We start from the raw sequence: 107,233 nt of genomic DNA on the forward strand, positions 1-107,233 counted from the left end.
GAGGCTTGTTAAAAGCAGGAAAAATTCTGATTAGCCTTGATCACATGACAGAATAAAATGTTCAGAAACTCTTGCTCAAATAAAATTATAAACACTCTGAAGGGGTTTACAGCCCTATTCATTAATTTTCTGAAGACAGTTGCACTTGGGAATTATTGCTTGTGACAAACATCACAGAAAGTGCAGGTCTTATTAATACTGTAGCAAATAATGATCCACAGGAATGATTGTCTCAAAAGTATGTGGAACCAGCTTGTATCTTGTGTCATACAAGTCCATTCCATTTGTACCATACCAATTTGACGGGCTAAAACCAGTTCAGACCAAAGTGCCCAACATTAAAAAGTGCTGCTAATCAGGTGGCATAAATGATGCCCTTTGCTAAAGGGAACACAAACAGAAGCCAAGCACTACAATATTTAGCTGAAGAGAAAAGTGTGTGAAGAATCCAAAGACTGAATGAAAACAAAATTTTAAGATCCTCAACAGGCCTGTTCAAGATGATGTCCTTTAACTGTCCATTGGTGCTAATAAAGGTGCACAAACGCTGGAAAACCTTTTGTAACAAATCAAGTTTTGTAATATATCCATTCAGCAGGGGATCAACATAGTAGTTTCACACACTAGATACAGTACTGAGTATGATGGAATGACTCTCTTAATGAAGCTTGACTGTGAAACACGTTCCCCATGAGAAATATTTGATGCAGAAATAAGTTGCCACATTTATTTTCTGCTTAGCTGCTAACATGAAAACAGCTTACTTAACAAGATAATCTTTTAACCTGTTCCCCAAGGTTCATCAGATTCTTCTTAACACCCTGTCCTGCCTTAAGTGGCTCCTTTGGAAAATGATACGGTCACACAAGGCAACATAGGAGAAGCATCAAAGGTCTCTATAATTTTGTTTTAATGCAAGTGAGCCCTGTACACTAGAAGGTACAAATCCTGAAATAATATTTGCCAGATGGATTTAGTTACAGAATTTTTCTTAAAGGTCATTTCATGAGTTACATTTTAGTGAGTTACATTTTGAAATCTGTATCCTTGAAACAAGAAAACTATATGGCGATAGCAGTGTGGCGCATGAAGTAGCAATATAAAAGCAGGGAGGAACAGAATGTGACCCCTTGCAAACAGAAAGAAGGAAGGGCTCTTGCAGAGGGGGTGCAAAGCAGTAAGTTTTTGCAGGGACTCTCACCGCAGAGTGCAAGTGACCCTTCCCTCCCCCTTTAAGTGCCATTCCAGGCGGAAAGGGGAGGGGCTGTTTGCGCGCTGTGGTGAAACTCCCTGCAAAAACTTAGTGCTTTGCACCCCCTCTAGCAACTCCACTGCCTGCATGATTAACCATATTTCGTCACTGGGTCTGCAGTATTGTAATGGATATATAAGAGAAGCTAGAGAACACAATTTTTATACAGAGGTTTGCGACTGACTTTCTACATAGGCTTTGGCTGGCATGTTATGTCAGGTTCATAGCTGAAATCCTATGCACATTTCCCTGAGAAGAGGTCCCGTTGAACTTAATGTGTCTGAGGAGACATGCATAGGATTGTACTGTTAGTAGGCTGATGAACCTCTATGTGTGGTTGAGGAGGAGCTGCACAGTGACAGGACCATTGCATACTGGACAACTATGTCCTGGTCAGATGCATCCTGGTATTGGACATTTGCGTTCAGTTTTTGTTTTTGTTTTTTGGCATCCCAGACATTTGTGTCCCAATATATGTATATTTATATAAGATGTACTTTTTATTTTTAAAACAGAGAGGTAGGGTTAGGGCTGGGATAAGAGGCTTAGGATATATGACAGTGGGTTGTTGCCCAGCTATAGTTTGTTTTCCAGTTACAGTGGGGTACAAATGACAAGGACACACCAAAAAAAACCCACAAAAAAACCCCAGACATGAATGTTCAGGAATTCCAATGACTAGGATGCATTTGACCAGGACACAGCTCCCTAATATTGGAGCTGCACACCTCCTCTACCAGAACCACAACTTATAAAGTGTGTGCCCCATATGGAGGCTCCTAGTGACATAAACCTGACTTGTGCTTATAAAATAAAAGAATGGAACTGTAAAAGAATTGCAAAGATTGGTCCTTGTATGGATCAAGCTGGGACATGGTGCATGGTGGAAGGAAGGGGCTTCCACCATGTGAAGAGGATAACTAGAACTGTATGCAACTGTGGCTAAACCAGGCCTTTGAATTCTGACCATGTCATGAGCAAGGTTGTCCCACCCTGACTTGGAGAGGGTGCCTTTCCCTTTACAAATGGCTGCTGCTGTGCATTATATTTGGCACCTCCCCGCCCATGGTGAGCAATTAAGGGAGGAAAAGAGGTCAACTAAGGAAACTATAGCACTTGTTTCATGCCATGTAAACATTGCAGCTTACAGGAAAGCATTGCAGCATTACAGGTGGAAAGTGTTTGATGTGTGCACTGGGCACTTCTATATCTGGAAGAATATTGTATTTGATTGAAGTGACAATTGTATAGAATTCACCCTGGGGCACTTCTGCTGTTTTTGGGAGATGATTCATCAGCCTGCATTCATGGAAGTCTTGGAGCCACTTTTTCATTTTGATGGCTGAGGTCCCGAAATGTAACCAGAAACTGGTTTCTCAATCTCCGTCTCTTAAACAGCCTACTTCTGAGCCTTCTAAACCACTCCAAGGATCATTTTCACTGTTTGTTCACTTCTTTTGCTTAGAACCGAGAACCAGTACTCTTGATATTCTTTTCTACCTCAGCAATTATATTTGTTTACAAAAATTAAATATAATGTCTCATAAGAATTTAGGGACCCATGTTCCAAAATGCTCAAGGCTTCCAGTCCTTTAATTACAATGACCACCACTGTATATGAGGACTGAAATATGTACAGTACTCACATATCAAATTGGGTTGACAGTAGTCATAATTTGTCATGCACAGTGCATATGAGTGTGTACTTTGTGTAGAATAAAGTAACATGCGAATCAAGTCAGACAGCGTGTGACACCAGCGTAAATACACCAGTGTTGGGATTATATGTAGTGTCCGATAGTGTCCTGTAGTTTTTAATCTAAGCCCCATGTAATAGATTTTCTAGACCCCACTCTGATCAAATCCTGATGTTAACCTAAATAACAATCCTTTTACTTACCATTTACAGTACACTACACTATAGTGTAATGTCTTTTTACTGAACATATAGTGTAGTGAGTGTACATTCTGAGCATGTTCTAATTTGAAAACAATTGATCATTTTTTAGAGCACTCATGGGTGTCTTTCAAAGTTCTCCGAAAATGGATGTCTTCACAGTGCCTTCCTAGATGTTTTCATTATGGATACAATGTAAAAAAATTCAGGGGCACTTACATTCACGACACCACAGTAATGCTAACAAGTTATATTTAAATATTTGCAAAAGTGTAACTGTGTCTTCCTTGAAGCCACTGACTTCACGGGCAAGAGAGTTAGCTGTCCAAATGTGGGCAGAACTGAATGTAAGAAGCACCTTGCTGGATCAGATTAAGGATCTATCTAATCCAGCTTCCTGTATCTCATTGAGGTTCACCAGATGCATTGGGAGCACACAAGACAACACAATAGCTGTATCCTGTTGCCCTCCCTTGCATCTGGCATTCAGAGATAGGTTACTTCTAAAATCTGGAGGTTGCATATAGTCATCATGGCTTGTAACCTGTGATGGACTTTTCCTCCATAAATCTGTCCATTTCCCCTTTAAAGGCATCTAGGCCAGATGTCATCTCAGCATATTACAGCAAGGAGTTTCTTAGAGAAAAGATACACACAGCACTGTGTGTAGTGTGTAGTTTGTCTCCTAAAAATCTATTTAGGATTTGGACACATAGATAAGGCTTATCTTCATAGAGACCCTGAACATTTCTGTGGAAATTGTTTCAAATGTAATAAAACTGAAAAGAAAAACAGAGGTACCTTTCAGTGAGCCCAAATGATTAGACTCCATCTATGTCAATCACTTTGTATTGTATTAGTCAATATGCAGTCCTACCATCTGATGTACACACATCTTTACATACACATCTTTCTGATGTACACACATTCATATACTTTATAGTGTATGTATGTTTCATCACAGCAGCAGTGGCCATCCTTTATGAATACAAATACTAAAAGATGCCCTGTGACTATAAATAAGCAAAAGATTCTAAGCCCAGGCCTGTAAATCCTTTAACATTCATGGGTCATAAACAACTGCAGAAAGCTGATGGTGAAAGGAGGGCATGGAAAGAATTTGGATGCTCCATTTATTTATTGAATCCCTTCTTATTGGACACCTTTTCAGTGATAGTTTGCTGGTGTTTTGCTTGGGTCTTCTTTTTTTTAAGATTGTGACATCAAAGAAGCATCTTTTCAGTTCTTTTGCTATGTAAATTGCTTCGAGAAATTTTTGTAGAAAAGAAATATATAAATATTCTAAATAACTATAATTTATTCTGATAATTTATATTATCCCTTATCTTTCTTAAAAACAAAATCAAAGTGATTAACAAATACAAATCCACTGAAAACAATCCTAGGAAACACATTTAAACAACAAGTCTCAGTGAAAAATGGATTTATGTTCAGCCTGCCTATGTAAACCACCTTGAGCCTATTGAAAAAGGTGGCATATGTACTGTAATTAAATAAATACTGTACAGGAGGTGCAAGTAATGATTCAGGGGGAGTGTGATTCGATTGACAGGTTGTTGCAATAAAAACCTTGTATCACATGCAAATACAGTGATTGACCCGTACAGTGCTCCCCCTGTTTAGTTTATGTGCTACAGCCAGGTGTGCCTGTTTGTGGTGCTGTAGGATGTGAAATGCCCTATGGGTGCTCTTTGCATGTCTCCTGCTGTGACTGAATAGTGAGAGAGGTTTTGTGGACTGGCCAGTATGGGTGCCAACCCTACCGCCGCCTTTTCTTTTGTCCCTGCTACAGGATTTTCTGGCCAGTCACGCAAAAGGTGAGTGTGAGGTTGGTTATTGCAAGTCCCTTGGCTGGGCTCAAATGTGCCTGGCTCCCAGCCAAGTTGTCTACGTCATGGGATATCAGCACCCTGGCTTGCCTGTTGGGTCTCCCCCTGTGGCTTGTCCTAGTCTGCCTCCTGACAAAATAACTTTATGCCGCTGATATACACGCTGATAACACTTCCCCATTGCAATTCCTGGTTTCTCCTTGCTTTTGTCCTATTGTTGCCTGTGCCACAGTAGCTCCTACAATAGTAGGCACTGTAGCATTGTGTGTGCGGTGTGCTACTGTCATTGGGGTGGCTCCCCATAGTTGGTGGCTGCTGTATTATTCTTTTTCAGAGGCCACTGGAGATGGTGTTGGCCCAGCAATAGCTCCTCACTGGTGTTGGCCACTACTGGCTCTTCACATGCAGGAGTCACTGGGGTGGGGGGGCACTGGCCTGGTGACCACTCATTGATTCTTTGTCTCCCACTGTCCCCTGCTTGGTTCACCCTGGCAGTAGTTGGTTCACCCTGGCAGTAGTTCTCTGGATGCTGGGTTGGTGCTGGATGAGTGACCAGCTCCTTGCACGTCTGAGTGATGTGGGACCATTTCTGACCCACTGCCCCATGACTAGTCAGTTGTGTCAGTGTTTCTATGGATGCTGACATTGTTACTTGGAGGGCTGCATACCTGTAGAATGCAGGGCGCTTGATTCCCCCTCCCCGTTTATGCTGAAAGGTTATGATGAACATTGCTCAGATGTGTCCCTCATGTACCAAGGATGTCAGCACCATATAAGCATAGGATTGCACTGTAAAATGAGCAAAATCAAGTAGCAGTGACAAAAAAACCCCCAATAAAATTAACAAAGCAGCAACTAAATACACTTTTTATTTGCTGACACTATATATCTTTTAAATTTATATATTACATAATATATATTTTAAAATAAATTTTTAAAAAATGGCTTCAGATCATTCCAAACATCTTTCAAAACAGCAGGTTTGGTTTGGTGCCAACAAGGTGTGTAATGTAGGGGCCCCAACGGACCTCTCTGGAGAAGGTTTTCAACAAAACTGGCATCAGTGCTGGAAAAGTCCTAGTGGTCTTCCACAAAATCTTGTCCAATGGTGCCAGCTAGAACAGGTCTTCTGTTCAAAAGGCAGTCTTTCTTTTTTCCTGGTTCAAGACCTTGGGCAAGAGCTACTTATCTATGAAAAGAAATCTTCCCAACTATATACATGTAAGGACCTTGGATTCAATACACAGAGATCATTGAACTGGGGATGTTACCAAGGGCAAAACCACACCTTATGTTAAAAAATAACTTGTCCCATTGGGGTTTTTATTTATTTATAAAACATGCAATGGGAGGCCGTGAAATGTGGAGAAACTGCAGTGGACATATGGGGGCTTTAGTACTTTGCCCTGCCACAGTCTAGATCCTGTTTGTGCCTCCCACACATGCATTAAAAAGCTCCCATTGGTTTTCAGCTGAAATTTTTTCTCCATGGCAGGGGCAAAGCAAAGTAAAAAAAAGTCCCTCCTACCCTCTGCCATAGTTTCAACACACACACACACACACACACACACACACACACACACACACACACACACACACACACACACACACACACACACACACAATTTATAAATAAAACTAAAACCCCATTAGGATGCATTATGCATTTGGCTTAACATATAGTTTTTTCCTTAAATAAAACTAAAACCCCATCAGGATGCATTATGCATTTGGTTTAACATGTAGTTTTTTCCTTAGCCTTCATGTAGCTCATTTTTTGTGCCATATGGCTACGTACACTCAAATGGAACCAAAATGCCCTACTTATGTTTTAGTATCCTCTAGACAGTCATTGAAGTGGAAGAAATGATGACCATTTCCAAAAAGGTTAATACAGCTTCTGCAATAAACAGTAATGGAGCCCAGTTCTCCTGCCTCCCCACCAGTTACAGGGAATTGGAAAGTGACAACCCCATCACCCTCCAAAGTGTGCGGCAGTGTTGTTTAATCAGCAATTTAATGGCTAAGCAAATAATTAATCTCCTGACCCAATGGTTTAGGATTTGCCTCTGACAGCTGTAATATAGCCAGCACTTAGCACATGATTTAGCCTTTAGTGACAGGCTAAACTGTCACTATCTGTTAGGGAGGGGCCTTTCTCCTGTGATGGATGGCTTCATCAGTGGCTCTGGAACTAAATTCCAGAAGAAGCAGGCCAAAAAGATAGAGCTTTTGGGGTTCCAGGCATCTTTGTAGTCAAACATCCTCCACCAATAGGTTGAGGTAGGTAAAAATGGTTTTATTTTTTTCACAGATTTTGGTGTTTTGGTGTTCACTTTAAAAATGTACTAGGTATCGGTGGTGAAGTGTCAGCAAATGCAGCCACACGGATACAGAGGTGTTAGAGAATATGTAGAATATTAGAGAACAGTTTTATTTTTTCACAGATTTTGCAGATTTCAGGTTTTTTTTGTTTTTTTACAAAAGTGAGAAGCACAGAAAGCGGTTTTATGTATCTTTATTTCACTATCACTGAAAAAACCCACCTCTACCAACAGATTACATGGAAAACAGGTCATTCCATGCATGCTTACACAACATCCCCAACCCTAAGGCAGGGGTGTCAAACTCATTTCACACAGAGGGCCAAACAGCATTCATCATGCCTGCTGAGGGCCGGAGGTGATGTCATTAGGCAGGAAGTGATGTCATTAAACAGGTCATAACCAAAAATAAGCACTTTTTCCTCACTTAAGAACTCATTAGCTGCAAAAGACAGAAAATACATAAATCCTGATCATATTTCAAAATATGGGAGAGCCCAATTTTCATGTGGGCTGTCCTTTCAGCAGTAGCACCTCATAAGAACCTCAGCAGTGCTCAGCAGCTGAGAGCCTGAGGGCCGGATAAAAAGCTTCCATGGGCCGCATCGGCCCCCAGGCCTTATGTTTGACAGCCCTGTTCTAAGGCATGGTTCCCAAACATTTTAGCACAGGGACCCACCTAAAAAATGTTTCATTATACCAGCTGCTAAAGCATCTGTGGCTATAATGGCAATTGGTCCGCAGTACTCCCCCCAAGTAGAAGTTTGTTTAATGTTGCCTTATCTGCTTTGTCAGTTGCATGACCCACCAAAAATTGGCTGGTCACCCACTGGTGGACCACATACCAACAGTTTGGGAACTGCTGTTCTAAGCACTAATGCTTCATAGGAAGAAGATTTTAATAGTGCTGGAGTTTAATAACCAAGCAATGTCAGGCCCAGAGAAGAAAATAGGAATTCTTGATAGGAAAAAACAAAGTGGCACAATTATTTTGAGGGGACAAAATGAAAATGGACATTTTCAGTTGGCAGGGGTTATACTTCCAAATAAGCTGGATATTTTACCCCCAACTAATATTTTTCTTCATCATTTATTAGCATTTTAAGTATACTTAATAATAGAGACAGGTCGGTATCACTAAGGTGCAATGAAAGCTTTTTTTTCCTGCACAGACTTGCTTCAGACTTACCATTTCTATTTAAATGTCATTTTGATTATTTGAACAAAATATATTCCTTAATTTGAAAAACCTTTAGTACGAACAATACAGTGAGTCTCAAAAATAGATTTTTCTCCATTAAGGTGTTTCTGGTTTCCTTATGACCCCTCACAGCTGCATTTAATATTACACTGACAGTTGCTGCATCTCTGTTAATATTATTACTATTATGTATAAAGTGCTTTTCAACAAAAACAATTCTCAGAGTGGTTGTATCACCTGCATCACAACATAAGAGTATCTGAGAGTAGGATGGGAGATGAAGACAGAGCTTCGAAGGGGGGGCAGAGGCAAGGAGGACTGAGGAGGGGACAAGAAAGGAGAGCTGTGAAAACATCAAAGACGGGGTGACTGGCGGGATGGCCTTTCTGCTGGGGTCTGAAAATAGAGGTGAGGAACAGAAAGACGTAAAACTGGATCTTGAGCATCATAATGGGATGGGAAACGGCATGGTAGAATCCTGAGGTGCCAGAAGGGATTAGTTCACTTCAGACAGCAGGTGCAGGAGCTCACTTTTTAATACTCTCTCCTATGTAAAGAAGAAGAAAAAATCTCTCTAACAGAAAAGATAGTGGCCTGGTTAGAACCTTTCTTGTAGCTACTTTTTTTGGGGGGGGGGGGAGGCAAGGAGAATTTTACATGGCAGAGCATTCAAAACTAGACCTGTACCTCTAAGGTCAGCCCATTCATGAGGCCAACTGAAGCAGCAGTCCCAGGAAGCAGACTGGTTGGGGTGCCCATCTCTGCCCACCTACTTGCCTCCACTGCTCCTTGTTCTCCTTCCACCCCCTAGATTGGAAAGGGAGAAGGAAACAGAAAGGAAGAGGAAATGTGGAAGGGATTAAGAGATGCTAGCATTGGAGAGTGGCAGCCCAATCCAACCCCCCACCCTTCGGTTCAGGTGCACCCTAGAGCAGCGTTTCACATTTGTCCCCTGCTGTACCACTTCACATGGGCCCATGGTTTGCCATTATCCCCCTTCCCAGGCCTGATCTGCCAGCACAGTTCAACACAGACTTGCACCAGCTATATAGCTGGCACAGGTCGGAGTTGACTTCTTGCGCCTATTGGGGCTTACCCAGGGCAAGAGGACAAATGTCCCTTAGCCTGAGGAGTTCGCCAGCACACAAAACCCACCCACCCTGGCAGGATGCAGTGGAAACTGCATCAGTACCACTGCATCAGTGTGGGGATGTGTAGCAGGATTGGGTTGTTAATCAGCCAGAGCCAAAAGCAGCAGCTGTCTAGTAATATACTTTTATAATTTATCCCTAATAATATTGAAAGACTTTTATATTATTGAAAGGAGATTTTGAGCTAGACCAAACCATGTTCAGCATTCAGTAAAATGTACTGAACATGTTCAGTACATGTTCAGTAAAAAAATGGCTTGTCTTGCACCCTGCTTTCTCCCCACAGCTTCTTCCAGCAGCTGTAGATAAAATATTTTGTTCCAAAGGGACAGGAAGCCAATACCTGCATTGGAGAAGGGATTTACCAGGACTACAATGACTCCTGGTCCCTCTCTTTCCTTTAGCGCTCTGATTTGCTCTTCCTTGGGGTCCCACAGTGCCTTTGGAGAGCAGCTGGCCTGAGCTGCTTTCATATATTCTGGCAGGATAATAAGTGTGAACATATGGCCCTACATACTTTCCCCCTGCGGCCAGACCCTCAGCATCATCACTTAGCATGTTCTGTATAATTTATGTCTTTTGCTGTCCCTCTGTAAGTGCTAAGATTTCCCCTTCTTGCAATAAAGTACTGTATAGCTGTATCTGAACCATGTTTTCTCAGGAGTAAGGGCCTATTCAGATGTGCCTTTAATTGCACAGCTAGGTTGGAGTGGTCAGGGGATGTTTTATGGTAAATCGCAATTGTATATAAAGTGGGGCACAATTGTGGAGTGCAGGAAGGGGGATTTTGTTTCCCCTTGCCATAGTTTTGAACCCAATGCATCTTCTGCTGCCATTTTTAACTGGGGGGGGGGGGGAAGGTTCTATTGATTTTCAATGGAAGTCTTTTTTATTTAAGTGCACAGGGAAAACTTCAGTCAGGCTCAAAATCTTTGCAGGGGCAGGCTATTAAAACCCTCTGCCCTGCCCTATTTTGCAAACACTTCACTGGCTGTCTACCCCTAACCACCCCTCCAGTCTGACCCAGTAGCACAATTCAGCACACATCTGATAAGGCCCTAAATCTCATTGATTTCAGCGAGTTTTACATCCAAGTAAATCAGCTTGAGATTGGGGCCTTTGTAAGATAAGGTAGACAAAAGCCCGAACGAGATCACCCTTCATACTCAGCTCTTCTAAAGCCTGATGCCTTTATCTTAAGGCCTAACTGTCCTCGTTGGTACTGTTGCTATGGTAACCCAACAGTTATCCCTCCTTTCCAAATATATTCTCACACAATTCTTGTTATAAACCCTCCCCACTCCTTAGTGCTCTCATAGAGCCCGATTGGCTTGCATTTGTTCTAAATTGAAATCAGAGAGGCACATAGGTGTAAAGATTTCTATTTTTATCATGCTTAGTGCCACACTTTCTTTTACGCTTTTGCGGACACAAGAAAGAGGCAGTGTGTGAGGGAACCTGAAACCATCTGTTTTTGACTTAGCAGTGTAAATGCAACAATGCCAAAATCCGACACTGTCTTGAATACTGAAAAGTCTTTTTGAATCCATAAAACTGAGATCACAGTGACAGGCCCCCCCTGTACAACTTTGCCACTAAACATGGAAGGCTCATTCCCTTCACTGGGGAGGTCAGTCTCTGCAAAATATTATCTAGTGTTCCCATCTGATTGATAGATTTACAGTACAATCCTGAGATGGAATTAGGGATGTTTGCGCTTCCTTGTGAGACTCTGGGATGGGTGGGGAGGAGTTGGGGAGGAGGAAGGAGGGCAGCGTTCTGGGGCAGGGGAGGGCAGGCGGTGGGTGGCCCCGGGGGTGGGTGGGTGGGGAGTGGGAGGTGGTGTGAGATCCGGCAGTTACGCCATATCCCAACCCCTGTTCCCAGACAGCTTGGAGTGACTTCAAGCTGCTCTGCTCTCCTCAGACTTATGCCACATCAGAAGTGGCTTTTCTGGCACAAAGTCATATTGACTTTTCTGGCACAAAGCTGCCCAAGTACCCTGAGGGCCTTTTCCAAGTTCTTTTGCCACCAGAAGATGGAAAGTTGGTGACCCAGGCTGGGGCCTTCTCAGTTGTGGTACCCATCTTTGGAACGCTCTTTCCTGAAAGACTTGCCTGGCACCTATGCTGTTGTCTTTCTTGTGCCTGACTGTGGCTTATGTTCTTTTACTTACCCAGGACTTTAAGATGCATTAGTTTTTAAGTAAATATTAATGCTGGAATTTTTCTGCCCTGCTGTTTTGTTCTGTCTCTTATTTAATCCAATGCAAGCCACTCGCAGAACCGCAATGCCTAAAGAAGAGAGGTAATAAGTGATTCAAATAAAATAAAATAAAAGGCTATAGCAAATGAGGCCTAAAACAAATCCACACAATTTTAGTCTGACCACCCAGACAAGCAGCACTCTGCATTTCCAACTGGTCTGTCCAGAACAACCAAGTGCCACGTGCTTTGGGCCTGTGAAGAAGCCCTTTTACACTGCTGGATTGAATTCACATGTAGCCCAAAGATACAATATCCTTTTGACCTTTTGATTTGATTTCTCCAGCTGGGATTTGCTGGTGGAAATAGAGAATGAGAATGGTGACAGAGGAGACTCTGTGCAGAGATCAATACTCAGTCCTAGATAACATAAAGAGATTAGCAGGGAGCTAAACTGCAGACCACAGATGAGTCCCATTAAGCATGGCTTATAGCATGGATCACTCATCAAATGACAGCTTTTTTAAAAAAACAGAAAGGGCTCCCCCCAGAGATCCTATGTACCCTTGTGGACTGAAAGCCTTCTGGTAATTCATCAACCTTAGCCAAGGAAGAAAACAGATGTGTTAAAGCAATTTTAGGAATCTGTGACTGGGCAACAAAAACAGTCAGTAATGACAGAGTGCTAACTAATCTCATATTCTAGTGCAAGTTAATTCGTCTGTTTCAAGTAATTAATTTCCAGATATGAAATGCATTCAAAAGTAAAGCAATAAACTGTTGTCTAGTAATCACAAACTCTTGCAAAAGTTTTTACAGAAGCCAATATCAAAAGATAACTTTACCAGTGGCAACACACATGGAGGGCTCATCTGATGAGAATATAGCTTTGTCGTTTGATAGTGCATGAGTTGTGCTAATAAAGTTGTAATGAGCAGAAAAAGATGAGCTGTTACTCTCAAGTTCCTTGCAGAACATGGAAATGGCAAGTATAGGAACATGATTAGGAAAATGATTAGGACATACAAAGTGAACTTACTGCTTCAGAATGTAGGCATTCTCTGCACTGCATCTATTTCTCAAACTGTGGGTCAGGACCCACTAGGTGGGTCGAAAGCCAATTTCACGTGGGTCCCCATTCATTTCAATATTTTATTTTTAATATATTAGTTTTGATGCGATACCATAGTCTTTCGAGACTGAAGGTTGCCAACAACAGTCTTGATGCTACCATGGTATGTGACTGCATTTGGTAAAATGTTCTACATCAGTACTTTTAATAGGCTACTATCTATATCAGTGTTTCTCAAACTGTGGGTCGAACCCACTAGGTGGGTTGCAAGCCAATTTCAGGTGAGTCCCCATTCATTTCAATGTTTTATTTTTAATATATTAGACTTGATGCTACCCTGGTATGTGACTGCATTTGGGGAAATGTTACAGATCTGTACTTTAAACAAACTTCTATGTATAATCTTTTAACAATTATAGTAAATGGGACCTACTCCTCAGTATGTATGGGTAGGGTTGCAGCCTAGGATTGTAAAAAATGTTCCAGCTTGATGATGTCACTTCTGGTCATGACATCACTTCTGGTGGATCCTGACAGATTCTCATTCTAAAAAGTGGGTCCCAGTGCTAAATGTGTGAGAACCACTGATCTATATGCTTTTAACAATGATAGTTAATGGGACTTACTCCTGGATAAGTGTGGGTAGGAATGCAGACTAGGATTGTTGAAAATTTTCCTGCTTGATGATGCCACTTCTGGTCATGACATCACTTCTGGTGGGTCCTGACAGATCTCATTCTAAACAGTGGGTCCGGGTCCTAAAAATTTGAGAACCACTGGTTTACAGGATCCAATCACCAATCAAGATTGAATAACAGACCCAAGTTCTAATGAATATTATACATTTCCCCCCTCCATGAAACATAGTTCCTTAGGCGATATTAGCGGTTCCTTTATTATCCACTCACATCTTGGGCAATAAATAAAAGCTTCCTCTTCCCTCTCATTAAAATGAATACATGCCTGGATGAGTAACAGAATAATCTCAGGCTTTCATGGTGCTGTTTCAGGGGAGGAAAAAAACATTACTGGCTGCACTATTCAGAAGAAAAAGAATCTATATTCTGCAGCTGCTATTCCTCTTTTGTGTGCAGTCAGTTCATCCATACTGTGTAACACTCTGGTTAACGTAGATTAAGTGTACATCAGGAACGTAGCTAATAGGCAGGAACTGAGGCTGCCAACTGATCAGAAGAGAACCATACTAGCTCCTGTGCTTTTAATACTACAACAACATTGCTATTTATTACATTTACAGTTCATTCCACTTTAGGCACAGTTCCCAAAGTGGCCCCCAACAATATACAATACAATAAAAGGATAAAAACAAGAATTTCTATTTTGCTAATGAAAATCAGTAAGTAGTAGATAACCACAGAGAATAGGAAGCAGGATTTAACTGAAAGGATGCAATGCCTCAAAAGGCTCTTTGAAAGCATTTTCAAGGCTCTGTTAAAGGGATCAGTCAGACTGACTAGTCTGGTAGGATTTATCCAGCAAGGATTTCACTTGCAGGCAGAAACAGAGAATAAGAAAAGAAAAAGCCAATATAGTATTTATTTGTGTAGTTGAACAATAGATGTCTCTGAACCTGAAATGTCTTGGTTTGGGGGCCACTTGCCATCCTTCCCTAATGAGGGAAAATTTAGTTATTTCTCCTTTACGCCACTCACTCTGTAAATAATACCATCTGCTTCTAAAGTTTCCACTCCTGTGCTGATAGTATTGCAGCCAAAACAGGACCACCCACAAAATTACCGAGCTCCAGGGGCTTGTAGAAGGGGGGGGGGGGGAAACCCTAAACAATTTTGCTTTTGGAAAGTAAAAGGACAACAATTTTGCAGAGTAAAAGGAGAGACTCAAGATTCCTAGACAGATGTGATTGTTGTTCTTCTGGGGGAGTGAAAGAACTTTTAGTTTCTGTTTGGGCAGCATTTTAAGAAAAAAATGTTAAAATGGGGAATGGGACAGAATGGGAGGGGAGAGAAAGAAGAATCACAGAGCTCTAAAGATTTGAAACAGAAAAAAAGAAAGGATGATTGAGAGAAAGGTAAGGTTGCCTGTTCAACACTGAAGACTCCAACCTAGCCCAGGCAACCTAATGCTGTGATCCGGGATATGCTTACTCGATAGTAAGCCTCAATAGGATTTGCGGAATTTACCGAAAAATGTGGACCCTGCATTTTGTTGCAGGACCCTTCTTATATACAATCAATGTCACTAAAGCACATTAAAAGAGGCCCATTGCCAAACATCAGACAGCTCTGCAAATATAATTGAGCCAGGAGACAAATTAAGAAGTTTAGCATCACAATCCTATGCATGACTACTCAGAAGTTCTCTTCAGTTTTGTGGTATTTATTCCCTAGTAGTTAGCAACCTTCAGTCTCGAGAGACTATGGTATTGCGCTCTGAATGGTGGTTCTGGAACAGCGTCTAGTGTGGCTGAAAAGGCCGATTCGGGAGTGACAATCCCTTCCACACTGGGAGCAAGTGCAGTCTGTCCCTGGTCTGTCTCCCTGGCTATGGGCCTTCCTTCTTCGCCTCTTTGCCTCAGTCTGTTGGCCAAGTGTCTCTTCCCAAGAGACACTTATTTATTCCCAGGTAAGTGCATATAGGATTGCAGCCTTAACACACTTACCTGGGAGTAAGCCCCATTGAACACAAGGGGATTTAGTTCTGAGTAGACATGCTTAGGAATGTGCTGTAAATAATTCATTCTAAATAACATGCTTTACATGCTCTCTATCTCTACTAAACTAGGAAGTACTTTTTCTTTAGACAAAGATGCCAAGAATGGAGAAATATTTTGCAACATAGCTAGCACTGTTCTGAAAATGGCCAGATCCCTTTCAAAAGGCCACATCAGTCTGACCTTACATGAAAGGATACAGCACATGCCTTGTTGGCAAGGCTGCATAAGCTCTGGAAAGTTAGATAGGACTGAACCCTGAATATCTGAAAGAAATGTACATTTTTGCATACAGTTTTAAACTTCGCTACCCTGCCTAGAAATGTTTCACGTAACAGTTTCATATCCTCTCTTCCTGGTTTTGTCCATGAATGCTGAAAGCTCATAGGGAGTACACAAAACATGGAACAACAGAAATCAGGTTCTTACAGTGCAAGCCTATACATCCTAACTCAGAAGTATGTCCCATTATGTGCAATGGGGCTTAGTCCCAGGTAAGTGTGTTTAGGATTGCAGCCTTAGAGCCTAATCCTACGCATGTTAGATTCCCAGGAATGTGTGGTTAGGATTGAGGTTTCAGTCTGCTGCCACTGGCTATAATAGTTCTTTTGAAGTCCCCTACATCCAAGTTCAAAGTATGTTTGGAAACTCAAGGGAAAAGCTTAAAGACGCTTTGAAAAAACTGGACTGTTCCAGTTTGCTGGTGGTTCAGTTTTAGTTTAGAGATGCCTTTGAAATGGTTCTGTCTCATGTTCATGAATACTAAATGTGGTTGCTTTTAATTACTGCAGTTTGATTTAAAGTTTGAATCAGGCTGTTTCACAATATCACACTTTCCATGGGGCAGGATACACACTATTTATACTGTACATATCAGTAATATGGGAAAATTATTCTTATATTAACTGATGATTGTAATCCAAGTCAGCAAATGAACTTGGAAGAAGTTTCTCACTGAAATCAAGGTGACTTGCTGCAGTAAAATGCATCAAGGTAAAACCTGATCCCTATTTGTTTTTGACGACAAGCATGAAGAGTAGATTCAGTTGTAGAGCTGCTAACTCTGACTAAAGCTATTTCTGGAGATTGTTTTCTAATCCATAATATTAAGCCAAGGGGCAGTGGCGCGCCTAGCTTGACACCAAAGGTGGACTTGACCTCTGCATCGATTCCCCCCTCCCCGGAGGCCAGGGTTGCTGGCTACTCTAGGCGAAAGGTAGACTTGGGCTCCAGCAAAAGAGAAGCCCCCAGCCATTCAAAGTAAAGGGGAGACCTGCCCTCTGCCTTGAGTTCTGCAGGGAAACCAAAGTCTATCAGCCACACAGCAACATATAAGACACCCTGGCCATATTTAACACCCAGAGCAGACTGTTGCCCCCCCACCACACTTGGTACACCACTGTCAAGGAGGCCTGTTAACATCTCCAGAATTGCTTTTAGTAGTCATCTGGAGTTTGATGCTGATTCCCGGGGGGGGGGGGGGGGGGGCTTGGCCATTCCTGGGGAGGTGGCAGCCCTAACATCTAATTGGCAGCCTGGAATGGAGTGATCATCAAATGTATGTCTGACCATTGTAGTACAGAACCAGGAGCAGGATTTGACTGCTTCGCTTATTCATTCAGTTTTTATCTTGCTGCCTAAGCATTTGTGCCTGAGGCAGTAGAAGTTGCTCCTGTCTGAAACCACTCAAAATGTTCTTCCCTTTCAAAGCAGTAACTTAAATTATTTGTTACATAAAATGAATTAAGTCATCACTGACTAGTGATGGATCTCAATCTACAGGACTTCAAAAGGAAGAAGAGGGGCCATTTAAGGCTTGCACAGACTGTGCAGATAGCCAGGATGGTTGAGATGCTTTCAGCGATACCAATTTAGCATTAAAATGCTGAATCAAACATTTGTAAATTCCTGTGCAGATGCATCTCGCATTATCTTTGCAGCCTGATCCTATGCCTGTTTGTTTACTCAGATACAGGACTGGTATCAGCGTGTGACACCCTTGCAGGTCCCCAGCATCCCATGAAGACCAACTTGCTGCTGATGCCTGTTATATAGCATCAAAAAATACTTTGCCAAACAGGTAATGGACTCTGCAGAAACCTATGTGAAGTGACAATTTCATAATCAGGATCTTAGATTCCTGTTGAATCCTGCTAACAGGGATGTACACATTCCCTTCTGTATGCACCCACCAGATAATTTGTGGCCCAGGACATTTTGGTTCCTGACACCCCCATGGATAGTAAAAACATAAGAATAATCTAACAGCTCATGCCTACTCAGAAGTAAGCCCTACTGAATGCAGTGGGACTTACTCCCATGTAAGTATGTGTAGGAGTGCAACCTATGTAATTGCTAATATGTTGCCTTTCAATTGACTTCCTAATCTGCTGCTGAGGAAAAACCAGACTTGGAGCACAGAACACAACCAGCTTTTGCAGTTATGAACAGATGAGGGCAGGTCCATAGTGCATCCTATTGTGGAGTATTGTGTCAAGTTCTGTGCTGATTACTGGGCTGGGGCACATTGCTTATGAGGAAAGGCTACGGCATTTGGGCCTATTCAGCCTAGAAAAGAGACGCCTGAGGGGGGACATGATTGAGACATACAAAATTATGCAGGGGATTGACAGAGTGGATAGGGAGATGCTCTTTACACTCTCACATTTCACCAGAACCAGGGACATCCACTAAAATTGAGTGTTGGGAGGGCTAGGACAGACAAAAGAAAATATTTCTTTACTCAGCGTGTGGTTGGTCTGTGGAACTCTTTGCTGCAGGATGTGGTGGTGGCATCTGGCCTGGATACCTTTAAAAGGGATTGGACAAGTTTCTGGAGGAAAAATCCATTATAGGGTACAAGCCATGATGTGTATGTGCAACCTCCTGATTTTAGAAATGGGCTATGTCAGATGCAAGGGAGGGCACCAGGATGCAGGTCTCTTGTTATCTGGTGTGCTCCCTGGGGCATTTGGTGGGCCACTGTGAGATACAGGAAGCTGCCTGATGCAGTGGGGCTGTTCTTATGCTCTTATTTGGTGCAAAAATGAATCCAGGCAGAAGGGAAAATAGCTTCAGTGGCATAGCTAGAGGGGGCGCAAAGCACTAAGTTTTGCAAGGAGCCTCACCGTGCGGTGCAAGCAACTCCTCCCCCTCCCCTTCACAGCCATTCCAGGCAGTTGTTCCCACTGCCTAGAATGGCTGTGAAGGGGAGGTGACCCTGACACTGTGGTGAGGCTCCCTGCAAAACTTAGTGCTTTGCACCCCCTCTAGCTATGCCACTGAAAAGCCTCACGAAAAGGTTGTGTGAATTGGCTCTGAGGAGTTGCAGGTTGAAATAACAATCAACACACTGCTTTATTTCCCTTTTGTGACACCGTTTATCTTTTAATAGTGAGTGTGGCAGGAAAACTCTTGGTTGAGAGTTCTAGGAATGTGAGTGTGCCATGAATGACAGACCAGAGTCTTTAACTTGAACTATTCTTGCTTCTGCAGAGCCACAAACATCTCAAACATTTTTCTCTGAAGGGACTTTGGCAAAACCCTCCTCAAATGACCCAGTTTGCTCCCAACAGAGATCTCTCTATGTGATGTGCTTCAAAGTCATTTTGACTTGCCTCATCAACTCCCAATTTTCTCAGGCACTCAGTACCTCTCTCCACTCCCGTTTGCAGACACATACAATTCCTGCGGCAATGCACAGCCATGACTCTTGAAGCAAGGGGACAAGCAGGAAAGTGCTTCATTACTGCTAATTGTTCCAGTATTGACTGTTGGTCTTAAGGCAGCTTCGGTTTCTTCTCCACTGGTTCTTTTGTAGCAGTGACTAACAGCAGTGGCAGCCAAGATGGCTTTGCTTCTATAAACATGCTTGCGTTGGATTTTCAGTGCATCAAAGAGACAGTAGTTGTGGGAGCACTTCAGAACCAGCAGTAGCTACATATTGTCCACAGAGCTGCAGCGCAAGACTCTGGTACCATGACCACAATCAAATGGAAGTGATGTAAGTCAAGCTGGGGCACCTAGAGGCCCATAGATCAGTCATTCCCAAATTGTGACCTGCAGCTCCCTGGGGAGCTGTAGAATTCTCGTGAAAAACCTGCAATGGCTGTATAGCAGCAATTTTCAACCACTGTGCCATGGCACGTTGGTGTGCCATGGGAGTTTGGGGAAGGTCATTTATTAGGAGGGCCTTTGGGGAATATGAGCACCCCTGCCAGCAGCATGGTGTGCCTTGTCAATCGTCAAAAAAACCCTGATGGTATGCTTTGACAATTTTAGCACCTTGTCAGTGTACTGTGAAATGAAAAAATTGAAAATTGCTAATGTATAGGATTATAGCCCTAATTGGGAGCTGCATCCAATGGCCCAGTAGGTCAATGGAACCACCAGTCAAAAAAGTTTGGGAACCACTGGGCTAGATGTAGGCCCCCAAACCTTTTGATCTTGCCCACATATGGAAGAGATAAAAATATAAAAAATATTCTGTTCTTTTTTCTCACACTTTCTGCCATCTTAAAATCTGGAACTGGCATCTCCTTTTAGGACATAAATATTTCATGACCATAGGCATGTTCTTGTTCTGCAGATATGTGAGACAGCAGTCCAAGAAAAACAAGTGCAAGCCCCTTACTTACACCCAACCATCAGCAGCTAAAGGGATGTCAGGTATTCCTTGTGTTCAAGGTCAGATAAAATTTTGCTGAATCATGTTAAGAAGGCTATAAGGAAGGATGTACAGACCAGGAGGCTCCCTTAGCCTGTCTTTGGTTAGTTACTCCAACAATTGATTGATCTAACCAGATACAGGTAATGTCTCATTATCCTTTCCAGAACCCCCAGTGGATTAAAAAATCAGTAGATATAAAATCAGTGGGAAAATAGTTTTAAAGACCATTTCCAAATTTTTTACTCCTCCATTGTCTATACTATGTCTGTACTGATGCATTCTAGGGTGACAAAGTAGGTGCATGAAATGTGGGTCTTTAAAGCTATCTTTAACCCCAAGAAGCTTGGAACCCGTTTGGATTAACAGCACAAAAGTAGGAAATTGGATTTTGGTGCTTCCCCCCCCCCCTTGTTAGAAAGCATTTGAGGGTGAACCTCTGTATCAGTGGTGAGTCAAATCAGTGGATACAGAGGTCCCACCTGTATTATCTACTCTGAGCGGTAAGCAATTGTTCTTCAATCTCAGTTTGGCTGTACAATATTTACATATGAAAATATCATTGGGAAAACAAATCTGTGAGACACTGCATTAAAAACATTGCATAAGAAATACTTGTGGCAAAATTTTCCAAGGGCTAATGGAAAATTCCCTATAATAGTTTAATTGAGCAATATAAATGGGTTATTTCATTCATTGAAAAAGAATGATGAGTGGTGCATACAACATTGTATATCACTTATTAACAATAAGTTACTTTATTTGTCATAGAATGAATGCTGCATAGTAAATACCTATAATAGCAATGTCCTGAGTACATCTCTGTTGAACTGATAATACCATATTTATTTTCTCTTGGATGTTGCAGTAGACTTATTCAGATTTCCCCATTCAAAACGTTACAATTGCAAATGCCACAAGTCTTGTTCCAACTCTTAGGCTGCATGAGAGTAAACCCCATTGAACACTGTGAGACTTGCTACTGAGTAAACTGCTGTTTATTTCCTGTACCATCAGAAATCAGGCAGATAGCAACTGGAATCAAAACAGCTGCAGAACAAAAGAACCCTAATATAGGGGTCTATGTGTCTGTACATGCCAACTGAGTAATCTGAAAACCAAACCAGGCTAGCAGTCAAGAAATGTCTCCAATATAATCACCCAGTTCATATGTCTTGGCCAAACCATGGTTTAACTAGTGGGAGAATGTACCATGAACTTATGTGCTTCCCCTTCCTTTTCCCCTTACATGTACCAGCTCTGTCCTCCACTTCCTGGTTTGCACTAATCAGTTTGTCACAACACCAAAATTAGGCAAACTATGGAGATTGCTAACCTTAGTTTGCCTAGTGTAGACTATAGGAAACCCAGTTCAGACCATAATTTCCTTATCTGATTTGGACGCAAACTATGGTTAGCATTAACCACAGACTGTCCAGTGCAGATTTTGCAGCACACGATGGCTTGCCATAAACCAGGAAGACAGAATTTGTGTGTCAGCACATTCCCTGATTTGGCCACCATATCTGAACAACTTTTCAGTAGAAATATTTGACTATGTGAACTTAAGCTAGAAAGACAGGCCAAGCTTCAGCTACATTATGTAATGGTGTGTGTTTGTCTCACTGTTGTTGCATGTTTCATGAAGTAATACATTTTTTGTTTTATGTTCTCTGTGTATTCTTATAAATAAATGTGCAAAACAAAACAGGTGAGGCCGAGGAACTCCCACAACCATGGCTGTGCTCTTTGTAGTGGTCAATAATTTCCAGCCGTACCCCTATATTCCCAACATCGAACTTCCAACTTCCATCGAAAACCAACCTCCAAGATAAGCAATTCCCTAAGAGTCCACTTTTCCCCTGAGCTCTAATTCATGTTCTGCTGCTAACTTTGGAACTGCAGGATTTGATGTACCTCAGTATCCCTGCCATTACAACAGAAACTACAGTATAAATGGGGTGATCGATTAAAGTGGCCTGTTAAGGTACATATTGATCATGATTAGAGGAGGGCCATGAGGCTACATCCAGTTTGCCAAGCATGCATACACCACTCTTTCTTGGTCTCACACAACCCCCACATACTCCTCCTATCTTGTGACTGATCATCAGGCCCTGTCTCAGAAGAAGTGAAAGGAGGAAAAAGTCTTACTGAGCTACAAGCAGACCCACCTGCCTTGCTTGCCTGTCCTGATCAAGATCAACAACAGCATCATCTAGCTATTTAAACAAGGTGCTGGATTTGCCTACATTGCACACATTATAGCATTATTCTCTTATGTACACTGTATCGTGTCTTATTGGACATAAGCTCTGTTTGAATCCAGGATGAGGTTTGGGTTCAACATGAAACTGGCATCTTTAGATAGAGCCAAGATGGGAATGAAAGGAAAGGGAATCTTTCTTGTGTCCATTTGGATGAAGGCATTGCTTGTTTCTCATGGCCCATTTATTATTAAACAGCTACACACTTGCAGCTGAGAGTCTTTGAGCACAATCCTATGCATGTCTACTCAGAAGTAAGTCCTACTGTGCTCACTGGGACTAACTACCAGGAAAGTGTGTATAGGATTGCAGCCTAAGACATTTGGATGTAGTTGTACATTGGGGGTTTGTTTGTTTTAATAGCCTGTAAAGCTGCTCAATTCCACCAACTGCACTGATACTGAGTGCCAGTAGAGGGGGCCAATGCTCCTCAGATCCAATGATAGAATAACTATTCCCATACAGTAGTTCTCCACCGGCCACATTTTTTTCTTTTGTTAGATGGTACAAAGAGGGAAACTGTTCATGTAAGTTCCTACAGTTAGCAGTCATACTAGTCAAGGGTTCTGGAAAAGGCTTGTTCCTGTGACCGACTCAGGGGCAGCAGCCCGCAGCCCTCAGAAGGATCCAAGGCTGATCCCTGGGACTGCCTCTGTGCCCATAGCCTTTGTGATGGTGGAGGACTTTTCTTGGGCAGTGGCATAGCTAAGGCGCTGCAGGGGGTGGCAGTCACACCGGGCAACAAGCTTTAGGGGAGCAACAAGCTGAGCTTGACACTAGTGGCTAAAATTGTGAAAATCTTGGTATGTATGAATACCATCATGTTATATATCATTGGAAAGATCATTTAATGCAGAATGCAATGAAACAACCACATTAGAATATCTGTATTCTATCAAAAGTTATGGCCAATTAACCAGAAAATGAAAACACAATTGCCTTAAGGAACAAAAAGTGGATTTCTTTAACTCAAAACTGACCTTTGAGACTGATTGTTCTGAGAGCCAATGAGATGTTATTATGATACAGCACAGAACCAATAAGGTGTTAATATGAGTCAGCTCTCATTTCCAGCTACTCCTGCTAACTGGTAAAGAGGCACTTTTTCAAGTTGTGCTGCTCTTACATTTAGCAGGGAGAGAATAACAGTCCCCCTCACCCCAGTACAGTGTCTCTAATCAATAAGGGGCACACTTTTTATTTATTTACTTAATTAAATTTGATTTTGTCATGCAAGGGCTACAAAATCTTCTTTGATCCCAGGTAGCAGATAGACGCCTTAACTATGTCACTGGCTTGGGGGAGGTGGCAGATCAAGTGGGTAGTGAACTGCTAGGGGGAAGAGGCAGGTTTCCCATCAGTTTGCACTTTTTTAAAAGCCCGGGTGTGATGTCACTTCCGGTTGTGACATCACTTCCAGGGCATCATTTTGAGCTCCACACTGGGCTACACGTTCATTAGCTACACCACTGCTGTTCGGCCAACCAAGACCACAGTGGCCTATTAAGGTAATTTGCAGAGGGTTCTCTGAATCCTGAAGCCAGACTTGCTCTGGCCAACTAGCAGGACACTTTCACTATTTTTCTCTGCTCTTGTTTCCAATTCTTGACATTAATAGCATCAGTGCAAGCTAAGGGTCCAATCCTATCCAACTTTCCAGCACTGGTGCAGCTGCATTGCAACCCCGAGGTAAAGGAACAAATGTTCCCATACCTTGAGGAGGCCTCTGTGACTGCCTCCCCACTCACTGCAGGATGTGGACTAACAAGGATGAAGGATGTGATGACATGTGATGAAGCAAATTGTAACCATGCACTCAGGGTCAGAAATCCAAGGAAGCAGCGCAGGAGCAGCTTGGATTGGATTGGATGCTACTTACCAGGGTAAATTACTAGGGGCCCAATCCTATCCAACTTTCCAGTGCTGATGCACCTGCACTGCAGCCCTTAAAAAAATGTTCCCTTACCTTGTAGAGGGCTCCATGACTGCCCCCACCACCACAGTATGCAATGCACGCCCCTTAGGCACAGCTACATCAGTGTTGGAAAGTTGGATAGGATTGGGTCCTTTGTCATTAAAAAAAAAAAAAGAAATCTTCTTGATTGGTTCTGACTTTTAACCAGCTGATTAATTTATTACATTTGGACAAATTTGCATATGAGTAAAATACTTCTGAAAAACATCAATCTTTTCTCTTTTTTAGATAATATGCAAGAGAAAAATGCAAATATCTCTTAAGATGGTCTTTGCCAAATTCAGTTTTTGTAAGTGCTTATATTAAAAATAATAACTTTTAAAAACTTATTTCTCCATTAACTAGGGATGCCTTTCGTTTATCAAGTGGGTTATATATATATATTTTTTTTTAATCATTGATGTTGCAATCCTGTGTACACTTATCTGGGAATAAGCGCCACTGAATATTTCCTAGTAGACATGCATAGGATTGCATTGGCAATCTGATCAATTGATTAAATATTGCAACCCTTAACTGATTAAATGTTCATTACTCCCTGGTGAGTGGTGATCTGTATTTGCTCCTGGTCTGAAAAGTTTGGCTGGACATTATTTAAGGTAGTGATTTTCAACCGGTGTGCTGCGGCACATTCCTTTGCTGCAGAGATTGTGTGCTGCAAAAGGTCCACAGGTGTGCAACAGGACTTTGGAGCATAGCAGCTGAAAATCGTTGGCGAAAAACCCCTGTGTTTCTAGGCCAACTGTTGTAACAAATTGTCTATCCCTCTTCCTCTGCCGGCAGAACCCGGAAGAGTGTCCTGGAAGTGACATCACAAGAGAAAAAGACCTTAGAGGTCAGTGTGCCATGAGAAGAAAAATACTGAAAAAGCTAATGCAAGAATGACATCAGGGGTTGGCCTGATAGGGCAGGGGTGAGGGCCCACACTTAAAGGGCCCACCTAGGCAGGCCAACCCCTGGAATATCAGTACCAATGGCAGTGGCAGTACCCAATGCAGCATCAGGGAATGGGCAGGGCTTTGCCCCAGCAGCCTGGAATTGGCAATGAGCTAATGGCCTGCGGCTCACTTTCACATTGACTGCAGAATTGTGACAAAAAGCATATTATAATGGAAGTAGGGTCAACCACTGGGATCCAGAGTGGGTGGCAGAACAGCCATGGCATGCTGGGTGAAACACACCAGCAACAGCAGTTTGGCCACAACACTCCACAGTGAAGAGCGTTCTGTTTGCCACCCATCATTCCCTGGGGAAGACTGCTGGCACCCCACTTCCGCCCCTAAAATTTGGCCTTTTGTGGAGCAGAATGATGACAAACTGTGTTTGGAAACAGCCTCCTGGGAGGAGGCAAGAGTTCACTTTTTGGTGCCTGAAGATGAATCTTTCTGTGACATCATGATTTGATAGATGGTCTCCCGGAAGTACTGGTCCTGGGTCAGCCTCTTGGCCGCTTGCTTCAGCTCTTCTATGCTTTCAGCCTCCGCATACATGAATGAGTGTGACTGCCGCACTGAAACAAGAACAGCAGACAGGACTGACTGGCCCGCACTAGACACAAGGTCCACCCAGGGCAGTGATGGTGTTGAATATGGAAGCTATTAGGCTAAGGGCTCCACTCAGTGAGAAAAACTGTTTCACATAGGTGACACTCAGCAAAAGCTCATGGAGCCTCACAGGGTAAATGCAGTTCAGTGCCAGAAAGTCAAACTAAAGACCCAACCATTTGGTCAGGCAGGCCCAGAATCTGAACATTTCCTGGGTATCTATGCCAAAGTGTCAGGCAGCCCAACACACTGCAACAACTTGTGTGGCGATGCAGTGGCACCAACTTGACATCCTCTATATCCCACAGAGAAGGTTTGGTATGGTGAGGCCTCATTGGGAACATTGGTTCCCTTGCCCCAGGGAAGGCCTATGCTGGCTCAAGGACTCCTCCCAGACGTGCACCAGCAAATATCACTGGCGCAAATCCACACTGACCCATGAAGATGGATCAGGCCCGAGAAGGGGGTCAAAATTGGGTGGGCGCTGCTCTTCCTGGGCCCAATTCGCCTTGCTCACCACCCCAGTCACCCCAGTGAATTCCCAGTCACCACCCCATTCCGTCCAGAACTGTCCATTCTGTCCATACACCAGCTGTCCAGAGTTTCAGATAAATGTCTTTTCTCAGACCTACCCACAGACAGCAAGAGATTAACCAGGAACCTTCCACATGCAAAGCACTGGCTCTTCCACTGAGCTACAGCCCCTCCTCAACCTCTGGTCATTCCACATCATCACATAACCTACAATCATTCCACGAGTTGCTGGATCTTCTGCGGTGAAATCGGCAGCTTTTTATCCTACGAGTGGCAGCCTTGTGGAGGTACACAGAGTTCTTCATGATCACTGGCATTTTGGCCTCTAATTCGGCAGTCCGGATGCATTCCTCAAAGAATTCTACAGGCAGGTGACATCCAAGGGAGACATAGTTAATGTTGTCCTTAGGTATGTTACGACTCAATTCAAGGCAAAATAAAATTTTGCAGAAAATTGGCAATGTTTTAGAATTTGAATGTTGAGCATTTTCAAATGTTTTTGAAATTTGACTTTAAAGAAGGCTTTTATGAAACTAAAAATCAATCCACCGGATGCAGAATTTATTCAAGGCAATAAATGATAAGCATTAACCTGCTAATTTCAATACACCTTGTTTATTCTTTTGAAATCCCTAAACCATGGTCACAATATCCATAGCTGGCAATGTTAAAAACTGAATTGGGAAACTACAAATTTTAAGGTAGGAGAAGTTGCCTGAGAATTCTTTTTCAGTCCAGTCCAAATCTGTAAAATACACCACCAAAGGAAATAGAACAGTCAGTGCTGTTTTGTAAAACTTTAGAGTTGCAAGCGACATTTCCAGCATTTGCAAAGTTGTAATTCTATCATCAGAATAAATTATATCAATTAGGCAAATGTTTTATTTGCCTAATTTTATGATTTATGCAGTTTTCCTCATTTATTACAGCTGAAACATCTGAGATTTGAGTTCCAGGCCCAAGCCCCACAATGGGACTACTCAGGTCTGTGCTGGCTATTTTGCCAAAACAGAGGCCCCGTGTCCGGCCCCATGGCCTGATGCAGGGTTCTGGATCTGGCAGGACAGAGCTCTGCTGGTCCCATCTCCCCTGCCCCGGAACGCCTTCCCCCCACCCCGACTAACCTCACCGCCTGGAGCACGTCCCTTGCTCTGAGTGGCATGAGGTGGGTCTTCGGCTGGGGCTGGCTCAGGGTGGACTGGTGCTGAGACAGCACCAGCACTGACACAGTGCTGAGTGTCATGGGCATGTCTTATGCCATGTTTGCTGCACTCAGTGCTGGCAGACAGCTGACGCACGAGTTCAGGATTGGGCTCTCAAGAAGGATTCTAGAAAAACCTTCTGGTTTCTGAACAAGACTCCATCATTCAGCTCAGCAAAATTGGTAGGCAAGACCCAGATGTTTGTGAACTTTTCCCAAGAGAACTAGGCACTTGGTCCTTGTAAAGAACAAAGGTTCTCAAACAATATCATCACAAAATATACTGCATTGGAAAACCAAATACGATGAGAACACAAAATTCCTAGATTCCCTCCTGGCTTTAGGGCATTTCAATTGGTTATCCCCGATCAATGCTACCACTGTTGCACCAAATAGTGCAACTAACAGAGTTTGTACCCTGGGAAGACCCAGCCATTGTGAATGTGTGATTGTCATTTGGAAGGAAGCTGACACAGAAAGTCAGACCACTGGGCCACCTAACTCAGAATTGTCTACACTGGTTGGTAGTGACTCTCCATGTTTTCAGATGGGGCCTATCTCAGCTCTACTTAGGAATGCTCTACTTAGGAAAGAAACACACTTTCTTCCCAGATGAGCCTCTTAATCAAGCCTGTTTTTATTACACATCCAGCAAAATCTAAATTGCGCACCAGGGAAATTCTGCCGTTAGCATGAATTATGCAAAGCAAAACACATGCCAGTGCATTTTGCATTAATGCTCAATCTGTATAACTCAAGGGGTAGCTGAACAGAAATCACTGCCTGCTGCTGCTCCATCCTTTCTGAGATAGGGGGCAAAAGGGCTACTTACCCATTGCTCCTTCTATGCAATCCTCTTGACAAAACAGGAAGTGCAGATGATGCTGGGAACACCCATCATGTCCCGCACTTCCTGTTTCATTTGAAGGGATGACAAGAAAGGAACCAGATCAGTGGCTGCTTCCTCATCCCCTCACACTGCCAGACAAACAATGGCAAACCACTTCAAAAAAGCCATAGAAGCAGTGACAGGCCACTTCAGACACTAAGCTCCTTCCTTGCATAATCCCTTTAAACTTGTCTGCATGAGGAATGAGAGGTGTGAGAGTGTTGGGAAGTAGGTTTTCTTCAGCAGCAATCAGCTTCCCTACTCTCACTTTGCTCCTTCCTTGCACAGCCCCTTTAAACTTCAAGATGGGAAGGTGATTCACATGGGGTGGGGGGGATCTGTGCTTTTATGTATCTTTGCTTCAGATGATTCCCATCTGTGAGACAAGGAAGCAGTACTACTAGGGCATCTCCAGGAAGCACTGAATTTCTTTTGAAAATATAATTCAAACAGTTGTTGCCTATAAAGTGCCACACTAGTGATCAGCACTCTTGAGGGTTTTGAGATCTTGAGACTCTTACTACTACCTGTTGTACAATGTCTACTCTGCTTGGTTAGGCCTACATGATGAGTTTCTGCTTTCAAATTCTTTCAGGTGATGAGATGCACCCATTACGGAGCCCACTCACCACAGTGCTAGGAGGTGTGATGTGAATCTGCAGTGCTCACTTACTTTTAAGATTGCTGACATCAGCTTTCATTTTTTCCTCCTTCTCTTTGTTACGATGCAGGCAATTCAGACCTTGCTCAAGGCTCTGCAGGGCCTCCTCTGCCTCCTGCAGGCGCTTCTCCAGATCCATGCGCACCTTCACCTCTGCCTGAGCAGGAAGGACATAATAATAATAACTAACCGCCTTTCTGGTCATCGGATTACTCCTCTGACTTATTCAAGGTGGTTTACATAGGCAGTCATTTCTAAATCCCTCAAGGGGATTTTTACAATCCTAGAGGTTCTCTCTTTCAAGAACCAACAACATTTCAGAATGGATCTCCCTAGTTTGGCCTCACTTCTGGCCTCCAGTTCTCCCACACAGGCTGACAAGCAGCTCCATCTCTCACATGGAGGGCAGCCAAGACACTTCTTGCTCACACCAAGAGAAGGTGGAATCACTCAGCTGGGCTTGTCAGCTGCTTCAAGGTCTCGCCATTCTCAGCCGTTCAGGGAGCTGCCGGTGTCCTCGAACTGGCAACCTTCTGATGTTATCTTTGGGCTAACGGGAGGCTCTACCCTCTAGACCAGACCTCCTGCCCTGATGTAGACCTCAGACAGCCTACATCAGGCCTCCTGATGTAGACATCAGACAGTCTACAATCAACCAACCAAAAGCCAACCAGGAGACCAAACATACACTAGACACACACACACTGTACAAGACGACAGTGCTCAGACGTCCAAAATTGGAATCTTTCTTTGTAGCCTGCCTCTACTAAGGGAAACAGTAAACAAGACTGAGAAACAATAGGATACCATTATAAAGAGGCAGACAATTTTGGAATGGTTTCAGGCCTAAGCCACTGCACAGAATAAGGGGATTGTGGTACCTCCACTGGGCAGCGCTACACTGTCACTCTCCCCAGAGCACTACCACGGTAGAATCCTTTCATGCTACAATGCCAATTAAGATCCCCTTTTCTTAGCATGTAAGGCAGGTGTAAGGACGTTTGTGCCCTGCTTACGAGAAGATGAGCAGCTTCAGAGCCATGTGCAAATAAACACAAGGCAGAGACAGGAACAGGTTTCCAAAAAACAAAAACAAAACCTGAGGTCTTGCACCTTGAAAGAAAGTGATATTAAGCCATTTCTGCCCAATGTTGCATATACGCAACAAAGTGTACACCTGTGGGCTGGGCAGAAATGGGTTAACGAACCAAAGTGTCTCCCTCTACAGGCTGCCTCATTCCACTTCATGGACAGGCTGGGCCCAGTCTCCAGAAAACACCAGCACAAGGCTGTGAGCCGCATCTCAGAGGAGTTGGTGGCCAAAGGTTGTGCTGAGCTCAAGGCAAGAGCCAAGGCCACGCGTACCTGCATGCCGTCAGTACCTTGAGGTCTCGCTCAGTCTGCTGCTTCTCTGCAGTGAGCTCAGACAGCGAGTTCTGCAAGGCCTGGGACTGGGAGGAATAGAACTCCCGCTCCTCTTCCAGTGCCCGGGAGCGCGCCTCATTTTCCTTCATTCTGCAAAGAAGCACAAGGAAAGCACAATCCCATTTCTCTGGTACGGTAAAGTTTTTGCTCATCCCTTTGTTCGAAGGGCTGTGAGGTAACAATCGGCACCTTTACAAGCCCAGGTGCTCCTTCTGCCTGGTTCCACCCCTCACACCACCCCGCTGCCTCTGATCTCCTGCCCTCCTCTCCCACCCTAGCTGTGCTTTCCAGCATCTAGGGAGCTGGTGAAAATCAGGACTGGGAGAAGAGACCTTGAGGTGCAATGCAGCAACCACACCTATCTGAACCACACCTTTAACCTTCACTTCGCATCCCACCTTTTTTCAGCCAGGAGTTTCTCTTCTAGCAGCTGGTGCATCTTCGCCTCAATCTGGTGCAGGCTGCTCTGCAGACCTGGTTGTTTACTAGGGTTAGCTTGGGGTTCCAGCCGATTCTTACTCTCTTCCAGCATTTCCAGAGTTCGTTGCTTTTCCAGGGAGAGTTCCTTGATGGGGGGGGGGGGTCACACAAATAATTGTAAGCAATGATAAAGCTTGTTCCCTTCCCATGTTCCATCTCTAGGGACACACCAAACAATTTTTTTGTTCACACAATTGTAATTTCCAAGTATGGTTGCCATATTTTTCTTTGCAGGGCTCCTGTGTCCTTAGCAATGTTTCTCAAGCAGAAACCCAGAAGGTTCATCTTTCACCATCACTCAATATCCATACTAGAAAAGGCTGTACCTGATTGATTTGTACCTGTTGGCCTATAGTAAGAGTACAGGTGCCGAAAAATCTTTGGAAACCCTTGCAATGATGTCGTGCAAGTAAACTTAACAAGAACAAAAACAATCATTTTAAGAAGGATCATTTTAAGAATTTAGACAAGTGGAAGTCTTACCTTAATAGTAATGGGCTTGTGCAGGATCAAGGATGCTAAACCCTTCCCCACCTGTTTCTCCTCTCAGCCTTTTGCTCCAGTTACTTTTCCCCATTCTCAACTCACTTCCCATACCGGAACAGGGACAAAAGTAGCTGGAACAACTAACTGCAGGGGAATAAGGTTCAATCCTGCTGCCTCGCACATGCTTCTTTTACTATCAAGGCTAGGGTTACCAAAGTGGGACAGAGTGCCTATACATTTAACTATGGCACAGGAATTTTGGCAGGTGCAGCTCAACGTGGAAGGGTGTAAAAAGCTGCACCTTCCAAAATTCTGTCTTCTATACAATGGTTAAGGACATAGACACTCTGTCCCATTTTGTATCTGGTAACCCTAAGCAAGGCTCCTCTCCCATCCTTGCTTTGATTGTGACAGACACTTGAGTATGTCCCCATAACATCTGGCTTAGCCCTAAGGATAGTGAAAATGCTGAAGGTTGCTAATTTCATTTCTGGCAGGGCTCCTGAACCTTAAAAAAGTTGCACATCAGGAAGAAATTACAAGCACAGACCTTTCCACAACACAGAGGGACAACAGCTAGCAACCTTCACCCTTCCACCTTGATTAAAAAAACATGATTGGTCAGTGAGGGATTGTGAAAAATAATCCCACATGTCAATATAGTGAATAGTCCTTAAACCACTGCCACAAAACTCCTCCCATAAGCAACGGAATTGTGGTATGGAGGAAAAACCTTCCTTATATCCTTAAGAGTTCTACATATTGTTTCTCATTCAGTAGGTGGGAGCCTTTTAACTCATTTCCCAGGCAGGCAAATGACTGGGTCTGAAAGACTGTCAGCCGTAAAAGAAGAATCAGGCACCTACTTCCAGTGTTGTCTGCAGTGTGTCTGTCAAACTCCGAAGTCCTTTCTTCTCCTCCTCCACTCCTTTAAGGGACCGGGCTGTCATTTCCAGCTCTCTGTGAGACAACCATGGAAATGCAGTTGGTGGAAGAACAGAGATTCAAATCCTTAAGTTCACAACAGTCTTATCAAAAGGTGCTACCTTTTTATGGTAGGACAGCTGCGCCTGTAACACCTACAACAGAAGAAGAGCCCTGCCGGATCAAACCAAATGATCCATCTAGTCCAGCTCCCAAATGCCCTACAGGGGCCAACTAGATGCCTCTGGGTAGCCCAGGAGTGGGGCATGTAGGCAAAGAGCCCCCTCCCACTGTGGCTTCCCAGCAACTATTCTTCAGCTGAACACTGCCTCGAAACCTGAAGATAGCATATTGCCATCAAGACTATAAATGTGTCTAATCCCTTTTGGAAGCCATCTAAGTTCACGCCTTTCACCGCATCTTGTGTCGGCAAGTTCCACAGGCGAACCACGTGCAATGTGAAGAAGTTCTTCCATTTGTCTGTCTGGAATTTCCTGCAAATCGGTTTCTTAGATGAATCTGGATTCCAGGGTTATGGGGGAACGAGAAAATTTCTCTCTATTCACTTGCTCCATATCATGCATCACTATAAGCCCTATCGCCTGTTCTAGGCTTCCAATGGAAAGACCCACTTTTCCCCTTGGCCCCCTCCATGTCTGGGGCATTGTACCGCTTAATCTGCTCTTGCTCCACTCGCAGGTCTTGCACAACCTCCTCAAACTGCTGCTTCTCTGCTTCCAACACCTGGTTCAGGCGCTCTAGTGCCTAGAAGAGAATAATCGGATCTGTTCAGTTTCCAAAGGGCTGAAGAGTTTATCTGACAGTGTGGGTCAGTCACACACTTTTGTTCAACTAGTGTGCTTCATCTTTGTACAAGAAACTGTTCAAGGGGGCTCACAGTAATAACATAAACTACAACACCTTCTAGTTCGTCCATGGAAAGCACTGAGTGGGCCCAGCAAGCTAGGATAACATCTGGATCTTCAGCACCAGTAGCAGAAGTAGCACCCAATGTGCCATCCAGGAGGGGGGCACCATGGGGGCCCAGCACAAGGCTTTGCCCTGAGCTTCCACAGCAACCTGGCACAGACACCGGTTGGAAGCCTGACCAACAAGGGGGATACACTGCAACACTAAGGTGGAAGACAGATGTAATATAAAGAGAGAGCACACATCCCTTAGCCAGTAGACCCCGGTTCAGGCGTTATACCATGGGGGCTTGTGTCAGAGCAAAAGTGTACCGACAAGCTGCACTCTCAGTGGAGAATGTTGTCTGCAGTGACAGACGTTCCACAGGGAGAGTTCCTCCTTGTGATTACAAACACTGGAACCCCTGTATTCTTAATCACAGGGAGGATCTCTCCCTATGGAGAGCTTTTGTCACTGTAGACCCATATTCTACATGGAGGGAGTGGGGGTGGGGCTTCAGGAGCACATCAGCACAGGGTTAAGGTTTGCTGGTGCTTCTCCCCCCCCCCATATTACATAGGTACTGCTGCCCACTTGATACAATACCTAAACAGGGTGTATGTTACCCCAGCTGCCTTCCACGGCTTTGAAGCTGAAATGGCAGATGTTCTACCAGCAAATTTCTGCTGAAAACAGGCATGACCATTTTTCCTCCCCGAGCTCATCCTGAAGAGGAAAGGTGTGTTTGGATTGAATGTGGTGAGCATGCTTCTCCAATAGCCCCACTTGTCTGAAATACCTTCATCCTAAGAAGAGCTGATGAAATCCTGACCAGACCTAAGCAACATCTCCCACAAGTGGGCAGTGGGTTCAAAACACTGCACAGCTCCGTGAAGCTGCCCTGTGATTAATCCCTGTGGTATCAACACCCAGAAGTCTCTTCAAATCCCACAGAACCCTTCATTTTGAACTTCTAGAGGGAGTAAGAAAGGGTACAATCCTATTGCAAGCAATTGAGCGTCTTGCCATTATAAATGTGTTCAATAAATATATTCAATAGTTTGCATGAGAAGGACAAACCTCTGTCTGCTCCCTCTGCAGACACAGCTCCTCTGTCTCCTCCATCAGTTTATCTGCAAATACACCGGAAAAATGAAAGTGGTCTTCATGAAAGGCACCATTTCAGAACAAGGGATACCAACTTGTACTATTGGCTTTGAGCTTGCACTGTGTTGATCTGAGAACTGTGGTGTTGTCTTTTCACTATGTCCCACCCCATTAATGATACTGAAAACCATGATTCTTGTTCTGCTTCCAGGACCTTCCTTCCAAAAGTTTCAGTGTGCCAACTCCCAGCAATTCTAGATGGCAAATGACCCTGCCCTTCAGTTTTAACTATTTGTGACTCAACCAGGCTCCCTGATACCAGGTTCCCAGGGGAAAGATACTGAGGGGGAGATTTACTGAGTATGGCAAGGGTTAAGCAGCCAGGATCCAGCTTCTCCTACAAATACTGCCTTCCATGCTGCATTCTTAACCCGGGCAGTTACAAGCAATTACCTTGGCAGTTACCAATGTTCCTGCAATACTCATTAACTCAGTACTATTTTTGTCTGCCCTAATAACTTGGTAGAAACACCTGCTTAAATTGAGGTCGTTGATTAGAAAAAAAAAATGTTCTGAAGCTACACAGAATCAGTCTCCTCAACCAGAGTTTTACAAAGGAGGCTGCTTAGGAAGATGTCCTGATGTCACAAAGCCTCCTGTGATTTTGTTTATTCAAGTACTGTATAGAGCAGAGCAAAGGGGCCAGATGTGCAGTGATTATGTTATCATATCATCACTGAATTTCTAGGTTACTGAGCTCCTGGAAGTGGCTGTGGAACTTGGCTTGGGAGGCAAAGAGACTCCCAACCAATTTGCCACATGCTGGACAGGTGCACAGCAAATTGGGAGGGAGGCTTTGCTTCCCAAGCCAAGCTCCACATGGGCTGGATAACTTTGGGTGGCAGACCAGATCCAGCCCATGGGCTGTAGGTTGCCAGCCTCTGGTATAGAGTAATGATGGTTCTATATGGTGATGATAAGCATGTTAGTGCTCCTGAAATTTAATTCAGATAACACAGGCCTACAAAACTGAGGGTCAGAAGAGAAGAGCTTCTGAGGAAGCTGCTTGAACCATTCACTAATGAGGCTATACTATATCTCCAAACTAGATGTGATAGGGCAAAACGGATGCCATTTTTGGAATCAGCACCCCAAATAAACCCAGGAATTGGTGTAACATTTGAGGAAGCAAAATGTGTGTTGGCCTGTGTAATTAGCAGCTGCTCAGTCCAACCTAAATACTCCTGTTTTTCTTTGGCAAGCTGAAGTCCCTGTGCCTCAAGGGTCTCAATCATGGCTTCTCCCAGCTGAGCATTTCTCCAGGTCCTTAAAAAAAAGAACAAAAACAATAATGGAACAAACATTTATTATTTTTTTACTCATACTGTAACACATTTGTAGCTGACCTTTCCCCTTTGTTTCAAGGTAGCTAACAACAATCATTTAAAACCATAAAGCAGAGTGAAACCTAAAAAAAAATTAAACATAATCAAAAGACAAAAACCACAATAAAACAAGCAGGAAAAACAACATAATCATCAATGCAGGAGAACCAAAAAGACAAAAAAACACTAAAGCAGGGGTGCTCACACTTTTTTGGCTCGAGAGCTACTTTGAAACCCAGCAAGGCCCGGAGATCTACCAGAGTTTTTTTTTACAATGTTCGCGCCATCATAACATATAACATTTATGTGTGCAAAGTATGTTGGTGTACCTTGAGCCCCACTGAGTATAACAGGACTTACTCCTGAGTAGACATGCCTAGGATTAGGCTATGAGGCTGCAATCCTAGCCACACTTACCTGGGAGTAAGCCCCATTGAGTACAATGGGCCTTACTCCTGGCGTTTCCTCCCAGAGGCACCTGAAGGGGGGCGTTGGCACTCCGTGATCTACTCCTTGCCACAGGATGTGGTGCTGGCGTCTAGCCTAGACGCCTTTAAAAGGGGATTGGACAAGTTTCTGGAGGAAAAATCCATTACGGGTTACAAGCCATGATGTGTATGTGCAACCTCCTGATTTTAGAAATGGGCTATGTATCAGAATGCCAGATGCAAGGGAGGGCACCAGGATGAGGTCTCTTGTTATCTGGTATGCTCCCTGGGGCATTTGGTGGGCCGCTGTGAGATACAGGAAGCTGGACTAGATGGGCCTATGGCCTGATCCAGTGGGGCTGTTCTTATGTTCTTATGTACTCATTTTGCCTCGTGATCTACTGGTAGATCGCAATCCACCTATTGAGCACCCCTGCACTAAAGTGAGAAACTGAAATGGAAAGGTCTTAAGCCTCTGTCAAAAGGCTGACAGGGAAAGGGAAGCTCTTAATCCCAAAGGGAGTTCCATAACGGTGATGCAACCACATAGAAGGCATTGCCTTAACGAATGGTGAAAACATAGGCAAGCCCCCCTGATGACCTTTGGGGGTGTGGTGTCTCATATGAGAGAAGCTATCCCTCAGATTTACATCACATCCTTTTTCCAAGGGGCTCATCACGTTCTTCCTCCAAAGTAAAACGTGTGCCTCTATTATCCTTACAACAACCTTGTGAGGTAGGTTAGACTGAGAGACAGTGATTGACCAGGGCCAACTAGTGAATTTCATGGTTGAGTGGAGATTTGAACCCAATTCTCTCCATTCCTAATCTGACATTCTACCCATGCCCCTTAAAGGACACCAGGTGAAAATAGAAAATCTCCTTTTTAAAAAGGGCAGAAAAATAAGTTGTTCTGTGAAAGCATATTAAGCAATGACAGCAGGCATCCCATATATTAACCTGAAGAGGGAGGGTAGGATATAATGGAAATATATTGCCGGCACTGCAGTGGAACATGGAACTCATTTCTCCCCAAAGAACAAAAAGGCCATTAAAATGTTGCACATAAGTAATTCATTCTTTGTGTTCTATTCATGGTCTCTTTCAATGTACAAAGGGCCTTTTGACTCTTGCAGCTCCAGACCTGGCCTTGCTGATGAAAAATTTTGATCTCCTCCTGTCTTCTTCACAAGCATCCTCCAATCTGTTGAACATCACAACCAAATTCCTTTGCTGCTTGCAAGGCTACAGACTGGACTTGTGAACCTAAATCTGGTGGATGTGGGCCAGGACTTTACCTGTGCATTGCCATTGCTGCCCCAACTCTGACTGGAGGAGCTGCTTACACAGGGAGTTAGGGCACTTGCTGTACTTACTGTACTGTCTACCCCCCCCCCCCCGGCTACACAACAGGCACTACGTGCGACACTGCGAAGGAGAGACCATTCCCAATCTCTGCTTGCTGCTGAGTCCTGCTACATAAGACTATTTGGCTAGATTCAGTTCTGCTTAAATTAAGTCACATTTTTCAAAATGTTCTCGACCTTCACAGCACTACCCTCTCTGCTTCTCTCCAAAGCAGGCAACTAACTGCATGATCACTGAAGCAATTCTTCAGAGCTATTTTAAACCTCACTGGGCAGTGAAGGTGTTCTTTAGTCATTTGCTGTGCAGCAAATGGTGTGGGCGGTTGGCATCAAAGAAGGCTGGAAGACTTTGCGCTGCAAACTGAGCCAGGCCGTAGGCATAGAAGTTGCTGGAAGGTGGGCCAGCATTCAGAAATCCACTTGAGAGTAGTCAAAAGGGTAAAAGCCAAGTTGGTTTGATGGTACCCTTGATATTTAACGTATTTTAAGGATGAGGCAAGCTCCATAAAGATGATTGAAATGGAAAATAGAGAGTGGTATCTGAGATTGTTTGGTAACGGTGTAAGACCAGACAGTGGAGAACATGGGCTAAGGACTGGGGCAGACTATTCAAATAGACTGATTTAAGGTGGCTCTGGCTTGACAGCCAAAGGTCTTGACAGAGTGAGCAGGACTGATGCTGGCATGCCATACAAAAGTTTATATAGGTCTTTCAGCCACTCCAGAGGCCAAGCTGGGAGCCAATCAGGAGATGGGAGCTCCTGGCATAGGTTACAAACCATGATGGGTATGTACAGACTGAGATTAGCTGGTTGTTCATCCTGAGGACCAGGTAGGAACTTTTTTCTATCATCCGAATTGGCCATGGATGGCAGGGAGGGAAGGTGGGTTCAGTAGTTCATGCATTTAAAAATTGCTCACTTGTGTTTAATAAAGTGGCCCAAGTTAAATTCAAGTGCAATCTGGTGTCTTTGCTGGGGGTGCGAGGTAGACACAATGCCAGATACAAGGGAGTGGCAGCGAGATGCAAGTATCTTGTCTGCTCCTAAGGCATCTGGTGGGCCTCGGTGAGATTCAGGAAGCTGGACTAGACAGGCCTTTGGCCTGATCCAGCAGGGTTCTTACTATGTTCCTGCCATGCTAGAGGGAGTTAGCAAAGTCCCGTTTCATAAACCTTCCATGAACCAGGAATTCAAGCACTATGTTTCAGCAACACCCATTAGTTGACAATGATTTCTAGAGAACCATAAAAACTAATACCAGAAATGACAATCCCTGAACTGGTTACATGATTAGTTATCTGCAGATTGTAGAGAGGCCAGTCAGTAGCACTTGATCTAACCATGCAAGGTCTTAAGATAAATTGGTGGCTGAAAAGCAGCAAGTTTGTTTTAACCAGGAAGACTGGCCATGACAACCTGGAGCAGCTGAAACATATACAGCTGGGAGCTCTGGTATGTAACATTGGGCTATACCTCTAGTGCATGGTTGCCTTTATAATACAAACTTCATCCCAGTATTTCATTTGAGGCTGAGATTGTTTCCCCCGAGCACAAGTGCATAACCTCAATTAAACCCCTCTGAAGGAGAACAGTTTCTAATTGTTCCCTGTCAGCCCCAATGGAATAAAAGCTTTATAGCTGGGTAAAAACTGCTAGTATGAAGCAAGCAGCAGAACTTAAGCAGCTTAGCTGATCATTGCAGGGCTCTGAAAGTTCCCCATCTGTTTTGGGAGAGCTCGTTTGCACAGATTCCTCTCTAGCCTTTGCCTTTCCTAAATCTCAGAGCTGGATGGAAAGAGCTTGCCAGCGCTTTGCAAGAGGCTGGAGCTGCTCCTTTTGTGAGCAGAGACATTTCAAGGCACCACTGACAACAACCTGATCCTGTACTTGAGCCATGCATGCCAAAGTCCACTGAAATCAATGGGCTTCAGCAGGCTTAACTCTTGCAGCTGTGCAGCCTGATCTTTTGCATGGCTACTCAGGAGATAGTCCTATTGAACTGAGTGGGACTTACATCTAAGTAAGGTAACCTCCATATGAATTGATTGTCCGGAATTGCCTGCTTTTGCTTGCTCACTTCCTACAGAGCATCCAAATGTTAAATTGTTGCATTCCAATGTTATTTTGAGCCCTATTTGTGTTTTCATTTTTAATAGCTTTTTTTTTTTTACACAATACTCAACTGTAGTGCAAGCCTTTTGAGGGTGAACAGACAAAGCACTATTCTCACCCACCCACCCAGATGTTAGAGCTTTGGAGGAGGGAAGAGGAGTAGGAGACTATGGAAAGAGCTGAAGGAAGGAATCCACTTTCATGGGCAGAAGTCTCTACATGAACAAAGTCAGTGGCGTCACTAGGGTTTGCGTCATCCAGTGCGGGATGCCAGTGCATCACCCCCCATGCAGTGGGCAGGGCAACACCTCAGGTGGTGGACGTGGTGATGTACCATCACTCCACGCCCCACTGGTTGTTTGGCTATACCTTTTGACAGAACAAGGATAGAACACATTCTGCATGAAATTACACATTGATTGATATATAACATGATGGTATTATTCTTCCGAACTGTGATTTTAGTGATTTTGGTCACTAGTGATGTCACCCCCCCCCCAGTTGTCAACTTACTAACACCTTATTGCAGCAGTTCTCAGACTTTTAGCACTGGGACCCACCTTTTAGAATGACAATCTGTCCAAGACCCGCCAGAAGTGATATCATGATGACATCATCAGGCAAAATAAAATAAATAAGTATAAATAATTAAAGTTAAACAAATGATTAAATAAGCAGAAGCCAGCCCTGGTCCACCAAGTGAATTTCTTCTGTAGCCTGCCTGCAATAACACCCCCCCCCAAAAAAAAAAAAAAAAAACCAGTAAGGTTTTCAGCCCTACCCAGTGCCCAGTTCAATTTAAGAACTTCTGTTTAAACCAGATGACTGTCAGGAACCACCTGGCTTTGCAAGTCTCAAAAAGATTCACCTTATCAGCTGAAGCCTCTGCTTTGACCTTTTTTAGTGGGGGTGGGGGAGCTGCCTTCTGGAGCACTTGTTTAGCTCCAGGTGCCTAGGATCAGGACCATTCTGATACCCTTGCACTCTCCTTCACCTGATCTTCCACACCAGCCAAGGCGCATTTGCTTACTTGTGAGTAAATGCAACTGTGAGGCTCACTTTCACTTTCCATAGGGGTCCATGTATTTTTTGTTCTCCAGTTTTTTGGCCATATCTTTTGATAGAAATAAGATATTTCACTCTGGTTTTGTGCATTGCATGCTGCTTGAAATTCCACATCTAACAGTATATACCATGATGGGGTTACTCCTAACCACCACGATTTTAGTGCGTCACCCCCAGTGCGTGTCACCCCCTTGTGCACGTCACCCAGTGCAGCCCGCACCCCCCGCACCTCCCTAGTGACATCACTGACAAAGTGGGAACCATCACATTCCATTCTCAACTTCTGCTTCCCAGGCAGAGGTCAAGGGTACAGAGTCCATCCCCAGTCCCTTTCCACACATTCAGTCTACACATGGAGGAAGGTGAGAGCAAACAGCTAGAATGCTACCTCCTTAATGGAGACAGTGGCAATGCCAGTATACCCCAAAGAAGAGCAAGTCAGGCTTCCTGGAGGGACTACCTGTGTACTCACACTTTTCCAGACTCCTGTAGCATCTCCAACCACTGGGCCTGTTCATACTCTGATTCTGCTGCTAGGACAATATTACCCTTAAAAAATAATAATCAAAGGAGTTATGAAAATAAGCTCTCTTTTGAACCACTGCAAACTGGGCAAGTTTAACCCATTTCTGCCCAGCCCACAAGTGTACACATTTTATATCTGTTGCATATATGCAACATTGGGCAGAAATGGCTTAAGTCTGTTCTATAGAAAAGGAGTGGCCTATGAGTCTCAGGAACTTTCAGCGCAATCCTAATACTGGCCTGAGCTGATGCAGTTGTCCCTGTGCTGGCTCAGTGTCACAAATGTGCCAGAAAGCATGTTTGCAACTACTTGTGAGGCAGCAGTGTTGGCTCAAAGGCATGCACTGTCTTGCCAGCACTATATCCAGGAGCAGCACCGGCTGGAGGAGTTAAGCACATAGGAACATAGGGAGGGTGGCGGGGAAGGGGCATTTCTGGGCAGGGGAAGGCATAAAGGGGGGCAGATCAGGCCCAGGAGGGGGGCCTTCTCCACTGTATCCTAACCCCCTTCCCAGCCCTCTCAGCATTACACCGTGCTTCTTGGATTTGCAACTGGGGGGCCAGTGACTCAAAAAAAGAGTCTGGACTCAAAATGACTCAAGTCCCTATCTCTTTAGCGTATGTGTGTTCTTGCTTACTTACATGCCCCTCCACCACCTTCCTTTTTACTGTGCATTTTTGCTCAAGGACTTGCAACTTGTGACTTGAAATGACTCAGACTTGTGACTCAAAGGATTTGAATTGTTTTAAGTTAAGTCGCAACTGATGCACCCTATGACTCATGAGTTGAGTTGAGTCGCAGGGTCAGTGACTCACGACTTGAGCTTAGTGACTTGGGCACATCCCTGGTCAGCTAAACAAAAATGTTCACTTACATGGAAGTCCTCGTGGGAGATTTTCATTGCATAAGGCATGTTGGGCTCTTCTTTGGCTTCTACAATGCAGCCACCAAGAGGTATGACACCCTGAGGATGCAATAAGGATTAAGTTTGTTGGGAAGGATCACAGTCTTGACAGGCATCAAAAACTTCTGGTCTATTGTAGTTCTGATGTGTTATAGAGGATAAAAGTATGTGTGTATTGTTATGAAATTAGGTAATGGTTTGTGACTAAAAAATATTAGCCAATTTCTTAGATGCAGAGTGAACGTGGATCAACTGCCCTTACATGCTGAAATGTTGGGTAGACTGGATTAAAAATCTGGTTGCAAAATATTTCTGAGATAATGCATGTGAAATGCATGGAACCCTTCAAGTGCTAAGTCTGATCATGATAGTTAGGGAATTGGTCTTCAAAAAGTCATGACAACCCCCTTCCATTGTAAGAGTGTATCCCGGAAAGCACTGAAATACGCAATGGCACGTGCTCCCTGAAAACTAATTTCTGCCCAGCCCATACGTGTACACATTTGGTCTCTGTTGCGTATATGCAACGTTGGGCAGAAATGGCCTAAGAAAATCTCTTTTTCTGGGATACATCAGTGCTCTCAGCGACTGGGATAGGATTGGGGCCTCAATTTGTGTCTTTCAAAGGAACCAGCAATATGTACCCAAATGTATAAAGCTCTTTGTATGGCATAGTTTGTATGTGTAAATAATCCAAGTACTACACAGAAGTTTTTATGTACTTTATGCATCTTTTTAGATTGTGAGCCCTTTTGGGACAGGGAGCCATTAGTTGTTTGATTTTTTTCTGTAAACCTCTTTGTGAACTTTAAGTTGAAATGCGGTATATAAATACTGTTAATAATAATAATAATAATAATAATAATAATAATAATAGGATAACAATGTAAATTCCCAAACCAGACCAGTCCAAGGCCTACTATTATCTGCAGTGATGCACCATATGCCACCCCCCCACCACGCAGTGATGTGACAGCAGCCATTTCTCTTCCTCCTGCTCCCTGGAGTCCAGAAGGCAGATGGGATTAGAACAGTGTGGAGGAGAGGAAAGTGGTGAGCTAGAGTGTCTTGAATGGTCTACTTCATAAGTTCCCACACTTTCTAGTGCTGCAACCATCTCATCCTCTGTGGTGGGTTGCAAACTGATGCTCCTTACCACACCTCAAAGCCTGAATGAGAGCCTCTGGCAGCTTCTTCCAGTTTGTGCTGAGTCAGTGGCCCACTCCATTGGCCTCCGCAAGCCCTGGAATGCCTGCAAAAGCAACTCAAAAGTAAACTGACAATTGTGGGCACAAAACGGAGGTTGCTTCTGGTCACTTCCTTAACGCATTCTAAAGCCCATGAAGGCCAATGGAGTGGGTCACGGGCCTGGCTTGACTCAGAAGCAGCCTCCAGAGGCTTTCAGTAAGGCTCTGCAGTGCAGCAGAAAGCATCGTGTCACAACCCACCATGCATCTGGTCATGACCCACAGTTTGGGAAATACTGCTTTAGTTTACAACTCTTCTCCCTCTTCTACTCCATTCCTCTCTTGTTTTTCAAACTGAGGGAGCAGAAGAAGCCTAGATAGAGGTGGGGGGGGCAGATGGGGGCAGGTTCCCCCCACTGCCAGTCTGCTGCCTGAGGTGACTTCTTCAATCAGTCTCACGGAGGGGCTGCCCTGGTGTGGCAAGTTCTACTACGAAGCCGCCCTTAGAGAAAATTGATTCGAGCTCCAGTCTTCTATGAAAGACCGCACGACCCAAGTATGTTTGTAGATACTACTTACCTTGGGGTGTATATTAAAGTACCGATTGTTTTCAAAGTTCTTCTTTTCATTCTCAGCATAGTAAAGCAGAAAACTCTCCTTGATTATAAAGAACCTGGACAAAAAGAAGGATATTACTCAGTCTTTAGATAGCAGTGAAAACCCTTACCTTACCAGCCAGATAATTTCACATTATGGGTAACCAGCTTAACATATTGATACAGTCACTCCTTGTCTTAGGTGCAGTTGACTTGTGCAAATTTGACTATACAGGTGGAGCCTTTTTATGCACGTGAGTTCCGTTCCCTGACCCGCTGCGATTAAGAAAAAATGTGTTTTGTTAAATCAGACCTGGAAATGATGTGTTTTACACAAATTGCATAGAGTTATGCAAATACGCTACAGCCTGACACTTGGGGATGGAAGGAAACTAAGACAGCGGTTCTCAATCACCTTCCCCTCCACTCCTTTGCCTCCCCCTCCTCCGCTCCATACTCAGCCCTCCCCCTTGCCAGCTATCCCGCTTCTTTCACAGGTGGGATGCTGAGCTTTTAAGAGTTCAGGCCTATTCATCTCTACTCAGAAATAAGCCCCATTGTAGTCAATGGGGCTTACGCCCAGGAAAGTGTGGAGAGGATTGTAGCCTGAGAGCCCAGTCCTATGCCTGCCTACTCAGAAGTAAGTCCCATTCTAGTCAATGGGGCTTACTCCCAGGAAAGTGTGAATCAAATTGTAGCCTAAATCTCATGCTTTGGCTTGCTGGGAAGACTTGCTTGCTGGGCTGTTTTGTTTGTGTAGGCTGGAGCATGGAGTTCCTGCAGCATCTCAGTCCTTGGTTAGCTGCTTCTCTCCTTTCCCTATGACTCAGCCCAGAAGTGCCTCTGTCAACAGTGGCTGCCTGGCTGAGTGCTGATGGCTGCTTCTCTGTCTCACAGTCAAAGCGCAGGTTTGAGAACTCTATAGTAGCCCTAGGTCTGTTGATACCCACTTCCTTCTGTGTTGCTTGGCTCTTTCTTTTTCTGCTTATGATTGCAAATACCTGAACTCACCCCTGGGGGGTGGGGAAAAACGAAGGACTTTTCTTCCAGTGGGTAATGTAGGCAGAGTGAGTTCAATTGTCACTGCCCTGGGGACCAAACTACATGTTACATTAAATGTGAAGTTTGGCCTGTATGTGGTTGTGTGTGTGTGTGTGTGTGTGTGTGTGTGTGTGTTGGGGGGTTACTTAAACAACAGCAATGGAAGAGGTACACTATATATACCATATAGTGCTTGTCCCTTTAAAACACACATTGGTCCCCACCTTGCTATTGGCACCCATGGCCACAGGTGTACCTGGAGGGAGGTCAAGGGGGGCAAATGCCCTGAGGTATCATGCCTGCAGGGGCAGCACCCTCCTTCCTTGCCCTCCCGCCATCTTCCTCAGCCACTGTACAGTGGCCTTTGGAGAGCTTAAAACATCACTTCCGGTTTTCATCTGAAAAATGGAAGTAGAGTTTTAAGCCTGCTCCCCCCTGGAGCCCTTAGAAGGACTTCAGAGGGCTAGGGAGGCCTCCTCATGCCCTCTGAAAACCTTCTAAAGCCTCTGGAAGGCCTTTAAACCCCGCTTCTGGTTTTTGTCCAAAAATTGGAAGTGAGGTTTTTGGCCTTGCAGAAGCCTAAGAAGGCCTGTGGGTTGGGGGTGGGGGTGCAACATTCTGCAGTCCTGTTGTGGGTGTTGCAGGGGCCAGGATCACCAGTACCAATGACAGTCATAGGAGGGAATCCAGACTAGGACCACTGGAATATCACAAGGTTCTGTCCTACCAGCAAAGATATCAGGCATAACTTGGTGCAATTAAACATTATGGAAACCTGTCTGTAGTATGTCATGCTGCTAAATTCTCTGTGAACATATCTAAATAGAGCTGTGGTTCCTTACCATGTTACATGTTGCCACTGGGGGCTTAATTAACCTTGTCTCCTGAGAAATGGCCCATACATGCTACATTGATCCCCTGCCCAGAGGAACTTCACCAAGCTTAGTGTCAATGAGACAAGGCCAGCATAATTAATTTTAAGCAGAACCACTTCAAACTTCTCTTTCTCTTGCAAAGAAGCAAGGTGGGATATGAATGTAGTTTGTTTGTCCTAGAATCAAGTCATCTTCTCCTCCTTCCTCTTTGTCCTCCTGTCTTCTGCAAATGGAGGCCTATCATGCAAGTGCTTCACAAGCCCCTCTGAACCAGTGATTCCTCACATGAGAAGTGACTGCCTGACTGGAGCCTCTGTGCATGACCAAGGTGATGTGGCAGCTGGTAGGAGGAGAGCATTCCTTTTCCAGCATCTATCATAAGAACATCCCTTACAATATTTATTTTATTTAAAAGATTTCTATACTGCTTTTCTAATGTTCAAAGATACGAATTGTAACAGCACAGTCTTAAGCGTGACTAGTCAGAAGCCCCAATAAGTTGCATAAGACTTAGTGCAATCCTATCCCCCACCTGAGCTGGTGCAGCTGTTCCTGCTTTAACTCAGAGTGTTGCAAACATGCAGTAAAGCATGTTTGTGACTACTTGTGAGCCAGCAGCACTGGCCCAACAGTTTGTGCCAGCCGGCTGATGTTGCATCCAGGAGTAGTGCCAGCCAGCATAAGTAAGGTTGCCCTGGGTGGCTCAGGGGCAGGTGGTGGGGAAGAGATGTTTATTGTCCTGAGGAAGGCAGAATAAGGGTTGGATCAGATACCTCCTCTGCCATATCCTAACGCCCTGTCCGGGCCAGGCAGCCCTACACGGGGCTTCCTGGCTTTGTGTAAGCTAAATTGCTGGCACTACACTGAGAAGCCTCATAGGTGTGGCTGGGGTGATCCTCTGTGTAAGGGGAGGAGACCTCCAGCCATCTCCTCACCTGTGCTGGATACAGTACAGGCCATGCTGACTGTGCTGGCACAGGTTAGGATTAGGCTGTTACTCCCCAATAAGTATGAACAGGATTGCAGTTTAAGAATCTCTTCTGGAGTTCGTTTTCTTTCCTCCACTGATTTTCTGAGGAAGTGGCTTGGCAGGAAAACAGGGCTGGGGACCAGTGTGGAGGGCTGAGGGATCAGAGGGCTGAGGGCTTGGAGTGCTCTTTCCCCTGCGGAGGCCCCTCCACAGATTTTTCTGCAGTGCCTTGTCTAAAGAAGGATATCAGAATGTTTATTTGATGCACATGAAAGAGGCTGTCTGTTAGAAGTTCTCTTACTAAATCTGATAATGTTTTTTAAATCTATGAGCTGCCTCTGCTGTCATTATTATTAATATTATTCATTAGTAAGCATGGTAATCCCCATCAAGGTTTCCCCCCTAAAACTAAAGCCAGATTTGACCCTGAGCAGTAATGTCAATGGTACTCAGGGCTTAATGAAGTTTTAAAGTCCTACCCTCAAGAAGCTAGATTGTGCCTTTATCAGCAACATCTAACAAAAATGCTGGATTTTAGTGTCATCTTTTTTAATCCACCCCAACTACATGGAACTACATAGGTCAGAAAGAGTCCATATTTGCCTGGAATGTTTGAAAAGCTTTATCGTATATATAGTATTTTAATGTACTATGCATTTAATTTTGCCGCTATCCATAACACACTTGCCCGTAGAATTTCATACTGCAACTATAAAAGATGCAAGAATGCTTTTAGGGTCTGTGTAGTGGGAATAATTTTTGTATGGCTAGAAGAAACACTCACCCTTAACATTGTTACATCCCTTATGCCTCCCTTTCTGAGCAGGGGGAAGTTCCAGGGGCATGATGTTTCCTTAGAGGAAAAAGCACTGGAGGCTTACAACATTGCTTTCTTTACAAATGTACAGCTTTGAGCATTGGATGGATTTAGTTAGCACATCCTCCTATAAGCAACATCATCTACACATGTTTTCTAAGCACGCCTGCAATTGCTCTTCCACTGCAGTCTCAGCTCAAACCTCATCTCATTCTCTGTAGCTGCTATCCTACACACACTTTCCTGGGAGTAAGCCCTGTTGAACACACTGAGACTTACTTTTGAGCAGACAACCATAGGTTTATGGTGTAAACCTGCCAGAATCTACAGCCCATGTTGGTTTTGCCTCTCTCTCTGACCACACAAAGGCAGCAATGCATTACATCTCAGCCCCACTTCTCAGGTAGATGTGTAGGGACCTGAGAGTCTTCTCAGAAACTCCTATTCAGGGCCCTTACCTTAGTTGAATATATAACTCCCAAACAGCATTTTAATAACATTTCCAGTAACAGTGTTAATTTAACAATGCTAAAATTGTTATAAACATGTAGTGATGATGGGAAGCCTCTTTTTGTTATTTATAATTGCAGGTGCTTCTTGGAAAAGTGAAATTGACTAGACCAGGTTGGGGCAGCTTCTGGCCCAGTCAGTTTCACTGCAGGGCATTGCTGAAGAGTAGTAGCCTTGCACAGTTTTCCATCTGCTCCATTTTTAAAGGATGAAGTAATATGGGTAAAAGCTCAACCTTGTTTAAAACAACAGCCTTGTTTTACAATGGTTACAAAACTGCTCAAGAAGTGACATGAGGTAGGGTCTTCCTCAACTTCAGTAATCTCAAACTGGTATACACATGACAATCACACACACACTCGTTGTAGTGATAGCGCTAGCTGGAAATCATAATGTCCAGGAGAGTTTACTAGGGGATTGTCATCATATTAAGATGTCTTCTGCTGTTAGATGTTGGTTCATCTAGATCAGTGGTTCTCACACATTAGCACCAGGACCCACTTTTTAGAATGAGAATCTGTCAGGACCCACCGGAAGTGATGTCACAACCGGAAGTGACATCATCAAGCAGGAGCATTTTTAACAATCCTAGGCTGCAATCCTACCCACACTTACCCAGGAGTAAGTCCCATTGTCTGTCATTGTTTAAAGAATATACATGTTGGCATCCTTCAGTCTCGGAAGACTATGGTATCGCGCTCTGAATGGTGGTTCTGGAACAGAGTGTCCTCTCCAGTGCGCGAAGCCTGGGTAAAGTAGGTATGGAGGATAGGCTGTTACCCATGCAGCAAATCCCCCCTCTCCACGTCGCTGAAATGGTCTAATGGAAAGGCAGAAGCCAATACAGTTGGTTCCAGCGGCGTCGCAGGAGTTGCCAGAACATGACTGTGTTCAGCCATGAACTGCCTCAGGGACTCTGGCTCCGGATTTTGCCTCGAGGTTGACTCCTGAAGCCTTTTCCATAACTGGATGTAGCCACAAGGCAGTGGAGGTTTGGGATCCGAGTTTTCCTTCTCTCAGATGAGCTGCCTTCCCAGGCTGACGAGTCCCATCTACCCGGTGGCTGTTTAGTCGCCTCTTACTACAAGTACAGCCAAACTGAGGGCCTATTCTTATCCCCAGGCCCCAGGGGAAGAATATACATAGCAGCTTCTTAAAAGTACAGGTCTGTAACATTTCCCCAAATGCAGTCACATACCAGTCACCAGTCACATACCAGTCACATGGTAGCATCAAGTCTAATATACTAAAAATAAAATATTGAAATGAATGGGGACCCACCTGAAATTGGCTTGTGACCTACCAAGTGAGTCCTGACCCACAGTTTGAGAAACATTGATCTAGATCAGGCATTTTCAACCATTGTGCTGTGGCACACTGGTGTGCCACAAATGGTCTACGGGTGTGCCGCAGAAGTTTGGGGGACGATCATTTATTAGTAGATCAATGGGGGATGTGAGCCCCCCCACCAACAACATGGTGTGCCTTGTTGATTGTCAAAACACTGATGGTGCGCCTTGACAATTTTAGTACCTTGTCAGTGTGCTGTGAGATAAAAAAGGTTGAAAATCACTGATCTAGAGAAATATTATCTACACTGACTGGCAGGGGCTTTCCAGGGTTTCTGGCAGGGGTGTTTTCCTAGCCCTAGTTCAAGGTGGATTGACCCTGGGTCTTTCAGCATGCAATATGTTTGCTATGGCCCTCACCGCACTGAGGGTCATAGTCCAAAGACTCCATTGGTTGAGATGTGGAAATGTGATATTGACTAGCCCAGTGTTAAGCAGTTCTAAACACTCAGCTTGATCAGAGATCATTTATCATTGGGAATTTTTGGCATTCCCATAGTGACGATACATAGTCTGGTCCACAGAGAAGGATGTCAACAGCATATTGATAAACATTACACCAAATGTCAACACAATCTAATTATCTTGAATAAGAGGGGGAGAGCTGCCATGGGATCTTGTCTAGGTCAAACAGCAATGGAATCCAGAGAATTTGGTAACTTTTTTCCCCTTCCCTATGCCACTCAAAGAATATACATTGCAGTCACAATTTGTATCTGAGGCTGCAATCCTATCCACACTTTCCTGAGTGTAAGTCTCATTGAATACAATAGGGCTTACTTCTGAGTAGACATGCATAGGATTGTGCCCTAAGTCAGTGTTACATTTGCAGATAAAATTACATGGGCACGAAGGGTAATAGAGAAGTCTTTAAGTTGCAGAATTATAAAGTTTATTTACCTTGAACCAGAATATTATGTGTTATTATTAAGAATACCTATATAACCACTTTTCAACCAAAAGTAGTTCCCAAAGCAGTTTACATAAAGAAAATAAATGGTTCTGCGCTTTGAATGTTTAAGAAATGAAAGTCCAGCTGAAACCATACATTTTTCTTCATACAGTCAAGTCCTGACCTTTCCCGAGAATTGCCCCATCATTACAAGAATGGATGCCAGTTGCACCTGTGGTCCACTGAATCCTCATTATGTTTCATTGTGCACACACCTGGGTAGTTGGAACTGCTTATGTTGGGAGGGGGTGCAGAGAGAATCTAGATTGTGTGATCAGTCCACAGGCAGTCTGTTTTCCCACTCGATAGTGTTTTTGTGCCTCATAAGGACAGTCAATGACATTCGTTAGGTAATGTTTATAACATGTTTTGAAAACATAAAAGGGCCATGTTAAGTATTCCCAATAGATTATAACATCATTGCTAGGCCTTGGCACGAACAAAGGCTTTTTGGAATAAGTCCAAGAACTAAGTATAGCAAGTAATTGATGGAGAATGGAGTGATTTTCATCCTCTGGGATATTCAGTCAAAGTGGAACAAGTCAGCCTCTTAGGTTGTTAAAATATGAAGCCCTGCTCAACCTGTGGTGTGTGGAGGTTAAGATGTTAAGACCTGTCTCCCACTCTGCAGATAGGAGTACAAGGCAAAAGAATCGAAGGAACCATGTATACACATCAGCTGGAAGAGAGAGACCATTCATTATGAAGATATGTTTTGCCGGTATGACAGATTCTGAAAATCTTTATAAAACTGAAAGGCCAAGCTCCCAATGGGAGTTGAAGAAATGGACCATGTTTACAGTACCCTGTCTTGTTTTGCCAAACACTGTTCAAGAACAGGGCAGAATCCAGATAATGAGCAAAATCACCAGGAAATTTATCTCATATTAACAGATTAAGTCAGGATCAAAACTCTAGTCTTAAGCAACTCCCTTTCATTCTAGCAGTAGCAAAGCTAGAGGGGGTGCAAAGCATTAAGTTTTGCAGGGTGCTTTCACCACACCATGCAAGCAGTCCCTCCCCCTCCCCTTTGGAGCCATTCCCAGTTGCTAGAGCAAAATGGAGGCATATGCTCTAACTCCCAAGCAATGCCCGCGGGGGAGGGGGGGAATAAACATGCTCTTTGTTCTCTCTACTTTCTAGAGATTGATAGTGCTGTTTATGTGATCAATAAAAGGCTGTCCCAGTACCTACTGGAGTGTTGATTACTTCCAAATTCAGAAAGAACGCTTTGCCTTCTTGGTAAAACAACATTGTACAATTTAAAATTGAGCTTGATGACATTTGTATTTTATTGGTACAGTATGGCCTTATACTAAATCTCTTTTCTTGCCTACTAAAAGATCCTGTCTGTCTCTAAAATAATTTCAAAATGTTGGGCTGGGTACCAGATAGTGAAGATGGGAGTGGAGAAATGACATCAATTTCGTGCCTGGATTTCTTGCATTTTTAATTATCAGGTGCTCAGACATTTCCCCTAATTAATATCAACTTTGTACTAACTTTGGACAACCTGTGATCAACAGTCTGGCGTAAAGGTGGTAGAAGCATAAGATGGCAGCAGGAAGGAAGGATGCAGTTCAATTTTTTGGGAATCACAACACTATGCAAATGTTTGGCAAGGGCTTCTTCAAACTTCCAGGCGAAGGGGAACATTATTTTCTGTCCTTATACGGCAATAAAGAGATTGTGCAAGAAATTCACAGTGTTGCATGAACTGCCAGGCTAACGGCAGGCCTCTCAGAAGCAAAAGCACACATTGGTCTTGGAGGGCACACACAATCAGGGCCCTTTTTAACCTTCATTAATCATAGAAGTCAATTTTCCACCTTGATCAAAGACAAGCGCATGTAGAATGCAAAAGCTTTGCCACGAAAGCCAGACCATTAAGCCAACATAGCAACCTCCAATGGTAGGTAATAGCTTTCAGTTATTCTAAGGAGGGTGAAAAATCTCTGTGCCAGCCTGTTTGATGTACTTTGTGCAGTGCATGAAAATGGTTCATGCCCCTACCTCAGATCAACTTACAGCAGAAAGTGAAAACTTAAACTTGTTCTGAAGGAGCAGAGTTTCTCAGGACCACTGGCTAACATTCCAAAAGTTCTTCTTTCAAGCCCTTTCCTATAAATCCTGGCCAACCACAAGTGATTAGTAATTCAGCACATAGAATGGAAGGTATTTTAAGCAAAAACAGCAAGGATAGTGAGGAAGGGAAGCCACAAAAACCACCTTAAAGGCTGTAGGTTTTCATAGATCCATCACATACAACCAGGCTTTCTGAAACCTCCTGTAGCCTGTACATCCCCCATACCATCTGGAAGTCTCAACATACAATCATTCCTTCCATTTCTTAGACATGGACACAATTGGCTACATGGCAAAATCACCCCAAGTTGCTGTTATTTGGGAAAATGACTCTTGGTCATGCATTCCCAATACATACCAGGAGCTCACTGCATCTTAGATTTCTTTTTTTAATGTAGGTTGAACAGACAAGCTGTTCGAAGATTTCATGCTCCCGCAAGCCTAAACAATGGAAAGTTGAAGACAGCTTTTACAGGGTTCATGTCCTTTGCAGAAGAGAGCGCTGTAGGCTTATGGGGCCTAAATTTACAAATGTGTAAACTGAGTACATATAAATGAGCACAGATGCAAGTCATTCTAGTCCCTCTCCAGGCAACCTCAGCACCCTGGATCTTAAATAGCCCTTCTTCCTAACTCCTTGGCAACTGCCCATTTCTGAGCAGGGGAAATTGGTTTCTTGCCTATCCTGGGACCAGAGTGAGACTCACTCTCCAAATTCTTGGAAGAACCAACTGCCCGTTATCATCTGCAAATGGACAAGCATGCTACATCTAGGCCAGGGGTGCCCAAACCCCAGCCCGGGGGCCACTTGCAGCCCTTGGGGGCTCCCAATCAGGCCCTTGGGGAACCCCCAGTCTCCAATGAGCCTCTGGCCCTCTGGAGACTTGCTGGAGCCCATGCTGGCTCAACGCAACTGCTCTCAGCATAAGGATGACTGTTTGACCTCTCACTAGAGCTGTGCGAGGGCTCCCTCCACTACTTGCTGTTTCACATCTGTGTTGCACCAGTGGCAGTGAAGGAAAGGCTGGCCTCGCTTTGTGCAAGGCCTTTTATAGGCCTTGAGCTACTGCAAGACCTTCATTAATTCATATAAGTTCCATCTCTTAAAAATTCATTCATGTAAATTTATTCAAATTTTAAATGTAAATTAAATTTTTTCCCTGGCCCCCAACACAATGTCAGAGAGATGATGTGGCCCTCCTGCCAAAACGTTTGGACACCCCTGATCTAGGCGGTGGCCATTTTTAATATCTCATAACAAAATAGCATGGCTCACATGTGTGCATTCCCCATAACCAACTACCAGTGATGTAGACTGCGAGTTCTGTGACTCGCTCCCAAGTTAGATTTAAGCCCTGACAAAGGCTCTGACTCTACTTAGAAGCAAGAGGCAGTGACTCACAACTCGACTCATCATTTTCATTTTTGAAATCATTTTGCTATCTGAGTTATGTGTTTGAATTTTTGCTTACTTTTTTCAGTAGCACTGTGTGACCTCCTGTGCAGCCAAAGGCAAGCATGATCACCTGGGCATGGCAGGCACTTCTTGCTTTGCCTAGGTGAGTATGCTGCCTCCAAGGCTGCCTGCGGTACTTTGATCCCCACAATCAGCTGGGGCGGGAGCTGGCACCTGGAAGTGCCTGCCATCAGGGGGACATTTACGACCCCTCACACACCCCATTACCACCTCCCTTTTTTCTTTAAATTTGGTTCAGAGACTTGGACTAGAGATTCAACCTGAGAATTTGAACAAGGACTTGAGATTGGACTTGAGACTTCGGGTTAGGGACTTGAATACATCACTGCCAACTACAGTAGGAATCTCACTTGAAAAGGACATTTGTCGATTTCTCCGAGTCACAAATCCATCAAGCTCCTGTCTTGCCTTGGGCAACAGTCACACTCTTCCTTTGCTTCCAGTGACACCTCACCCTTCTGCCCTCTACTCACACTGTTCTTGCTACTAAACTGTGAACATTCCCTTTTGGACATGGTTGCAGCATCTCCAGCTGTGAGCATCATCAGTTCTCTCTTTCTGCCTAGATGCAAATCTCTGAGTAATACTATCCGCTTAAAGTGGTGACTCCCGGCAATAAAACAGCATTAAATTAATAATGAACTTCAGACACTGGACTTGCACATAAGCAATTTGGTTCAGGCAACCAGGAGCATTTGAAGGAACTTTCAGTTGGTCGGGGGGGGGGGAATCTTGGCCCTTCAGCCTTTTTTCTCACAGGGAAAAAACTCCAGTCTTTGGCTATTTTCTCAAACTCAGTGACTTTGGATTTTTAAATGCAATTTGCTTATAAACTTGAAAGCACCATGGCTGTGGTATTTTCTCATCTCAAATCAGCCAAAGTTTATGCTGTGCAGAGCGAAACTGATGGAACACAATGTATGATGACTAAGGTCCAAAACACTAAATTCCCAGGCAGCCTCAACCAACTCTACACAATGGTCCTTAGGTGCATCATTCTGCCACTCTTAGTGGCACGTACAGCCCCATTCCTATGCCTGTCTACTCATCACTAAGCTTCATTCAAGGCAATGGGATTTACTCTCAGGTAAAATGTGATAGGATTGCTGTGTTAAAGTAGGGCTATGGTCTCCCATGAGAATCCCACCATCCCAGTGGGCTGATCCATTCCCTGAAAAGTTAGCCCCACTCAGTTCCTCCAAGGACCCTCAGGACTGCAACCTTCAGTCAGTCATCCCTCAGTTTGCTGTGATTTAGAGCAACTGCTTCAGAAGTTGCTTTTTGGTGGACAGAATTCTTGCACCTCATTTCTCCGGGCTTCAGAATACAATCCTCAGGTTGCTGTGAGCTCACAGGGGACACTGGGAAGGGAGTGGAGGAAGAAAGGTAGGCTAAGGGGTACTGGGATCTTATCCCACCATCACCCCCAGCTCTGACGTCTTTAGCCAATGGGCATTTCCCAAAGCTCAGGCTTCTACTGCCCCTCCCCCTGCCTTATCATTTGCTACACTCCAGTCTGCTGAGTGAGAAAGGGGGAGGCACTAGTCCTTGCTACCCTTCCAGAAAAGCACTCTTTACTGTGCAGGGACAAGTTCATACTTTGGCTGGAGCTAGCAGCCAAGGAATGCAATGGGGCCTGGCTCTGGAATTGCCCCCACTAGCCAGTCATGTCCTGTTCCCTTCCAGCAAATTCACCCTCCTTGCAGTTAGCCCAATGCAAGTGGCTCATGTATTTCTTCTATTCCTAATAGGTACAGTTATGCTGATGAGACTTCTCTTCGGGAGGGGTCCAGGATATTTTGGCTCCTGAGCTCCAGAGCTCCACCTGCGTCCTTCTATCTCTCAAACCCCTCCCCCTTTTCCTGGGGGTGTGGTCAATGTTCTATGCCCACCCAAGCCACAGTCACTTCTTTCTTGACAAATTTCCACAGCAGACAGAGGGAGCATTAGAGAGGACAGTGCTGGGTTGGAGGATCTCCAGCAGCTACATGCCAGCTACAGGGACCCCAGCAGCTACACGCCAGTGAGGGCACTGAGCAGATGAGGGTATTAGGGGTGCCAGCACTCCCATCCCAATAACCTAGCAGCAGAGACTGCCACCTCCATTTATTGAGGCTGGCTCCGAGTCTCCAAATCACCACCAGTAGCCTACTAGGGCTACTATACTACAATGTCTCAGGGAACAAAAGAGCACTAAGAAGTTGCAGGGCACCTTCAGGTGTCAAGGGAGAAAAAGTATCTCCAAGAAAATGGGAATGACAAAACCAAGGGGCTGGAGTTACCACTACTGTTCTAGAGCAGGGGTGTTCAAAGTTTTTGGCAGGAGGGCCACATCTCTCTGACACTGTGTCGGGGGCCGGGGGAAAAAAGAATTAATTTACATTTAAAACTTGAATAAATTTACATAAGTTTACATAAATGAATATATTAAAGATGAATGAATGAAGGTCTTGAAATAGCTCAAGACCTATAAAAGGCCTTGCACAAAGCAAGGCTGGCCTTTCCTTTGCTGCCGCTACTGCATCACAGACGTGAAACGGCAAGCAGTGGAGGAAGCCCTCATCCCACAGCTCACACGAGAGGTCAAACAGTCACCCTCAGGCTGAGAGCAGTTGCACTGGGCCAGCGCGGGCTCCAACAAATCTCCAGAGGGCCAGAGGCTCATTGGTGACTGGGGGCTCCCTGAGGGCCGCGTTGAGAGACCTCAAGGGCCACAAGTAGCTCCAGGGCCAGGGTTTGGGCACCCCTGTTCCAGTGTGATGTTTGGACCAGGAGGGGCACTAATGGGGAAAATCATAGCTGGGATTGTAATTTACATCCAAAAAAAGTTGTAGACAGGTGGGTTAAACCCCCTCGCCCAGGCTAATGATAGTCATTGGAGATGTGATCAAGAGCCGACTTCCTTCATGTGTGGTGGAGGTGCCCCACCATTCAAATATCTAAAGGAAGATTCATTATGCAAGTCATCAAATATCTAATCCCTCTGGATCCAGTATTGATGCCATTGGGAGGGGCAAAGTCAAAGCATATGAATTACTGTATAAAGAACTTGCTAACAAGGCCAAAATGTTGATTGCCAGAAAAAGGCACAAACGTTTAAAAAGCAGCTTGTGAAAGTTTAGAAATTTGCTGAAATGTTGAAATTGAGTACATCCATTTCCATCTCTATTTCAATCCCTTAGTTTGTACATGACTTTAACACATTTTCTCAGTCACAAGTGCCATGACGTTTGCTGCTGGCAACTCTGCCCCCTTGGCAACCAAACAGGGTCTTGAGCTCCCCTAATGATGCCACTAGTCCTGTTTTACTGTCTCTGATGCCTTGAATATGTCCACAGAATAATACTGGGGTACTACCTTGAAATCCCTGCAGAAAACCCACCTTTTCTGTAAAGTTTTACATACATTCAAAATGTATTTTAATTCATTTTCAAAGAGGATATTTTAGCATTATCTTCTTAGCCTTCAAGTGGAGATTGGATATACTATAGATTTAAAAGATATAAGCCACTACTGTCAGGATGACTAAAGAAAACATTGGGTTGCATTCAAGGAATGTGAATCTTGACTGAGAGCCCTTGAAATCAATGAGTTGTTAAGTATGGCTAGCTTAAGTGCTGTTAATTTCAGTGGTGCTCTCTCTCCCTGGATACAACTCAGACATTTTTGGTCTGGTTAGGAAATGCTACTGGGAATTAAGTAAACCTTGCATGAATTCACACAAATGGTTTGCAATGTGCTTTTGATCAATTACTCCTGATTATGAATGTGGTTCTTTAAAACTCAAAAATCAGAGGCATTCAATAGTAGGCTGTGACAACACTATCTCACAGCAGTGATACAAACACTCTGGTCTATTCCAGACCATTGTTGGGGTGTGTGTGTCCATCCCAGATGTCATTCCTTGGTACCACATTTTTTCAACATTGAGATGGCCTTGCCAATGCAATTGTGGTAGTACTGAAAGTGCATGGAAGAATGTGTTTGTACATATCATAGATCATCCCTATTGGACAGTGCCTGTGACATCTCTCACTGCAAGCAATACTCCTTCTCCCCACCATACTCACATCATTTTATGCCTTTAGACCATGCACTCTGTGAATCCAAAAAGAGAATTTCAAGAGATGCAATTTTTACCATCATGCATCAGTCTGCAGAAGGTGAGAAAGCAACCACTTCAGTCTTGGCACAACTTCTACTCAACTCTGTTGGTTCCCAGAAAGGAGCAGATGAACTCCCTGGTCAACTCAATAACACACACCATTAAAAATATATGACATCAGAGCTCAATGAAAAGTGCTGTCTGAACTTCCAAAGGCCCCTAACACTGGCCTGGTTCCAGCTAGGACTTCCAAAAAGCATACAGGATAAGCAAAGATATCCCAGCTTTAGTGGTCTCCAAATCGGAGGCTGTATTGAGTTACTCAGGCTAACCAGAGAGACAGGCTGCAGACGTATCTGCCTTTGATTCCCCCACTCTGACAGATTCCACAAAGTGGCAGCTGAATTTTACCCCAACGTACACTGGGTGTTTCCTTGCCTGAACATCCTTCCTGAGCTCCCTCCTGGCTTGAATCTGGCTGAGAAGACATGCACTGTTCCCCTGCCTACCTTGAGACATCCCCAGACACTCTCCCAGCTTTTCTGGTTTCTCCCCTTTCAGCACAAACTCTGCCATTTCTTTCTGCTTTTGGCAGAAGCTTGTTCCTTGTGACTGCAGTGTTCTGCAGCTCGGTACCGCAGCTTACCTCCTGGACCACTTGGCAGAGGGTCTCCCAAATGGCCTCTTCCAGAGCACTCCATACAGCTGCACTTTGGTACTGATATCCAGAGCATCAGAGTCGGCTTGTTCCATGGACGGAGACGGAGAGACAGAGTTGGATTTGGAAGTGAACATTGTCAAGAGAGATGGCTGGTTGGTCTAGTTCTCTGCCTCTGCTCTGCAGCTCAGGGAATCCGATTAAATGCAATGAACCAGAAGGATGCAGCCGCTCTGCGTGTGTGCGAGCAAGAGAGGCAGACTGAGGCTATGCTCTGAATCAATAACTGACCTGCTCAGTCAATACTTGCCTCCCTATTGCAGCGATGATGAGAGCGTCCTCATTCTGTATCACTTCCTGAATAGCCCCATCCTGAAGAAGAAAGTCTCTTTCTGAACGAGCATTCCAATCACTTAGTGACAGCTCCCCACAGCATATTTTTTTCAATGTACAGCATGAGTGGAATGGGGCAGGGGAGAGATGCACACTCAACCAACAAGCATGCTACATTTGTAACATGTGCCACTTTTGCCAAAGTGGCTCAGGGAGGGAGGGAGAATGGTTATAGCGCATTAATTCCAATTGGCTTTTCCTGCCAAAATGGAAACCTTTGAATCAGGTTCAAATAGCCACTGTGACATGGAATATGGAGTCTGGCTCTGCCCAAGTCTTCACACAGGGAAGCACCACAGACATGGAAAAGGCACACACTCCAACCATTCTGCATTTGAAGTGAATGCAGCCACTTCATTGTGTGCCCACCATAACTTCACTCCTGCTAAGCCAACTCCCCCCCCTCCAAAAAAACAACAACAAAGAGCACCATCAGGATCTGGAAGAAGAGCTACTGCAACTAAACAGCTTCTAGTGCTCCCCCCCCCCCCCAATGAAATTCACAGGCTGGGTCTGTAAGGCAGTTTTTCACATGAGCTACTGAGGATGGTTCAGCCATGAGGACCTAAAAGCAGAAAAGGAGTGGGAGGGGGAGGAGTGCCCTGGATTGCTAATATTCTTCTGCCCTGTCAAGTCTTCCATTCCTGGCTGCTTCCTTAAATATCCAGGAAGACGAGCAGGAGTTAGCAGCAATGGTGTGGTGCAAACCCAGTTATAGAAAAAAGGGGGTCATTGCTGGAGAATGCACATGAGAATAGGTTATTTCCCCCCCCCCCCACTGCTGAGTTTTGGGGGGATTAATGTACATCTCAGCTGGGCCTACTTAGGTACTGGCGATACTTGCCCAGAACTTAGAAAAAGAGTACTGTGAACAATTCATAGGAGTGAATAGGAGGGAAGGAAAGAGCAATGCTGCTTTGGAAAACAGAGAAGGTTATTCAACAAAGGGTCATAAAAGAAAAACCCTCCGGTCATGGGATTTCTGGGTGCTTTCTTTGGTTTGTAACTGGAAGGCCTGACTCATGCCTTCCAGGCACCGCTGCCCAATATGCTGTTACCGTCACTAAAAATATGACTTCTCCTCATCTACAAATGAGGGTAAAAAATGCATGGCTAGATGCACAAAGCGAGATGACCACAGTATGGCCCAACCAGTGATATTTGTGGCCCATTTATAATGTAGCATGATTTTCTATAATTAACATGAGAGAGAGAGAGAGAGAGAGAACAAAGGAACATAAATTGTGGCAAAAGAAATGTAAGAAGGTGATAGGGGAGGCCAAGCGAGACTATGAGGAACGCATGGCCAGCAACATTAAGGGGAATAATAAAAGCTTCTTCAAATATGTTAGAAGCAGGAAACCCGCCAGAGAAGCGGTTGGCCCTCTGGATGGTGAGGGAGGGAAAGGGGAGATAAAAGGAGACTTAGAGATGGCAGAGAAATTAAATGAGTTCTTTGCATCTGTCTTCACGGCAGAAGACCTTGGGCAGATACCGCTGCCCGAACGGCCCCTCCTAACCGAGGAGTTAAGTCAGATAGAGGTTAAAAGAGAAGATGTTTCAGACCTCATTGATAAATTAAAGATCAATAAGTCACCGGGCCCTGATGGCATCCACCCAAGGGTTATTAAGGAATTGAAGAATGAAGTTGCAGATCTCTTGACTAAGGTATGCAACTTGTCCCTCAAAACGGCCACGGTGCCAGAAGATTGGAGGATAGCAAATGTCACGCCTATTTTTGAAAAGGGAAAGAGGGGGGACCCGGGAAACTATAGGCCGGTCAGCCTAACATCCATACCGGGTAAGATGGTGGAATGCCTCATCAAAGATAGGATCTCAAAACACATAGATGAACAGGCCTTGCTGAGGGAGAGTCAGCATGGCTTCTGTAAGGGTAAGTCTTGCCTCACAAACCTTATAGAATTCTTTGAAAAGGTCAACAGGCATGTGGATGCGGGAGAACCCGTGGACATTATATATCTGGACTTTCAGAAGGCGTTTGACACTGTCCCTCACCAAAGGCTACTGAAAAAACTCCACAGTCAGGGAATTAGAGGACAGGTCCTCTCATGGATTGAGAACTGGTTGGAGGCCAGGAAGCAGAGAGTGGGTGTCAATGGGCAATTTTCACAATGGAGAGAGGTGAAAAGCGGTGTGCCCCAAGGATCTGTCCTGGGACCGGTGCTTTTCAACCTCTTCATAAATGACCTGGAGACAGGGTTGAGCAGTGAAGTGGCTAAGTTTGCAGACGACACCAAACTTTTCCGAGTGGTAAAGACCAGAAGTGATTGTGAGGAGCTCCAGAAGGATCTGTCCAGACTGGCAGAATGGGCAGCAAAATGGCAGATGCGCTTCAATGTCAGTAAGTGTAAAGTCATGCACATTGGGGCAAAAAATCAAAACTTCACATATAGGCTAATGGGTTCTGAGCTGTCTGTGACAGATCAGGAGAGAGATCTTGGGGTGGTGGTGGACAGGTCGATGAAAGTGTCGACCCAATGTGCGGTGGCAGTGAAGAAGGCCAATTCTATGCTTGGGATCATTAGGAAGGGTATTGAGAACAAAACGGCTAATATTATAATGCCGTTGTACAAATCGATGGTAAGGCCACACCTGGAGTATTGTGTCCAGTTCTGGTCGCCGCATCTCAAAAAAGACATAGTGGAAATGGAAAAGGTGCAAAAGAGAGCGACTAAGATGATTACGGGGCTGGGGCACCTTTCTTATGAGGAAAGGCTACGGCGTTTGGGCCTCTTCAGCCTAGAAAAGAGACGCTTGAGGGGGGACATGATTGAGACATACAAAATTATGCAGGGGATGGACAGAGTGGATAGGGAGATGCTCTTTACACTCTCACATAATACCAGAACCAGGGGACATCCACTAAAATTGAGTGTTGGGCGGGTTAGGACAGACAAAAGAAAATATTTCTTTACTCAGCGCGTGGTCGGTCTGTGGAACTCCTTGCCACAGGATGTGGTGCTGGCGTCTAGCCTAGACGCCTTTAAAAGGGGATTGGACAAGTTTCTGGAGGAAAAATCCATTACGGGTTACAAGCCATGATGTGTATGTGCAACCTCCTGATTTTAGAAATGGGCTATGTATCAGAATGCCAGATGCAAGGGAGGGCACCAGGATGAGGTCTCTTGTTATCTGGTGTGCTCCCTGGGGCATTTGGTGGGCCGCTGTGAGATACAGGAAGCTGGACTAGATGGGCCTATGGCCTGATCCAGTGGGGCTGTTCTTATGTTATGTTCTTAAACACATGCACAAGGTTTTCAGACCCTGCATAACAGAGACAGCGCTCCTTCCATATGCTCTATTCTGAGCTGGCTCCAGGTTTCAGGTGATCTTCAGTTCTCATGCCACCCCTGAGTGGTCCCCAAGTTACTCCACTACCCCACAAAGACTATGGGCACACAGAGATCAGCAGCTGCGCAACACTGTGACCTTGACACTGGTCCCATTACAATTTCCAGTGTTTAATTGTAATGGTCCCATTACAGTGTTTCCAGTGATAAGAGGCTATCATTAAGTAGCCTCTTAATGATATGGTCAATGATGTATACCACAATGACATATGTAGTGGTTTTTCATCCTTCCTCACCCACCCAGTGATAAAGCATCCATTCAAAATCCAAACATGTTTTAGATTTAAGGCCTACCTGGTTGTGCTGCCTGTGAGGCTGTTGGTTAAACAGAGCAAGTGTAGGAAAGTTGGCATAAATTTGATGCAATTTTATTGGTGAACATGGCATCTCTTTCAGGCTATACAGGCTATACAGAGAGCTTCCTTCCTCCAGTTCTCTTAGATGATTCTGAATTAAGGGTGCTTCACCCTAGTAAAGGTAAAAGTTCCCCCTGGTGTTAAGCCTAGTCGTGTCTGACTGTAGGGGTGATGCTCATCTCTGTTTCTAAGCTGAAGAGCCGGCGTTTGTCCATAGACAGTTTCTGTGGTCATGTGACTGGCATGACTAGACGCCTAAGTGCATGGAATGCCATTAGCCTCCCACAGAGCTAGTCCTTACTTATCTACTCGCATTTTTACATGCTTTTGAACTGCTTGGCTGGAAGGAGCTGGGACAAGCAATGGGTGCTCACCCCGTCGTGTGGATTCAAACTGCCAATCTGGCAGTCAACAGGCTTGTTGGCTCAGCGGTTTAACCTGCCGCACCACCGCATCCCCTACACAAGAGCAAAAGCAGTATTTCCAAGGGTAAATATGGATGCTTCACCCTACACGCGCAAAAGCTGAATTTCCAAGGGTAAATATGGGGGTTGCCTGCATTGCATGCTAAGTGGTAGAACCTCCATATACAGACCTGCATAGAGGCCACTAAAGAGAGGGACAATGGCTTGCGGACCAACCCCTAGCCAATAATTTTCTATGTAGGTGAAGCATGATATATAGGTACAGTTTGGAGCCCTCGAATGCACACAACTTTGCTTATGTCCTGCAAGACACAACAAATCTTCTACATTCAGCACTAAGAGCTATGCGGCTATAAAGAACAGAGCAGCTGATGTCTTGCCACTGCAGCAGAACAAACTCCAGTCAGACATAGCCCCAGCTTTAACCTATGCTCTACTATATGTCCTCATTTACAAAGCAGCAAGTAGGCCAGAAAATGTTATGCTGCCATGTCTGCTCAGAGTACTCCATCTTGTGGCTACAGAGTTAACTGCAGGCAAAAGGCCCCAAGAAAGAGTTCTGCAACCAGATCAAGTCAGTTCTTCACAGCAACAAGATTAAAATGCAAAACAAGTTAATTTTTTTTTTACAATTAAAGTTACAAAGGACTTGGTCAAGTGCCATTCTCTGACAAAAGTTGGTTTTGACTTACAACAGGACAACCAAATACTGCCAGTTCACCTAATTCATAGAACCCAAGTTGATGGCCCACCAAGATTGTTCTTTCCTATTTTGGTTTCAAGGGCTGTGCTACAAAAGTATGAACAAAGCTTAAATGGCTTATTGCAAGATCGCTCTCAAACAGCCTAAACCAGCCACATCTCATTTGAGAACACTGGAAGTCCACTTTGTCCCTCTCTAGTTACCAAGACTATAGAGGAGACTGCAAACAAAAAAACGAGCAGTCTTCATTTAAAACAGAGACCAGACTCAAGAGCCTGAACTACCTAGAGACCTTAGAACATTTATTCAGGGTCATAGACTGATGTTTACAGAATACATATGATCTTGCAAATTCCAACATATACTTTAATAAAGGAAATGGATTATTCTGGGGTTTTTTAAAAGCCATTTCTGCCCATTGTTGCATATATGCAACAGGGATTGCCTGAATGCTGGACTGGAGAGGCAAGGGGGGAGGAAGCAAAGAAAAAAGGAAAGAGTCCCCTCCCTGCTTTCTCCAGTGGGGGAGAGCAGCAGGGCTGATCCCAACTCTGTCCTGCTAGGTGGAGAGGCTGAGGCCAGACTGAGGAAGTCCAGGCAGCTCTCCCCCTCAGGAAGTTCGAACTCTCGCCTGCCAATCCTGAGAGGGAGGAGCTACCCATTTGGAGGACTAAGACGGACATGGAGATCCCACTGGAGAATGGATTATTCTGGGGTTATTTAAAAGCCATTTCTGCCCAATTCATTTATTTATACAGGTATTTATACACAACCTCTCAGACTGCACTTGCTCCCGGTGTGGAAGGGATTGTCACTCCCGAATCAGCCTTTTCAGCCACACTAGACGCTGTTCCAGAACCACCATTCAGTGCGCTATACCATAGTCTTTCGAGACTGAAGGTTGCCAACATGCATCTCTTTGGTTGTCAGATTTCTTCTCAGACTTTAATCCAAGGCGGTTTACATAGGCAGGCTGTTCTAACCCCCCCCCCCCCGTAGGTATTTTTTACAATTGAATAGTTCTAGTCTTTCATAGGACTCCTTGTTCCAGCTGGATTCCTTCCCGGTCTGGCCTCTCTCTGACTCTTCGCCTCCCACGCTGCATCTATGCAACATCTCCCAATGTTGCATCTATGCAACAGAGACCAAATGTGTACACCTGTGGGCTGGGAAAAATTGGTTGTTTTTTTAAACAAAACCCCAAAAGCTGACATTCAGGATAAATTCTGCACATATTCTAAGTAGTTGCAGAGAACAGCCAACCTAGTCCATACCAAGAGATTCAGCTCTTCCCCCAGTCCTGGACAGTGGAGGGGACAAGTAGTATGCATGCCTGCAGTAGACCTATTTCAGTTGTTCATGCAACTGAACAAGTGAGACAGTTAAAATAAGTACTATAAACACACCTCCAACTGCAAGCAGCCTTTCCTCCTTTCTGCTGCTGTCTAGGTCTGCAGCCTATGCTTGTAAAGTAAATTGAATTATTCTGGATGGCATTTTAAGCTGTCATATGTAAATACAAGAGTAACTTCTCCATTCCTTTGCTGGCAATGATTTGTAAAATGTCCTATTACTCACACAGCTTTTTTTCTTTTCACAAAATACACTAAAAGTACACTTACTTTGATATAACACAGTAGGATAAATTAAAATTGAACTATAAGTGTCAGATAAAGGACCCATTTATCACAGTAATATGACTTAATCTTTTTTTCTCTCCAGTCCCAGAAGTTGATTCCATCAAATCGAATTATAACTTCAGCAAATCCCTAGCACTTTTAAGTCAGCCAGGCTGCACAGAAATACAATACAAATAGCGTGATGCAACTTAAAACCGTCAAAAGTGCCAATTTATGATGCAGCAACAAATTAATGGCATCTAAGCCCATTTTGCCAAGAGTACCAAATTCAGTTATTTGTTCATTGTATTTTAAAATACTGCATACCCTAACTAAAGTGCTTCCTAACTAGATTCTAATAAATAGGGTGATTCTTTCTCCCCTCTACCCATAGTTCTTGTTGTACCAACACAATAATTCAGAGCCAACAGTAAACACTAGAGTAGATGAAGGCTGCTGAGCAAATTAAACCACAGGTTATGTTCTCCAGACTTTAAGCATCTCCTACCATTACAAAGCATAAAGGATTTGGAACAATACTGTGGGAAATTCCACTCTCCTAGCTCATTTTCTGGCAATATAGACTGCACAGCTGTTCTTTCAGGTAGCCTGGAGCACTCACAATTGCAGGCTGGTTTTTATAACCGTAGTTGATATACAACTCTAATGTACAGCTGATCCATTGACTTCCCGGAGAGCAAAAATGTACCTTGATTCTTCACTGAGTCTGCCCACAGCTCTCGGCACACCTTCAGAACATCTTTGGTAGTGCTCTTTCATGAAGTCATACGTTGCTGCTCTAGTTCCACTGCACATAGGTTACTTCAAGCACATAGCTACTCAGTGGTGACCTTTAATTCCTAGACAGATCCCCAAAACCTAACCACTTTCCCCAAGTTGTAGAATGCACTTATATCCTATGCACACCCATACCAATGCTTTAAACATACAATACATTCATTCCCACCCACCCACCCCCACCCTCATTGACTAGCTTTATGTGTGCAAACTTTTTTTTAAGGGAGAATTTTATATTGGTAATAGAGTCAAAAACTTCTAGGATGTCACAACTTTGGAAGCCAGAGAGTGTAGAATATATCAATACACTGTGCTGTTCACAAGACAATCCACACACTAAATGTCTTCAACAAAGCCATTCACAAGAAATGAAGCCAACTCCTTCCAGCACTGCAGCTAATAAAAATTTTAATATAATAAAAACAACATTTTTTAAACTGTTCACAATTAAAGTGAAAAAAATTAAAAATAAGGCAGCCATCCATGGAATGATTTCATGTGTACAAATGATTTTGAGGAGACATTAAAATTACACTTTTAGTACACAGAGTCAGGTATACAACTGTGAGCAGGGAACATTGTGCTCACAGAGTCAGAGATGCTCAGAAACATCACTGAAGCACAGAAAAACCAAATCTTCTTTTGAAATGAATATTCTGCTTCTGAATGTTGCTGGAAGGCCTCTCCTCAAGTCTCCTGTGGTTCATCAACAAAAGAACACAAAACAGCAGCACAATACACAAGTTCAAGTTTTCCCAATCAAATATAGCCGGCTTTGAAGGAAGCAAGCCTGCTGTTACCAAAAGTATCTGAAAGGCAGGTTATGAAGCCCTCTCTAAAAAAATTGAGTAGCCTCCTGCTGCTTCAAATTTTCACTTTTAGGAATTCCAGGAAGGGTCTTCTGTGTTTGCTTGGAGAGACTATGTTCCCTTGAAATGTTTGAGATACTCCCTTTATTTCATGAACCATGGTATTAGCATAGTCAAATCAAATATCTGAACAAAAATGTTGCACACAGATGACAAGTCTGTGGATTTCCACTCTGACTATTCACCGTTGATCTGAAACAAGTCACAAATACACCTCAACTCAGCAGTCCGTGGTTCCTAAAAGTCTATTGCTGGAGCCCCTTTGCAGCTGACAAATAAGAATTGTGGAGAGTTGAACAGGACAAAAAGAAATCCTGAACTCAAAAGATGATTATTTGGGCATGGTAAATTTACTTCTACTTAAAATGGATCTTAAAGTTAGGACTCATGGATACAAGAGATGTGGGACTCGGCTGGAGCACATCCTTAATAAGTTCAAAATTCCCTTCTTATAGCGAGCAACTTCTGCGACAATAGCTATCAGTTCAGCACAGATGAAGCACCTAGGCACCCTGGTTACTATAAAGCAGCACATCAAAACCGTGGTGCTGGAGGGAGTTATTTAACATTACTTCATTAATACACATACATTGCAATAACTGAACGAACTCCATTTTGCCTGAACACATTTAGCAAAGGTGCAGTGTCATGAGCCTTTGCTATACTGCTCCTGGGTTTTGCTGTTCTCATGCATAATGTGTGATGCATCCGGCATATTCTGATTCTAGACAATGTTCCCAAATGATTGATAACATTACATCACAAGCAAGGATAGAAGTCCAATACAGGCTTTCTGCTGGTGGCACTGGGCCCAGGCTCAGTGAGCAAGAAAGCTAGAATTGGCAGGGATTGTTTTCATCAATATGAAATGATCCAGCACAGGTAGCCTCTGACTGAGTTCTATCAAACACAAACAGCTGCTAAAAGCAGCTCTGCCTACCAGTAGGATTACCAAGACATGCTATTTCAAATATTAAATGGGGGGGGGGATGTGATTGAGTGTGGTTTAATCTCAATTCCTATACCATTTCTGTATCTATGAATTTTCAGGTCAAAGTTGTTGCTTACCCCAAAGTTCCCATTTCCCTATCTGCCAACTCAGTCTTGCCAGATTCAACCACGAGTGCAGGCCAAACTTGGCCTTTAATAATGTTAAAGTCCAGGTTATGTTCAGAGTCATCAACTATGTATGTAAAATGTGCACACAGGCCACCTCGGTTCACATAATAGATACTACAGCTATGTTTCCTCTGTGCTAAGTTTCAGGAGAAAGTATTTCTATTTTGTAACACAGAAAAGTAAAAGTCAACTTGATCCATAAGAATGCATTTTATATTTTCAAAGAAGGTTCCTATTTAGAAAACTGTAAAGCAGGCCCACACAATGCATCAAGCCCACCAGAATCTGCCAATCTCTGTTTTCGTAGATCCAGACAGGCAATTAAAGCAGGAGGTTTAACTAAACTTTTGGTGGGAATACTTCACACCTGGTAGGACTGCTGAGCATTAGTTTTACATTTGCTTTATAATGCAAATTTTCAGGAAAGCCTTTGGGGGCACTAATTATTCTATGCCAATTTTCAATTTAAGTTCCTAATATTAAAAAATTCCTCCACCACCCAACAAGATCCCCAGTAAAGTTCTGATCTTGTCTGTTGCTGCACTAATACCAAATCAACCAGAACGAATCAAACAATTAAAAATGTAGCCCTCATTAAGAACTGTACCATTAGACTCCACCATGCAGATATACAGGTGTGAAAAATGCATGGAAGACAATCTGAGTCATGCTTGCTACTGGACTGTAAATAGATGGGAAGGAGGAAAATTATTCTGTCACACTGAAACAACCAGTGTAAGAGAAACCAGATATTCCACACTTTTATCTTGTTTGCGAACAAGGCAAATGTGGCTGTTAACTGCGAAATGTTTGGTAATGGAACGAAGACTAAAATGAATGCAAAAATTGTGCACTGAGAACCTATCCGTGTCTTTGTTCCAGGTTTCTGCCCTCACTCACAATTTCCTTCATGAAATGAAGCCAAAAGGTGCTGAAGGTACCAAAAGGAAGCATCTCTTAGACAGAAAGGCATCAGTGACTGCCACTGCACTCCAGAACTTGCATTTCCACTCAACACTGATTGAAAGATTCCAAAGAGAAAAAGGACCAAATTAAACAAGTTCCCCAGAATTCAGAATGCTTCCTGCTTATGACAAGATTAAGTATTAGGTCACTGCGCTTTAGCAGAGGTAGATGCTTTGGGCATCTGGAACTCTTGCTGACCAGCAATCAACGGTATTCTGTTTTTCATCCTGTAAATAAATTGGTGTAGTGTCCCATTTAATAAGCACCCACTTCTCAGTGCTTAGAACCATCTAGTCCCCAGCCCAACATGGCTCCCTTACCGGCACAGCTGATGCGCTTCCAAGCAATGCAAGAATCCTAGCCAATAGCTTAATTGGGACAAAACTTGCCTAAGGCTTTATCACACAAATATTTCTTCACAGCTTTCGTCTTTTGCAATGACACTGTTCAAAACCTACTTCAGATGCATCCTCCAAACAACATTTGTGCCATTATTGTAATGTAAGATCTTGAGATGGTGAAAAGCAGTCCCGCATCTAGAAGGCAGCGTCCAATGTCAAGAGGTCAGCTAGGAATGCTGACATATAGAATACTTTGGTGATTATGAAATCATACTGAGCCAAACAGTTCTTCCCAAATCTGCCATAAAATCCAAGTTCAAACTTCCCTGAGAATAGGACAGGAAGTCATAATTAACAGCAGAACAAGGGAAGTTATGCAGAATTCATATCTGGTTGTCAAAAGTCCTGACTGCTACACTAAAAGCTTTCCCAGAATTCCTTCTTTTGCTTCTCATCATGCTTCTCTCTGACTCCTTGAATAGATAGGATGGTTCACAGGTAGAGAGAAAATGATAAGAGCAGGTGACATAACCAGGCTGTTGCTCACACCAGATTGAGAAGCAGAAGACGGCTGGATTTCAGACCCTTAATGCTGGTGTCCAATGGACAAAATCAGAGGAATCAAGCAACCCAGGACTAATGCTGCTACTTCCAGGCGACCGAGTCCTTTTCCTCCTGCAGAATCAGGTTTGTGGCTATGTCCCATTCCACCCACTTCAGGGAGGACATGAACTGTAGCAACATACAGAAAAGTTCCGGCAGAAAAAAGCATGGCAACTCCAGTGGCATTGACTTCCGAAAGCGCCTGTTTACTGCTCTGTAAAACAAGGAGGGAAAGGAGACAAAATTAAGGACTGATGCCTCATTAATAATACTTCTACTACTTATTCTGCTAAAAACACAAAGCCAGAGCTAGAAAGCATTAATGCCTATTCTGAAAAGACTTCCGTCACTCAAAAGCAAGTGATCTTAATAAAATTAACTTCCCTCAAAGCTCTTCCAACAATTAACCTTTGGTATATTTCCCAGTGCAAACACAGACTGCCTACAGATGGCTCATAAGAACAGCCCCACTGGATCAGGCCATAGGCCCATCTAGTCCAGCTTCCTGTATCTCACAGTGGCCCACCAAATGCCCCAGGGAGCACACCAGACAACAAGAGACCTCATCCTGGTGGCCTCCCTTGCATTGGCGTTCTGACACAGCCCATTTCTAAAATCAGGAGGTTGCACATACACATCATGGCTTGTAAGCCATAATGGATTTTTCCTCCAAAAACTTGTCCAATTTCCTTTTAAAGGCATCCAGGCCAGATGCCGTCACCACATCCTGTGGCAAGGAGTTCCACAAACTGACCACACACTGAGAAAAGAAATATTTTCTTTTGTCTGTCCTAACCCTCCCAACACTCAATTTAAGTGGATGCCCCCTGGTTCTGGTGTTATGTGAGAGTGTAAAGAGCATCTCTCTATCCACTTTATCCTTCCCATGCATAATTTTGTATGTCTCAATCATGTCCTCCCTCAGGCATCTCTTTTCTAGGCTGAAGAGGCCCAAATGCCATAGCCTTTCCACATAAGGAAATTGCCCCAGCCCAGTAATCATCTTAGTCGCTCTCTTTTGCACCTTTTCCATTTCCACTATGTCCTTTTTGAGATGTGGCGACCAGAACTGGACGCAATACTCCAGGTGTGGCCTTACCATCGATTTGTACAACGGCATTATAATATTAGCCATTTTGTTCTCAATACCTTTTCTAATGATCCCAAGCATAGAATTGGTCTTCTTCACTGCTGCCGCACATTGGGTCGACACTTTCATCAACCTGTCCACCACCCCAAGATATCTCTCCTGATCTGTCACAGACAGTTCAGTACCCATCAGCCTATATGTGAAGTTTTGATTTTTTTTGCCCCAATGTGCCTGATTTTACACTTACTGTGGAAAAAGCTAAGTAATTTGTTTCCATTCAACCAAGGCAGAAAGGGCACATGATTTAGCAGAAACCACAGTCTACAGAAGAGTCATTCTTCTAGTCACAGCACAATTGTTGGGCAATTTAATATCATTCCACTCAAGAAGGCACAGCAGTATTTGCTTAGCTATAACTCATGTCCTTTACATGCTTATTACTGTATCTGCAAAACTGGCAGGTCAAGATAAACATGTGCATAAAGCACTTCTGAAATATTCTATTGAACCCCCACTTCACTCCCAGCTCTTGATCACTCTAAGATGGTAATCGGCGTTTTCTCTAAGCCGAGCACCTCTCTGCTGCGCTCCACACATCCAGAGCTTGGTAAGCCAGAAGCTGGGTGATGATGTCATCACCGAACATCCAGTGGCAATGTCACAACAAGTAGTGCAGCTGCCAGAGGGGCCAGTGCAACAGCACAGACCCCTTACAGGGAAAGTTGCAGATAATAAGATTTACCTTGCTAAGCCCCAAGTAAGTCACCATTGACATTACAGGTGCTGCTAGTGCAAAAACCAGCAAGTGCTTCCTGATTCGATTCCTTTCAAGGCCAGCATGCATAAGAAAAGAGACAAGGCCAAAGGCAGCTGGTGCCTACAAGAGAAAAAAAGATCTTGGTAATTTACTATTATGTACAAATACAAAATAGGCTGCATTAATTACTACTACTGCTCATGTGAAAAGTACATGCAGCTAACACCAATACACAATGCTCTATACAGAAAGACTACGAACTGCATCCTATCTGGGTTTCTCCTCATGTTATGTTCCTTCTACTCATGAGACACTTCAGCATTTCCTTTTTACAACTTACAGATTCAACTACTATGGCTGGTATGGGCATTTCAAAGCCAAAGGATTTGAATGATCATGACAAAGCCACAGCAACATAGCCAGGGATGTCTAGACCCACTCTAGATCCCACCTGAAACAATTTTATTAACTGCTCAAAGATAACCATCAAAATGCAGTCCCACAAGCTTCTGCAGTAGTAATTTTTCTCCTTTCCCTAATATTTTATTTTTACATTAACTACCCATTAGCCATCTGCAGTGAGAAATCAAGATTTATGTACAAGTGAGTATCCACGTTTTTGAATTTAAAAAGCCAGTTCGAGAAGATATTTGATTCAGATGTTAGTGGTAATAAGACTGGGAACCGAGTAATTTTAATCAGTCCAAATTCTCTGAAATTTCACCCCCCCCCAGCAATTTGGGGGGGGGGGTATTATGCACAAAGGGACAATTTATGTATGATTTGACTAGCAACCAGAAATCAAAATCAACTACATTTAACAGCTGTCTGTAGAGATTATAACCAAGTTGGAGGTGGGGGGGGGGGATGAGAAATAAGACAGAGGATGTGATAAAAGATAGAAGTACTTGAAGGGAAGAGATAGAATTGCCAATTTTAATACTGATGTATTCCAACATCGCACAGGGCATACCTTCCAATTTACAGGTGAGAGCTATAGAAATCTGTCAAGAATCTGTGATATGCATCATACATAATCACTTGTATATATTAACTGCATGATGGGAAAAGCTCTCTTGGATACATACATGCAAGAGAAATACACACATTAAAAATAAAAATTTGGCTAGCACAACATTGTTGCAATGGCATACTTTGGGATACAAAGTCTTGCCCTAAACAGAAACGCTGTGAGAAACACACATACTGTTTTTTGAAAAAAGCTCTTGAATCATGATTGGTGCCACCACTGAAAAGATCTGCCTACTAATTCAAATCAATGACTCCCAATAGTGAATGCCATCCAAGTGCACTATAAGAGACTTCATACTCAAGACTTACCTTATGCAGCATAATTGCAACAAACACTATTAGCTGGACACTCGTCTGAGATGTGGAAGCAGCTGCACCCAAGGCAACACCATCAGCTTAATAAGAGGAAAAACAAACAAAAGTGAATCCATCAGTGGATCAAAGGATTACTGGGACCAACTTACACAAGAAAACAAAGTCTATCATGCAGTATTGGCCCATGACATCTTGCTGCCCAAAGCACTAAAACCAAAATTCACCTCCCCTCCTTATCAAAATAACACCCCCAGTGTCTTCTCTCTTCCAAATCTTTCCCCCTTCCTATTAGAAAGGGAAGGAGGAAAAGCAGCATGGTTCCCTTTTGCTTTCCTTCCTCTGCAGGTCATATGAGTGCGCTGCATCCACAAACCAGCCTACAATTGGCTGCTTGAAGTGGCCTACTTCATATAAATTATTGCATTCACCACACTTGCCTAAATTTGCTTCCCCTTCCTAGATGACAGAGAAACAAAAGATCAGTTTGATAGCAGATCCATAATAGTTTCAACTAAATTCACAAACACAGGCAGCTTTCCTATTCAGGCCTGCCCACAAGGACTTGAGTTTTCTAAAGCATACCAGAAACATTCCTAGTTTTTCTTAAACTGCCTGCAGGTTAGAGTCAGAGGAATGTTGTATTTTATTTCGGAACTACTGTCACAATAAAAGCATCCTTTGCCTTTTTTTGTCACAATAAGAGTGCCCTTAAAAGATGTAAGGGGAAGAGGAGAGGACGAGAGTTCCGAGGGCTTGCTGCGGACCCACCACTTATTAACCATCATGCTAGTTAAAATAGTGATTGCTAAAAAGACTCCCATTGATGCCGCATACCTTCCAGTCCACAGAGCTGATCTAGCAGCTGTCCTCCAGCCAATTTCCTGCATGCAGCCTGAGCTACACACAATTCATTACACAGACATTCCTAAGAATTTTTGCGAGTCTTCTTTCCCTTCACTCCCATCCAGTACAAAAAAAGCTTTCAGTAAGTTCGGAGAGAGGTATAATGAGCATGCTACAGAAGACTTCCTCAACCAACAATGCTTGCTACTGATGTCATATAATCCTAAGCAAACCAAGTCTAATTATTACACAGGCAATCTGACAACATCCAAAGGCTTTTGGCCTTAGCAAAAAAAAGCACAAACACAATAACGCACCTGCAGCATGGACAACTAGCCCCAGTGTAGTAGTAATTTTGGAATTGCCTGCCCTTGCTGCTTCTGGGTCTGAAATAATTAAGACATCACAACCAAATAAGATATAAGCAAATATGTAGAGAATCCTAAAAGAGAAATATTGCAGAAGTTAAGGCACAACTTTTCAGTTAAAACCAAACAGTACAGCTTAGCAGGTAAATCTGCATTTCAGACTAATTCTTGGAATTTGGGGTTGTGGATGTAAAATATTCCTCCAGCAAATTCCTCAAGGGACCCTATAACATAATTTTCCTGTCGCCCCTCCCTATTTATAACATGTTGAATTTCACCTAATACCAATAGCTGTATTTTCACTAAGCTCAAATTGAACTAGATTTTCCTTACAGCCCAATCCTATACATCAGTGGTTCCCAAACTTGCTTGGGCTGTGATGTCCCTGGAACCAGGAACTTGAATAACGGTGTAACAAAATATGTGATGCAGTGACAGCATTGCCATTCACATGTTCAAAAGCCTAGCACAAGACTCCAAAGCATGGTAAGAGGGTCAGAAGGGCTTTTTGCAACGCAGTTTTGGCGTGAGTAAAGTTGTAGAGTATACCAGAGAATCTATTTTATTTCCGACCCTCTGCTTTCATCACCTTGCCCTGCAAGCCCCGACACCCACTATTGTTCATGCAGACCATACAACTCACCATAGATACTCGAGCATAAGTCAACTGCACAGATAAGTTGAGAGGAGGTTTTGAGCAAAAAAAATAAATCATGTACTTTTCTATGACCCTCAGATAAGACTGGGAAATGTGGGTATCTGACTATAAGTTTGTAGGATCTTATCCAAGACCAGAAAAATAACCTACCAGAATTGTTAAGAACTGTACAGTCTCTAATTTATTTAAAATATAGTAAAACATCATGAGATACATTTTTATTAATTAACTTATTAAATTCTGGGTAAACACTATTAGAGTAAGTGCACTGTACACAATATACCAGTAAAACCATTAATCAAATCCTTCTTTAATGTGCCCGGTGTGTTACGCCAGAGGTTCCACATACAACATAACACATAACTGGGAGCATGCAATTCAGTTCACAGTGGAGACACAAGCAATAAGGAATGACCATGAGCAAGTGCAGCTACAAATAGTTGCAAACCAATATACTCAGAAGTAGACCCATTGCTTTCCATGGGCGTTATTCTTAACACTGAATTGTAGCCTGGGACCGAAAGCCTTGAGCTCTGTCTTACTTTTTCTCAGGATAATAAAGGTTAACTCTGTCTGCAACTTGCCTGAAGGGGTCGCCATGGAGATTAATAGCCCTCCCATTATCTCTGCATTGTCCTCTGGCTTCTCCTTGTCTGAATAGCCTTGACCCCTGAGTGACCTCACAGATAAGGTGTGATGATCTAAGCTCGATTTATTGGCAGAAATTTCTCACTTTATAGGCAAGAATCTACAGTATATGAAAATGTTTTGTCAGCAGGAGAGCTGTATTTATTATGCAATACACAGTATCCTGTTGACAAAACATTTTCCTTATAGCATAGTGTTCAACAACTGCTCACTTACTTCAACCATGAACCCCATAATTGTATTCATCTATCTGAATATTTCAAGACATACTTGTCATTCATTGCAGTTGCCTATCAAGAAAACTCGACTTACCGTCTGCAGTGTGTACGTGAGAGCTGCCAATCTGATCTACCAGAAGCATGAAGACAAAGCCAAGGACAAGGGAGACTCCAATGTATGCATGTAATCTTGAATGGTCATGGTTGTGGTCATGGTCATATACGACTGGAACATCTGCAGCTTTCTCAGATTCAACTGCTTTTTGAGTCTCGCTGACTGGGTGGTGTTTTGCTAAAAAAAGAAGCAAGGTAACTTTGAATTAAAAGCACAGAAGCCTCAACCATTACACTCTCACTATATTTTTACTGCTAACATCATTAGACAATTTGCAGCCTTCCAAAGCATTTTTGTATTTTATGACACGGCCAATCAACACTAAATGCTAACATTTATCTTCAGCTAATTTAGACAAAGATGTGAAATAGCCTCTTTTCCTGGGTTACAGTCAAAAATGCCTTGCAAAAGGACAGATTGCCCCAATTTTTGACCATTCCCTTTTTCACTGCAGGCCTTGTGCTACATGCTGCACTATTCCAGAGGATTCCTCCAAACTTCTCAGAAGCTTCACAGAGGGAGGAAAAGGCAGAAAACCCTCACTGCATGAGTAGAACTCTACACGTGCTTCTCTAGATCCAGTCCATTTTTAGGAGAACGATGCCAAATTGCTCTTGTAAGCTCTTGAAATAACTGCAGCTTAAAAGTAATGAAAACTAGAATACAAACAATGTATTTTCATACTTCAGCATTTGCATGCTTTCATATTTTTAAAGACAATTTTACATTTAAAATAAAGTTCTAATCGGCTATTATAAGAACTCAAACCTCATTTCTAACAGATGGTGGTCATGACCTTTAAACTCAAATATTTGAGTGAAAATTAAAAAAACTAAAAAGCCTATGGGTGGAAAGAGAAAGTATGCGCACACACAGAGTGGCAATCCAGAATTTCTAGGCACCAGGAACAAACACCTGTGGGTAAATCAATTATATGTCTCCAATGGCCTTGAGGGCCATTGCAGAACCTTGAGGAGACTACAGAACCCCCTCCACCATCTTTTCCCCCTACAGGAAGACTGACTGATCCCGGTAACAGCCATTGTAGATCAGCTGTGGATACCTCCCTATTGGCCAGCCATAGTAGAAGCTGTACTAAGGCAACCCCGTTCGTGACCCCAAATCGGGATGATGCAACACTCTGGGCAATCACGTCTGCCTGGAAATCTGTGTGCAATGCCCACTGGGACATTGTATCATAGATGTGACTGGCCAGAGCGTAGCATTGTTCCAATCTGGGGACATGAAATCCCACGGTATGCCAGAATGGTAATCGCCAGCTACTCCAGGGAAGGCATTCCCGGAGTGCACTGGTCTCCATTCTGGAGATCACTGTACTAAGGCATGGGTATCCACTTTTTTATTTTAGATGCTCATACCTGGAGTGCCCCAACAATGAGGATTAAAAACATGCTTTTTAAAGAGCTGAAAGCTTTCTCCAGGTATCACATTCCACATCAGATTTTGTGCTGGTATTACAGTCAAAGTTATTCGTTAAATAATATATTCAACTAAACTAAACATATAATTGGAGAAAGAGAAATTAGAGTTCCTTTCTACAGGTCAAAATTAAAGCTTCAGTAAAACATTTTGAAAAAAATTAATACAAGTGCTGTTTTTCATGAAGGACTGAGCAAACCAAGGTATAAATGGATATGCACCAAAACATGCAAAAAGCAGCAATTTCAGCATCCTTCCCTTTCCACTATCATCACTGTACCACTGTAATATCAGTGAGTGGATGAACAACAAAGCAGGTAGGGCTCATTTGCAGGGCAGTTGTATTGGTTGGTTAGCCAACTACTGGAATCTGCAATATTCAACTGTAATATTTTTCTCTTATCAAAAGATGGCATTCACCTGTCATGCATGGCTAGCTAGTCAGTACCAACATAGCTCTTGGTTAACTGTGAAGATTTTAACCACTTACATTAAACACAAAAAATATGAAGTCTAAAATAATACCCTAAAACAGGTCAGTGCTTATTAGTCCTGAAAGGATCTAAACAGTGGTCTAAATGCTGTACACTCACGAGTACAAAGATATCAAGCATTCATTATCTTTACACTTCTATCAGCATCTAATTCATATAGCAACATATCAAAAACAAAATGTAAGAGCCCAATCATAAGGGCCTGAGCGCTGGCAGAAGGAGTGCACTGCTGGTGCTGGGTGAAGAGGTGCCAGTTGGTGCTGGGCCTCAGCGCTGGGAGGACACCTATGGTGAGTCACTGGGGATAAGCAGCACTGATGCGTGGCACTGCAGCTTTTTCAGGCAGGGGGAGGCATTCCAGGGTGGAGGGTGGGGAGGGCAGAACAGGGGAAGGACTGGTTGGGAGTGGTGTGGAAGTGGCTGCAAAGCCCGACACAGGGCTTCTCAAGTCTGCGCTGGTAAAATAAGTGATGCAAACTTGAGTAGCCCCATTGCAGGGCCTGGGGCTTTCCTCGGTGGAAGGGGACAATGCTTTTTTTTCTATTTGCTTCAACCTTAAAAGACTGTGGAAGAATTAACAGAGGAAATCAAAAATACATTATTTAGATGCAGTGTAACCAGTCTCTGCATTTACTCTTTTCTGGCATTTTGTTTACATTTAGGACCCAATCTCAGACCTGCTAAAGATCTTTTTAGTCAAAATATGTCCTGAAGGTTACAGGAAGCCAAATTCTGAAAAAAAACTGTGCTTTCAGGAATCTTTGCCTCCCACCCCCTACCAAGCTGAACTGCCTCATTTGGCAAGTGAGAAAAAATTCAGTAATTCTTCTAAGCCCTCTGCACTTGTCAGAGGACTTGAGAGGTAGAGTTCTCTCACATGTAATTACCTGTAATTTAGATTAAAGAAGAAATAAACAGCAGGGGAGTCTACTACTGTTTTTTTTTACTTCTTCAGACAGCAATGCAAAGAAATTATGTTACAGGCTACTAAGAGCCCTTGTCAGAGGTGCTTGACAGTAGCAAGTGGAATTGTCAACATTTCAGTATAACCCTAAGGCAGGGCTTTTCAGACTAGGGTGTCCTGACACCCCAGCCTGTGGGCCCTGGCCTCTTCTCTTTAAGGGGCAGGGGCAGAAAGGAAGTAGGGGCACAATCCCCAGGACTGCGGTGCTCAGGGGGCTACAGGGGCGTGGGTGCACTTACCCGAGCCTCCTGCAGCCTCCCAGGGGTGCGGGGAGCCCTCCACGACCTTCTGCAGGGCTCCCTGCTGCTTCAGAAGTGAAAGTGGAACGATCACACTCCACTTCTGCAAAACCGGAAATGGAGCGCGATCGCTCCACTTTCATTTTTGAAGCTGCAGAGAGCCCTGCAGAAAGTTGCGCAGGGCTCCCCACACCCCCAGGAGGCTGCAGGAGGCTCGGGTAAGTGGACCCAAGCCCCTGCAGCCCCCTGAGCGGTACAATCCTGTGGACCACGCCACTGCCTTCCCCCGCCCCTGCTGCCTCCCCCTCCTGCCCCTGCGAGAACTTAAAGCGGCTTTCAAACTCCCGGAGAGTTTGAAAACCGCTGCCCTAAGGGCTACAAACCTGCTTAAAAGAAATAAAGAGAAAGTCAAGTTTCACACATTGCTGAGTTGTGTCTAATTTGCTGAGTTGTGTCTGAGTTGTGTCTAATGATTGTGTCTAATGATTGTGTCTAATGACACAATCAGAGAATGTGACCTGCAAAAGTTCACTTCATAGAATTCCATCAATGTCCACAACAAATGTAATTGTCACAATGTTAAATTTGTGGACAAGGATAAAAAAGCAGCTTAGAGTAACATAGGGGGGTTGAGTCAGTGTGCTGGTGTAGTGGTAAATGCATCAGACTTAAGCTAGGAAATACAAGGTCACACCATCACTCAGCTACAAAGCTTAATGAGTACTTTGGGTTAGTCACCATCTCTCAGTCCAGTATAGCTCAAAGTACAATAATGCTGTTTTCTTACCCTCCAATATATCTTCATAAAGTGCATGCACGCCTTCAGGCACAATGACGGCCAAAGCTGTTCCACAAAGGAGCCCAGCACCAAGTACCGTGACCAGTTTTAACCTTTCCTGCAAATAAATTGAATAATTAATATTTCATAGGAATCAAAAATCTGTCCCTATAACAAATTTGAGGATAGATATCTGCTTGGATCAAAAGATACCTTGCTCAAGGGGAAAGTTCTGCTTATCCAAGGCTAAGTTTCCCAATTCATCTTACCTGCTCCACTCCCTTGCACCACAGGTCATGCTGTTTGGGAGGATATTTTTCATTTATAATTTAGCATTGGGTCTGAATTAAGCCCCAAAGTTAAAAAGTGGCTTTTCTATGTATAAAAAATTACAGGGAAAAATATCTGAGGATAAGCATTATAAGTGACACAACAATACATGTGTTTGTAGTATTTTGAACCCAGGGACTAACATGAATTCACAGATGCTAGAGGCAGGAGACAACAATATATAAAATCCTTGAGGCTGATCCTGTACTCCTATTTTATGCCTCTGGCTACTTGAGTTCCATAATATGTTCAATTCTCAAAAACAGGAATGTCTATGACAGCAGGCACTCATCTATAAGTCAATCCCACAGATAAGTCGAGGGCAGGCTTTGAGCCAAAAAATCATGGAATTTTCTATGACCCTCAGTTAAGACGGGGTTAAACTCAGGGGGTATCTGACTATAGCTTTGTCTGATTTTACCCGAGGCCAGATCCTGAAAAATAACCCACCACTAATTGTTACCTAAGAACTGTAGTTTCTAATTTATTAAAAACATAGTAAAAGATCATAAGATTTTTATTCTTTTAAAAAATTCTGGTCTTCACCACTTTTTTGTAAACACTATCAGAGTAAGTGCACGGTAAACAACATACCAGTAAAACAGTGGTTCCCAACCTGGTATTCATGTACTCCCAGGGACACTCAACAGGACCTTTAGGGGTACTTGAAAAAGAATGGAATAATGGCAGAAAGAGGCATGCTCCAGAATGCCTTGCAAGGCAGGAATGCGAAAGCTCCACCAATAGCTAGTTTTTGGTCATCAATTCATCTATGAACCAGTGATTGAAAACTAGCACAGTAAAAAAGCTGAAACATAATATGGAAAGTGATCAATCACCCAGAATTTCTCAGCACACTTCTGGTGCAAAACAGTGCAAAGGCAGAGTCTTCTGTTCTTCAAACAGATAAAAAGAGAAAACAGTGTGATAAATACATGAAGTCTGGGCTTTCATAGAGAGGAGATGAGTACTTGTATTATTTATTACAAACATTTTGCTAATATGAAGGGTACAATTTATGGAAATGGGCTGCCAAGGGATATGCAAGTGAAAAAGGTTGGAAACCACTGCAGGAGAACCATGAATCAAATCCACCTTTAAGGTGACTGGTGTGTTAAGCCAGAAGCTCTACATACAACATACAACCCATAACACATAACTGAGAGTGTGCAATTCAATTCACAGCAGAGAGATGCAGCTGCATATATTTGCAACCCTTTTTACTCAGAGGAAGACCCACTGCTTTCCATGGGTGTTATTCTTAAGTAATGGTGCAATGAATTGCCTGGGACTTTATTTCTATTAGGGGAGGAGGATCCCATCCTAGTGTTGAAAAAAACAGACCTGCTTTGCAACCATTTGCAAAGCAGAACCAGGCTGCAGCAGAAGGAAGGAGAATAAAAGGTTAACTTTGGCTGGAATTTCCCAGTGAAGTTGCTGTAGAAACCAACTGCCTCTAATGAGCATTGCCTGCCTGCTGCTTGAGAAAGAAACTAAACTTTTCAGAGTTGAAAGGCTCTGCCCTCTGATTGACCTGGAGATAAGGTGAAGTGATAATTGGAGCTTGATTACTTGGTAAAAATTTTAGGTACTATAGGTAAGGTATTATAGGCAAGGTGATTATAGGTACTATAATTCTCTAAACAGCATTAATATTTATTTAAATTTCACAAAGCATTATTTAGCCCAGAAAATATCAGTTTTTGCTAATAGAATGATCTGTACATGTTTACATAGAAGAAGGATTTACTTTGTTCAGCAAGAGCCTTCATGTGAGTGATCTTACTTTGTTTCTTTCTATGTGTACAATGTAAAACAGAAAACCGTGTCCTGCCTCTAACCAGACAGAATTCTACAATGTCTGTGGGCTGTGCAAAGTTTTTGTATTATACCCTAGGGCAGGGGTGCCCAAAGTTTTTAGCAGGAGGGCCACATCATCTCTCTGACACTGTGTCGGGGGCCAGGGAAAAAAAGAATTAATTTACATTTAAAATATGAATAAACTTACATAAGTTTACATAAATGAATATATTAAAGATGAACTTATATGAATCAGTGAAGTTCTTCCAGTAGCTCAAGGCCTATTCATGAATAAACCAAGGTTGGCCTTTCCTTTGCTGCCACTACTGCATCACAGACGTGAAACAGCAAGCAGTGAAGGAAGCCCTCATCCCACAGCTCACAGGAGAGGTCAAACAGTCGCCCTCATGCTGAGAGCAACTGCATCGGGCCAGTGTGGGCTCCAACAAATTTCTGGAGGGCCAGAGGCTCATAGGAGACTGGGGGCTCTCTGAGGGCCACATTGGGAGTCCCCGAGGGCCACAAGTGGCCCCAGGGCCGGGGTTTGGGCACCCCTGCCCTAGGGAATAAGAAGACTATTTAGTACAAACTAATATGTTGTAATCATTATTGCAAACAGTTAGCATGCATGCTTGTTCAGAAACTTCCAAATGAGAAAACTGTTAAATCAACAAGTCAGTCCTTTTTATTGATAAATTAAATTGCCTTAAATCCACTCTGACGTTTCCTCAGTTACCAAAAAACCTCTTTCTTATTAAACACATGAATGTATTACTTTGTGGGGGTGGAGTACACTCCCCCCCCTTAACTACAAAATAGAGCTGAACATTCAAGCAGGACAAGACAATAGTGTTTTGTTATATTTCATAATCTCTGCAGAAGCTCCTTTTTAAAAAAAATAACTTTTTCCCCTGCATATTTTGAAAAACAAAAGATTGGTCAAATTTATTTCCACTAATTAAACAGATCATTGAACTAGATAGAACAAGCCAGTCTATTAACAAGCTATATAAGGTGATAGGAGGAATCAAAAGTTGGTAAAACTGTGGGCTGGCAAGGTATTTGTATTAGAATGAAAAGCTGGCATATTTGATAAAAATAACTAAAAGACTGTCTACTCCAAAAATTTACTCTAATCAGCATTATTTCCAAATTATTCACATTTTAGCATTTTACATTAGCATGACCATTTTTGCCAACAAGACTTTAGCTTAGAGAGTCCTACAGCAACACTGACATTTCCAAGTAACGCACAATATTTATTCCGATATATATCACATATACTTCCGTTAAGTATGCTGCCATCTGTACATATCACAGTTGTAGAACTATTTTAAAAGTGTATCAGTGTTTACTGTTACATGTTGGATTTCAACTACATAAAACTGCCTCAAATACGAGAAGCTACTCATTTTACTTTGTGTTTAGAGTCTTTAACACAACACCGGAACATTTTTCTCCCAAGGCTTGCAACATTTTCAAAAAATGTTGTCAGTGCCAACACCAAGTTGCTGGGGACCTTGAGACAAAACCTGGCACTGGATCCCCCCCCCCCACAGGGTCAGAGAGGCCAAGTGGGCCTTCAGGCAATCCCTGACCTGACCAGCCTTGGACACCAACCATGAATAGTGTACTCAATGAATATTTATCTCCCCCTCCCCATTATAAAAAATATAGCAAGTTAAATAAGGAGAATTACAAATAGTCTCTTTCCAAAATTTGCTAGACAAAAGGTATGGAATAAATTATCTATGTCCAAATTTCATTCATCAGCAATGTTGGGCAATCTGATGATAGGTATCCGAAGCTGGATGTTTGCCATATAAAGAAACTTAATTCTCAATACTATGGACAAATGAAAACATTTCTGTGTGCCTCATTTGAACAGGTACTCAGTAGTTTAACATATACTGAACTACATAACCATGCAATGCTATACAAGTTTACTCCCAGGTAACAGTGTACAGGACTGCAGCTGTGCACCTATGAAGCTACCTTCTGCCATCAGACCATTGATCCATCTAGTTCAGAACTGCCTATCTACACTACACTAACAAAGTCTCAGATGGGGCTTTTTGCAGCTGTATCTAGAGATGCCAAAGACTGAATCCAGACATAAAGCAACAGGTGCTCTGCCACTTCACTGTGGTCCATATGGTAACATTTAACACCACAAAAGTAACCTAGAATTGGCGATTACACATCTAACACAAGCAATTTTCAGGTGTTCTGCCACTTCACTGTGGGCCATATGGTAACATTTAACACCACAAAAGTAACCTAGAATTGGCGATTACACAACTATCTAACACAACGGATTTTCAACTGGTGTGCCATGGAATTTGGGGGAGGGTAATTTATTAGTAGGGCCACTGGGGATGAGAGTCCCCACCAGCAGCATGGTATGCCTTATTAATTGTAAAAAAAACTGATGGTGCACCCTGAAAATTTTAGCACCTTCGAAGAGTGCCCTGAGATGAAAAAGGTTGAAAATCACTAACACAACTGAGGCAGGGGGAGGGGGGAGAGCTCACAGTATAGTGACATTAACAGTCAGTCACCAAACGTGCAAGTTCAAATAACTTTCTGCAACTTCTTTCTTGGTGGGTTGCTGTACTGAACTGGGATAGTGAGGTATGAATTCAGATGAGCAGACTTCCTTTTTCCAGGACATGTTCTTTCTTAGCCTCATGTCCTATAAAAACTTATACGTCGCCCTTTTCTCTGTGATTGGGCCCCTGCAGGCAGCACATAACCTTCTTGTAATTAATAAATTATGTGATATGGTTTTAAACTTAATAAGCAATATAGTGTTTAAACTAACTACATGAAATCAACATACAGGTGTTTTTAGCTTTTATTTTGTCAAGTCCTACATTTTTCTTGGATGTTATAAAAACATAAGAATCAGCCTGTTGGATGAGGCCAAAGGCCCATCTAGTCCTAATTTCACTGGCTCACCAGTTACTTTAGGGAGCACATAAGAGACCTGCATCCTGGTGCCCTCCCTTGCACCTGGCATTCCGAGGTAGCATTTCTAAAAACCATGAGGTTGCACATACCCATCATGGTTTAACATAAACATAAGAACGTAAGAAGTGCCCCACTGGATTAGGCAAAAGGGGTGCATCTAGTTTAGCTTCCTGCATCTCACAGTGGCCCACCAGATGCTTCAGAGAGCACACAAGACAAAAAGAGTCCTACATCCTGGTGCCCTCCCTTGCAACTGGCATGTCATAAGAACTTAAGAGCCCTGCTGGATCAGGCCAAAGGCCCACCTGGTCTGGCTTCCTGTATCTCACTGTGGCCCACCAGACGCCCCACAGAGCACACAAGGCCACAAGAGACCTGCATCCTGTGCCCTCCCCTGCACCTGCCATTCTGAGGCAGTCCAGGTGGTTGCACAGACCCATCACAGCTTGTAACCCATGACATGGGACTTTCCCTCCAGAATCCTGTCCAACCCCCTGCTGAAGGCACCCAGGCCAGGCGACATCCCACATCCTGCAGCAAGGAGTTCCACAGACTAATGACATGTGGGTTTTGCCTGTCCCGACACCAGCGTTAGCTGGTCCTCGTCCTGTGTGAGAGAGACACGCTTTAAAAGCCCCTTTTGCAGGCACCGCAACTGCATCCTGTTGCAGGGAGTTCCACTGCCCAACCGTATGCTGGGTAAATAACATTTTCTGACCCTCCTGACCCTGCAAGGGGCAGTACGCCCCAGTCCACTTGACCCCCCGCCGCCCGTCCCAGCGCGTCCCTGTGGAGCTGGAGAGCCGCAGGTCTTCCTCACCTCGGAGAAGTTGACGGCCAGGGGGATGATGCCGGCCACGTAGCAGCCCACCAGCATGGCCAGGGACAGCAGACCGATGGACAGGAAGTCGTCCATGGCTGGGGGCAGCGGGGCGCCTCGGCTCAGGCGGGGCTTCCCGTCCTCCCCCCACAGCCACTCGCTGTCAGGGGCCGCCCCGCCGCCTGGGACCGGCCGCAGCAGCCCTGGGCGCCCCCACCTGCGCTGACGCCGCGGCCAGGCAGACCCCTCAAGGCGCGGGGCGCGAAGGGGCGTCGCTTCGTCTCCCCTCAGGCGGCGGCTCCTCGCGGGCAGGCCCGGTAGGGAGGGCCCTCGGCGGCTACAGCGGGCTCTGAGGGGGGGGAGGAGCCGCCTGCCAGCCCAGCCCAGCTCGGCCGCGAAGGCCAAGTGGCAGCTCCTCACTCGCTTCCGCCTGCACCCGTCCACATCCGGGAGACTCGGCGGTGCCGGGCCAATCGGGAGGTTCTGTGGCTCTTTCCCGCCCGATTTCAACATGGCGGACAGGGGGCGGCGCGCGACGGCCATGTTAGCGACGGGAGGCTCGGCGCCTCCGTTTCCCTGACGGCCCGCACCCAAGATGGCCGTCGCGGCGTCGCGGTCGTCGCGATCTCGCGGGATTTGCTTCTTCTCGGTAGTCTCGCGAGATGAGCGTCGGCGCCGCTCTGCGTTCCAGTGAGGCGCTCTATGGTGGAGAGGCGAAGGAGGTGGCCCGCCGGCTGGCGGCGTTTCCGGTCGCCGCGGTGCACTGTGGGCCGAGAGTCGTTGGAGTTTGTGCTTCGCGCCCCGGACTGAGGACAACGAGGGCCATGGTGAGGCCGCCGTCTGGGGGGCCGGGCGAGTGCGAGGGCGGCAGGGCTCGGCGGGGAGAACGGGGCGCGCTCAGCCTGTCCCTGGGCCTGAGCGAGCCACGCCGGGCGGGAGGGTCGGTGCCTCGTGTGGAAACCCCCCGCTCCGAAGGAGCCTATAAGCCCCCCTCCCCCACCGACAGAGCTCCTTCCCCACTTCTCTTCCCCACCGATGAAGCCCCTCTCCCCATTTCCCTTCCCCACCCTCAAACCCCTCTCTATGCCCCTCCCCCACCAACAAAGCCCCTCCTCTCTCCCTTCTCCCACAAAATGCCCCGCCCCACAAAGGTCCACCCCACTCCCGGATCCCTGCTGACAAAGCTCCTCCCCCACCGACAAAGCCCCTCCCCAGTCCACTCCCCCACCAACTAAGCCCCTCCCCAGTCTTCTCACCACTGAGAAAGCCCCCCCATGGACAAAGCTCCCCCTTTCCCACTGAAAACCCCCCCTACCAACAAAGACGCTCCCCATTCCCTTCCCTAGACAGAGCCCCTCCCCATTCCCCTCACCCACCACCAGGTGCTCAAAGAGCAGACTGGACTTATCCCCAGGGAGGCTGAGGGGTGCTCTTTTCCCGAAACCAGGGTTGTGTGTCCCTTTCACATAGCACCACATCCACTCAAATTGAGTGTTGAGAGAGTTAGGACAGACAAAAGAGAATGTTTCTTTACCCAGCATGCCATTTGCCTGTGGAACTCCTTGCCACAGGACATGATGGTGGCACCTGAGGGCATAGATGCTTTTAAAAAGAAATCCACTAAAATCGAGTGCTGGGAGATTTGGACAGGCAAAAGAAAATGTTTCTTTACCCATTGTGTCACTAGTCAGTGGAACTCCTTGCCACAGGATGTGGTGATGGCACCTGGCCTACATACCTTGGGATGGAGAGAGCAGTGGTGTAGGTAATGATCTTGTAGCCTGGTGCCAAGCTCAAAATGTTGCCATCACGCCTGTGACATTACACCTGGGCTTTTTAAAAAGTGAAAATTGGGAGGAATTCACCTCCTCCCCCCAGCAGCTCAACACCCACTTGCTCTGCTGCCTCCCCCCAGTCAGTGGCATTGCTAAGGCATCTATCTGCTACCTGGGGTCAAAGAAAATTTTGTAGCTCCTCCTCCACAAGTAAATTAAATTTAATTAAGTAAATAAGAAGTTATTGGTTCCATGCTGTATCATAATAACATCTCATTGGCACTCAGAACAATTAGCTTCATAGGTCAGTTTTGAGTTAAGAAAATTCACTTTTTGTTCCATAAAGGCAGTTGTGTTTTCATTTTCTGGTTAATAGGCCATAATATTTGACAAAATAGAGATATTCTAATGTGGTTTATTTCATTGGATTCTGCATGAAATTACCTTTCCAATTACATTTATTATTATTATTATTAACAGTATTTATATACCCCTTTTCAACTAAAAGTTCACAAAGCAGTTTACAGAGAAAAATCAAATAACTAAATGGTTCCTTGTCCCAAAAGGGCTCACAATCTAAAAAGATGCAAAAGAATACCAGCAGACAGCCACTAGAACAGACACTGCTGGGGTGAGGTGGGCCAGTTACTCCCCCCCTGCTAAAAAAAGGAGCACCCACTTGAAAAAGTGCCTCTTACCCAATTAGCAGGGTTAGGTCAATAACATGATGGTATTATTCAAACATACCAAGATTTTCATAATTTTGGTCACTAGTGTCAAGCTCAGCTTGTTGCCCCCCCCCAGAGCTTGATGCCCGATGCAACTGCTACCCCCTGCACCACCTTAGCTATGCTACTGGGAGAGAATGGATAGAGGGATGTTCTTTTCCCTTTCACACAACTTCAGCACCAGGTGATATCCACTAAAATGGAGTGTCAGGAGAGTTAGGTGTGATTGGTTTGTGGAACTCATTGCCATGGGATGTGGTGATGGTGTCTGGTCTGGATGCCTTTAAAAAGGGGATTGGACAAATTTCTGGAGGAAAAGTCCATTACAGATTACAAGCCATGATGGATATGTGCAACCTCTTAATTTTAGAGGGAGGCTACCTCAGAATGCCAAGTGCAAGGGAGGGCACCAGAATGCAAGTCTCTTGTGGTCTTGTTTGCTTCTTGAGGCATCTGGTGGGCCACTGTGAGATGCAGGAAGCTGGACGGGCTTTGTCCTGTTCCAGCGGGGTGCTTCTTATGTTCTTATGTCCTGTTTTCAAGTGCTGGCTTGGAACAGCCAATTGCAGAGCTTTTTGGTTACCCCTCTTTGCTACCCTGTCCACCCCCGTAAATGCGATGTAAAAACCTAGAAGATATGTTAGCTGCAAGGTGGTGCTTGGAAGTAGCAAATGGTTATCAGGATTTATTTATTTAAAATATTTATATCCTTCCTTTCTTATACTGGAGTAAATGCTTAAGGCAGCTTACAATTCAAGAACTAAAAGTATATAGTATATATGTAGATTACTACTTATCTAGACTATTCTGAAATACAGACATTTTTTTCTAAGACTTGTTTTCTGTAGTATGAACAGTAGAAGGTCTTGTGCTCATTCCCACATCCAGTGCAGGTACAGGCTATAAGTTCTGTTCCCTGCTCTGTGATATGTACCTGTACTGACATTGTTGAAAAATGTCAGAGTCCAACAGACACCCTTATGGGTCATAGTGAAAAGAGCGAGAGAAAGCGTTTCTCATATTTATGCAGTTACTATGAAATTCAGGCACCTTCCTGTTCAACACAGCCTGGATGAGGGATACTCAACCTGTACAAAACAATAAATAAAATCATAAGGACAACAACCAATTGGAGGAGAGCAACTATTTATAACCAAAGCACTGCTATAGAGGCACAGGTGACAAAAGATGATACGTCACGCAAACACAAGGTGGAACAAAAATGTTTTTAGCTCTTGCCAAAGGACCATGAGGGAGGAGAATGTTCTGAGTTTTTCCAGACAGAAATTCCATAGTTGTGGTACCATTACAGAGAAGCTCATCCCTGTGCTGTCATCCCTCTAACTTGGGATAAAGGCGGCCTTTGAAGGAGAGCTCCGTAAGAGGGCAGGCTGGGAGAAAGCAGTTCCTCAGATAACCTGGACACATACTGTGAAGAATAAGTTGTTTTAGCTAGTATATCCGACAGAGCACAAAAGGCTCTTTGCTCTGAGAAAAACTATTAATCGAAACACTGAGTCACATAATTTGCTCTTTTGATGCACCAGCTTGAGGCCTACCACTCATTGGCGTTTGTTTTTGTTTATTTATTTAAATGGTTTATATCCCACCTTTCCCTCTGATTAAACAGAGCACTTAACGTAGTGGCACTTGCTAAGGTAGTCAACGTGTGTCTGAGCTGTACCATTTCAGATTACAATTGGGGACCTGAGGCAATGTACTCTTGTCTATAAAATAGGGACAAGATTTGCACATTTTCTCTTCTGTCATTTTCAGCTAATGAGTTTCTGTGTGTAAACAAAGTGCTTATTTCTGGCCATCATTTGCTTAATGATGCCACTCCCGACCCTCATCAGACAGCATGAATGCTAACTTTGGCTCTCTGTATGAAACAAGTTTGACACCCCCTGCGAGTTCTCTGGCCTACCTGCACCATTTCTTATAGTCTTATGATATCAGATAAGTCTTATAGTCTTATGATATCAGATATCAGATGTATTTCTTTATATAGGCATGCCTTATTCCATTTTCTAAGCATTCCAGGTGTTCCCATACAAGTAAAAGCTTTCAAATCCTTTGTTCCTATATCAGGACGCTTCCGGTTACTGAACACACTGAGTACTATCCAAATCTTCCACAAGCAGAAAGAAGCTTCACAATGGAACTTGTCAGCCCCCTAAAAAACTGCTTTGGGGGGCTGGAACAATGGATTGGGGTGGGATGTCGAAGGTTGGTATGGGTGAGGAAGAGGGACTTGCCAAAGGTGATCAGCTCAGCCTGGATTTTAGCTGTTTAGTGTAGTTGTCTTCTCTGCACCCAATTCATGGAAACCTCTTCTTGAAGTTTTTTCTGTGGGCTCCTGAGGGGAGAAGGGAATGGGAAAGTTCCCTTGATCAAACTTCTTTCTGATGTGCAAGATCTGAATTAAATAACAAAAAATAACCCTGCTGCATCAGATTTTTTTTTATACAGTGATTGTCACTTTTTAATAGCGTGTTTGGAAACAACTTGATGTGCATTGCTTAAGAATTTCTAGAAGTCTGAATCAGTTTTGTTTTTGCCTAGTCTCATACAATTTTGCTTGTTCAACCTACCAAACGGCCAGAAGGCAGAACCTATGCTGATTATGAATCTGTGAATGAGTGCATGGAAGGTAAGTAGCACTGCTGTACATTGTGATGCTTCAGATAGGTTGACTTTAAGTGCATGCTAATGGCATGTTTCCCCTTGGATATATTTTTTCCAAAAGTTTCTTAGTTTGGACCAGTTCATTAATGGGGAGGGGGATTTCAGCCCACTAAAGGTTTTTGGGCAGGTGCATCTAATCTGTCTCCGATGTAAAAAAAAAAAGTTTTTGTCAAACATGATATACCTTAAGGGAGATACTACCCCCCCCCCCCATGAGAAGGGAATGTAAGCCCATGACTTACTGGATTAATGTACAGATTCATTAAATACTTGCAGTTGAGGACCTGTTGTTCTTATAAACCAAGAGAACTTGAAAAAGAACCTAAAATTTATTCTCCACTTTAGTCTTTGTTTTGCATGTTATATGAATTGTAATGACACTTTTATGCTACCTTTGTTATAGGTTAATTAGCAAAGGAGCTGAATTGGTCATCTTTCCACCTAATCTTGTAGCAGTAGCCTACTTCTATTCTTATTTTCCTGTACATGTGATTCTTGACATCTTAACACTGTGGCAAGACGAGGCCCTGCACATTTCTAATGTAAATGCTGAACATTGTTTGTTCTTCCCAGGGGTCTGTAAAATGTATGAAGAACACCTGAAGAGAATGAATCCTAACAGCCCATCAATCACATATGACATTAGCCAGTTATTTGATTTCATTGATGATTTGGCTGACCTCAGTTGCCTTGTGTAAGTACTCAATAGTTTATTTTATATAAAACACATACACTCATCTGTGCCTATTTATGTGTGCTGCACACAAGAACAGTAGGTCTGAGAAGCAGCTCTGCCTGTGCTGTTAGCAGGTGTAAATACAGATCTCTTCTGTAAGTTTTTTAGAATGTAACATGATATTAAAATGGAGAGTTGAATTTTAGCAGGCCACTAGGGGGCATACTTTACACATACTGTATTTTGTGTTTTATGGCTGTTTGCCTTTAGTGGTTCTGGCACTGCCTCTTCCCTCCAAGCCTCTTGAGAGTAAATTAATTGTACAGAAATTCACTGTTGGATATGGCTGGGTTCAGAACAGCAAGGGATTTAAAGAGTGTTACTGGCTTTCTGCTTTTATGCTTTCTATTACAACCTTTCAATGTAGACCAAGTTTAATTCTTGGTTAAACTTTGTTGCTAGTACTATGTTGTGTGGCTTCAGAAGCAATATATGCTGTTGGCCCATGGGATCTGCATGGGGTCTGTTCCTGGACCCCCTCTGGATACCAGTTTCTGCAGAAAAAGGAATCTGCAGGGCCTGAAAACCGGAAGTACCTGTTAGAAGGCTCTGGCAGGCCTTCTGAAAGGCACTTCCATTTGACGAAAAACTAGAAGTGCCTTCCAGACACATCCAGCAGGCTTTCTGAGGCTCAGGGAGGCTGTTCATGGCCTTCCCACTTCTCAGAACACCTCCTGGATGCGACTGAGAGAAGATCAGTTATGCTACTCTATTATGCAACTCTCTGAGTTTGATTGAAAAGTGGTAAAGAAAGAGTAGAAAGAAACAAGAAATGCCTTGTTTCATCTGACATCCTTTTTCTTTCGTATTAGCATACCTTAAAATTAATATCTTATGCAGAATTACATTTTGAAATACGTTTAAATTTTAATGTATGAGTCTGCAGGTTTTTTTTTTTGTCAATGTCCTTTATTTCTCCAAGAGTTTAGTTGTGTACTATGGAGACAAAATAATTAAGAGGAATATAAATGTTATAACAAATGTATTGTTTTGAAGATAACATTAGAAGGCTAATGTTTCATCCAGAAATTTCAAAATTACTTGTATGGTTTGTCCAAAACTGCTTATGAAAGAATCACTAGCAACATTTCAAGTTGGTGTAGTGGAAAGAGAATTGGACTTTAAATTTTTTTTGTCTGCAATACAAGTATAGTAATACTATTGATTGATACATCCCCATTTTTCTATAGAAATCCACCAATGTAGTCTTTTAATTTCAGAACTCACTGACTCTGGACATTATCCAGAATCTCAGAATTGTCCGTTTCTTTAACTTGGAATATAAGACCCCATAATGACCTTTTATTTCAGTTTGATGCATTCCAGAACAGACTTCACAATCCATTGCAACATTTGATCTGTTCACCTTGTCTTAGCTTCATATATACAGTATTGCATTATCCCGAAAGATCCTCATTCAGCAAACTGGGCATTTGGGTAGGTGCTGCTGTAATCTTGGGGGGGAGGGGGGTGCGGCGGGCAGCAGCTGTTGAATAATTTGCATTGCCAGACAGTAGAGAAACCTGTATTGAAATTAATGCTTTGTATTAGCCCACAAAGTTCCAGCATCTTCTCACTGAGGTGTAAGACAGTGTTTTTAAATGTTGTGCTCTTTCCATACCAAGATGTTGGGTCTTATTGGTTTTGTGAAACATTTTTGAAGGAATACATAATAAAAGGACAAAAAAATATTAATCAATCTATTCTTTCTCCCCCAGTTATCGTGCTGATACCCAGACATACCAGCCCTACAACAAAGACTGGATAAAGGAGAAGATCTATGTCCTTCTCCGCAGACAAGCTCAGCAAGCAAGCAAATAATGAGACACGATAGATAAGGGGGCTTTGAGGGAGGGTTTGGACAACAGATGTGTACAGTGTGCTGTAGTGAAAGTTCTGTTTTGTAGTCCTCCTGTTCATTTTTGTTAGTCTATCTCTGGCACTGAGTCTATTAGACATGCAAGGGAGCTGTTCAATCAGAATTTTCCAAGGAAGAAAGGAAATGCCTTTGGCAGTTATTTAGTTTGATATTTTTCTCTGCTTAGATAACAGTTTAATTCTTGTTCAAACCACCCAGGATTGTTCATATCTGTTTTACTACACTCACTGTATGTATCCCAGCCTGGGCAGTTTCAATGTTGTTGTTACTTGGAGACAGTACGACTTAGTGGAGAACAAAATAAATGCTCTTTAGTTAATTGCGTTGAGTGGTGACTTTAGAATGACTTTTAAGTGGGATCAGCCATTGGAAGCTTGTGTACGTTGAGCTGCTCGTGAAAAATTTTGAGTTGCTGATCTTAAATACATCTGCATAGGCTTCTGGAATTATTGGTTCAGTGTTCTGAACCAGCTTCTGAACCTTCTGAACTGGCCAGGAGGACCCTCAAACTGTGGATCTATTCTTGAAGCAAGAGTGCAACTCTGTTCAGAAGTGGATTCTGGTCCAATACTTGCATTGCACGTCTCCAATCTGAAAGAACCTCTGTTTTGTCTAGACTTAATTTCAGCTTGTCCACCCTTATTCGGTCTCCCTACTTCCCCAGCATTCAGAGAGGTAGAACTGGGTGTCATTTGCATATTACTGACAGCCACCTACAAACTTCTTGCTGCTGTCTCCTAGCGGTTTCACGTAGATATTTAATAATGTGGGGGAGAGAAGAATGGAACCCTGTGTCACATCATAGGGTGAAGAATAGAAGTTCCCCAGTGCCACTTTGGAATCTATTTGCCAGAAAGGACTGCATCCTCAGCAAAGCAGTCCCCCTTGCCCCAGTCTGGCCAAATGACCACAGAAGTCACTACAGTTGATTGTGTTGAAAGCCACTGAGAGGTCCAATGGGGAACACTCCCCTTGTCTAGTTTTTGATGTAGATCATTTACTAGTCTCTAGGGCAGTGGTTCTCAAACTGGTGGTCGCGACCCACCAGATCGTGTAAAGCGTTCCCCGTCTCTTTAAGGGGAAGAGGGTAAGAGCAGTGATGCGATCTCTAGGATCAGGTTGCTAACGGGTAAAAGGAAGGTGTTTTTACTGACAGGTGGTTGCAGGAGGTTGAGGGGAGTCCTGCGCAGCCCTTTGCAGGGCTCCCAGTTGCTTAGAACATTGAAAAAAAATAGGGCACAAAGCACTTCCTCTGCATTTGCAAGTAGAAAGTACTTTGCACCGGCTTTTTTCAATGTTCTAAACATCGGGGAGCACTGCGGATGGCTCCTTGCACCTCTTGCAGCATCACCAGTAAGTAAAAGCACCTGTTTGCAACGTGATCTGGGGATCACATCACTACCCTCACTCCCTCCCCTGCAAAGACCCCGGAAGTAAAACTCCTAAGAAGTTAGAACCACTGCTCTAGTGCAGGGGTGTCCAAACTTTTTGGCAGGAGGGCCACATCATCTCTCTGACAATGTGTTGGGGGCCTGGGGGGGAATAATGAATTTACATTTAAAATTTGAATAAATTTACATAAATGAATATATTAGACATTGAACTTATATGAATGAAAGAAGGTCTTGCAATAGCACAAGGGCTATAAAAGGCCTTGCACAAAGCAAGGCTGGCCTTTCCTTTGCTGCCACTGCTGCATCACAGACATGAAACAGCAAGCAGTGGAGGGAGCCCTCATCCCACAGCTTATGCCAGAGGTCAAACATTTGTCCTCATGCTGAGAGCAGTTGTGTTGGGCCAGGCCGGGCTCCAGAAAGTCTCTGGAGCGCCAAAGTCTCATTGGAGACTGGGGGCTCCCCATGGACCAGATTGGGAGTCTTCGAGGGCTGCAAGTGGCCCCTGGGCCAGGCTTTGGGCACCCCTGCTCTATTGTATATAACCCAATATTCTGTGGCACAAAGATTCTCCCTTCTTGGTTACTTACACAGGTTATTTAAGAAGCTTGAATCCAAATATTTTAATGATTACACAGTTCAACTATTAGCCAGACAGAATATTTTGTTCTGTTAATGATTTCTGGTATGCAAACTGACTGCATTTATATAAGAAGTCTTACTGATGCATTTGTCATTCAAAATCTACACTATAAGATACACTGCAACACAAGAGCATTTGGTGCACTTGATAAATTTCACTTATCTACTTACATCTGTTTTGTGGTTTGTATAACTACAAATTGACCTGATCTCAAAATTTGAGTCTGAGCCTATGTATGTTTACTCAGAAGTAAGCCCCATTATAGTCAATAGGGCTTACTCCTAGGTAACCATGAATAGGATTGCAACCTCTGAGAGTTAACAGAATTTTAAAATGTCAGTCTGTTTTGCCTGGTTTGTATGCAAGGCACACATCTTCCACATAAATGTACCACTGCATGCTAACAGCAGATATGCTAAAGAGTACCAATTAGAAGTCATTTCTTCTAATTGGATATAGCATTTCAAAACTATGTGGTACACAGAGCTCTCTTGCAGTTGTGGATTTATTTGCAAGCGTAACAAAACCAAGAGTCTCTCTATAAATGATAAGTCTCTGGTTAGTAAATGTAGCAACATTACGAGTTTCAAGACACTTCAAATAAGAAGAGATATGTTCAGCAAGGGCCCTCCCCTGTGGCTTGCATAATAATCCTTGTCTCGGGGACCTGTTCTGTACCAACTGCAGATTTAGACGATGGAATGAAGTGCACCACTTTCAGACTGGAAGTGGGGGATTCTTTATGTGTGCATATTCTCTTGCATTAAAAATGATCTGGAGATAGAAAACTAGCATAGGCAGGCAAAAAAGGCAAAACACGTTTATCCCTGAGGAACTAGATTTCTATTTCCAGGGAGATTAGATGGGGAAGTGTTGGGTTTTCTCAATTTATAGTCTGAAGTGGTGGTCTGGTTTCTTATTTCAGCTCAGCCTTCTACTATCTCGTTCCCACCACATTCTGTGTGTACATGTTGCATCTTAAAAAAAAAGAAATGTTTGTAAAATCCTAAAGTTCGCTTTCGTGACCATAAGAGACAAATGGGACTCCCAAGTAAAATATGTTTAGTAGTGAGGTACCAGCTTCCTCCTCCCTTCTTACAGTATCAACAGAAAAGACACAATACCTTTTTCTAATGCAGGTGTTTCCAAACCTTTTGGCCAGAGGGCCACATCAAATATCTGGCGTGGTGTGGAGGGCCAGAAAAAAAATTTAAATATAAAATTCAAATAAATATAGAGATGGAACTTAGATGGACTCATTCATTCAACCTCTCTGGCCCTCAGAACGCCCTCCAGACAGTCAGAGCACAGTTCTGGTCATGTTCAGTTGAGTGGGCCAGAGGCTTTCAGGGGACAAGAGGTTGGCTGTGGGCTGGAAAGAGGCGTGCTGTGGGCCTCATCTGGCCCCCAGGCCGGGGTTTGGAGACCCCTCTTCTAATGGATACCAACAGGTCAGCTGTAGTTTAAAGTGACCCTGAGTAGCCTATTTGGGGTTTCAGTGGCACAGAAGGAGCATGCAAATTCCCTATTCACTTTCCATTGATAGTGAGTGGGAATTTTCTGCATGTGTAAAATACATAATCTATACAGTGAGTTAGTGATCACAACCATTTTGAATTACAAGCCTTTAAAAAAAAAAATGAAACCTTGTCCCTAGCATGTATACACTGCGTTGGCTTGGTCATGTCATGCGAATGGACGATGGCCGGATCCCAAAGGACCTCCTCTATGGAGAACTCATGCAGGGAAAGCGCCCTACAAGTAGACCACAGCAGCGATACAAGGACATCTGCAAGAAGGATCTGAAGGCCTTAGGAATGGACCTCAACAGATGAGAAACTTGGCCTCTGCGCGTCCCGCTTGGAGGCAGGCTGTGCAGCATGGCCTCTCCCAGTTTGAAAAGACACTTGGCCAACAGACTAAGGCAAAGAGACAAGGGAGACAGACCAGGGACAGACTGCACTTGACCCAAGTGCGGCAGGGATTGTCACTCCCAAATCGGCCTTTTCAGCCGCACTAGACGCTGTTCCAGAACCACCATTCAGAGCGTGATACCATAGTCTTTTGAGACTGAAGGTTGCCAACAACATGAATGTCTATAGTAATTGCCTGCAGAACTAGAGGTTGAATCTGTGTGTGCAGTACACAATGGGAACAGACTGTTTTGGAGTGGAGCAGATTCCTGGTCCAATCCAGACTAAGAAGATCGTGCTGGGGTGCGGGGTGGGAGGCATTCATGTTTCTGCTAGCATCCTTGTGCTGTCACTCATTTTGAAGAGTGGTAATTCTAACCTTAAAACAATGTAAGTGGTGCTGTGCTCCAAGACCATTTTCCTCTTTGCTGTGCCGTGTTCAGTTGCCCTGCATCACACCTGCTATCTTTTCATCAAGGAGTTGCTTGAAAAGGTGCATCCTGGGCATCTGCTTTTGAGTCCAATTGACGAGATCAGCTGCAGATCTGCTTAGACAACGTGCATGGAAAAGCAGAACTTTTCAAGTTTACAGTTTTTTTTTGTTTTTGTTTTTTGGTGACTACGTGCAGTGATTCAAAGGCTATCAAAATGTCTGTGAAAGAATTGAAAATGCTGCTGCAATTTGGGATTGTGTTGCTGCGTTTTTCTTCCAGGACAAATCTCTGCCATGCAATAATACAAGACAGCAACTGTTACCCTGCACATGCCCAATCTTGTCTGATCTCGGAAGCTAAGCAGGGTCAGGCCTGGTTAGTACTTGGATGGGAGACTGCCTGGGAATACCGGGTGCTGTAGGCTTATACCATAGTCTTTCAAGACTGAAGGTTGCCAATCAACCAATAATACAAAGCCCTGCAAGACAAATATAACATGCTTTTCTATTTAAAATACTTAAGTGACCAGTGGAAGGCTGAGATGCCCAAAGAATTCCTCCTTGCAGTCTCCCGCTGTAACTGTTTACGGACCCAGATTTTCCCTTATCAGACCTCAGCCTTGTAGGATTTGTTGCTCCTGTTCTTATGGTTAAAAAAAGAAAGAGTAAGACCTTATTTGCTGCTCTCTGTGTTTTGATAAGAACTTGAACTTTGGAGCAAGCAAGCATTCCTCCAAGCCAGGAGCCTGTTTTAGAGCCTTTCCTCACCTTTTGCAGCAATAATTTTACAGTTGGTGGGCAGAACCTAGATAGCTTTTCTAAAAGTTTTCACTTCTATTTGAAAGCTATTTTTTTTTGTCTGCACACCAACAACAACAACATTTGGTCTTTGGAAAAATATCTATACTAATCGTCAGTGCAATTAGATGTAGAAAAAAAATGTGCTTTTCTAATTTTCAGTTCAGTATGGAATATAGTTGTATGAATGTTGTGGGCAACTATTGGCTAGTGCTCATGATATCATGGCAAACAGCAAGATGCCTCACTCTTCACCAGTACCGTGTCCATCTCATGTCACTCATTTTAAATGTTTATATATAAAAATAACATTAACTCTCAGAAGTTGAGCATTTCCTGCACTGTATCCCTACAGTGCTGGAGGGCATAGGCAGTACTCTATAGCCCTTAAAAAAAAATCTACAGGTTATTTTGAGTTCTTTCTCTAGTTTTTTTTTTAATGGTACACTCTGCCTGTGTATGTGTGTATGACAGAGAGAGACTCATTAATTTTACTACTTCACTTTTGATAACACAGGTGAAACTGACAACGCTTCCTTCAGGGTATGAAAAAATGACTGTGCATTAGTCTTGTTCCAGAAGAATAGTCATACCACTTCCTCCTCATCCAATAGTGCAAGCAGACAGGTATGAAGTTGCAGGAAAATGTTTCAACTATATATCAATCACTAAGCTTAGAGGCCTAATATTGCTTAATGGGCGTGCCGGCCAACAGGGCTGGCTCTAGGTTTGAGGAGAAAGTGCCCTTCTACACTAGTGCCCTCTTGGGGGGGGGGGTGTACTCTGGCTTATTGGACAGCAGGATTAGTTGTGGGCAGGGGGAATTGTGCTCCTCTGAGCACCATGGATTTGCACTAGCAGGTTTACCTGGCAATGAATGACAGCACTTCTTAGCAGATGGTAACTGGAGCTGGTATTTAATGTCAGTATGGTGCCCCTGACATAGCCTCAGAAATGGGAAGTTAGGGTCATTGTGGGGTTGATTAATGACAGTAATGATTATAATGAAAGGAGTGCCATCAGGAAAGGGGGAGGAATTACATGGCAGAGTGGCCGTGAGCCCTTTCATGGGGACTGAAGTCCCAACATTTGTCCAAGGTTTAACATGGGGTGATGCCAGAAAATATGGACTTCATGTCCATAGCTGTCCAAAGCAAACTGTCCTCAAATCTGGACCAACTGTAGCACTGTGAGTGGCTTTTGGGAAGATCATGAATAAAATCAGGACTGTGCTTTGTATAATCGAGTAAATGGATCGTTAAAACCTAGGAGACCTTCAGCTGTTGTTGTGGAATACAGTAGTTATAGTTGTGGACAGGAGAGTCACTAGGGATCTGAAGGGTATGTGTGGACAGCATTAGGTGATACTATTGGGGGGTTAGGGTGACACCGAAAGGTCTGAAGCCCAGCTCTACGGGGCTTCCCAAGGTAGAGCCCAGATCTACCCAACCCATAGACCTGGCCTCCTAGTTGGTCTGGCCATTCATGGAGCCCACGTCTTCCCAACCAGTAGACCTTGCCTCTCAGTCAATCTGGCCTCCAGTTCAGGCCCAGAAAGGCAGTGTGGTCAGCTGCAGCAGCTCCCATTGGATACTATCCCCTGTCCTGGGCTGATCTACTGACACAAAGCTGCTTACGCCTGCACCAGCAATTTTGCTGATGCAGGCTGGAGTTGCCCTTAGCAGCTGCTGGGGCTTTCCCCAGGGCAAGGGGCAAATGTCCCCTTGGGGAGGCTTCTAGCAGCCTCATTTCCCACACTGGATGTAGTAAAGGCTATTCCAGTACTGCTGCATCGCAGCATGGTCATTTCATTAGGATTGGGCTGCCCATCAATGATGCCCCCAGTGTATAGACACCCGTAGGGAACATTTCAAACACTTGGGCTAATTCTTCAACTGCAATCCTAACCACACTGTCCTGAGAGTAAGCCCTATTGAACAAAATAGGACTTACTTCTGAGTAGACCTGGTTAGGATTGTGCCCTAACTCACTAACTAAAGAGGCAGCCCAATCCCGAGCTGCCTGAAAGAGCTACCACAACATCCTGCACGCAACAGGGCAGCTGCTGGCATCCCCTTCCCCCAGGTAAGGCAAGCAGCTCCGCAATGGGGCTATTTGATTCTGCAGCAGCCCAAGGAATCAAGAGCCTCCATGACTGCCTCCCTACCAAAGGATGCAGCACACATCCACTGGTACGTCTGCACCAACACCGGAAAATTGGGTAGGATTGGGCCCTCACTCACTGGATTGTGCAACTGCTTCTGTGTACACTATATTGCCATATGTATGTGAATTATAGCATAACACATTTGACCCTATAAAGTGCATACTGTAGAACTCTCCTAGCGATGACCTGAAGAAATTCTGCCGATTGTTGTCTCAAGACAAGGATTTTCAACTGCGGGTAAGTGGCTGTTCAGCGAGTATCTGATTTGACTGTAATCTGTTTTACTGTCTTGGATATTTGTAGCACTTCACAGGGACTGAAGAAACAGATTTCTCTCTTGCATTGATGCAATTAAGATTTTTTCTTTCAGTTTTGCGTTTTATAAGAAGTGATTTTTTTATTATGTCATCTTCATAAGCGTTGCATCTCCTCCATGGTTTCCAAATTGAAAATCACTGAAGTTAAAGAAAACCCCATCTGGAGATATTACAAGGAATGTAGGCAATTAGTTCCTTCTAATTACTGTAATCTGAACTTTTGCTTGTGCAAAGAGCTTAGCTAGCTGGGCTGTGGGCAATTTTCCAATTTAGAGTCTAGCTTTCTTCTTCCTAGTGGGCCTCAGTTTGAGTCTGACAGATGCACGTATCACCAACTAGGCTCCATATCCCAGCTCACTGCCGCGGCTTCTTGAGCATCAGCAGGAGTCTAACTGGCAATTTGAAATTTCTTCTTGTGTGGGTTGATCTCGTTTTCTACTCCCTGTTGTGTCTTCTTATAATCCAGCCTTTCAAACAGAGTGAAAACATTTGCCAACCTACTCAGAAAATGCACATTTCCTAAATTCTGCCTCATTTTATGACAAATCCCTGTAAATGTCCACCCTTCCTGTTGGCTGATGTCCTCTGTAACTGGGTGCTTCACTCTCATCCCAATCACAGAATTTACCACTTCCTTTACCAGCCCTGGGACATCTCTTTCAGTGTCTTCCTGATCTTCCTCATCACACTTTGGTGGTCTTTGTAGTGCTCAGCCAAGCCAGAATGGAAGTACTACCAACCAGCTGGACTGCAGTTGATGACATCATTGTTTGTTGCCCGCCCTCACTTGACAGCTGTTAGATGGTACTTGAGGGATGGGCTGGTACCAGCTCTTAAAAGCAGCCCCGGCAAAATGCAAGGGATGGGAGGGCTGAAAGAAAGGGGCCAGGAGAAGCAGCAGGTGGGAAACAGAAGGAAACCCAAAATGGCAGGAGACTTGGGGATTTGGGGAAGAGGAGAAGACTAGGGAAACAGGAAGAGGACTGGAAATACTGTATCAAGAGAGAGAGGGAAAAGGGTGGAAGGAGCCAGGTAGTGGAGAAGTAGGCTGGGCAGACCTGGAAAGGGAGGAGGAGAAGTGGAAAGAGCCAAGGGCAAGGCTGGTAAGAAAGGGCTGGATCTCTAGGGGCTCCTGAGGACTCCTTGGTGCTTGCCCTAAGCCACTACCAAAAGAATAGGAGAAAGTGAACACCCAGAACCTCCACCCAGCTGTGGGAAATCAAGGGAGTGTCCTCTGAAAGACTGGCAACCCAGCCCAAGCAGCAGCGCTCCAGCAGGTGGTCTTCAGTACTCCTGGAGACTGTACCCCAAACTGGGTCTCAGCCAGGCCTCCACATTATCCCAGAAACACTCTTGTGACATGAGGAAGAAGAAGAATGTGACATGAAGAAGTTACCCTGTAGGAAAACAGGCAGACCCCTCCCCACTCCTGTGGACTTTTGGTTGGCAACCTTCAGTCTCGAAAGACTATGGTATAAGCCTACAGCACCCAGTATTCCCAGGTGGTCTCCCATCCAAGTACTAACCGGGCCTGACCCTGCTTAGCTTCCAAGATCAGATGAGATTGGGCATGAGCAGGGTAACAGTTGCTGTCTTCTATGTTAGGATAAAATACTTGAGTTGCAGAGCTTCCAGAGCTCTGATGAGCTCTGCAAACAGCCCCTCCCCTTCAGAGCCACTCCAGGTGGTGTGTGTGTGTGTGTGTGTGTGTGTGTAATATTTCTAATCCCCTGGGGGCTGGGGATAAGAATAGGCCCTCAGTTTGGCTGTACTTATTGTAAGAGGCGACTAAACAGCCACCAGGTAGATGGGACTCGTCAGCCTGGGAAGGCAGCTCATCTGAGAGAAGGAAGCTTCCAGAGCTTCCAGAGCTCTGGCCTTCCAGAGCTCTGTTGATGGAGAGCTGCCCCTGCAGGCTAAGGAGGGGGTCGGGGCAGCTTTCTTGCATCCCTTAAACATGCAGCTTCTCATTTTTAACCCCTTGTAATCCCAGCTTTTGCTTACTTCATCTCTTCTAGGAATTTCTGGCAGCTATCATTCCTCTTCAGCCCGGATCATCAAATGTCATACTCCTCATAAAAAGTTTTAGTTTGTCTCAAAGGCATATAGAGGGACAAATACAAAATTGTTGCATCTCTGTATGTCTTACAGCCTCCCATCACATTTTTAAACAAATGGGATCAGGGATCTCCAACATTTCCCTATAGAATCCGGTCCTGTTGCTCTAGGTAGGTGGTGAATATTCTGTGCAGACAGTCTGTCCCTCAGATTTCTTCATCACACCCAACAGAGTCATTGTCATCATTCTTCTTTGAGACCATCTTAGGTGTCACTTGTGGTTGTTTGCAACCCTGTGATAACCACCTAATAACAGCAAGAGAAAACTAATATGGCAATTTAAGAGAGGGTGCACTTATCCTCTGAGAAAGTGCTATATTGGTCCCTGACTTGCACCTCTTGACTTTATTCTGCGTCTCCCCTTGCAATGTGGTCTCAATTTTTTTTTAATGGGCCCTGGGAAAAAGATTTATTGCAAATAATGTGAGCCTATGACATTTTATACATTTCCAATACTTCCTTTTTCTCACCAGCTTGGATCCCCTCATGCCATTTTTACTGGAGCAAAGGCAAACAGATCACGGGCAGCCCAATCCTGAGCTGCCCAGTGTAGGCCTGCAGCGGCGCCGAAAATGGCTGCCGCTTCATCTTGCGTGCTAACTGGGCAGCACCGGCAGCTCCTCTGGAGTAGGGGACTTTTGTCCTCTTCCCCTGGGTAAGGTGAGTAGCCCTGCAATGGGGCTACTTGATTCTACAGCGACCCAAGTGTCGGCGTAGAATCAAGAGCTTCCATGTCGGGCTACCTGCCCCCCTCCGCCCCACCCCCGGCACGCCTCCTCCCTGCCCTCTCCTTACCCTCGGTCCACCTCCCCCTATCCTGGAAGCCTGATGCCTCCTCCCCCCATCTACCTCTCTGCCACCCGGCAGTCCGCATGACCGCTGGGCAGCGGAGCACTAGTGCTCCACCAGCGTTCGCTCAGCACTGAGCTTGCACTGGCATCCACCAGCACCGAGGGCCACAAACATGCCTTGTGGCACACTTGCCAGTACGCACTGCATAGGATTGGGCCCTGTTAGAGAAATTGTGACTGGGATTGGCACATTTCTCTTTTCGTTCTCCCTGGAGAAATCGGAATAGCCTGCTTTATTACTGTAAATGTGCCAGAAATAAATGGAAGTAGCCATTTCAGGCTTCTGGTGGCTTCGATTGATCTTTTGTATGGCAGGTGTGGTTTTTCTCAGCAGTACGTGGAATGCAATTAATAAGAATGGATCAGCCACAAGTTTGGATCTCCGGTTTTTAACGCTTGTGTGATTTGGCAATTGCTCTCCTTGCCGAGCTGGCAGGGCTTCAGCAGCAGCTTGCTGCGGTTCTAAATCCTGTGCTCCGAGGGAATAGAAACCAGGCTCTGGAAACTTCATCTGGGTCCATTTAATGAACGAGGAGAATCAGAGACATGCATATTACCCAGTTAGAAATAAAAGCCCAGAGAAAATTGATCTTCATCCAATTCTTAGAGCTAATCGAGTCCTTCGCTCATTGTTAGAGCATACATTTGAATGGCATTTGCCTTCTCTCTTTCAATGCCCACCTAGAAATGATTGCATAGAAAACAGGCGTTACTAAAGAAAGCCCAGATGCACCTGGGCAGGTCAGTTCAGATGCTCAAGAGTGGAATGGAAGCCACAGGGAAGTCTGACCTTATGGACTGGGAAGCAGGGCATGCAGTTAAATGACCTGTGTTGTATTCTTTCGCATGGCCTTTTATTTGTGATTTGCAGTGCCTGATATACGTTTACTCACAAATTAACCAGTGGGGCTTACTCCCAGAAAAGTGCGCCTGGGTTTGCAAACTGTAAACAGCTCTTTCCTATTCTTATATGTGAATTAGTACCTATACCATTAGGAAAGTGTTTCTCAAACTGTGGGTCAGGTCCTAGGTATACCGTGAGCCAATTTCAGGTGGGACCCCATTCATTTCAAGGTGTCTTTTATTTTTAATATACTAGATGTAATGCTGCCATGCTATGTGACAGCATTTGGGGAAATGTTACAGGTCTGTACTTTTAACAGGAGATTATGTTTTAACAATGAAAATCAATGGGGCTTACTCCTGGGTAACGGTGAATAGGATTGCAACCTTTGGGAAGTCTGAGGAATTTTTTTTAAACAGATTAGTAACTGCTTGGGAGGGTTAGCAGGGTTCTTAATTTTAAATAAATTTTCAAACATACTTATTGTAAGCTTTTAATTTACTTACTTGATTTGATTTTGTCACATGGGGTGTTAAAACATTTCCTGCTTGATGATGTCACTTCTGGCCCTGACCTCACTTCCAGGTTAATGACATCACTTCTGGTGGCGCCCGACACATTGTCATTCTAAAAAGTGGGTCCTAGTGCTAAAACGTTTGAGAATAAAGGTTAACCTATCGGAAAATACCCAGGATTAGAAAAACATACAGACCATCATCCCGAAAGCTCAGTAGTAGTGGTATGGTGTCCACAGTCCATTGTGGGCAATTCTATACTTAGAATTCTAGGATTATTTATTTTATCTGTAATTAGCCAGTTTAAATCCACATGAGGTTTCTGAGGGCCAAAAACCTTCTTTCTTGATCTGGATAAAGGCAGAAATATTTATTTCTCACATTTTTATGGCGCCCTTTCTCTAAGAAGCTCAGGGTGGTGTAGATAGTTCTTCGCCTCTTTTTGTCCTCACAACAACCCTGTGAGGTAGGTGAGGCTGAGAGAGAATGACTTGCCCAAGGTCACCCAGGAAGCTTCATGGCTGAACGGGGATTTGAACCTGGATCTTCCAGATCTAACTCCTGAACCACTACATCATCCTGGCTCTCAAATTAACTGAACCCAAAACACAACTTTTACACAATGACTATAATCCAGGTGTCCTAGTATGTGGCACCAGTCATCTCATTAGAGATGCCAGGAAGTAGGAGAAAAACATCAACATCAAGCCAGGAAGTAGGAGAAAAAGTCTGATTTGTAGAAAATGTCATTTCTTTCACCCATCATTTCCTCTCCCCCCTCCCCCCCATGGCCTAGGGATTTTGGTGGCACTTCTGGAGCAGCTGCAATTCCCCAGAACCCTTGCTCCGGAGAGGCCAGAAAGTTTG

The 107,233-nt window shown here is 43.9% G+C and overlaps 3 protein-coding genes and 1 pseudogene across 3 annotated transcripts; 1 reads left to right on the forward strand and 3 right to left on the reverse strand.

The window, feature by feature from the left end:
• Positions 1–25,906: 25,906 nt before the first annotated feature.
• On the reverse strand, positions 25,907–59,259 carry PLEKHD1 (pleckstrin homology and coiled-coil domain containing D1). The gene is made up of 13 exons (XM_066610556.1): positions 59,111–59,259; positions 44,267–44,360; positions 42,471–42,560; positions 41,543–41,619; positions 35,946–36,037; positions 34,685–34,737; positions 33,366–33,460; positions 32,638–32,731; positions 31,204–31,370; positions 30,763–30,895; positions 29,393–29,537; positions 26,841–26,990; positions 25,907–26,061 (listed from the first exon to the last, which is right to left on the reverse strand). The coding sequence occupies exons 1-13, from the start codon at positions 59,257–59,259 to the stop codon at positions 25,907–25,909; spliced, it is 1,494 nt and encodes a 497-aa protein (XP_066466653.1).
• A 7,927-nt stretch (positions 59,260–67,186) lies between these two features.
• SLC39A9 (solute carrier family 39 member 9) lies at positions 67,187–86,977 on the reverse strand. The gene is made up of 7 exons (XM_066640305.1): positions 86,568–86,977; positions 80,654–80,762; positions 76,709–76,906; positions 75,040–75,108; positions 73,874–73,959; positions 72,518–72,652; positions 67,187–70,899 (listed from the first exon to the last, which is right to left on the reverse strand). Exons 1-7 carry the CDS (start codon positions 86,661–86,663, stop codon positions 70,669–70,671), a joined length of 924 nt encoding a protein of 307 aa, XP_066496402.1. The 5' UTR covers positions 86,664–86,977; the 3' UTR covers positions 67,187–70,668.
• Positions 86,978–87,266: 289 nt separating this feature from the next.
• On the forward strand, positions 87,267–94,692 carry ERH (ERH mRNA splicing and mitosis factor). The gene is made up of 4 exons (XM_066635604.1): positions 87,267–87,394; positions 91,636–91,723; positions 92,332–92,452; positions 94,213–94,692. Exons 1-4 carry the CDS (start codon positions 87,392–87,394, stop codon positions 94,313–94,315), a joined length of 315 nt encoding a protein of 104 aa, XP_066491701.1. The 5' UTR covers positions 87,267–87,391; the 3' UTR covers positions 94,316–94,692.
• An 8,823-nt stretch (positions 94,693–103,515) lies between these two features.
• Positions 103,516–103,635, reverse strand: LOC136638313 (5S ribosomal RNA; annotated as a pseudogene).
• Between the last annotated feature and the right edge of the window lie 3,598 nt (positions 103,636–107,233).

This window comes from Tiliqua scincoides, chromosome 1, assembly GCF_035046505.1.
Source record: "Tiliqua scincoides isolate rTilSci1 chromosome 1, rTilSci1.hap2, whole genome shotgun sequence".
Classification (NCBI taxonomy): Eukaryota; Metazoa; Chordata; class Lepidosauria; order Squamata; family Scincidae; genus Tiliqua; species Tiliqua scincoides.

Excerpts from the sequence above, each read along its gene's own strand:
- ERH (XM_066635604.1), top strand. Across the intron at positions 91,724-92,331 it reads TGTGAATGAGTGCATGGAAG|GGGTCTGTAAAATGTATGAA; the intron begins GTAAGTAGCACT and ends TGTTCTTCCCAG. Across the intron at positions 92,453-94,212 it reads GCTGACCTCAGTTGCCTTGT|TTATCGTGCTGATACCCAGA; the intron begins GTAAGTACTCAA and ends TTTCTCCCCCAG.
- SLC39A9 (XM_066640305.1), bottom strand. The coding sequence starts at position 86,663 with ATGGACGACTTCCTGTCCATCGGTCTGCTGTCCCTGGCCATGCTGGTG. Across the intron at positions 76,907-80,653 it reads TTATGAAGATATATTGGAGG|CAAAACACCACCCAGTCAGC; the intron begins GTAAGAAAACAG and ends TTCTTTTTTTAG. Across the intron at positions 75,109-76,708 it reads TCACGTACACACTGCAGACG|ACCCAGAAGCAGCAAGGGCA; the intron begins GTAAGTCGAGTT and ends TAATTATTTCAG.
- PLEKHD1 (XM_066610556.1), bottom strand. The coding sequence starts at position 59,259 with ATGTTCACTTCCAAATCCAACTCTGTCTCTCCGTCTCCGTCCATGGAA. Across the intron at positions 29,538-30,762 it reads AGACTGAGCGAGACCTCAAG|GCAGAGGTGAAGGTGCGCAT; the intron begins GTACTGACGGCA and ends CTTCCTGCTCAG. Across the intron at positions 26,991-29,392 it reads TGATGTCAGCAATCTTAAAA|AATTCTTTGAGGAATGCATC; the intron begins GTAAGTGAGCAC and ends ACCTGCCTGTAG.